Source organism: Drosophila willistoni (genome assembly GCF_018902025.1).
Source record: "Drosophila willistoni isolate 14030-0811.24 chromosome 2L unlocalized genomic scaffold, UCI_dwil_1.1 Seg168, whole genome shotgun sequence".
NCBI lineage: Eukaryota > Metazoa > Arthropoda > Insecta > Diptera > Drosophilidae > Drosophila > Drosophila willistoni.
Window position 1 is genome coordinate 7822323 of NW_025814047.1, and position 137996 is coordinate 7960318.

The following is a 137996-nucleotide window of genomic DNA, read 5'->3' on the forward strand; positions in this document are numbered from 1 at the left end:
GTTGAGTGCAAGGATTAAAGATGCCTCTCTTGTCTCACGCCTTGAGATCGTTCTGTGAGTTTGTGCATGCATGTGTGTGTGTGTGTGTGTATGCGTGTATATGTGTTTACCTTTGTTTCGTTTCACTTCGTTCCCAACTCGCGCTCATTGGAAGAGGAAGTTAAGCTGCGAGACCTGGAATTTGGAATTATTCTTGGCGTTCTTCTTCTTTCTCAGCGTCATCACCTTCAGTCGACGTCTTCCAGTTCCAGTTCGTCTTGACGGACATTTGGTTGGTTGCCTGATATTGGCCAGATCATTCAGTGTTCAGTCGAAGGCGAAGGCTTGCAGTGAACGCGTCGTGTTGTCTAGTGATTCCGATCCCGAGAATTCTTATTAACTCAATCTTCAGTTAGATCCTCGCGTGACCACTATTAACGAAAAGTTAACATTAACTTGACAAATCACCAACCAACGTAAAGAAAATGGCCAAAATCATTTTGTTTTGTTTGCTAAGCCTTTTGGCATGCGCTGCAGGTTAGTAAAAAAAAAAAAAAAACATCTCCTTAGCACTCTGAGGACCAGCACTCCTTTATTCAATGTAAATTATCCAAGAGTGTTTATGATCAGATGTCAAAGTTTAAGAAAATATTTCAATAACAAGATATAGGCATGTACTACCAATAGTAACTTTTAATGGCTTTTCAAATGGTCCCATAAAAACTTTCTGAGAGAAGGAAAAAAAGCGGATAATTTGCTTCCCATCATTTATTATATATGTATGTACCTGGGACTCTGAGTCATTAAGTTAGCTCTGTGAGTGGGTTTTTTTTTCCAAGTTGTTCTTTGTTGTATGAGGCTGATCGATTACCCCAGACCAATTCTGATTGCATTGGTCCCGTTTTCTTGAGCGCCAATTGTAGTAGAAGTTCCAACTACCAACAACTGCTCCCCAAGTCCCAGTGCCAGTCCATAATAATCATTTCAGCCGGAGGGATGTTAGGTGCCAACTTAAATAACTAGCCATACCATCATTTCCTTTTCGGGGGCCTCACTTGGCTCTCCTGACTTTGAGTGGCATCATTAGAGACGTGCTAGATTCGCGTTTGGTCTATCCAATAACTATCCATCTATCTGTGGATGGGTAAAAGAGGGGGTAATTACCCTGAAATTATAGTAGAGGATGGAGTTCGGAATGGAGTTGAAGTTAAACCTGGCCACGGGGTAAAATGCTCCTCAATTATTGGGATCACAGAGTCAGCAGATTCCAAGTCAGTGTCAAATTAAGTGCAATTCCTTCTTGTTATCTCTCGAACAGAGAGGCAAAAGAGGAAAAATGCTAACCTTCTTTCAAATTCTGATGTACGGGCTTAGATTGGCAACAGATATTTTAATCTGATATGAAAATGAAAAGAAAAAATTATAATTCTGAGGAGTTAAGTCTATTCAAAAACGTCATCTATTCATCAGGGTTTTTTTTCTTCAGTTTTTTTTTTTTTATATTTTGCTTGCCTTAAATCACAGAGAAGACCCAAGACTTTACCTTCGGCTTGGACTCTGCATGTGTCTTGCATTTAAATTGCCGGAAATAAACACACACACACAGAGAGAGGGCACACTCAGCGAGCACTTATGTGTATGTATATATACATATGTATACCGCGACACCAACAGAGACAGAAACAAATATTGGCCCTCGAACCAATACCTTTAGCTAGAGACAGACCTAGGAAGAGACCAGAGTCCATGACAAGTGCCATAAATAGAGGGGCCAGCGGTTTGCCTAGAGAATCAGAGAATCGAACAAAAAGAAGAACGTAAATTTCTTTGGCATCGGGTGTTTATTTTTCTTATATACACTTGGACCTCAGTCAGACCTTTTTTAGCTACCTGTTGCTGGTTGCTGGTTGCTAGTCGATGGTTGATGGCGGCTGCTTGTCCCCCCTCAGGGCCAAAAGTCATTGTCATCTTGCATTGTCCGAACGAGTCTGAATGAAAGCAGACACATATGTACATCTATCATCTTGTGTCCAGTGATTTTATTTTTAAGAACTTCCAAAAAAGATTTCCCCTATTCCTCTTAGCCTCTGCTCCCTCTCTCTCTCTCTGTCGTTTCTTCGTTTGGTTTTGACCATCGAGCTAATTAATGTCATCATCGGGCCTATTATATCTCATCAGCTTTCACGTAATTAGCTGGGTCTTTCCTTCTCCCCTGGAAGGTCAGAGACCTGGTCATCATCATTATCATTATTATTATTGTTAGTCTTATTACGGTAATGAATCAGACACTACCGACAAAAGTCTAAAGTTTTATTAGCTCTTCTTGGTCTTCTTCTTCCTTGTTGCTGCTTTATTTTTGGTAATCCTATTTAATGATATTACGCATTCGTAGACCGTTACGGGTTTACGCAATCGCCGATTCTCATTTCCCCTCCACCTGAAATGTTTAAGTATTCAGAGCGAGGTCTCTATGCTGAGCTCCAGATTTGGTTTTAGCAAGTTTATTGACCCCATTGGAATTAACTCAAATTTAATTCATTTCTGCAAAGAGGAAAAAGTACTTAAAATTGCAATATCATTGAGACAACTAGTCATCGAATCTGATAATGCTTTGATGTTAGGATAGGATTAAGATAGTTTGTACTCTGATTAATCTGTTAAACTTTGCGAATTTTATTATTTTTGTTCTTGTACGACAGGTCAACGCATTACTACCATACATTTGGATGGCGTGCAGTACTTCATTAGCCGAATGAATCCCTATTCACCGGAATTGAATTACTTTTTGGCCTACCAATATTGCCGATCGCTGGGCCTGCAGTTGGCTTCGTTTGAAACCAAGGAGAAGGCCGAATCCATGACCACATATCTGAAGAATGCCGGCTATGGTAACTATGATTTCTGGACATCCGGAAATCGCTTGGGCACGGGCATGTTCCTATGGATGAGCACCGGTTTACCGTTCAATGCCACCTTTGATTTCTTTGAAAACTCGGCCGATGCCATTCAGGCTGGCCTACTCGATCCCGTTGATCACAATAGCAACACTTCCCCTCAGCGCACAGCACGGGACAGGTAAGTCTTGTTTGGAGCGTGGAGGTGGGTCCTTGAGGGGGGGAATACACACACACACACACACCGTTGTACATATCTCTATTTTTTCTCTCCTAACGAATTCTCACAACTCTCTCTGTAGCAGCAGTGGCGCCGAAAAAGGATGCGTTATCCTGAAGCAGCCCACTCTGAAATGGATGCCCGAGGACTGTTCGGCCGTTAAGGACTTCATTTGTGAACAGACCCGCTGCTACTACTACAACTATGGCAGCATCCCAGTGTCTTCTGCGCAGGGGTAAGGACAACAAAAGGACTACTAAAGAGCCAGAAAAAAAAAATAAAATAAATTAAATAAAATACAAAAAAAAAAAATTTCAAACACACTAAATCAGAAAACCATATAACCATAATGAAAGAAAAAAGCAGACACATCAAAACATCATAATAAAAAATAAATCAATAAAAATGATAATAATAATATAATTAATTTCGCTATACGAACTTTGCCCCAAAGTGGCAAATTAAACAAATGTCCTTAATTAAGCAGTAAAATATAAAACATATTTATACGTGATTAAATAAAAGTTAATTTAGTTGACCACAAAGCAAACACACACATCGAAAAAAGTAAAGAACCCCAAATCCAAAAACAAATCAAAAAAAAAGAAAAGAAAAAAAAATCAGACTAAACAAACATAGGTGAGCTAAACCCCAAATCGTTACAAATCTTTTTTACCATTTCTCCACACACACACACACACACACACACATGAATTACATACAAATAATAAAGACAAAGACTAATGCGAAGCTAGCAGCTAACTTTTTACTAACTAAAACCAAAACAAAAAAAATTAAATCAAGAAACAAATAGATCAACCTTTCCCCCTTTTTTTGTAGACGCCAATGGGAAATATTTACAAATTGGAAATGCACAAGAAATTTATGCAATCGATCTAGGAATTTGTCATGAATTCAAGTTAAAGTTGGCACCTAAAAGTCCTTTATCAAAGGACTTGACCATTTGCCGCGCGATGATTGCACAAATTTCTGAATATTTTCAAACTTTCCCATATGAGCGCCAAAAAGAAAAACCAAAACACAAACACAAATAATATATTTTTCATCTGGCGAATCTGTCGCCAGAATTTTTGGTGGTTTGGGGCTTAGCTTTCCTTAGATGATATTGTTGCTGTTCTTTTTATTGTTGTTGTTGTTGTTGTTGTTGTCATGAAGATTTGTGTTCAACTAACTAAATTTAGCCTAAAGCTCGCTCTATCGCACTAACTCCGCCTTCTGATCTGCACTGCTAAAATCAATTGAGAAATTCCCTCGAGAGCTAAAAAATTAAAAAACTAAATTTTCTCGCTTCTTCTTTTTTCTCTCTCCTGATCTTGTGTTCCTTCCAGACGCCCCATTACCTCGACTACACCAAGAACCCCCGCCTCCCTGTTGGATTTGCATGCCGCTGCTCCAACCACGACACCACTTCCCCTCCTGCTATCCACCAGTGCAGCTGGCAGTTCGACAGGCTCTCTGTTCTCGGCAGCCAAAGCGGCCAAATCATCGCCAGCCATTGGCATTGCCGCCGATAGCGCTGCTGAGCCATCGTTCATGTCGTTCAAGCTGAATCACGATCATCGCTCCTATTCCGATGCGGATGCCACCGATGTTGACGTTGATGCCGACCTAGAGGCGGAGGCGGATGCCGAGGAGCACGACGAACACGAGGGGCCCGAGGGCGGTGAGAGCGAGACAGATGCCGACTCGGAGGAGGAGCACGAGCACGATGGCGGCACCTTCAATGAGCACGCTCGCGAACTGAACGGCAATGGCGATGACGTTAAGGAGCATGTTTTCCCACTAAACGACAATGAGCTGCACAACAACGAGATGCACTCCATTGAGGAGTTGCAGCTTCAGTTGCAGTCCCATTCCCATGAGTTGCAGCACCATGACGAAGCCGATGCTGAAAATGATGATGAAGAATCGCAGCGACAGGAAAAGGAAAAGCCATCGCAGACTTCGGCAGAGCCTCAGCAGTCCGAAGCGGAAGCAGAAGCTGAATTTTCGGGCCACATTGATGCTCTGCCCAGCTCGACGGAATCGCCAGCCATTGAGGTGCGTCTCAAGCAGATTGCCCAGGACTTTGAGAAGATGACCAGTTCACAGGAGCGTGCCAAGGATGAGATTACTCCACAGTCTTCCCTCTCGCTTAGCGACCTGATACGCACCCTGCGTCCCAATGAGCAACAGATCATCCCGCAAATCGACTCGGACTACTCGAATGCTATGCGGGTCCTGGGCAAAACCTTTGTGCCCAACAACTGAACTAAAAACAATCACTATCAATCCATAATAGTTGACTAAGCTTTTGGTGTTGTGTGTTTGGGGTGACCTAAGACTTTAATAACGCGGTTCCACTGAGGAATGGACATTTTGCGAACAAGGAGTAAGGACAAAATGACGCTTCTCTCTGCGGACTCCCAAAACGATCAAAGTTTAAGGCACCTTCCCTTCTCCCTGTAGTAATTACATACTTATAACGGAAATTAAATAAAGAAAAAACAAACATTTTGCACATAATTTTAAACTGGTTTCTCCTTTCAATTACATTATAAGGGATTCATTTTAGACATCTGCTTGAATGTATTCAAAGGGGATATTGAATCATTTATTCTGAAAATGAGTACTTGTCATAAATGTCTTTTCAGTGTACACTCTCTTATTATGCAGTTTACTTACTGTACAAAGAGTTTCTTATTGATGAACCATCAGTAAGGATACGAAAAATCAGGAGGTCAAGAACATGGAATGTACATATGTTCAATATTTGAATGCAAGAACATTTTATTTTTCATCTTTATGGTATAAGTTTAAGGTTTTTAGCAATCGAAAAGGATCTTTCGAAAAATGCATTACTTGACGTAATGAATAATACTTTGATTGACTATTGTAAAGTACTTTTAAGTACATTGCACTACTGTACATGGAGCTGGAAATAAATGCAGACCTGTAATTAATATCCTTTAATACTCAAATATTCTCTTAATTTGAAAGGAGAACATAGGCGCATCCAGCCGCAAACAATGCCTCATTACTTATTTTAAAATCAGATTCATAGATTAATAGATATTGGCAGAAAATTATACATTGTGTAGAAAACAACATGCTAAGTTGCAGTACAATGTTTAAGAATTAAAGGGGAGTTTGTGTTGATCAAATTGGACAGATGAATGTGCCCATTTGATTTCATCCTGTCGTGATTTATATGTTTGGGGTTAAGTCTTTGCGATGGCCACTTCTGATCAAGGTTAATACACTCTTTTTGAAATGGTATACAAATAACGACTTTATGCAGTTCTGGACATTATAAAGTTTTCTATAGCTAAAGAAATTTTAAAAGTTAGATCACAAATTGCAAATTTATCTATCAAAGTTTTAGATTCAGTATTCTTTGTTCCCATAAAATAAATACAAACTGTTTCATGTATCAAATTTTTGCGGACAAAAAGGATTCCGATAACTTTGCGAACCGAATGATTCTTTGTTTGTTTGTTCTTTTCAAATTTTGCTTCAAATAATACATTAAAAAAAAATTAGTAAATAATAATATGGTGTTTCTTAGACAAGAAATCAGACGGTTTGCTACAGGAATTAGTAAGAAAATATAATATATATGTTAGCTCTAGAAGCAGAGTTTAATTGATTAAACGAAATCGTTGCAATGTTTAGTTGCAGTTGTCGCAGGGTTCAAAGAATAATATTTATTAATGACTTACTTTATCTAAAATATTTTATTATCATCCATAATCAACTCGTAAAAATTTAGATTATGGCGTAATGAAATAGAAAATAAACGGGCGCTCCAGTAGGTGAAATTAAATTTCTTAATGTTCGTTACATGTTTATTGTTGTAATTATAGTGGTTAATAATAGTAATTAGAAATACATAGTAAAATGCTTCCAATTCCAATAGATCCATATTAAGTTTCTCAAAATCAATAAAAACACAATATTCAGCATTAACTTAAACTAAAGTACAAAAATCACAAAGAATAAAAAGTTTAACCCACTTAATTGAAAATTGCATCTTTTATTTCTTAAAATGTATTAATCAACAAGAAATGTTAAGCAATTGTTAGACACTACATAGACAGACGCCCGTAGCTAGTCTATATCTACTCCTAAATCGTGTCCGTTAGTACGATAAGATATTTACAATTCCAAGTCAAATAAGTCATGGCCTTTAATTTTAAAATCCATCCAAATATGTGTGTTTGATATATTTCAGCGGAACTTACACAAAAAATGTTTTTTTTGAAATAAACTATTTGATGATTTATGACTAAGTTGGGAGTCTAATAATCATAAATTAACTGCTACGGCACTTAAAAAATCCTAAAATTTAATAAATTTCTTTCCGTTTTTTTTTTTGTAGCTTACCCTATTAAAACGGGGATATTAATTCTCGTCTTCGATAGGTACTTTTTTCTGGCTTAGCACGACGGGACGAGTTCAAATAGACCGTTAAAGCTAGAGATAAAATTTTGCATTACGAACCGATATTTAACACTACACTCATAGGAACAATCGATAAAAAATAGAATCGTGGGTAAGTAACGGAGAGTAATTTGTTTAAAGTCTTGAAAAATCTAATATTTCTGTAACGATTGGAAATTTAGTTAGAGATAAGGAACTTTACAAATAAACTTAATATTTGTTGGTTTATTATTATATAGCGGACGTTGACGATACTATGCGCAGTACGTTCAAGTGGCCCCTACAACACCAGGACAAAGCCTGTTACGCGCGAGCCCAAGCAGATAACTGCCCACCTCCCACCCGACCGACCGAGGGGTGCAGCCGTATAACGCACGGCACGAATCGCGTGGACAAAATACACAATAGAAAAGACAGACAAACACATTATACTATAGCTATCTATTAACTAAATGGGATAGGATAGATGTTTTAAGCATATTAAAACATATTAGCACAAAACATAGCATATTATATTAAAACTTTCGTGCCAAAATTTATAAAGATCGGACTGTAATATCGTATATGTCGCTTCTAAACCATCGATCGATGGAAATTGGAGTTTTATATCAATATTTTGATTATTTTTCAACTGATTGATAGGATTTAACATTTGTAGCTTTTGGCTTTCCCACAGGAAATATTGAGTTCAAAAGTAATATCAGAAAGGTACATCATACATCGTACATACACCTGATAAACTCGAAATCGGCTTTGTTTCCATAAAATCGAGTGATTCCACCTGTTGCAAAGGAGTAGCTTGACAATGTGTAAGGGTATATAAATTTCGGCATGATCGAAGTTAGCTTTGCCCTTTGGTTTTTTATTACATTTGGACCCATAGTCCACATAGCGTTAAGCCGACCTTACATCATATGGTGATTCTTCTTGTTCTTCATAGCTCGCTCTTTGGTGCGTGACTGCATCATCACAAATCTGCAAATCATCTTTCTTAATTTAAAGAGGATTTAACGAAAGAAATGACGAGTGGAAGGAGGAGGTGGAGGATTGTGTGGAGGCAGAGGAGTCAGACGCATCGCATCAAGTTTTATGTGTGTCGAAACGATGGTAGATGGAGGAGGACGACGACGACGACGACGACCACGACGTCGACTGGCAGTGGCCAGAACACATTAACCCAAGAACTGCTACGTCCCGCCTCACTCTAGCCACTGATCTCTTCATCTCAAGCCCCATTCTTCTTAAAATGCAGACGACGACGGCGACGAGAACGGCGAAGAGATGGCAATGCCTGTCTGTCTGTCTGTCTGACTGACTAACTGACTTTGTTTGAAGCTTTGTTGACTGATGTTGCTTTTGCTTTAGCTGTTGCCGTTGGTTAATAAAGAAGAAGATGTAAAGTCAACCTTGAAATGTATAAAAGAGTCCAACGAACGTTTCTCTTTTAATAACAAAAAAAAAACTACAAACAACAACAACAACAACAACAGCAAACAAAAAGTGGGGGTACATCACGTTCAAACAAAGAGTTAAAGCAATGTTTCTTCAAATTCACTTAATTTATTTTTCACTGAAAGCAAAAGTATTAACCCTCAACCAGTTGGTAATCGATCGAGCCCATCTTTCTCCGCTTCTCTCACGGTTTACAGTTATTTATATCCAATCCGCTGATAATGCTCATGATCAGGAAGCGATTGCATGAGAACATTCTTTCTTCCTTTCGTTTAGGTATAAAAAAGCTTCCCCCCAGTTCATTTGGCATTACAGCAAATTCGGCAATTGCAGTGAAAGGCAATGAAGAACATTTTGATTTCAGTTTTCGTGATCTTTGTAGCGGCCATCACTTTGATTTTGGCAATGCCTCAACATGGCTCAATAAACGGACCCAGTGGGGTAAGCTAAAAATTAATAATCAACCAAATCAATTTGCTAATATTATGTATATTCCAATTTCGCAGCGCTTTGCCATGACTCAAAACTGGGCATCACCTCCCGTCGATTTGTCCCAGCCAATAGTATTTTTGCGTGAGGCTACACCCATACATGAGGAGAACCAGGAGACCGGCCGGAACACGAAGGCATAGACCAAAAACTAGGAGATTAAGCCATTTTAATTAGATAGTTAAACAACCCAAACAAAAAACTGGTTGCTCGATCCTAATGAATATTCACACGACTGACTGTTTATAATTATTTAAGTCAATAGCATAAACTAGTTATTATATGCATGTAGTTATGTCATATAGAAACACATTTATATAATACAATTCTTTTTGCCTTTGCCCAGTCGAAATTCAAGTTGAGGTTTTGCATTAGCTAATTAACATTGAAAACTTTTATAAACTGCAAACAAAATTTAATTACTTTTATCTATTTTCGGAACACTTTCATGAACATGGGCGTAGTTGAAACAAATAAAAAACAATCAAGTCTACTATGACGACTTCTATTTAGATTATTTAAACAGTCTCAGGACTGTCATTAGCCAAAAACAAATAAAATTTTTTTCTTAATTAGTATTTTAATGCTTATGACAATAATTGAAATACAGAAAAAAAATAAATAAATTTAAATCTGGACTGGACACCAAGTTTTATCATCAAACCTTGCTAAAACTAGTTGGGAATTCCAAGTAAATAAAGCGAAAAAAGAATGACAAAAAGAATGGCTTGCAAGTGCAACACATTCCTAAACTATAATACGATTTTAATGGTGGAGAAAGAAAGGATATCATATTGTGAGCCAGCAAATACCGATTCCAAGAGTACTGTGTCTTAAGGTCAAGATCATTTACAGGATAATTTTCAAGTAAGAGACGACCCATCTGAAAAAGTAAAAGTTTTAAAATACTTCGTACTTTTTTAATTAATATAAGTCTCAATCTTCGAAATTTAAATTTAATTGTTATAAAATGCAGCTATTTATCATATGACAAGGCGATATGTGATCTTAGAGGGATTGAAAACTACGTCAATGAATATACTATATTCAATAGATATAGATATATATACAGTGAAACCTCGATATAACGAACTTCGTTATAACGAAAAACCCAATATAACGAATTTTTTGTTAAGTCCCTTGAAAGGACTAAGGTTTTACATTTCAGTACCTATAGCGAATCAATAGATATAACGAATAATTTTGCGATCCCCCTCAGATTCGTTATATCGAGGTTTCACTGTACTCGTATAGGTATTTTATGTATGTGTATTTGGTTTGCGTCAAAAAATGCAAAAACCGGCATTTCGTTTCTATGATGTTGTCTTCTTATATCTACTAATTGAATTTATTTGATGATAAAACGCAGTCTTCGATTTGCTATAAAAGCGTGGTTTGTTCACTCGAATTGTGTTATTAGTTTCGGGGATTGTCTTCGAGAAAGGTTCGTGCTTAAAGATTCTCGTTGGAGAGACATTAAACTCTTCTATTGAACTAATTTGTTCATTGCAAAAGGAATAAACTTGTTTTGAATGGAATTGTGAATGTGCTAAACGAAAAACCCGTTTTGTTTTAATTCGAAATTGCATTTTGGATTTCCATAAATTTAATAATTTGAAAACAGCCTTCCGGATTTTAAAAATAAATGTCAAAATCTCATTTATCAGCAGTTCCGAAAACCTTGCACTAAACTTCCCTGTACTAAGTACTCACTTAAATCTCCTCTCCTTCGATCTTAAAGGACATCATGCAGTTGTCGGTATTTGTTCTTGCCGTTTGTGTCGGACTCGCCTCTGGCCAGGGATTTTTCGGAGGTGGCGCACTACGCGGCCTGGGCAACGTTGCTGGAGGAGCTGCTAATGGTCTCGCAGGAGGTGTAAACACTTTAGCTAGCGGAGCTCAGCAAGGTTTCAGCTCCATAAGCGGAGGCCTGGCCCAAGTTCCATTGCTCAACAATGTCCAAGACTTTGGCGACTTTCTGGTACATAGAGACCAACCCATTAAAATGGGCATCTCAGAATAACCTGGATTGTTTTTCTTTCTTTTGCAAAGCAACAAACTGGTAAAACTTATGCCAGTGCAGCCGAGCAAGCCCTCCGTCAGGGTGTCTTTGAGGGCAGCCAAAATTTAGTGGATTCTGCAAATGCTGCTTTCGCCGCAGGAACCTCAACCTTCACTTCGGCTGTGAATGCCTTCTCCGATTTGACCCATCTGGAGTTCTTGAAACAGTTGACTGGCTTCAAGAAGTCTGCCGAGGGCGAGTAAGTCACTAGAAGCTTTAGTCGAATTTCGTCATTTCAAAGGAGATATGTATTAATTGCAGATCGAGAGTTGCTGCAGCTCGCCAAGCAGTTGAAGTGCCAGCGGAGCCCATTCCGGATTCATTTGATTGGCGTGAAAAGGGTGGAGTTACTCCTGTTAAGCACCAGGGAACTTGCGGATCCTGTTGGACTTTCGCCGCTACTGGAGCCATTGAGGGTCACTTGTTCAGGAAAACTAACCAATTGCCAAATCTCTCCGAGCAGAATTTGGTGGATTGCGGCCCATTGAACTTCGGACTCAATGGCTGCGATGGTGGATGCCAGGAATACGCCTTTGCCTTCCTCAAGGAAGCTCAACGAGGTATTGCATCGGAAGCGAAATACACTTACGTAGATAAGCGTGATGTCTGCTCATACACGGAAAAACAGGCTGAGGCCTATGTCCATGGATTGGCTACCGTTACCCCGAACGATGAAGATCTTCTTAAGAAAGTCGTCGCCACATTGGGTCCCGTGGGTTGCTCTCTGTTCGCCGACGAAGCTTTGCTGCACTACGAGAAGGGCATCTTCAGCAATGAGACATGCAATGGACAGGAACTTAACCATGCAGTGCTCGTGGTGGGATATGGCAGCGAAAATGGTCAGGACTATTGGACTATCAAGAATTCTTGGGGCGAGAATTGGGGTGAGAGTGGTTACTTCCGTTTGATTCGTGGCCAGAACTTCTGCGGCATTTCCTTGGAGTGCAGTTATCCCATTGTATAGAAAGATTGAATGCAAATTAAATCGGAACTATAATTTTAAACAGAATATTATTACACTTGATGGGCCATAAAACAACCTCACAATGTTGCTGATATTTTTCTCAGCAAAAACTCGTTTTTTTTTTAAGATTGCTAATTAACCCAAATGAAATCCAGTTTTCTAAACAACAAATTAAAATGTTTCATTTATAATATTTTAATTTTTATTCGCAAGACCTGCAAACCGGCTCAAACCCGAATCCCTCCAATATAATGCAGTTTAAATTTGTTTTTATTTCCTAAGTTTGCTCTACGAGTTGAAATAAGAAGGCTACACTAAGGACTATATGTATATTCAGGAATAATCAGGAACATCCTCATTACCATTAAGAAGCGCCCAACTTTTTTTTGGCCACGGAGATGCTTTCTTCTGTCCTGTTACATTCATTTTAGACACTTTCACCCTATAAATGCATCGTATAAAATATGATCAGAGAAATATTGAGTATTCTTTAGCATTATCAGGGATCACTGACCTAGTTTTCACTATGTATTATTGAAATTTTTCCTGTAATTCAAATGCCAGAAACAATCAAATGCTTATTAATAAATATTGAGACTGTTAGTGAGAGGGACTGTCAGAGAGAAGTCAACTCATCACTTTTGAGATTTGCGTCCCTGGTTTTTACATGGCTAGACTAAGTCTATATAAAAGTCTCTAGTTGAGGAGTCGGACCTGGTATTCGTTTACATCAACTCGACGTGAGAGGTTAGTCAGTGACTACGTTGGAACAGGTTTCAAATAAATTTTATTACTTCTAAGAAAGTGCAAATTATACTTAATAACGTGTAAATCAATATAAAAATACCCGCAATGAAAATTAATCCACAATTATTATAATCCTGAACTTCGACCCTCAAAAGAAAATGCAGCAATTTAGAATTTTCAATGCCGATCTCACCGAATTAAATTCTTTGTGAATGCAGTAAATAACTTAAAAACCCTTTATACCGATATTAAAGTAATGTATGATGAATGAATAAATAAATAAAGTGAAACAGGAAATACTTATTATACATAATCAAAATTTTTGACGCGGTAAACTTTGCCAAGTCTACGTAAATTTTTACATCAGGACCGCTTTTAAATAAAATATATAGTTATCTACCTATTTATAGAAGCCATGTCATCAATATGTCTATGTCCGATCAATAGTCGTCTTAAATAATTAATTAAAATGAGTATATTCAAAAGTGAAATGTAAAATCTTATAATAACAGATTTTAGAAATTCAAAATTAGTGATTTAAAAGGATATCATCGTTTTCCAAAGATTCAATACGATCTATATAAAATATGAATATGAAATTTTACAAGTATCTAGTTAGAAAAGGGTTTCACAGTTAGTCAAATAAACAGATCGTCCCTCGAAAGAAGATTAATGTATAATTTAATAAATTCACTTCAAACCTATGAAGCCGCCCTCGCAAATGTAGATTGTTGTTTGTTGATTGACAAGTTCGGTGATAATAATCACATCATCGATGTCTATAATCAGATGTAATCGCTTCTGAACTCTAAGCCTGTAAGGTCTTCAAGTTCTCCCCCATCTAATCGAATTAATGTAAACAAACATTCACTGAGCAAAAAACAACTTTGGCGGTTAGAGATAAATCAATGTTAAATAATATATGCTAAACACCTATTAATATGAAGCTAATGATAGTGATTCCCCATATACATATATTAAACATTTTTGCTTCGGGTCAGAGCTTTGTGGATCTGCTGGGTTAGGATGAGTTCTAAATTTTGTTAATTAACTCATTTAAGATCCAGTTATTTATTTATATATTTCCAAGAAATACTCGTTTCAAAATATTGTGTATTCATATTGTATCTATTGGATTTTACATGTTAATTTGCAGGAGATGTATAAAATGACCGTGATAGGCCTAAACATCTAACAGTCATTTAAATCGAGTCTATCTGGAAGGTTAGACGAATTTTAGTTTTGTGCCTCAAATAGTTATAGACTAATAATAAGTGTTGCTGATCAATTCTAAATAAAAGTAGTGTTAAAACAATCATCTTACATTCGATTACGCAGAATGAATTCAAATAATTTTAAATTCACTTTACTTACCTTTCAATGAATCAAATTGGAAACTATTCATCAATTTGTAAATTAGGAAAAAAAGGATTGTGTTTTTAAACATTCAAAAATAACTAAGCTTATACCAGACTTTTAAGAAAAATTTAACAAAAATAAATAAAGTGGTTATCAAAGTTTTAAGTGTTTAAGAAAATTCATTTAATATGAGAGATTGTTAATCAAAAAGTCGTAAATTTGATCATCATATGACCTGCATCGGGTAATGAACTAAAAAGAAATAAAACTAATATTTTTTTTGTTTTTATTAAAACAGCTCGCAATGAAATTTCTGGTGGCATTTCCCTTGATACTGGCCGGATTGGCTTCAGCTCAATTTGGTGGACTGAGACCAGGTCAAAGATTGGGCGCAGCTATTGGCAACGTGGCCAATCGAGTTCAAGATAGACTAGCCGGTATAGCCAGCAGATTGCCAGCGCCTCCAGCTCTGAGAGATGTGGAAAACTTCGGCGATTTCTTAGTAAATTTGGAATACCTGCATGAATTTCTCATATACTTATCGATATGCTATTCCTTTAGACCCAATCGGGAAAGACATATTTGAATGAAGCTGATCGAGTCCTGCATGAAAATGTATTTTCCGCCCGCAAAAACTTGGTGGATGCTGGCAATGAAGCATTCAGCAAAGGGACTTCCACATATAAATTGGCTGTGAATGCATTTGCCGATTTAACCAATGCCGAATTTCTTTCCCAACTTACTGGTCGTAGGAAATCCAACCAGGGAGAGTAAGTAAAAGAATTGCATATTGCATATGATGTCCAATCATATCCTTTGATTTCTTTATAGGTCTAAGGTTGCTGCCAGTCGTCAGAGTGCCCATGTGCAGCCAGGTGGCAATGTACCTGATGCATTCGATTGGCGCCAACAAGGTGGAGTTACTTCTGTGAAATATCAGGGCACTTGCGGCTCCTGTTGGGCATTCGCTACTACGGGTGCCATAGAGGGTCATGTCTTTAGAAAAACTGGTAAACTGCCAAATCTCTCGGAGCAAAATCTGGTGGATTGCGGCTCCTTGGATTTCGGTCTCAATGGCTGCGACGGTGGATATCAGGAATATGCCATGGCTTTTATTAATGAGAAGCAGCGTGGTATTTCGAAGTCGGATCAATATCCTTATATAGACAACAAGGAGACCTGTAAATATACGAACTCTCTGTCAGGCGCTCAGATCACTGGATTTGCCTCGATTCCCCCAAAAGATGAGGCTCTAATGAAAAAAGTTATTGCTACTTTGGGTCCTCTGGCTTGCTCTTTGAATGGATTGGAGAGCTTGCTGCTCTATAAGAGCGGTATATATGCCGACGAGAAGTGCAATGATGATGAACCCAATCATTCAGTTCTTGTGGTGGGATATGGCTCCGAGAAGGGTCAAGATTATTGGATTATCAAGAACTCTTGGGATAAAAATTGGGGTGAGGATGGTTATTTCCGTTTGCCTCGCGGCAAGAACTTCTGCGGCATTGCTCTTGAGTGCAGTTATCCAATAGTTTGAAATTAAATTGTTATCATAAGTTAATAAATCACAAACAATTTCAAATCTCGAGTATCGAAAAGCATCGCCGCGCAAATCGCCAAGAAAAAACATCGACAGTGTGGCCAGTGCAACACAGGTTTCAGTGTGGCCGTTGCTTGCCATAAAATAGGGGGTAATTAATTAGAATTAAAGAAACACACAAAATAGACTAAACAGACACAATTAAACGAAAATGCATAAACCATAGAAATGGCTCGAATATTGGGAACGAAAGGCCCCCTTAACCGCTGACAACAACATGTTCCTACAGGTGGGTGCAAAGCGCCAAGAGAGTGGACGATTTGTCTGGCAACCAGGCCCCAGCCCAGCCCAACCCAAATACAATAACAACAACTGCCACTAATATTATTCCTCTCCTCTCCCCTTGTTACAGAAATGTGCATTGTGCATTGAGTTTGATCCCAAAGAGCCCCGCCCTGCCTTGTCCCCTCAGCCAAGCTCAGCTTAGTTTTGGGGTCATCGTCTCGCATTTATACCAACCAAAGGCCAAGCCCACAACAACACCACCTGCACCCAGCACCAGTTGTGTCACGTACTAACCCATCCTCTCATCCCCATCCAACATCGCATATTCCCCAAAATGGATGAGGATATAATGAATGCAGTGGAATCTCTTTTCGGCAAGGATGTAAAAATTGTCGATTGCGAAACTTCGTCTTCCTTGCAGCAGGAAGAGGTTTTGCTCATCAATGGTGTGCCAGTTAAATTGGACGGCATACCAGTTGATGATGCCAATGCCATTAAGCGAGCGCTGCTTGATGGCCAAATGCCGTCGGTGGAGCAGTTAAATCAGCTTCTCTTCCGCGCCGGCCTGGCGCAGCAGCCGATTGAGGTAGAAACTTCTCTAACCGTCAAGTCTTCCGTTACCACCACTGAGGAAGTGTTGGTTTCTCGCAATGGCCAAATCCTGGACGAGCGCACGGTGGAAACCAAAGAGAACTTCAATCACCAGTCACATCAGAAGGAAATCTGGCAGCCTGCAAAACAGCAGTCGGCATTAAATCGAGCCACACCAGAGAATGCTCTGAAGTATGGTTCCAATTCGACATTTGCCTCCTCCCAAGCGACAGACACCGACGACCGTTTGCGGCAGCTTAATCAAACCTTCTCAAATGTATCGCTAATGTCGAACACTAGTTCGGCTATTGGCTCGGCATCATCGACGACTCTGGGGGACAAAAGCTCGAATATAAGTAGCTGCGACTCTGGCCACGATGGCATATTTCACAGTGTATCTATGGGTGGTCCCCCATATGCTAATAAGGCGGACAATACCATTACTGATTCATTGTACTGTGACATTACGAGTTCAGCGGATGATGAATCCGATGCAAATTCCATTTTGGTAAGGCAATGCTAGAAAGAGAAGTGAAGGACTAATTAAGATTTTCTATTCCAGCACCAACAATTGCGAATAACAGAACAAGACCCTGACGAAGAGCTATCGTATGCCAAAGATCTGCCCAAGGCGGGAACACTCAATGAGCTGCTCCAAATGATGTTTAAACGTCGAAATGAGGACATTGAGTTTGCCTTGTTAGTCACATTGCGAATGTTTCTTACTCCCGCCGAACTTTTTGCCGAAATGACTAAGACATCTGTTAAATATCAGGACACAGTCTTTCTTCATTTACTAACTCGCTGGGTGCAAATATGTCCTGTCGACTTTAACAATGAAATCCTTATGCATGAGTTAAACAAACAGCAGGCTTTACTCCAACAATTGGGAATACCCCAGCGATTGGAGAAAATCGAGTCTAATCGGCAAATCCAATTCCGGTCTATGCTAATCAAACAGTCTTCGAGCAGTTCTCTGGGTCGACAAAGCAGTATTAAGTCATTGAAGCGCTTTTACAAACCAGACAACATTATAAACATTTGCAGCAATCCCTTCGAATTGTCCCATCAACTGTTTGCGATTGAATATGCCTATCTATCGCAAATACAAGTTGAAGAATTTGTCGACCTTCTCAGCCAAGGAAAGCTGCAATCGAATCTTGAACAGACAAAGGCTGGAACATTAAGTGCCAATGGCAGAACAGAAGTTAATATAGAAGCCTATATTCAATGGTTTCATCACCTAAGTCAGTTAGCAGCCACTGAAATCCTTAAGGTCAGATCAATCTTATTCTCATTGAAAATCTAAGACTAAACATCTTTTATCTACTATTTTAGCTTGGAAAAAAATCTCAGCGTGCTCAAATGATTGACTTTTGGATAGACACAGCCATGGAGTGTTTTAATGTAGGGAATTTCAATAGTCTAATGGCCATAGTGAAAACCCTTCAAACGACTGCCATAGTCAGACTAAAGAAGACCGTAAGTCTATAATCAGAATATGTCAACTTACTAAAAAAAAAAATTAACTAAATTTTATTTCTCAGTGGGCTAAAGTTCAAGGAATCACAAAATTAAATGGACTAGAGCACCAAATGGATTCGAGTTCGAATTACAACAATTATCGCTCGACCATGAAGACAGCCATTTGGCGTTCGGCACAATCCACGGCCAATAAAATTGATCGTGCCCTTATACCCTATTTTAAGTTGATTCTCGAGGATTTATTGGCCATATATAAAAATCATGAAAATAAGTAAGTAAAATAAATTATTAATAAATCATTCTATAGCTTTGTTCTTCGTCCCATAGACTGGCCAATGGACTAATTAACTTTGAGAAATGCTTTTTAATGGGCTCCGAATTAAAGAGATTTTATAATTGCCAACATTTGGACTGCCCCTTTGATCAGTTGCCTCAGATTGTTAATTATTTACAGAAGACAGAGGCCTTTAGCGAGGATTTGTTAATGAGAACCTCCTACGAATGTGAACCACCCGAGAATATCGAGGAGAAGGATCATTTCAAGACACTAAAAGCGGCAAAGAAGTCCTAGAAGTAACCGAAAAAACAAACAATGCAAAAATTGCCTTGCACTTCGTTTTGTTGGCATTAATTAATCACTTCTTTTTTCTTTTGCGTAAATAGTAACACGATAATCTGCAAACTATTTGTTAATTCGTACTTAAGTTTAGTGGCTTGTATGTTTACATACAATAAAATAATGGGCATTTAAATAGAAACACCAAAAATATGCATACAACCAATTACTAAAAGTTAATAATCATTTTAATGCAATCGAAAATAAAGAAAGCAATTCTAACTAAAGTTAATTGGTAGGGGGCACTTCTTTTCTTATCGTATGGTGGCAAATTTTTGAAAATCAACTGTGCTGAATTTACCAAAAAGTTCCAATGGGTAATGTTTGCCCTCGACGGGAGCATGAATTCGAATCTGTCGCATATGAGTGTCGCGACCGTTTTGATGATTGGATATGACTGCAATTTGTAGCATGAATGTCCGTATGGACTTGACGTTGCCATCCTTAATAGGTATTTGCACCCAGCCAGTGGGTTCGCTTAAATCGATGACTTGCAGTTCCTGCAGATCATTAAAGTTGGTTCCAGATCTAATTGATATTCGTGAGGGAGTATAGCTTTCGTCCAACTTGTAGTCGGTGTAAATATAGATTTGGCTGATGTTTGTACGCTTGTGGAATTGTATGTTGACCAAATGGGGCAGTTGGCCATCGGATTGCCAATAAGTGTCCATAATATTATCGCGCAATCGTTCCACTCCAAAACCTATAGGAGATAGGATGCTTTAGCAAGTGCTTGATGACATTTCAAAGACGCTTACCCGGCTTGCAAGAGGAAAGACTCCACACGGCCTGACTGCCCACTTCACGCACTCCACCCAAACGCTCTTCCGACAACGGATCCTCCTCATTGACAGTCGATGTATTTGCCGGAGCGCTCACATCCTCATCCATTGGGGCAGACATTACAAATATTTTTATTTATTGTGATGCTTTGTTTATTTTCACAAATTTGTATATTTTACAACACTAAAAACACTTTGAACAGCTGCTTATGCAAACGAACTACTCAACACTGGACACACATGTGCGTCAATTTTAATAACAATAAACATTAAACATGGTCCGAAAACTAAAGTATCATGAGCAAAAATTGCTTAAAAAGGTTGATTTTATCACCTGGAAAGTTGACAACAGCAGTAAGGAGAATAAGATACTGCGACGTTATCACATACAAAAACGGGAGGATTACACTAAGTGAGTCTTAGGAGATGGACAGATGTTCTTACGGAACCTTCAAGCGTTTCCTGTTTTTTTTTTTTAATTTTATGGTATTAATTCAGCATTTAAAACATTATTTTTTATTAGATACAACAAATTGGCCCGTGAGATTCGCGAGCTTACCGAAAAGATAGCCAAACTAGACGCAACGGATCCCTTCAAAGCCGAAGCCTCCGCCATGCTGCTTAACAAATTGCATGCGATGGGAGTAGCCAACGATGAACTTACCCTGGAGACCGCCAGCAAGACGTCAGCCAGTCATTTCTGTCGCCGCCGTTTACCAGTTATTATGGTCAAATGTGAGTAATTATACTAAATCCGACTGGATTTTTAATTTCTATATTTTCCAATTTCAGTACGAATGTCAGAACATCTAAAGCATGCCACGGATATGATTGAGCATGGCCATGTGCGTGTTGGACCTGAGATGATCAAAGATCCAGCATTCCTGGTCTCTAAAAATCTGGAAGATTTCGTTACATGGGTAGATGGTTCCAAGATTAAGGAGCATGTGCTACGCTACAATGATATGCGCGATGACTTTAAAATGTAAAACTGATTTTACTTTAATTATAAAAAAACAATAAAATACTTTGAAAAAATTGTAAATCTCAATATGGGATTGCCATTTTTAGAACAGCTTAAGACGATAGTCATCGACTGGGATTTCATGAGAATATGGGTTCCTTTTTTTTTCGATGCCAAACCATTTAATTCTGCCATTTGGAACTTATTTTAAGAACGATGTGTCGACCAATTGAAAACACACTTGCATGCAATTTGTTAAATAATCATTTTAAATAACTTTATTACATTTTATATAATAATGTTTTTTCTGTTTTGCTTTGTTTTAGATCTCATTAATATTATTTTTCATTAATATTGGTAGCATATCACGCCAAGGGCGCAACTGCGCCGACACACATATACATTATACATATTATATAAATTTGATCTGTCCCTTCCTTCCCCCAACGAGCTTTTTACTCTTTATAAATGTATGCTACATGCCAGGATTAGCACAGAGACAGACACAGAAAAGTCGTTCCATAATGGCGGTAGTTAGGTTTATATGTCCTAGTTAGTTGTTTGTCGACTTAATTCGTTAAGTTTGTTTTCTTTCACAAATTACAATTAATATTTAGATAAAAAATACATTTGTGTATAAATAGGCAATCCAAAAATTAATATCGTTAAGAAAAACGAAAGAAAATTACTTAGTAAATTATATAAAAAATAATAATACGAACATGCATTTAGGTTTTTAGGCTCCTTGTTTTTTAATTTTGTTGTCGCTTTTAATTATGTCTATTAAAAAATGATGAGAATGGGTTGCAGTTGAGTTGTGAGCGATTAATAAAGGATGCGGATGCAGCTGTTGAGCAGTTGATCGATTGATTGGTTTGAGTTTAAAAGATTATTATGCTCCTGTTGGCAGTTATTTATTTTCAAGGACCCCGAACAAAGTTAGAAATGCATTTTTAAAGTCGATTGAATGGAAAAGTTATAATTAATTTGAGATATATGTCTGTATATATCTGCTCATCGATAGAGTCCTACTGCACAACAAGGATCTGACTTGGTCGAGGAACACATGATGCATGTATGATATTCATATTTTGTATATATAAAACTGAACTTCCATTTTTGAGTCAAAAGTCTTTCATTTGTTGTTGCATATATTGATATATCTTTAGATATTAGTTGTATTATATATGTGGTAATCTTGATTTGCCTTTTTAAATATGCATAAAAAGTAATTATTAATAGGTGTTAAAATAAATAGCTAAGTGGCATTAAAATTAGTGTCGACTTGCGAAATTCAATTGATGGCCCGTCTCCCATTCTATCTCCATCTTCATTTCCATTTGCGAAACAAATTTCACTTGAATAACTTGATAACAATATAAAACAAATTAATAAAATTAAAGATATTTTCTACAAATCGTGTTGTTGCTGTTGTTCATCTTGATACTATTAAATTTGTGTAGAAGACAAAACTAAAAAAGAAATATTCAAACAATTCCATTACGTTCTGTTGCCTATGATCTTTCCATTTTTTTTTTTTACAAGGTTTTCTGCTTTTGTTTTATGATTTTGTTTTTTACATAATATTTGTCTCTGATGTTGTTTTCAGGGTGGTTTTCTTTTCATTTTTTGGAACAATAAATTATATTAGATTAAATTCAATCGCATTGTATGAATCACTACAATAGTTGCTTCAGTGTAAATTCCAAAACTGTTTGACCCTCGAACGAACACGTGCAATTTGTAATTAAGCCATAGACATTCTACATTTACAGATACCCTGTCCCAGACATAATTTTTCTAAGTTATAGAAAAATGTTTTGTATACATTTTTCGTTAGAGTTTGCTTTTCACTTTAAGATTTTCTCCATAACATCCATCCTCTTCATGGGGAAATTTGCGTAGAAAAGCTTAAGTTTCTGTCTGCTGGTGTTGCTGCGTTTTCGTTTTTATAATTTTGAATTCTGTGAAATTGCTGCGCCAAGCGCTTATTATGATTATTTAGATCACAAGCGCCATATCCTTTTTGCTCGGCAACTGGACTCGCTTGCCCTGCCACAGCGAGTTGTGTATTGTGAAGGCGTCAATGGTAACGGTCAGATGCTTTGTGTGCACTTGTGAGAAGCATTTGCCCCCTGAGTTATATCTGCAGAGTAAAAGTGAATAGAATGATTAAGTCAAAATGCTGCTATGGATTAAAGTTATGGAATACACTCACTTGAAGAACTTATCGAACATGACTTCATCAACCTGACTAGGCCCAGTGCCATACAATTTGGTCACCTGATCCGTTTCCGGCAGATAGCTGTAGAGGGCACGAAACTGGCAGCCGGCATCACGGAAAAGTACTAGGAAGTGCTTGGCCTCTGATCTTGCGATTTTTTCCAAAACCTTTTGTTTGGCGTCCCGATTAACGGCCCCGGGGAAAACGCAATATTCCACAGCATTCAATATAATGCCACGATTCGATTTGGCCGCTGGTTGTTTATACAGTTTCGGACCTGTATGGCAGTGAAGAGTGAATAAATTAGCGATTGCTGACTTTAGTTTGAGTCACTACATCTTTTCGATCGTTTTCGCAAGCTTCTACAACTTTCGAATCTTACTTAATAGACTCTTTACACGTGCAACAAATGGGAGAGTTTGAGGTACTCTAATTTAGAGCAAAATCTACAATATGCACTCCAAGGAGGTAAGGGAATAGCTTTAACAAGTTAAATATGTATATAATATTTATGTATAATGCAATTTAAAAAAAAACTAACATTTGCTGGAGTGCATTAGTTAGCCTAGTTGGATTCTCTAACTTTAAACATTCCATTATTTTGTGAAATAAAAAAACATTCCATAAATAAAACTCAAATTAAAGAAACAACAATAAAAAAAACAACATAAACTTAAGTAAAAAACATTGCTTGCAATTTTGCACATGAATTTTTTTTCTTTTTTTTTTTTTGTTAGTTAGTTTAAGTGATCAATTGGACCGATTCGGGGTTTAGTAGGTATGTATATATGTATATTGGGAAAGCTTTTGGGTTTTGTGGATAACTTTTATATTTTCTTTCTTTTGTTTGTTTTTTGTTTGTTTGACCATCGAAAGTCGTGGATTTGACGACGAAACGGAACGGAACAGGTGGAAGAACCAAGGAATACACATTTCTGTTTAGACGCGCACACAAATAATTGTCGCAGCCCTCTATACACATATAGTTATATAGATATATCGCTTGTGTCGAAAATCATATATGTAGGTATGTATGTATATAATATATGAATTATAAATTATATGATTTATAATGTCAATTTGTGATGAATGAAATCAAAATGGGGAAAATCATGAACAAAAAAAAAAAACACAAAATAATACGAGCATGGATAATGTTGTTTTCTGGATTATGAGAAATATTTCCAAAATGGGGCACAAAATGCAATACATGATGATAATATGACCAGAATATGGTGTATTTGATGGTGATTGATTACAAACTGAGGATGGTTTCAAGTTGTTTTCTGTAGTTGTTGTTGTACAAACCCGAATATTCCATGATTGAATTCGGAGTTAATGAGAAATCGCTGGATCCATCATCAAATCCGCGACGTTTCGATATCAAACCTGGGGGCAATGAGCCTGGTCCAGATGGAGATGGCATATGCCTACCTGATGCGCCCATTCCCATGCTGGCCATGCCCATTCCTGGCGATGGGGCACGCCGAGGCGGAGTGGCGCGTCCCAGTCCCGAATCTGTGTCTAACCGGTAAGCAAGAGGCGTCATCAGTCAACATGCATCATTATTATCATCATCATCATCATCAGAGATAGACACACACACACGCACACAGAGAGACAGAGAATGTTTGTTGTGACAAGAGTAGAGTAGGAGGATTAGGAGCACAATGCGGAGGCCATGCGTTTCGGGTTAATTGTCACAAAGTCACGTCGATGATAGGAGCGAGCGATGAGTTCATTTCAAATTTTGTTAATACATTTTGTTTCGGTTTAGATTATAGTTTTGGTTTGTTTGTTGTTTTTTTTGCGGTTAATTTCAAGAATTGATTTTTGTACATTTTTCAATTGAAAAAAGAAAGAGAAATAAAAGAAGAGAATGTGTGCACAAAATTTAGTTAAAGCAATTTTGTAGTAGAGATCGTTATGGTAGATATTACTTAAGTACTAAATTTGATCATGATCTGGGTTAAGAATCGAAAATGGTTAACATATATCTTATGCGTGTGTGTGTCTGTGAGAGAGTGTGTGAGCGGTGTATGTATGTATGTGTATTCTGCTTGACCTTTTTGTATTATGTGGGTGTGTGTATGTGTGTGCGTATTTGTGTGCATGTGCGTTTTTTGTTGTTTTGCTAGTTATTTCCCAAAAGCGGATCGAAGGCTAATTATTGTAAAGCCAGAACCAGTTGCGAATTTTTGAAGCAAGTTTTGCAGAAGAACATGAATCAGCTGACGGACCCAAAACAATCAGCTGACACAGGACAGATACAAAAAACAAATGTTGAAAAGACCACCACCATCAACCCGAATTTGGCATATTTTTGCATCAGAAAATTATAGAAAATATATTGATAGAGAGCAGGAGACAAGTTAAAGAAAACTCAAAATAATTGAAATATAATGAATAAGACAAATGTACAAAAAGAGAAAAACAAGAGAACTAACACCATATGAAATTAAGAATGGGGAATCATAAACAATAAGCTCTATTTTCAAGAAAAAGATATTCCAAAAACCAAATTTCAAACATTAAGATAGAATAGAATAATACATAGAGATTAAGGAGAAGAGGTTACAGTAAAGAGATAGATAAGGGAAAAGCAAGCAGCTGTGTTTTCAGATTTTATTTTATTTTATTTTTTGGTAGCTGTAAACGCTTCTTACCGCACAAATTCATTAGAGAATTGGACTTTCGGCCACGGAAATTAAGTGTGCTCCCCTTAGCGACCGATATACGCGACAGAGTGCGGCCCCGTTCTGGGAGTGCGGCTGGCTCTGTAAGGAAGGCGGCACCGGAGGCAACGGAGCAAACGGAGCCGAGTGCATAATAAAGTATGTTGAGTTGTTGATTTTTAAAATGATTTGGTATTTGGTCACAAATGATGAATTAACGTAAACACAAAATATATGAAATAAAATCTAACTTATACGTTTAACCCCAACAATGCCCGTCCCCACTCCCCCCACACACACCACTGAACCCACCATCATGTTACTGAACAAACCGAAAAACTTAAATGGTTAAAGAGACAAACTTTCAGTTTAACCCATCCGCAACCTGATCAAAACCCACACAAAAGTCCAAAACAATTAGTTGTAGCTCCCTCCCTTGGTGCATACTTATTTTTTTTGGCTTACATGTGGGTGCACTGGCAAAATAGTTAATAGTTTAGTTGCATTTGAATTAGTTGAGAGAATGTAGGCGGCTTAGAAATTAGCTTATGTGAGTTTTAGCATTTTGCAGTGTTAAAGCACGCCTCAGCGGATTTATATGTATAATACTAACTTAAATCAAAAAAAATAATTGTATATCTATTTGTGTTAATCACAAGTCCAGACCAGAACAAACAAAAATCGTAATAATAAACTTAAATTGTATTCTTTCTAGCAATTCTTAGACCAGAACTCAAAAGAGAACGGAAAATAGAAAAAGTAAAAAGAATGAGTAGAAACAATTAGTAGGCGTGTTACCCAGCACCAACCTCTGGAAGTTTTATACGATCCCCTTCGTCCAATCGGAGTTGAACTTGTACTGGGGTAATCATCGGGAGATTCTGTTTAAACGAGATTAGTAATAGTAAAGAATATATACGCCACATAGGACACTTACAACTATATTAACAAAGTAGGGAATTTCAGATTTACAACTAGGTTAAACAAAAAGATAATATAAAGAGAGACTAACGAATAAACGGAGTCAAAAGAAAAGGTTTGTTATTCTAATAGAGAAACCAAAAAAACAACGCCAAATAGGTAAAATCAAAAAATGCATGCTTAACATAACTTAATTGATAAAAAGAATAACAAAAATGATATAAACAATGAATGAACTTGTAGACAAAAAACAATAAAAAATTACCTTTGACTGTAAGGGAATCTTGCGAGCCCCTATAATAATCTCTTTTCATTGAATTTGAACTTAGCTGACCGTAGCCTGTTTGCCAAATTATAAAACATAACAGAATAAATAAAGAAATTGATGTTAAAAACCAATTAGGAATAGGACAAAACTCAAAAAAAAACAGAGCATTAAAGCGAAAATCGGTTAACCGAAATTGTCAAACAAAATAAGAATAATTGAGAAACCTTACACTTGACCGCCGAGATGGAAAATACAGATTAAACACAAGTTAGATGCTGAGAAACTAAACGAAACATTATTTATAGCATTTGCATATAGGGGGACATATATTTCCATCATCTGGGTCAAGTGTTTAGGCTTTGGAAGAGATGGTGCGCTGGCCACGCTTACCGGTTAAATTTGATCCAGATCCCTTCTTGCTTCGACTAGAGATGCTTGAAGCTTCACTAATATCCACACTGGCATCATCGACATGTATAGTCTTGGGCCTGGGCCGTGTGTTCCGCTGTTGCCTTAAACGTGGCGTCGACGAGGACGCCGTTTGTGGCTGCAGTTTCACGTGCATGTCCGGCCGATCCAAGGTTTTGCCCTATAAGGAATAGAGTTATTTAATATTTAATGTGGTTATAAAGGGCTCCTGATAAACAACCTCTCTTTCGGCTTCTTCAATGGCTTTTTTGAGTCTATGCTGCTCTAATATGGCCGCTCGGCGCGCCATTTGTTCTTCCTTTTTACGGGCGCGTTCCTCCTCTTTTTCTCGTTCCTTTTCCCTTTTCTGCGATGCCTCGATTTCTTTGCGAGCCTTAGCCTCCTCTTGCTGTTGTCGGCGTTGCAAAGAGAGCAGCATTATCTTCTCTTTGCGGCGTTCCATTTCGTCCACCGAGTCCTAAAACGATAACAACCCAAAATGAAACAAAATCAATAAAAATTCCAAAATATAATTGCACTATACATTTGCAATAGATTTGCGGCAATCGGGTAGTTTAAAATCAAAAACCAAAAAATCCGGGGTCATCGCGTTAAAGACTTTAAAATTTCAACTTAAATATGTGAGCTTAATCTCATCTGATCGAATGTACAACATCAATTTGATTGAATTTGACAGGAAACGAAAATGTATGGGAGAGACGAATTTCCTTACCGGATCCAAACTCGTTGCATCTGCTCCTATGACCAGGGCCTTGTTCTTGGCCGCCTCGGCAGTATTGCTGCTGTGCTGGAGGCGTGTGGGTGACATTGGCTGCTGTTGTTGCAGTTGCGGCGGCTGGTTGGTCAGATCCTCTAAATGGCGACGTTCCAGGCTGCTTCCCGGCTCTGAGGTGTTAACGGCCAGTTGACGCAATTGAATTGGCGGCTCATCAGTGTATTTGTTGTAGGTTGCATTACCAGAATTGGTATTTTGAGTAGATTTGACACTGTTGGAGTTGTTGTTGTTCGGGCGATTGTGCCTGGCATTATTGACTGGTTGTTTGCTGGCCTCCTCGCTGCTCATGCTGATGTTGTGCAGTTGACTAAGCGATTCACGTTTAAAGACAACTTGGTTGTCCACATTATCCCTGCCACCGCCTGGCGTCTCCTTTTTTGGCGAGCGCTTGGCCCTGAGTGGCGGCTTAGGCCGCTTCGGCTGATCATCATCGAACGATATATAGAAACCCTTTTCAGCGGTCGAATCCTCCTGCTCGGCACCGCCTCGAGGATCCTGAAAACTATTGGCTTGTATGGAAGGACGCGAAGGCGAGGGTATCCGATAGGTGAGATTGCCGCTGGTTATGTTCAGCTTATTGGAAATTAATTCGCCGCTGTCGTAATCCTCTGAGCTGCTACCACGTCCACTCTGGCCCTGATGGCCTCGGTGTTGTTGCTGCTGCTGCTGCTGCTGCTGAACCACAAAATCGGAGATACGGGTTGAATGCATTGACTCTATAATATTGCGCTCCAATTCGTCCACGTCCTCCTCGTCGCCGATAAAACAAATGCTTTGCGGAGCCATTAGGTCTTCATGCTGCATCTGCATGGGCATAGCCATCGGCTGAGGATTGGTTTTCGGCGAGCGATTGTCGCGCAAATTGGTCAAGGACTGCTGGCGTTGGACACCATTGGCTCCGCTCATTGGCCGCTGGCTATGCTGTGGCGATGCCTGCTGTTGGAAAAGATGCTGCAGATCTCCGCCGCCTCCACCACTGCCATTCTGATGGAGCACGAAACTTCCTTGTGGCGCCCCGCCCGCACTGGATAGCGGTCGATTGTGCCAGCCCTGTTTCTTCTGCTGTGTCTGCCAGGCGTTCACATCGACCAATGGCTGTTGGACCTGGTGCTGTTGCTGCTCATAGGCGGCAGCTGCTGCCGAATGAGCCCAGGTGCGACGCTGTGGCGGTGGCTGAGGCGATGTCTCGTGCAAATAGAAGTGATTCGTCGGCTGGCCATACTCATCATAGACCACACTATTCCTGTACTGTGGCGGCGGCGCACCATAGGGTGAATGATTGTGATTGTGATTGTAGGGGCCGCCGCCATTGTCGCTGTAGAGGCTTTGCGGCTGCATGTATGCATGGGCGGGCTGCGGCGGCGACATATACTGCCCATGCTCGTTCACGTACTGCATCGGCTGGGGCATGGCCATGGGCGGCGGAGCTTGCTGCTGCTGGTAGGGATCGCGACTGGGCGGACGGGAGCTGTATGTACTGACTGGGGCATTGTAGGCCTGTGGAAGATGCGGTGATGAGCCAAAATTCTGTTGCATAGCTCGCGGCTGCTGATAATGATGATCAGCGAGATGCTGTTGGGAGCCATATGTTTGTTGCTGGATGATGGATGGGTTAGCCAGAGTGCAAGCCAAAAAAATTGGAACAAAAACAATCATTCAGTTAGTAGGCGAACATAACTCAAAACATTTATCAATAGTCAATAATAAATAAACATAAAGCGGAGTGATGCAGGTGGCGGGGTTGGTTCGGGGTGATTTTACCTGATTCAGCATGTTGGCTATCTGTTGGGCCTGCATCAGCTGCTGGGCCTGAAGATGTTGGGCCTGCATTTGACTTTGCTGAGTTGCTAGCCTATGGATATCCTGCTGGATATCTTGCAGATTCATGTTCATGATGGCGATGCTTTGCTGTTTACGATCCACATCCAAGATTGGCGAATGTTAGAGTGGGAGTCAGTGTGTGTGTGTGTGTGTTATGGTGTGTATGTGAGTATTTGTTGTAATGTTTATGTTCAAGCAAACCACAGACACAGAATAGGAATAGGACAGGGGAAAAAAGAGACACAACAAATGCGTAAATTATTGATTAATTCTTGCTTAGGGTTAACTCGGGTTAGAATCATGTGAGAAATGCCGTACAAAAGACAACGGAAAGACCCACCTGATATTTATCTAAATCAACGGGATCCATATCTGGTGTTCGCTTTGACTCATTGCTCATGGTCTCCCACTTCATGACATCAGGACACGATTCCAGGTCCTCCTGGGTCAAAGAGTTAGAGACACAATTGATATCGGTAAAGGAATGAAAACATCTCGTGCATCTATACCTTCTCTTGATGCCTCATCAGGGCCATTTCAATTTTACGTTTATCCTGCTCTATGCGACGCCGTTTCTCCTCTAATTTCATTCGAATATTGGACAGCTTGGTAGCATTCTCCAATGAACGCATATCCTCATCGCCTACTTCCATTTGCCAAGCAGCCGGACTGGCTGGCATGCTACTGGTAGAGGATTTGCGTACGGGTGTACTTTCCGGATCTCCGTAAGTAGATCTAGCATCGTTGTAGAGTTGGTCAGCAATTCCGGCGCTGCTGTTGTTGCTGTAGTCTTTCTCGCTGGAATGTTGCTTGTTCCGTGCCTGCGGCAATGGACTGCCCGCATTCGATAGATTGTGGTGGGCTGTCGATACCGTAGGCACATTGTCGACACTGGCTTGTCGACGCATTGAATACTTCTCAGTCTCCCGATCCTGTTTCTCCGAGCCCGAATCCGTATCGTACCCCAACTGTAGCGTTCCCCGGGCATCGGCAATCGAAGAGCGTATTGCCACGGCAGGTTCCACTGAAATAAAATTAATTAAAGAACACCATAGATAACACAACAAAACACTACACTCACCCACACTTGTGTTGGATAACTTTCTTTCCCTGTCCCGTTCGCGCTCGTAACGCCCCAACGTATTAATTTGATCCTGTGAACCACCAAAGTTCTCAATGGTCAACTGTGAATCTTCGCTCGAGGAATTTCTACGCGAACGACGCCCTGAAAATGTTTGCAGAATATGACATTATTAAAAACCCAATTACTTCCGACCAACAGGAACCGAAACAAATTATAAAAAATCAAGTAACATTCAACTGAACTCTGGTTAATGGAGGGCATGTGGATGGATACCAAATGGAAACTATGTATGATTATGCATGGAACATTAGTATGTATGTATGTACATATGGCCGGTTATATTTTGGCTGATTTTAGCTGATTCTCATACCTGCAAAACTCGGGCGTCGGCTTTGTTCCCAGTTACTTGGTCGGCCCGCCGCGACAAAATCGCCTAATTTTATTTGAGATTAAAAATCATAATAAATGTGTTAACAAAACATTTTCAAATTTCATAAACAAATAATACAATTAAAATATTAAAAACAATTTTAGTTATCTGTGTGGTGCAATACAGATTCGTTTTGAAAAGATATAACAATTATGTTACAAAATTAAACTGAAATCATTGGATATTTGGATTTAGACATCTAATTTAGAGTCTGAAATCCGAAACTCATTTTATAAAAAGTTATCTTTTGAAAACCTCTGGCAATTTTTTTGTTTTCATTGTTTTTATGAAGTGAAGTCGTCACGAATCTTTTATGCTCCACATACAAGTCAAGTCTTATATAAATATTGAAAGTCCATTTACGATTCGAAGAGGTAATTAATAAAAAAATTGAAGTCAAAAGAAGTAGGAAACAAATAAATAATAATAGTAATAGTAATTAAAACAAAATACTAGACTAAAAGCAAACCTCTCTCATCCGCTTTCGACTCGACATTGGATTTTTCTTTAGCTTGCCGCAAGCGAGCTGGAACCAAGGGCTCCTGCTGCTGCTGCTGCTGTGTCTGCTGCTGCGGTTGCTGGTGATATTGTTGCTGCTGCTGCTGCTGATGTTGCGAGTGCATTGATGAGAGTGTGGTAATGCCACGCGACTTGTGCACGACGAATGCTACGAAGGCGAAGGCGGAGGCAGAGGCAGTGGCGAAGGCGTTGCAATGAGCAGGACAGGCACAGTTGCATTTGTTGTTGTTGTTGTTGGTGGTGGTGGTTGTGGTAATTGAGGTAAATTGTTTTTGGCAAGCGTGTGTGGATTTTGGGTGGAAAAAAGATAAAGAAAATAAATGAAACATATAATTAAAATCAAATAAATGACAGAATGTTTGTTTATATGTCGTTTCTCCTTGTTTTATTTAATATTAAATAAAACAACTAAAAGAATAAAAATAGCGAATAATAAGAAAAGTAAATACAAATTTTACCTTCTGCATGATTACCATCATAATTATTTGACTGAATCGCCGACGCCTGATATTCAGTGGGCGGAGTTGATCTACGGTTTAGGCCGCCGCCAAATGAATTCGTGTGCGGAACTAAAAAAACACAACAAGCAAAATGAAAATTCCAAATAAATATGTAAAATAAAACAACAATTGGTTGCAAGCGGTGCCAAAGAGACAAAATAAAAAACAAAATGCACATTAAGCAACAGAAAAATCAGGTAAATGAACTTTATATAATGTTATAGTATTCAATCAAAAAATGCAATCATAAATCATCATAAAGCTGGGACAGGTCGGTGCCGCGATTCTTAAATTATTCAAAGCGAAGAGTTCGATATTAGAAGTAATCAAAGAACACAGGAATCTGTAGAAATATAACCAATGTTTCCGTCTATCAAGATCTTCTTCGATCATCTCATTCAAAGGCGCAATTTTGTAATTTCAAAAGTTGAAGTTGAGATATTGTTGAAATGTGTCAATGTTATGCACAAATTATCGTTGTAATATACATGTTTTCGATCGCTTTGTAGGTACAATGTCTTCATTTTAAAATTATTTTATATTTTTGTTTTTGATTTCGAATCACTTAATACTGCATCAGTTAATAAGCGTGTTGATATTAATAATTAAAAAAAAATATCGTTGTTTCTTAATTCGATTGGTAACTTATTTTAACAATCATATTTTGATGTAAATTAAAGGATCGATCGTTGGCTGTTTATGTTTATAGATCCTGTGCAGGTGCATAAGTGAGCTGAGATGTTTTCAAATATGGTCATGTGCTTAGTTAACAATTCTGATTGAATTCATACGCTTTACAATGGATTCTTATTTTATATAATGCAAGTACAGTGACTAATATATATAGGATTAACTACAAGACCGAACATAGGTAAGTCAATCAACAATTAAAGAGATGAATAATATTTTGGCAGCCGATCAAGCAAAGTCAATGGTAACAGACACACATTCATGAGACGAAGGCAAATGCAGCAAATGGTATTTTGAATTCACCTTTCTTTGTTTTTTCTTTTTTTTTTTGTGGGGAGAAGGAGGGTTACAGGGAGGGGGTGAATTCGAATTCATACACAAATAACAACAAACAGTAACAAAACACAGGAAAAATGAATTTAAGAAAAAAACACAGAGTTCTGAAGAATGCTCAAAATATAGAGAAATAGTAAATTGTGTTTTTTTTTTTTAGATCAAAAACCTTGAAACGGTGGCCGATTCGAGGGTGAGCCTACGGGCGGCTGGTCAAGATCGCTCCGCAAATCGGGAATGGGCATAACAGGCTGCATTGTGAGGCCTCGTCGATGGCAGATTCCGTGCTCATTGGCGCCCAGAGTGCGCCTGGCGATGACATCTAAGTGAGATACACAGAATTTTGCATATGTGTGTTGCGTTGAGGGGTGCGGATAATTTTTTATTTTTTTATTGTGAAGAGAGCAAGCGGTTTGGTTTGTAATTCGTTAAACAAAAAAAAAAAAAAGAGAGAATCAAGTACAGAGAATTGATTTGTCATTAATAATTGAATTGGTACACTACTTTTTGTGAATATATACTATATAAATGGATGAGATAATGCCAAGATTGTGGTCACTTGTGGATTTATCAAATGGTTCTTAAATGAAGGGAAAGAACGAACGAAAAACCGCAGAAAAGTTAAGTAGAATTGGATCTAAATTTGCTTCTTTTGATTAATTTATCCTGCGACTAGGCAAAGGGTGTGTTTTGTCTGATTCGGGGAATCACCTAAGCTTAAATATAATCAAAACAAGACTAAAGAACTTAGGAATGGGATAACGAAAAGTAAAAAAATTAATACAAAAACATACAGCGCAAATTAAACATAAAACTAATACTTGAAAAGGAATAAAACTTCACTTTTGGGACAACACTTTTTGCATGCGTCACTGTGAAATAATACATAGGCCAATCTTTAATTTGAGCTTGAGATGAAAAGGAAAGCAGGAGATGCGATGCAATGATTTGAGACTTTCAGAATTGACCCACACTTACCTTGACCATCCATTCCTGGATAACAAACACACTTCGCTGGATGTATTTCGAACAGATTGAACAAGTCCGTTAAGAGCAAAACAAGATTCAGTTTCATCGAGCTGGATATCAGAAGGAAACAAAAAAACACACGTCAGAGAGCAAGTAGGAGGAGATAAGGGCATTTTTGTAATCTAACCCGCGCATAAAGGTCACATCCTCGGGCGTCATGTGGAATACGCCATATGGCAAATGCTTTTGGGAGAAATTGGCCACCAATAGGATATTGTGAATGGAGTCCTCGACCGCGGGCAAATAGTTAATTCTCACACATGTCCAGGGTACCACTTTGGGGCAATAGTACGAGATAAGCAGTGCTAGACAAATGCCGTCGCACAGATCTTGAAAATCTCTCACTGGTGGTATGTCTGGCGTCTGTAGCCGCGATCCCTGCAATAAATGGATTCACCGATTAGTTTCCGATAAAGTGTGACGGCAAAGACTTACATTCTCATCGGGTAGTCCAGTTTCTACCTCTTTTACAATACGCTTCTTGAGGGCTGCGCATGCATGGGATATCCAGGCCAGTAGACCTTGCTCATAGTTTTGTCCAGGTGGCGCCTGATAATTGCTGCCAGATATTCTGTAAACATAAGTTACAAATTTTAATATGAATGACCAAAGTTTTGATTATTTGTTAGGAAACTGCACCCTACCTTCGTATGGCCGCCGTAACACGATCACCCGATGATATTTCCCTTGCATATAAGACCATCAGCGATTCTATCACAGACATATGGGCATTCTGTATAAAATAAATAAAGTAAACAATTAGATACCCGACTGTCTGCAGATGGATCCAATTCGAATTACTTACAAGTCTTAACGGATTCGTTTGAATTAATACCGTCTCGGTAATGGGCATGTCCGACGATTCGGCCACTGCCACACCCTTGCGCGCTAGCGTCTGTAATATTGACCAGTGATTTAAGCTTTGGTAATTGGGATCTGAATACAGATTGGACAATGTTTGGCAATACAGAGTGGCATTGCCAAGTTCCACAATAATTTGTGGCTTTAGGCGTTCCTGATTCTCGTGATCGCGATAGAACGGCTCCTTTAAATTGTCCGGCACGCGATTGTTAAAGGCCTTTGAGAGCAGCCATTTGACGGAAGCACGTTGACGAGCCTGTAAATCAATTAGATATTAGCAATAAATAGTATTAACTTGAATGGGTACAAAAGTGTTAATCGAACAAAATCTGGAGATGGATTCAAAATATATCTATCTCTAAAACTGATCTTGGAGGTCTTCCCAGTTTTCCCAAGGTCTTAAAGAAAGTTTAAAAATGTTATCCAAAGGAATGAGATAATACCAAAATGTTTCCGACATAAAATTTAGTGCCATTAATTATTATTAATTTTCGTTTCTATCGGTTCTCATGATTTAGCTTTTCTTCACAATAATCTTGGCTCGTACGTGAATGAATAGTCATTCCCTTTTCTCTTGAATGAAAATTTTTGATTGGTAACGCTTTGAAATTGGTTCAAGCCAAGGCCAAAATCAGAAAATCAACTCCAGCTGGGTCGGGCTGACTAACTGGAGGGTGTGCGGGGGGTGTGGGGAAGCGGGCAGCTTTGCTTTGCAATTAAGTAGCGCAACTGTTAAGTGCACTTCTCCTCCTCTCTCTTTCTCTCACTCAGTCACTCTTTCCCTGTTGCTCTTTCTGTGTGTGTGAAGCCATGCGTAGAATCTTTCAATATGAGTTCGATAAACTCACTCGTGGGTTTTAGCTTGGCGTGCGCCGCCGTCCGACTCTCTCTCTCTATCTTTATCTGTTCCTCCTTAGCCTTGTATTGTGTTCTAGTGTGTGTGTGTGTATATGTTTAAAGGGGGAAGGAGCTGGGGGATGATGGTCACTCAGCATGAAAGGCAGCAACAGCCAACAGTCGCGACGACGACGCCTTTCTGCTCTGTTTTTAGATTCTCAAGTGCGAGCGAGCCGCCGGCTGCAATTTGCCCAGTTGCATTTTATAAACCATAATTTGATTTTTTTTTCAGCAATCTCAGATGAATAAGTTCTTCTTTGCCTAATTGAAAAATGTAGCAACTCTTAAAAGCCCAGCGGCAGGGAGCCAATGGAAAGAAACAAATATTTTGGTTGCTCTTATCACTTGGTAAATACTTTGCTTGATAACGAAAATGTGTAACTATGATTCTTGGGGATCTATTTTAAACAAGAGATTATTTAATTTTATACCCAAAGTAAATATTTAACATAGATAGAGAGGGAAGGAGAGAGAAAGAACGAAAAATTTTTACTAAATCAATATGAAATCATCAGAAACTGTTAGATTCATCAAGAATCAATTTTGGTCTCGAACCAAATTTGTAAATTTTTCTTTTCTAATTTTTGGTCATTAGATTTGACTCTACACGAAAATTGACGTAGGTCGAATTCAAACTATGCGAACTATTGACCAATACAACAACAGGTGCTATTGCTTCCTGTCGGCAGTGAGGGAAACCGGAAAAACTTGTATGCATTTTTCAAACGAGCTTTTTCTCATTTTTTTAGGTTTTGTTTTGTTTTAAATGCTTAATTTTACTTTTGCTTTTTTGTCGAAGTCGACAAAGTAACTCAAATTTCATTCAGTATTTAGACAAATTTATCATCTAAAAACGCCCGCCCACATGTTATTTGGAATGTGGTGAGTGTGTGTGTGTGTGTGTCTCTGTGTTAGATACGAGCAGAACTCAAATTGCAAAGTTTTATGATTTCATTATTATCGTTGGCATTTGGGCAAACCATGATAAAGTCAAGTGAACAAATCGCGAGAGCTAACACTATGCAACAGATTTTGGGTCTTGAAATTATTAAAATGACAGTAAGCATACACGGTTCGTATGACAAAAAAATCTAAAATTATTATATTCAATTGAGTGACTTTTTTAGCAATATACGACACTTCCTTCGCTGTGAACTTCAATTGAATTGAATTGTTGAAAGTCAGTCAGTTAAGTCAAAATTTTCCCCAGACTAAGTAAATGATACATCTTAAATGTGTTATCTAGTGTAATTTCGAGTTAAAAGTTTATTTTTGAATGGTTTTCGGTTTTTGTTTTTTCATATGATCCATAATCCGCTGCTAATTGCTTAAGCAAGAATCACACACACACACAGACATACAGGCACACATTTGGGAGGCCTTAAACTTTCTAGGGAGTTGTCCAGAATGATGAGAGGTTGGCGGCGGGGGGTGGCAGCCCCTTCTCTACTCTTTCCACCTTTTGATGGCGGTTTCTCTCTTTCGCATGCGTGTGTGCTGCTGTTTATAGCGATTAGGTCATGCAACAGCAGCTACAAAAAAAAGCAAAAATAATCGAACAAAATTAAACTTTAAGAGTCGAGGGTGCCCCCTCATCATTTTCCGGCTGTTGTGGGCGAGGGGGAAGCTTACGCTTAGCCCTTTTTATGAATGGAAGTTTTGTTATTGTTGCAGTTTTTTTTTCTTTTAGAGTTGACTGAACAGTTCAGTTAACCACTCTCCCGGCGCCGCCTTCTCTCCTCTGTCGGTTGAGACAAGCTCATGGCTAGAAATGTTAAAAACAACAAAAACAAAACGAAAAAAAAAAACCAGTCAAATGTTAAGTAGGTGTCGGTCGCATATTAAAACCTAAGCGGACACAAGTGGGAGCGGCATGGCAAAGTAAGCAGCGCAACCATTTTGGCAAAGAGAGTAGGTGGCTTGGCCAACGTCAACTGAGGCAGTGGCAGTAGCAGAGGCAGCGACTGAGACTGAAACAGCGTTTGATGAGCGCATTGGGGAGTTAGTTAGTTTGAGGCTGCTGCCGCTGCCGATGCGCTGCTTACGCTGGAATGTTAATGAGTGCGCTCTATTTGTGCCTGCCAAATAACAGAGCAAAGATTGATGAGGGAGAAACAGGCAGAGAGAAGGGGGTGACAAAAAGACTTCAACTAAAAATATTTATTTATTTCTTAACCTGTCGTATTTCCTGTGTTTCGGCATCCATGCTGAAAATATGGGAAGCGGGGGAGCTGAAGCGGGAGAAAACTCTGTGGTGACAGCCTGGCTATCCGACGCCCAGTCTTTCCCAGTCTCCGCTGCGGCTGCTGTTGCACTTGGCACTTCACTTCACTTTCTATCTTCTTCTTCACACACTTTCCTTTTAGCTTCTGGTTTTTCCTTATTGGAATTTTCACTTCAGGCCAAATACAAGCCTAAATGGCAGAAGAAAAACATTTCTTTTTTGGTTTTTATTTTTATTTTCTTTTGTTGAAATTTTCTTGTGCAAAAATTAATTGCGCACACGCACAATAACAACAAAAATAACAACAACGATTCAACACATCACAACAACAAAATGAGCAGTCGAAGGGAAGGGGAGTTAAGTAAAAACTAGCAAAAGAAAAATGTGAATCATTCAAGGGGGGGCCAAAGCGGGCCAACTTTGCAGTGGGCGAGCAGAGCGCGGGGTGTTGCAGCCACAACGACAGAGTGTTTACAGTTTACTGTTAATAATAGTGAATATTTCTTTTAGCTGCTGTTGCCATCAGCTGTTGCGAATTACTGCTCTAAACGACATACAAACGCATATTTCTTTTGACCGTGAACACTTTTCATATATTTGATGTACAATTAACACAACCGTTGCCAATTTTCCCTACTTAACACATCTAAATGAAAACATTTTTCTTTTGCTCTTTCGTTGTGGAGACAACATTACAGCTCACTGTGAGACAGCAGCGCTGCTCTCATTGGAGGGCTGTCGCAGAGGAGTCGACTGCGACGCCAGCGTTGACGTCAGGTTGTGATGACCGAAAAAAAAAAAACGGATTTTGCTGTTGTGTATGTGTGTGAAACAGGCACGATTGCATTTATTTTTGCACTTATTTTGATGTTAATTTATCATACAAAGGCATTTCTCACGCTTTGCGCTCTTTTTCACAGCATTATTCACTTAATTTTACACTTTAATCTCAATTTCTTGTCAACGAAAAAACAGCAATTTCTACCACCAGTGTGCCCAAACTATCTGTTTGGTAAATTGATAGAGATGAGATTTGCAAATCGATAACAAAGACACTGTTAAGTCTGTGTGCAGTTATGGTAACGTCATTTCGGACAGAAGCATTTGAGTCGTACGTTACACGCAAAAGGTAGTTTATTTTAATAAACATTACACAGCTTAAAATATTTTTAAATTTATTGTATTATTATTAGAAACCACAACTTTTTCTGATTAAAAGAAATCCTTTGTTTACTTTTACCAAGAACTCATACAGAGTCATTTATTTCAACCTTGTTGTTATGATTTTGTGAGTAGCACTTTACTTTACTGAAAATTTAATAACTATTAGTTGTTCTCTATTTGTATTTGTATTATTATGCAATTAAAGTAAATGTTAACACAACAGCAGCCAACATTTTTTGTTTTATTACTAAAGTATTGTTGCGATACATAATTGCAAGATAGATTAAAGGAAGTATTTTTTGTCTTGAAGTTATAAATTATCTTTGGACTAACAAGTATGCTTAAGTTTATAAAGTCTGAGGTCTAACTCATCTAATTTTCAATTTAAAATGAAAGATAAAATTCGTGCCATGAAACGTGAATTTTTAGGCGCCAATAAATTAAATTATATTTTGCCAACACTGTTATTTAAAATCATTACCCAAGCCTAAAATGTCAAAAAACGTTTGCCACATAAAACAAAATCACATAATCTGCACATAACTTTCTATATATCTCAATAATACATAACAAATTTCGACTTTAATGCTTAAATTCGGCTTCCTCGAGGAAAGTTTTGCTTATATTATTCGAAACTTGCAGTTATCGCTGTCTTTCTGAAAGAAGTTTTACCACACTGTTTTGTGCGTGACTTATATCGTGATATTTTTTTGTTTTGCTTTTGGTGTTGTTTGTGTGCTAACTTCTTAAATTTTGATTAAATTGTGATTAAAGCGGATAGCCATGCATGTGGAAAAGAAATCCGAATTGAGAAGTCTCCTCAAATCTGGCGACAAAAGATGTAAACTGGTTGAGCCAAGAAACACGAAAAGTTGCGTTTGGAGATTTTTTAATTTAGTTTCTTGCGATGACCGGATTGAACCCTATGCTTGCTGCAAAACCTGTGGCGATTTGTTGTCCTATAGTGGAAAAACAGGCACAGGTAGCCTGCTCCGCCACAGGTGCCTTCACACACCGCATAACGGTAAGATACTTTTGTATTTTTGAGATTAATTCACGCACGTCACCTTCATTGCCACGCGTGCTCCGGATAATATTGAAGATAAAGATGGGTGGGTGGACACGGCACGGACACGGGGAAATGTCTGTCATCGCAAGGGAGGTGAATGGGCATCAAGCAAACAATACATCAATTTGCAAGATGCAAATTTAATCTGTTAGCATTATATAGCTTTGCAAGGGCATTTATTCTTCTATTTATAGAATTTTATTACCGATTTTTGCTCATTTTATTTTGTTTGCACACATATGTATGTATATGTACATATGTATGTATGACTTGAAAAAAAATCGTTTTCCAACACTGTACACACTTAAGTGTTTATCCACACTGGGTCACAATTTTTCTTTTTGCTTGTGGAAAATTGGTTTATTGTTTAATTCTCATTTGAAAATCTCATTGCCAATATGCCTAAAGTTCGCATCAGCTCTGTGTGGCAACATTACGATGTGAATGAAGAGTGTGAGAATTTCGCAATATGCCGTTATTGTGGCAATAATATATCGCGTGGTGGTATGTCCAGCAATTTAAAGGGAAACAACACAACAAATTTGTGGACTCACTTGCGTCACAAACACAGCGACGAGGTCGTAGTTAGTCCAATCCAATCACAGAAGCCGCGTACTCCGGTCACCATCAAGAAAGGTAAAGCCATCTAACAAGATTCTTTGAATACGCAATTCCATTCATCCCAAATGTTTCGTATTCATTTGGCGCGCAAGTGGAGGGCAACAACGTGAATAAACTATCGTCCATCGCTGAAGTTATTTCCATTCAATACATCGTTTTCGTTTTTTCTCTCTTTCAGAGAAAACTGTGCGTATAACCAAAGCCAAGCAGAGTTTGCCGTCGTTGCGTGTGGCCAAGCCGAAAGTCTCGCTGGAAGCCAACACTTCTTCCGCCTCGGATGTGGGAACGTTGCCGCAAAAATGGGAGGACTACGATCAAGGCGATGAAATCGGCGATATTAAGGACATTATCTACAATGAGGATCCGCTGTGCTACAGTCCCATTCAAGTCGTGGAGGAGGAAATGATAGACACTAGTGAAAAGGTGACAACTGTACTTAATCCCACTAGTAGTATAAGCAGATCCCAGAGCGCCAGTGCTAGCGTTACCCCAATGGTGACCACTATGGTGTCTACTTCATCCTCAAACTCGGCAAAATCGCTGAAGAACAACCTGGAACAGTCAATCGACCGATTGACTTCAGTCAGTGAACAATTGACCTATATTATTCAACAGAACAATGATGAGCACTCCAAGGATGATGACTACTATTTCGCCCTCAGCCTGGTACCCATTATGCGGCAATTGTCGCTTAATCGAAAACTATATGTGCGATCCAAAATCCAAGAAATTTTGTTCAAGGAGAGCGAGGCTAATCCCTCCACGAAGCAGGAATAGAATTAAATACATATTAATCATTATAGATCGCAGCCTGTTCTTAAACGGGTTGACGTTATACTTAATATATTTCTGTTTAAACCATTTCTCTCGGTTAAAAAAATTTGTTTTTTTAATCATTTATTTATGTGCAAGCTTACAAAAATGTACATACGTATGAATGTGTACTGTAATATTTTAAGCTAACTGATATTTATGTAACTATTTCAAATTCATAAAAAGTGATAGTTCTTTAAGTAAATTAGGTTTCTAATTTTGATTATTTGATTATATTCTGTTTATTCTGCACAATAACTCCCGTAATAAATATGTAGATTAAATATAAGCGTATATATATAAATATATATTCCTAGATATCATAAAAATTATAATAAACAGTTTATATAATAATTTCTCAGTAAGTTAAATACTCTAGTTGGTATTTGTTTGAGAATGTCGAAGCCTAACGATAAAGATTTAAGAAAAGAACGAACTTGTGAGTGATTTAATTTATATTAATATGAGAAAGATTGCTTGCCAAGTTAAACATCAAATTTCTATATTCTATCCAGATGGAACAAACGATAAGTAAAGAAATATTTAATCGGCAATATATGGTAAGTTTTTGTATCCATATCTTGTGGTAATCTGCAAACTAGAACAAAATATGTAACGACACATTGCAATAGTAACAGGTTCCCTTTACTTGATACATACACTATTGTTTAGATCTAATCTTTTCACGACAACATTTTTTAACAATTGGATAGCCTTTAGCCCTGCTCCTTTTCTTTCTTAAAAATCGACCAATGTTAACAATCAGAATCACACTCATCTGCTGCTAAATTATGCGTTAAACTAGTATTGTATAATAGTCATGGTTTTTTCATTTTATCAAAGTAAACACAAATTGCAAGTTCATGGCAATGCATAGCCTAACTTAATTTTATACTCCAAAATTGATTGAATAACAAAAATTAAAGTAAATCGTTGGAAATTTTTCAATCCAATGAATCGACATTCTCATGGTTGTGACGCATATGTCTTTTGAGACTATCCTTTTGCTTATAGCTATTTGAACAAAGTTGACAATGATAGGGCCAATAAAAATCAAATTTCACCACTTAAAAGCCTTAAGATACATTGACATTGTTTATTTTTAATTTCATTTCATTTGTGACCATAATTGGCCGACGACGACCCCTTTCACTTGCAGCTCCTCGCCTCCCTCAATTCCACGTCTTCGTTGTGTGTGACAAAAAAAATATCACGACTAATTCGTAAATAAATTCAACCCCAAGGGCAAGCTGGAAAGAAAGAGTTTCGTCATTTGGTTAACTTGGATTTCACTCTTTGTGAGCCCATTTACCTACCACAGTAAGTGTGTAGAGAGTTTGCTTATTATCCGTCAGATCTGGATCAAAGTTTGCCCCCTTAGCCACAGGTATAATTCCAGATTCTGAGTTGATAATAAACTTATCGCTGGCTCCCATTTGTATGCAATAGACCACAGCATTATTTGGCGATGAGCCATCGCGATCAATGGCCAGAACCTGTAGAATTGAGCTATCGCCAGGTAAATCCTCAAGCAATGTCTTGGCATAGAAATTTGTCTGAAAAATTGGAAGATTATCTTTGCCCGAACTCGGGCACGTATAAGCAGATCAATTGCCCACATTAGCCTCGCACAGATGTCAACGATTAGTACTCTCCACAAGAACCTCGTAGTCGAAATGATGCAAAGGCTGCACTAAGTCACTCCTTGGATTAATTGTGAAATTCAACCTATGCAATCCCTCGACAATTTCATAAGTTATTTTACTATTCTCGGTGCCATTTGGATCCAAATCTCGTGCCACCACTTGCAATGGTGTCTCAAATTCGTTTTTATTTTCCAAAAGTTTCGCCTCATAAAAATGTTGGGGCATTATCATTGACATCTTGAATATCGACAATAATCTGGGCAGTATTACTATTACCCTGACCTATATTATCAATGCCCTTAACTGTCAGATGAGCCGAGCTAAAATAACGAATAACTCCAATAAGCATTAGAATTAGATTATAAAGGATCTACTAACTTACCTATAACGACTGTGCTCTTCGATTTCCCGTGCGAATATCGTACAATTCATCTCGACAAATTGTTCAAAATCCAGAGATTTGGAATTCTTGACCCGTAACATGAAATTTGCCTCATTCACCGCCAATTCTGGTACTCTTTCAAACAGATCATTGGGTGGATCGAGAAACAAGCGAAATGCACATGCGAAATGCACGTCATCAATGAATACCAATGGTGTGTCTGTTTGGACATTCTCATGTATCTCACAACGATAGATAGTTCCATGAAAAGTTGGTATCCCATCGTTGACATAGCTCACAATGACCGTGAACTCGGTTATAACCGTAGAAGGCCAGCTCTGCGGCTGTGCTTCTGAAATATAAGCTCAATTCAGCTTGTTCTTTGCGATCCAACTCGGTCAGACTATACCTGTATGCCGATAGATATCGAAGAGATCATTGGCCTCAAGGATATAACTTCAACAAATTTTGGTGATTGATCTTCAATGTCCTCTACTTGTACTAAAATGGCTGTAGTTCCTGTATTCACTGGTCCTTAGTTGGCACGATCCACGGCCAATACACGCAGTTGATACAAGCTCTTGGTCTCATAGTCAAGTTCCTTTTGAAGTCGTAGAACTCTCTTGCCCTGATTAGTGGATATGCTGAATACATCATTGTCATCATCCAGCGAATGATTTCGCTGCCAGGTGAATTACGCTTTCCAAATGTGAGCGGATCATTATCTGGATCATAGCCTTTCAGCGTATAAATCAGGCTACCTAAATGAGAGTTAGATACAGATATAAAATCATGGGATATTATACAAAGATATTCTTCTTCAACTTACCCTCTTTCGTTTCAGGACTCTTTTTCAGTCGCAAAACAATCTCAGACTGACCACCAATAGTAAAACGAGGCGGGCGATTTGAAGAGACAGGGAAGCCGTCTACATGTCAGGCCGCAAAAGTGGTGAGCCTCACATAGCCTCATTCTGATCTCCCATCATCTCGTGGCCAATAGTCCCAAGCAATCCATATTTATGGTCCAACAACACCCTATTATGGCAAAATATCCAAAAAACGATGCGACAACAGCGGCAACATAAATGGTTGCTCTTAATTGGATTCCTTGCAACGATTTCCGCGACTACCAAGTGACACATGAACAATTTGATTGTCCTTGAAGCCGGCATCGCCCAGATTGCGCTCATCGTATTCAGAACTCAGTTCTTCTTCCGTGTAATAATGCGAAGTGGTCCATTACTTTACAGAAGACCCATAAGCGGCGCAGTCATGCTTCTTTGCAGGATTTCCAACCATTTCGAAATCTCTGCTTTGACATCGGCTATCAAATCACAGGCATGCATCTGCAATCCCTTGCCCTCTATGGCCCATCGACGCAGATGGAAAGCATATCGCTGCCGCAATGCGTCCAAGTTCAAAAGAAAAAATCCACGTTGCATTCGCATGAATGCATTTTCATCCTCAATGCTATTCGTCTGCTGGGAGCCACATACGACGCATCGCAACGTTCTTGCGCCACTCAACTTTAGAAAATACTGAGATATATCAACCTCAGTTAGGACCTCTTCTCGGAGGACTTGTTGGATTTTGACTCGAGCTTCCTCCAACAAGTTCTCCAAAAAGAGGTCCTGACTGGGGTTGATTCTCTCAGCACCCCATTTTTTTCTTGTTTCCGTTGCCTTATCTTGGTGTGTGCGTCACAAAAGCAACTGGTCGTGTTGTTGCTAGTGTTGCCGCTGTTCCTGCCCATGTTTCTGCTGCAATTGCTGCTGCCGGTGTCGGAGCTGGTAAAGCCGATGTTGTTGCTGCCGGTGCTGCTGATGTTGTTGCTGCTGATGTTGTTGCTGCTGATGCTGCCGCAATTGAGCGGTTTGGCATATCAAATGTCTTCATTTGATAAGCGCACTGCTGCTCCATCGCTTGCAGGTGCAGCTCAAACAGTTTCATCTGAGCATCTGTCTGATGCATCATGAGGTCAATCTAAATATGTTAGATAAATGAAAACAAAAGTAAAAAAATTTTTGAATGAAACTGGTACTTCCAATATAAAACAAAAAAAAGTCAAGAAAAGTAAAGCAAAGTAAAATAAAAATATAGTTACATTTATTAAATTAAACTACAAACTTAAGGTTAAAAAAAAAACAAACAAACTCAAAAACAAGATGAAAATATCAAAGAAGCTAACATCGGCTATGCCGAATTCTATATACCCTTGCAGTCCTTGGTAATAATAATTTTACATGTTCAAAATTTGTTTTCTGCAACTCAATTCATCAATATACAAACAAAACAATTTTACTCTCTATTTTACACTTTGTTCTTCTTCTTCCTTTATTCCCAAAGCAGAGCAACGTACGCATACACATACAGTTCATGTAGCGTTGCGTCTGTTGTGTATGCATGTGCTCTGTTGATTTGATGATGACGTAGTAAGCAGAAAGCAGCGCTGCCGGCAGCGGACCCAACACGCACACACACACGCACAAAAATGGCACGTGTTCGCCGAACTAACTTTTTTATTTGCAAATATTAATAATAATAGAAATAATGAAAAAAAAATTAAATTAATCAAGTTTATAAATTACTTCTTTTATTACTTTATTATTATTCATCTTAATAAAATTAAAGTAATAAAAGAAATAACTTATTAACACTATGAATTGAAATTGAAATTAATTTTTTTCATTATTTCTATTGTTATTAATATTTATATATGTATGTACATATAATAAATATAAAATTAATAATTATTCATATTACTTACCATCTTATTAAATGTATTTTGTTCCATTTTAAAAGCGTGTACAATTCGTGTGCGAACTCGTCGGCAGTACGATTGGAAAGAGCGTGAAAAACGAATCAGGATGATAAAGTGAAAATGAAAAACTTTTGTTTACGGACAAAAGGAAAAGAAAGGGAGAAAAATGGGTTGGCTTTTCACTATTTGAAAACAGGGTGACTTTTAAATATAATAAAAGCCAACTCTGTTCCTTTTGTTTAATAGTTTGTGCTTTGGGCCTTATTACATTTAAATATTATTCGCCCGCGAATCAGACAAACTGACCAATCAATGAAAATTTGTGGTATGGAGTTTTTCTTATTTTTACTAGACCTAAAAATTTTTATTGGCGTCCAAATCAATTTCATAAATTTGAAAAATGTGTCTCCTTTTTTTGCCAGGTCAAAATTTTAATTATTTTTTATTAACTTTAAAAAACTAAAAAAAAAATAAATAATAACTATTTTCTATTTACTTGCATATGGGAAGAAAAATTCATCAATGCACACCACAAAGAGAATGCTTTTGAAAATTTTCAAATTTCTGAACAAAATTATCGCATTGGCCCGCTTGGTGGTGTCTGCAATCTCGTCTACGTATTTTACCGCTTCCTATGTCACCAATGGGGATCCTCCGCAAATTGGCGATCTCATTGCAGTTGATATCGTGCATCAATTGAACCGACATTTTTATAATTTATATTTAGCACCGATTGCTTCTCACAATGAACTTTCTGTATTTCACCAAAATAGACAATTTCGCAAATATGTGGAAAAAACGGAATTAAATTTGCGCCAAAAGAAAAGGTTCAAAGGAATCAACAAGTGTTTGCCCAAAAGAAAAACAAAAATGGAAACCAGATTTCGATCGTCGAAGCTTGAGTACCCTTGAATTTTCTTTCTGCTCAAAATTGAAGAATGGTTACCAAACCATCCATTGTAGTGTTGGGTTGCTCATGAGTGAGTGAACAAAAAAGAGTTGTTCACTAAACTGAGCAACTGAACATGTTCCTCTCGAATTGTTCTTTATTACTCACTTGTTCTTTTTTGCTCACTTGTTCTTTATTGCTCACTTGTTCTTTTTTGCTCACTTGCTCACTATTGTTAACTTGCTCTTTTTGCTCACATGCTCTTTTGCTCAGCTGTTTTTCAACACTCACTAGCTTTGAGCTGTTCATGAACAGTGAGCAACTGAGCAATGTGAATGAGCAACTGAGCAAAGTGAGCGAGTCGACTCACTTCGAAAAAAAGAACAAGTGAACATGTTCACCAAATTGAGCAATGTTTACCCAACACTAATCCATTGGTATAAAAATAGAGCTCATCGTATTTTTATATAACAGCCGATTAATATAATTATATAATTTTTATTTAATCCCAGTTGCAAATGAGTAACAAATAAAAATCTCAAAATAAGAAAGTAAAGAATATCAAACGAATGATATGGTCGAATATTCTTTTCCATTTTTACAGGGTATAAGAATAAGAAAGCCTAAGAATAAGTAAACAATTTGTGAGAAACAGAAAGCGTGACATAGCATAGAAAGAACATAAACAAATTGCAAAAAAACGAATAAATGTCGCAAAATTAAAAAAAAAAAAAAAAACATTAATAAAATTGTTTTGCTTCATTATTTCAGAAGATTTTGTAATTTATTTAGGTAAAGAATGAATTGCTTAATACAGAAAATATATTACACACATAATAACTTATTAATAATAAGTTATTTCGCCAATGAAAGGGTCCATTATTTCCGGCTCTTTTTCATATAAATTTTCAGATAGTATCAGGTATCCCAACTGATAACACCAAGTGGAATGCAATTTAAGCGGATCTATGTATCTTGAGACAGGCACAACATTAACTGCCGCAGATGAAAGCCTCAATATCAAGGCTCATATGGAAAGCGATTTATGCACCTTCGAAGGAGTCAAAAGCACAAGGCTGTGCAGCCCTTGAACAAATTTGGAGGAGGTACCGTAATGTTTTGGGGATGTGTCTGCTACTACGGGTTTGGAGACCTTACACCAATCGAAGGGACCTTAAACCAAACGGTATATATCGACATATTAAATGACCATGCTTTTCCTTCTGGCAGCCGACTTTTTCCAACCACCGACTGGATGCTACAACAAGACAACGCGCCATGTCACAAAGGATGGAATCCAACCGAATTCTTAAGGGGCGCAGGTCAGGCTGTGCTGGAATGGCCACCACAGAGCCCAGACATTAATATTATTGAAAATGTGTGGGCTTTTATAAAGCATCATCGGACAATTGATCCAAATCGGAATCGCGAGGGTACAATAAAGGAGATTCAAAACATTTGGTCAACATTGACCCTGGAATTTGCGCGGAATCTCGTAAACTCTATTCCTGCTCGACTGCAGGAAGTTATCGATGTTAAAGGCGATGTGACACGTTTCTAGTTTTTTCTTAAATATTTTGTTTAATAGTTATAAACTTTATTGAATAGTTATAAAATAAATTTGTTTGAAAATTGTTAATAAAAAAATTGTAACTAAAAAAAATCAAATTAATTTTTGCTCAAATAATTATGACACTCATAAAATGTGTTCAAATAATTTTGAAGAGTGCGGTAATCTTTGGTTTGCTTTAGTTTTGTCATATGTACCGTTATCTTTTTCCTTTCTTCTTTCATTTGCTTCTAGACAGACTAAACTTTCTAACGGTGTGCATCTTTTGCATATCAGACTTACAACAACAACAACAAAATCCGTTAAAGTGCAAATTGCAAAAAATATTACGTTGCTCAAATACTTTTGAACATGTCTGTACATTTCGTGTGTTCAAGTCAAAACCGCTTGCATAGTCTCAAAAATTATTGGAATCTCTTCTGGCCACATGATTATAACACGATAATAGAAATCTGATATGCTGTACAAGGCCACAAGTGATATTTTCGAATCGAACAGATAGAACACATTTATTATTTCATTTATCTCCGATATATAGCGTCTGCATTTAGAGAATCTGGAAAAGCAAAGGAATTATACAATTACTAATACTATGTTAATACTAATACTATTCCTTTTCTAATACTAGTAAGAAAATTTTTTATTATAATCGCAATGTATTACAGGATGACAGTTAATTCCTAAAATAAATAACTTCAGATACAAACCAATTGAGATGGGGGAAAATTTGAAATTGAAACAAATAGACACAGCTAAACTAATAGAAACCGCTTCGAAGCTCATCCGAATCCCTTAGCCAATGATTTGGCCGTCAACACCTCCAGGCGTAGGCTAAAGCGTTTGTATCCTTTGCGTCAAAATATATATAGATATAGAATTAATGTGCAAATTAGTTGTAAAAGCTGTCTGAAGTTGAAACAACACAAAATAGTGAATATAAAAAAAATAAACAAAAAATTGATTTATAGATCATACATATATTTTTTTTTATACCCTTGCAGAGGGTATTATAAAATTGGTCAGATGTTTGTAACGCACAGAAGGAGACGTTTTCGACCCCATAAAGTACATATATATATTCTTGATCAGCATGAGAAGCTGAGTTGATATAGCCATGTCCATCCATCTGTGCGTATGCGTTTTACTCAGCCATCTTAAGAGGTATCGGGAAGAAATTTTTTTTCGGGGCGTTTTATTACCCGGAAAAAATAAAGTATGAAAACCATCAGGATCGGACCAGTATGTATATCATATAGCTCTAGAAGAAACATTTTCATAAAAATTGGAGTATCGCTCTGAAATTTACATATGTGATAATATTGGATATAAAACCCCAGATCCCAAATGAATTGAATGTGATCGAATAAATATAACACAAGTTACAGTCAATATAATAATCGGCTCTGCTCCCAGCTCTGCCGGCAGCGCTGCCTGCTGTCTACTACGTCATCAACAGAGCACACGCACACACACACATAGACGCAACGCTACATGAACTGTATGTGTATGCGTGCCGTGCTTTGCTTAGGGAATGATGGAAGAAGAACAATTTATAGTAAAAAGAGTAATAATTTGAATGTTTTGTTTGTGTATTGATAAATTGAGTTGCAGCCTGAAACTCTGCCACTGGCAGGGAAAGAAATTTCAAGAAGTAAAAATATTATTGCGAAGGACTGCAAGGGTATTCGCCTATGCCGAAGTTAGCTTCTTTGATATTTAATATTAAGTTAATATTATTAATATTAATATTATTAACAATGGAATTTTATTGATATTTAAGTCCAAAACTCCCAAACAGATAGAAACAGATACTGAATGCCTTAAACCAAGGTTTAAAGTCTAAACTTTAGACAAAGCAAAATGAAAAAAGAAATTTCCGTTATTCGAAGCTTGTTTTTTCCACTTGTAATTGTAAAAATATATGTCTTTCAATGAATTTCGCTAGTTGGATTCCAAATAGTCTCCGAGATTTAGGTGTTTCTACGGACATGGCTAAACCGGACTGCTGATGCCAATCAAGAATATTCTTACATATTTACAAACATACAGTTACAAACCAAATTATTGGCACAGCAAGTTTTTTGAACTACCTTTCAAGACTTTATAGAAGTAAAATTAATAAAATAAAAAATTAACCAAATAGAACAGAGTATTTATTAAATGAATTCAACATTTTTTTTCCACTATCTTAAACGTAGGTTTAACTAAAATTAAATAACTAAAACAACTCGTTAATTTCATTGAACAAAATGATTGGCATATCCAAGACAAAAACTTAAAAAAAAAATAAATAAAAGATGATAAAAATTAATAAAAATTATAATTAATATTTAGTATGTAGACCTTTAGCTATAACAACTGCTGAGAGGCGGTTTGGCATTGAATTAACTAATTTTTTAGTGATATCTCCCCCAATTTTATTCCATTCTTCCATAAATGCTTGCTTTGCGTCGTCCTTTTTTGTTATTGCGCGTTCTGTTATGCGTCTATCTCTAACTCTTCCCACAAGTGCTCAATTGGATTGAGATCTGGAGATTGTGGTGTGTGCGATAGCACATGGGCGGTATTGTATGCAAGCCACATTTTAACGGTATGGGCAAAATGTTTCGGGTCGTTGTCATGCTGAAATGTGAAAGAGTTCGGCAATTTCAGCTTTTCGGCACTTTTTTTCAAATATTCAAATACTGGGCTTGTGCAGTACTCTGCGCACCGTTATCGGGTGCACATCCTTCCCCATTTCTTGCTTAACTTCAGCAGTAATCTGTGTTGATGAGATTTTGGGATTAACTTTCACCTTTCGAACGATTTTTCTGCAATCATGATTGTTCAACAACTTTGGGCAGCCTGTGTCCTTCGAGCTTTCCAGGTTTCGGGCTCCCTTGAAGCGCTTCACGATGCTTCGAATAATGAAACGGCTTCTATCCATTATTTCTCCAATCTCTGCATAGGATTTGCCTTGATCGTGCAAGTGCACGATAATTTTCCTTTGAGCTACCGATGTTTCTTTATCTTTTCCAAAATTTCGCTCAATTCTCACAAAAATGTTCTGCATAAGAATGCAAAACTTCTAACAATAAGTGAAATTGCCAAAACGGAGTTGCCCGACCGATGAAATGAAACGACATAGTACAGTGCCAATAATTTTGTTCAGTGAACTTAACGAGTTGTTTTAGTTATTTAAGTTTAGTTAAACCTACGTTTAAGATAATGGAAAAAAAATGTTGAATTCATTTAATAAATACTCTGTTATATTTGCTGAACTTTTTATTTTATTAATTTTACTTCTAAAAAGTCTTGAAAGGTTGCCATATAGTTAAAAAAAAACTTGCTGTGCCAATAATTTAGTTCGTCCCATATATGTATGTAGTTTATGGGGTCAGAAAAGATTCCATCTGCCTGTTACATATATTTTGGCGACTTTGGGAAAATTATAGCACGGAAAACATTAACTTTGTGAGTGTGCCAATACTTTTTTGACTCACTGTATGTACATCTAAATTAAACAAATACAAATTTTAAGGTTTTTTTATAAGCTTAATCTTAAAAAGTAAAAAAAGGCACAAATTTACATCAAATAAGTATTGGCACATTTCTTATTTTTGCTTATGGTTTTGGCGTCGCAACGGTGAACTCCTGTTGTTTTTCCTCTTGGGTTTTATTTCTTCGTACTTCCGATAATTATATAAGATGCCATTCACTTTTGATCTCGATTTGAACGGACTTAGACCTAGAAAATGGGCCGGGTACCGAAATTTCCATAGAACTACGTAAATTAATAATAAAACTGTATTTTGAAAAAAAATCCTATAGCGAAATCGCAGCTGTTGAATAAAGTCATTGGGTCGAATAAGCTGTGACATAAAATTGTTCTTTTTTTTTAGTTTTTGTTAACCATATCTTAAAATTGATATGATATATGTATAATAAGTGAAGATTGTGTTCTTAAGTTAAAGGATTAACAAACATAAATTCATTTAATATTTATTATTATCACTAGGGGAAAAATAAGTTATTTTGCTCTAAAGTTTGAAATGTGGGGTGGGTCAAATAAGCTGTGAGCCACTGTACATACAGTGAGTCAAAGAAGTATTGGTACACTTGAAAAATCCAACTTCTAAGAGCTGTAACTTTTTTGTTAACACAGCTATAAGTAAATGAAAAATTACATTTATTAAACTTATACATATGTATATTATGTTTAATCCTGAACAAAAAAATATTAAATTTCAGCTTTGGTTCATTTGCAATATACAAAAATTTAAATATAGGCACAAATTTCCATCAAAAAAGTTTTGGCACACGCTTTATTCTAGAACGCTCTTTCGTTTCCACAACGGAAATTTCCCGTTATTTTATCTTTTACTTTTGCATTCGTTTTGGGTGTTGCACGTGTTTGCAATCAGAAAATTAAGAGGACAAGGGCAAAAGTCTTTTAGTGAAATCTCCAGCAGCTAAAACCATTTTTTCTGTATTTTGGCGTTGCCAATTTGTTGCTCTGGCAGACGAATTTTGTATACTAAACTGTATTTTGACTCAGGAAGCAAAGAAATTGTGCACACGGCTGTTTCGAAAAGCACGTGTTCCTCTTCGTATTGTGGCATCTGGCAGCGCATATTTGTGTCATTTTCAACACTAACTCAAAACTTTTCCGGCTTTTTTAGCCGGAAACAGCTACTTTTAGCTATGGCCCCACTGAAAATATAAACATTCATTTGTTTATTCCCAAAAACCTAGGCTATAAATCTCACAGGCGCACCCGAGATCGTGTCCATGGAATTTTTCGTTTTCGTTTGAAATCAAATTTATGTACCTTAAGGCTGTTTTAAGCCCGATTAGCTTAAGTAAGTCTTTTCAAAATATCTCTTTTTTGGGCAGTGCTGCTAAACGCTATTGCTATTGGCGCTGCCAGAAAGTTAAATTAAAGACTCTTAAACTCTTACAACTAAAAGTCAATCTAGTTAGCCAACACTTGGACGCCAGCAAACCGACTGTTTGTTTCAAGTTTTCGAAAATAAACAAAGCGTAGTTGCTTTAGTTGATTTCCAAAAATAACACAATTTCGTTTTTATTTTGAACTTTTCTGTCTGCGAAACCTTTGTAATAACGTTTGTTCTATTCAAATTTGCAGGATTTATATAAGCAAGTGAGACTATCAACGGTCGTGAATCAACGTGAACAATAATTTTGCAGCTTAAGCGACGTCCCGCACTCCGTACGTAACAAAATTTAAATCAAAATTACTATTTGTGCTTCTTTGAAATTCAATCTTTTAATTTTAGCGTAAATTGCAGCCGCTGAAAAGCCAAGTAGGCACCAATATGAGCGATTTTGGAATGTCTGTAAGAATGTCGGCTCTTAGCAATGGAGTTGGTAGCGACAGTTCTTGTGAAACGGATCTAGACTCCGCTGGCAGTGAAGTTGTCCGCTGTTTCATTTGTGACGATCCCTGTGAGTCTTCAACGCCTCTGACCGAAATGTACACCATGCGAACATCTATGGGATTTCCAAATAAATTGGCCCAGCTAGTGGGCAACGGTTTCAAGATCATCATTTGCAATGAGGATTATGTTTGCTTACGTTGCACGAATTTAGTCAACTGGTTAGATCGCTTGGATGACGATGTAGAACAAGTGAAATCGAGCTTGATTCATTTGTTAAATAAGAAATATGCTTTTAATACAGATGAGGACCAGACATTCCCCACCGTCCCACCGAAGAGCCAAAAACAGTCAACAGGATCAGGAAATTCTTCGATGAAAGGAAACACTGGCCGGTATTTCTTACGCCCACGCAAAGTTGTAGGAACTAATTCAGATCATTCGACGACTTCACACCAGAGTGTCGCCAAGGTCCAAAAAATGTGCACCTCACAGCGGAGTTTCCAATGCAAGCAGTGTTCCGCGACCTTCACTCAATTCGTGGCCATGAATCAACACATGCTTCGGAATCACAAACCAGTCATGGATAACACTAGCTCCGACAGTCATGTCAGTGCAGTCAATACTAGCTCCAATAATTCAGAAAACGCCTTGCTCAACGGCACAAAAAACACAACATCCCATGCAACTGAAACTGTCACTGAATCGGCCAATGGTCAACGTAAACCAAAGGATACCAAGCCGTTGCTTAAGAAACGGCCTGCTAAACCGAAGCCCTACGAATGCCAGACTTGCTTCCAACGTTTTGAAACCCGTGCTGCCATCACAGTTCACGCCAGGAAACATCAAACAAAATTCGTTTGTCGTGTTTGCGATATGCCGTTTCTGAAGTGGAATTTGCTGGTTAAACACATAAGGATCCATCAAAAACCCGATAGACCAGCAGATTCAGCAGAAGTAGCTGATAATGCAAGTGATATGGCCTCGGCCAAGTTATGGAATACAGAAGTCTTCTCCCAAAGCTCTCCTGAGTTGGATACCCGTCAGGAGCCTATGCGAACAATTAGCGATGACAATAAGATGGTAGAATCGGCACCAGGTGGAAATAAACCACTCAATGATGCTGCCGCTGAAGACTGGATATCAGAAGAAGTCGGAGACAATGACAGCTGCTCTACATCGTCATATACTGGAACCAATGGCAAATCAACCGTAGTTCCTACTAAAGATTCCACTACCTTACCCATATCATTACCAAATTTAAATGAAAGCAAAACTATCGAGCAATCTACAAGTGCTGCTCACGATCAACAAGAAATCCCGATCCCAGAGACTGACGACGAGATCAAGTTTATTGCAAATGAAAGTGGATACTTCTTGGAGTACGATAATCACATTCTCACCAATGCTGGAGGAGATCAGATTATTGTAAAAGACCCGGATCAAATCAAGGAGCTGCTGCACCGTATCGGACTTATTCAGACCGGCAAAGTTCAAAATGGTAATACTCCGGAATCCACGGCCGATATGACCGGAGAAATGGCGCTTCCTCAGGGTGAGAACAATAACACTGGAACAGATGATGTGCCCCATTTTACTCGCGAAGAGACATTCTGTACTGAGGATTATCAGCCCATTGGCGAAGAAAAGGAAGATTCTGTAACAACAAATGGACAAGACAAGACTTCTGAGGCTTCGGGTGGTACTAACAGTACTTAATCGATGACGACGGACCTTCATTAGCTACCTCACTTGTATGACATCCTTTATTTCATTCTAGTATTTTTGTACTATGAGTTCCTTTTATGTGGGGCGACTAATCTAACAAGATGAAAAGACATCCTTTATATCATTTTTTTTTATCTGCAAGTTATGTAAAACATTACGAGGAGTGAAGAAACAAAATTTGAATGATTTTAAATAAATTTTTATTTTAATAACTTGTTAAGATTTACAAAAACAGAGAGCGGTTTACTAAGATTGTAATTTAATTTTACTCCGATTCGATTCGGTTTATTATTCTGTACGATTTGCTTTTTAATTTTTTTGTTTTTTATAATGCATGTAGATCTAGAATTATAAGCATCGTAATATGTGATCGTACATATTTATATATATATATCGCCATATCGTTATCCCAATATATATAAACCAAACCTACAGATCGAGTAATAAACAATAAACTTACCCAATATGTTTACCTTAAGCTTAATATTCTAGTCAACAAATGTTGGGGGGGATTATAGCAAAAGTTATATATTCGTATCATTCGTTGGTGTTTTCTTTTTTTTTTTTTTTTTTAATTTGTTTTGGGTTTTGCTATGATGAGATTTTTATAAATACAATCTGGGTGAAATGTGAAATACCTAAGTGCACGATATGTTTGCCAAAAAGTTTTGGAATATTACGAGTAGGTAGTACTTATTTATTCGTATGAAAATGTAATACCGATTTTGAATTTAAGCATACAAAGGTATATCATTTTGATTTCGGTTTTTTATGTGTCTACTGTGTCAGTTCCATTAAGTGTTTTTTCAATGATATGCTGGCATTTAACTATATATGTATGTATGTAATTTGGTTTAGTAGTTCTCCAAAAAATGTTGGCGTGTATAGTGTGGGATGTGTATATATCGTATACAAGCATTTTATTTCGTTTTTTTTTTGTTTTTTGTGTATAGCCAAAATTGATTTTCATATCGTTTTTGCATTTGGTATAATATGTATTTATCGTATCATCATGGGGTATAATTTGTTCTATTCACAGTTTAATTTAAAATTTACATACACTCGTTGGATGAGCATAGGTATATATGTATGTATGTATGTTTGTATATATGTATATGTTTGTATGTATGATTAATCAAGCAGTTAGACCTATTCTGATATGCCTATGCATTTGTCTTTCAATATGTATGTAGATTTTGTTCTCTGATCTATTTTGATATGCGGTTAGGAATAAAAATAAATAGTCAAAAAATAAACAACTTACTCTAGGACACATTTATACAATAATTATACTATTTAATTATATAATAACTATATTAATTAATTTTGGAAACATTTGCATGGCTTATTGCACTTTCGAGCTTCTCTTCTTTTTTATATCATTTGTTTTCGGTTGTTGTTTTCTTTTTCAAAATTTATACATATTTGATGTATATGTATTTTCTGCTGAGGGAGCCCTCCAATTTATTTCTTTTTTTTTCGTTTAATAATAGTATTATTTGGTTGAGGTCACCAACTGGCTGGTGCTATAGCCCTGGGTATTACAGGTGGGCAGGGCGAAGGGATTGAAGCTTAAACTGCTAACTCCTGGAACGAAAGACAACAGAATTTCGATTAAGTGTGAGGAATAATACAAAATTTCTAAAGTACATTTTCATAATTAAACCCAACAAAAATGATAAAATCCCAAGTTTAAAATAGGAAATCATAAATACCGTTAATCGTGTGTAGTTTTCATGTTGTGGTAGTGGTGTTGGATGTGGAAGTAGTGTACATAGGTGTAAGCTCAATTACATCCACTCGACGGCTCGACGCTCGATGTTGTCCGGTTTCACCCATTCCCAGGACGTTTTCCGAGAACTTTCTGTCCGATATGTGTGTAACTGAATGGGTTCGTGTCTGTTCTTTGGGTAGATAAGCGGGCGGTCGGGCAATTGGTCGTTTGGAGTATTTAATTTCAACAAAAATGTCATTGGCTCTGATGGTGTTCCTGTTCCTGTTGCTGGTGCTAGTGCTGATGCTGCTGCTGCTCTCCTGTTCGTCCTCATCCTCACTCTCATCCTCTGACTGAGTGCTTAAACGGCCGTCGCAGTAGCTGATGCCGTGGCTGGATTGTGCCATGGCTGGTGCGGATGCGGATAGTGATGCGGATGGGTGGCAGCAACGGCAGCTGCCTGATGATGTTGCACAAACGCCTGATGCCAGGTCGACGACACGGACACTGTTGGAATTAATGGGCGAAAATGCAACATTTTGGCTGAGCATATTTTTTTCTCTTTTTGTCTTTTTCACTTTGTTTGTTCGGGGGTGTGAGTATATACTTGGGTGCAACGGGGTATCAAGGGTGGGGTTAATATTTAGGCTTACATATAACTGTGTGTTAGTGTTTAATTTTGTCATAATAAAAAACAAACTAAATTTTAAAATCATCATAAAAGTTATAAAAAATTTCATCATATAGGTTCTGATATCTTTCGAAGGTTCCAAAATAGTTTGAAAGAGGTTACTAGGTATTACATGAAAGCCAGACAATTGTGAAAATCGATTTACTCTCTGAATTAATTTCTCGATAAACAAGAATCTGTTCCGATATGTAAATTATCTTATTTTGCTCTAAAACTTTTGTGATAAAAAAAAAGTCACTAGGAGCTTGAGTCTGGATGGGGAATGAATTTTTAGAATACTGCAGATCGCTTTTCTATGGAATTTCCAATTTCAATATTTTTTGGTTGCCCTTCAGTGAAAGCTTTCCTGTTGACCCAAGTAACCTTTCAAAAGATTTCAGTTCCTGAATGGTTAGATAAAGCTCTAAGGATCTTTTTGATCATTAAACCAAAAAGATGTGTCAATCGATTGGACTTACTTGACGTGGAGTTGAATACACTGCCCGGAGAGGAGGACAGTGTGCCCATGTTGGGTGCGGGAGCATAACCATTAGCTGAGGCCGACACCGCGGAAGTGGCTGCCGAGGCGCCATACGAGCCACCCGAACTGTGCGGCGTAGAGGCGCTGCTGCAGTAGCCACCTCGAGGACTCACACTGCTCGACTGGGCGCGCTGATAGTCATCCTCGGTCCATTGGCCGGATCCGTCTTGGACACTAACTGCCAGCTGACCAGCATATGAATTAAAGCCGGTGGAGCCTCCTGGTGATCGGGGCATTGAATAGAGAGCTTCGACCAGATCGGCGGCGCGCTTAAGGATAATCTCCTTTTGCAGTTTCTCCGGATCGCCGGGATGGCGCGGTATTAGCTTCTGCAGGCGCTGGAAACCGTAGTCAATGGTGGGTTCATTGAGAGCTGCTTGAGACGGCATTGTAAAGAAAGATTTACGGTTAGACATGTGGGTATTTATAATTCCAGTCGATTACTTACAGACATAGACAAAGCGTCCGGGCGATCCCTTGCAGAACTGCTTGCTCTTATAGGAGAGCGTCACCTCCACAACACCGGGTATATGCCTTGGCGGGGTCTGGACTCGGATGGCATGCGAGGTGATCAGCTCACTCCACACCAGCATGGTGCCAAAAACCACTTGAAGGCCATCAAAGAAATTGTCCCCGACTATTATGACAGTGGCTCCGCCCGTTGTCCAACCCTCGCTGGGTGAGATCGCCTTAATACAGGGCGTGGCCACGGGCAACGGTGGATAGAGACCTGCAAAAGGCAAGTGGAAAATAAGTATAAACATGCGGATTTTTGTGGTCTTTAATGGTTCAAGGATAAGTCCAAATAAAAATTCTCAGAGTTTTTGCCAATTGCTACACAAATCAAATCATAGAAATAATAAACTATCTGATCGAGGGATACGAACAAAATGAAAAATGTTGCAATAATTGGAATTTTGTTTACAGACCATCGTAGGTACTGTCGGGCGCTAGGGGGTGACCGGATATGGACAGGGATGTGTTGCCTGTACCTTCCGTTGTATCCAGTCGCTTGGCACGTCTTCCATGCTTCGAATTGTTGTGAACGAACATGTTATCCGAGATCGCCAGCAATGGCCCATCCACAGCCACTTGAGTGGAAATGACAACCTGTAATTCAAAGGGAAACGGAGATGGAAAAAAGAGAAGCGATTAAATTAAATTGATTAACTTAAATGGATTAACTTAAATGGGACTTTATAGAGGGCAGCTGCTATCTGCGGATATTGGCTCCTAAAAATGTCGTTTCAATTCAAGAAATTAAGTCAATTTTGGTGCGGAATTTCGAATAATTTAGGTTGTAAGCTTAGGATCGAAAAGTAATCCATTTCATCTACCAAAAAGCTTGCTCATGTAGTCATTTAAATTAATTTATACAAAAACTGGGTTTTAGCGGGGCTTCAGGTCAATAAATCTTACTAATTTATTTGCACAAATTAGGGTATGCACACAAAAAAGGTGGAATCTGCAGTTACAAGCTTTGCCGTTCTTTTTTCGCTTTATGTAGTTTGAATTCCCAATTACTTTTAGCGTTGAAGATATGGTATGGCCATTACAACTGTGGTTTCTTTAGCGAAGTCTGCTGATGATAGAACTTGGTGGTTCTTGAAATAGTTATACACATAACCTGCTCACCTTTTGTGCTGCCTATGATTTAAAATCTTACAAATAAATTAGTAAGATTTATTGACCTGAAGCCCCGCTAAAACACAGTTTTTGATTAACTTCAGTAAGGTCGAAATCTAGACAAACATTAATTTATACAAATAAAATTGTTTAAAAATCAACACTTTGAAAATATACACAGACCACATGGAATCTACTTATATAACCCCTATAAAATAAAGATGGTAGAATTGTTCCTTACAGAGGACATTGATACTGATTGATACTGAATTTAGTTATATGCAACATAATTGCGAAATATCGCTTATTCTCTCTCTTATCTCTCTCTTATTTCTCAGATCTAAAACTCTAATCTCAAACTTTTTCGAGTTCTTTCTTTACTGACATGCAGAAGGATTGTTATGCACTTAAAGTGGGTTTTAGTTTCGGTTAAGTCACTTGACGAACAATAAATAATAACTATTTTAAGCTTCCTTTAAACTTACCTGAAATCTTCGCATGTCCCGTGGATTGCCGGCATTTTTCAGGCAATTTTGATTGCACTTCAAAAAGAATTTAAGGAAAAAACTGCAATGAAAAAGAAAGGGAAAATTGTAGATTGAAGTAATTGTCTAGTTAAACTATATATAAAAAATATATATGTACATTCATATATATTTGTGTATATCTTGGGCGATAAGTGAAAAAAAAAACTTCCACTTTATGAGCTGCTAATTATTGGTTGTGTCTTTTAGCAGTTGGAATCAGTTGGTCGGTCGGCCTGGTCGTTTTTTTCCTTTTTGGGCAGATGTTCGCCCTAGAGCGAATTGCACTTGCCCCTGTCCTTTTGCCTTCTGCTGCTCTCTGTCATTTTGGTGGCCAATCATGACCGGAGGCATGGAAGTCTAGGCCGCACAGCATGCGATAAGCGTTGAACTCGGGGAATTCGGGGTGACAGTATGTTATTTTTGTTGGTATTGGTGTTGGTGTTGGTGCTGGTGTGGATATCCTGCAGGCAGGATATACGATATTGACACCCGTGTGTCGCGCATTTAAATGGTAAAATACTTTATACATATACCAATGCCAGGGGCACCAGGAGCAGCAGCACCAGCGACATGATATTGTCACTCCACAGCTCCTGCTCCCGGCAGCAATTGCTTCCAGGTCCTGCTCGTGCTCCTGCTTCTGGTGCTTCCCTTTGCCTCACTGATTTTATTTGCTGAAATAATATTTTGCTCCTGCTGGTTGGGCGCATGTTGCGCTAATTCGTTGAGCAGCAGGAGGTGGAATTTTCCAATGTTTTTTCTGGTGTTTTTCACTCGACAAATTGGACAAATTAGTGGGCCAATCCACGCCCACTATTAAAGAGGTTCGACATGGAGAGATGGGGTGAAAGTGGAAGAGGAAACAGAAGCGCATCTGTATATGGTGAGTCATAAATTTGTACTGGGTGCTGATAGCTCTGTGAGTCTCTAAAAATAGTTTACGATCCTAAGGAAAAATCTACACTAGAGAGAAATTACTTTTAAGTACGCTTGTTCTAATTCTAAAATTACTCTTAATTTGACATTTGAGGAAATCGGCAAAAAACATTACAATAGATTCAAAAATTATGAATTTAAATCCGCAATTTAAAGTTCAAAGATGATTTCGAAACTCTCTCAGATAAGGGTTTGAAACTATATATTGTTAAATTCGAGAGATAGTATAAATGTATTGTGGGATCTTTCACATGTAGGCCTTTAAATATTTTCAAAACGAAGGATTTAATCATACCCTAAATCCTAATGCAATCAATGAGAACTATTTTAGAAAGAAATCAAATCATTTTTGGAAGAATTAGACGTTTTAAAATCATGTTAGTGTTAAGAACATTGACATTGATTCGACGAATTAGCAAACTATCAAAAAAGAGACTTAACAAACATATCAATATTAAATTTTAACTCTACTTAATAGTGCAGCCTAAATGTTTCTGTTGTAATTCCCAATTGGTTAAAGTTTGGATATGATGATATAAAATAGATAGACTTTTTTTTTGTAGTTTTTCTTTTACACTTTTGTTCTGAAATATTTTGTTTTAAATTCAATACCCAATTTTTTGCACTTGGATATTATTTGAGATAGGAATATGATTTCATTATTTTTATTGAATTGTTGTTTCTTAATTATTCTTTCAAAAATACTTGGAAAATTTACAATTTATTTTGTTCTAATTGAAATTTATATTTTTAAAAGTGTCAACGATTTCTAAAACTCGATACAAAGTAGATTGAAATGGGTTGATATGGAGCAAATTTATGCAAATAAACGATAAGAACTTTTAAGTTATCAGCAACGAAGAAAAATAATATTAATATTGAATTTGATTATTATTATTATTATTGTTTGTTGTTTGTTCTGCCTATTGAACTTGTCGATGGAATAAAAACAGATGTGTGTATGTTTTTTTTTACAGCATCATTAACACACGGTCGTAGGCCATTCCAATCCCCAGTCTCATTCCATCCCAAACTCATCCCTCCAGAGACATGGGAGTTGAATGGAGAGGGGGAAGGAGGAAGGCCGTGTATCTGTCAGATCCAATATCGAGTTACATGAACCAACAAAACAAAGAACCAAACGAAAAAAAAACCCTCACAGATGCAACATTTGAAATTTGAATACATATCGAGTGGATATTGAGAGTTGTAGGAGAAGGTTAACTCATTTACATCTCTGAAGAGACATCATCGCCCGGGCATGATGCATGTTTATGGGCAGCTAATTGACTTCTCGGAAGCATTGATGGCGTCTCGGGGCTCTCCGCTTGAATTACAATGTTTTCAAAATATCCTGACAGGATGCATAAATTCCCAGGCTGGGCCTCACATCATTGTGCTCTAAGGATTTTCTTTCAGTCAAAAAGGAGTCGTGAAGAATCTTTGCCGATTCAATTTAAGCTTGGACATGGATTTCGCCTGTGGGCAATTAAAAATTCCGCTCGCGTCCTGCCAATAAATCAAAGTGTCTCCCATCTTGGCAACAAAGTTTGGCACTTTTGTTTTTCGGCTGGCTTCTCTTTTTTATTTTCTCGTATTTGTGTGCTCTTTCCCCTGCAAGGCGAACGCGAAATTTTCATTTAATGAAAAGCTACGCATCATCAAATGTTCGCACATGACATTGGGCACAGCACAGGACACAGCGAAAGAGAAAGAGAGAGAGAGGGAGAGCGGAAAATGGAGACTGGAGGCAGTAGTAGGTCGTCCATGGGGTCTATTGGCAGCTCAGGCACGTAGAACCAACGAAGTGCATAATTGGTCATTCATATTTGTGGGAGATGGAGCTGGTTTCTTTCTTTCGATGATGTTCAATTGCTGAACGGGGCAGTCTTTAAATTCTGCCCTTAAGTGGAGGTGACTCGGGTGCAATTGAGGAAAAAAATACATTCAAAACTAAAGAAGAGGAATAAAAAAACTGTATAAAGTACGTAGGAAAGGATAATGAGCTTAAGGAAACTAGTGAAAATTACGAAAAGAAGTCATTTCTATGAATATTATCCCTTTTTATTCATTTCACAATGATTAAGAAAAGTATCTCAAAAATTTATATATATTATTAATTGGAAAATTAGGAAAAAGTAATACAATCCATGCTTATCTCGCATAATTTTGTCTTTTTATCGGGTTTTTCATTCCGGCAATTGAAATAAAGTTGAACCTTCTCATATTTGTCTCGATTAACTGAAAATTTGTGAATCAACAACCAAACAATAAAGCCAAGTTTTATCTTTGCATCTCGCACACAAATTTAATGATGAATTTTCAGCAAACATAAATCGCTTTGGCGTCCGCTCCCCACAATTTTCCCCCCGCCCCAACAAACACCATTTCCATGTCGATATTATCTTTTGAACGGCGTGAACAGGCTCGTGAGATGCCGCAAGCGTTTTTGGCGCACGACAGCGCAAAATAATGGAGCGGGAGTAGAGTGGAGGCTCTGCCAAGGATGTGACGCTGCGCTACACTATATAGAAGGCCAACTGTGAACAGGTGAACTTGGCGCTAATTTTTCACTAACGATAATATTCAAAATTTTCAACTTTATTGTCGCATAAACTCAATGGCAATGACACGCACAAAACAGAGACAGACACAACGACGGACCGAGACGATGAAGGTGAAGATGAAATTGGGAAGATGAAGACGAAGACGAAGATGAAGTGGACAAGCGGAAGGGAAAAAGGCCTACAAAAGTAATGCGAAAACTTACTTTCGCGCCATTTCCATGCCTTTTGGCATTTTCCACAACACAAAACATGGCGTCGACATGAATGGGATGCGTATGCCGGGGAGGATTCACCATTTTCTATTGTTGTTGGGCTTTATTTATTTATGCTCTTTCTCGGCTTAACGCTCCACGCTTGGCAGAGCAGCAGCAGCAGCAGCAAGCAAGGAGAACATCTTCACTTCACCCTCATCTCCAAGGATAACAGAGAGTTCATAGCTTTTCTTTCATTCTTTGCTTTCCTTTGTATTATAATAGACTTTGAGAGGGTGTTTTTTCTTATTTTGGGACGGAGGAAAAACACAATTTGAACTTGTTGAAAACACTTTCGCCTAAGCTAAATGAGAGCCACGGAGAGCGAGACAAAGATACACAGAGAGCGAGAGATGATATGAAGAGAGAGAAAGCAAAAGTGAGTTGGAAATTGAGTGAGCTTTCTTTGAGTGAATTACAATGAATTTTTGGAGAATTGAATGCGTATCCTTGGGATGTGTGGGTTTTGTTTGGTTTTCTAAAGGTTTTCTCTCTGTATTTTCTTTTCTTGTTTGTGGAGGGGTTGCTCTGGGATTCAATGTCATGCCGTTGGGACCAGGGAAATACCCTTCAAGTGTTGCTGTTGTTGTTGTTTGTTGTTGTTAACTTAAAGGGAATACATGGCGGGCAAAGGATTTTTGTTGGTGTTTTCTTTTTTTTTTCTCGATTTTCCTTTACGATTTCTTCATCTTTAAACTGATTATAGGCACACAAACACACACACACATCCACATATGGAGGTTAAGTATCAGACATCGATAAAGAGAACATTTCTTCTTGGTCTCTGTGCTTTTTCTCAGCCTTTTACTCGAAAACTTACTGAACCATCAAATTATCGACCTCATTGAAATGAGCCAAATTATGCTAACTATTTGTGTGTTCGAGCCTATGTGTGTGCGGTGTGTGTGTGAGGATGTGTCTTTATATGGGCTGTCAGTTAACGCTTTTAATATTATTAATTATGCATTCGGGCCGTAAGGGACCGAAGAAATGGCTAAAGCAATGATGAGACAACTCACTATCATAGACATCAATGAAGTGAAGGCAACTACGTGGGTTCAAGTTTGGGTTCATCCTTTTGGTTTATAGATCTCTGCATTTTAAATACATATCGCGGTAATTTCAATTATGCACACTAGACACACATTACCCTTATATGTATGTATATACCAACATCTATATTTATAATTCATATAGTGGGTAATTGTAGTTTAAAGTGAAAGTGCCTTGAAGATGTTTGTTAACCCGAAAGAAGCTTATTAGATTTAGTCAATATCTTTTCGGTTACTCTGAAATTCGATCAGATGATTTTCTTTCAACTAAATATATATTGAAGTATAATATTAAGATGGCTCGAATCTACTTCAGTACATAAATTATATCAATTTACTTTTTCACCTTTTAAATTTGCGAATGCTTCTATAAATTGCGGAAAATAGATATTTATGATTTAATAAACTGCATTTCCCCAGAGACAAATGGTACGTACATGTATTTTTTGCATTTCTGAATTTTCACGCCACTTAAAAGCAGAGTGTGAGAGATAGAGAACTAGATAGATAGAGCGAGAGAGTGAGAGTGAGAGGCATACAAAAATTTGCATTAATAATTCAATTTCAATAGACAGAACAAAATATGCAAATTTCTGTGCGATTCGTTGTTCCTTTGAAATGCAAAAATTTTAAATCGAAATTCCGGCATTCCCATTGATTTATGAGGTGCAAATCAAAGTGCACCTAGCTAAAAAAATTTGCTTCCTTCCATTCACTTGCGACGATGGGGGAGAAATAGTCGTCCTTTCGACTGGATGAGTTCCTCATAAAAAGCGTCAAAATATATGTCTAGTATCGCCTATCTTTATCGATAATTAACTGTTATTGGTCTCGCTGTCTGTCTGTCCAATATTTCATACGACTCTTCTGTCGATGGCTGACCACAAGTGCCGTCAAATTTGTGTCTGGCGTTAGGTTTTTTGTATTTTTATTTTTATTTTTGGCGTCGTCGTCGCTTTGAATATTTGAGTGGCCGCCTGCTCAGCTACATTCACATTCGCATTTTGTGTTCGTGTGTGTGTGTGTGTGTGTGTGTCGTGCAGCCAGGACACTCATCCACATAGTAGTCATCCCTCTGCCTCATCCTGCAGTCACCCTCTTCAATCTCACCTGGCCAGGGGCTAACCTGAGCTCGAGCTCGCCTGAATGCATTTAGAAAATTAAAAACTGTAGCCACCACAAATACAACAACAACAACAACAACTACAACAACAGCGACAGCGACAAGAGAGGCAACTAGTAACAGGAGTTTTGTCATCATTTTTAGAGCACAATTGCGATTATCAAGGCATGCAATGAATGGCCCTTCCTTCGTCTCCTCCTCCCCCTACTCTGTCAATAATACAGACGCATCAAAAATTATTGGTCATGGTCGGTACACTAAACACCACACATAACGTAGGATCCCAAATACAGTGAAACCTCGATATAACGAATCTGAGGGGGATCGCAAAATTATTCGTTATATCTATTGATTCGCTATAGGTACTGAAATGTAAAACCTTAGTCCTTTCAAGGGACTTAACAAAAAATTCGTTATATTGGGTTTTTCGTTATAACGAAGTTCGTTATATCGAGGTTTCACTGTATTTGGCTTTGTTTATAAATTTAGAAAAGACTGAATTAATACTATTATTTCTTATATACCATGCTTAAACTGGTAAATCCAACACGTTTTAAAACTGATTTGATTAAATCCGAACGTCTATCTATGTTTTAGACACCTTTAGTTATCAAAAAAACATTAATATTGTAAATCTGAATTAGTTTCATCTTTGTAATACTGAATTGTCTTTTATAAACTATTTGTTAAGACTTTTTCCGATCCTTGGCTGCCTTCTCCAAGTTTTTATAAGAAAGTGGTCTAATTATTTGGACTGCGACTGTGTTTGTCCAAGTTTTTGCATATTGGACAACGGGAAATGTCAATTCTATTTGGCGGACGCCCACATTTTGTCCATGAGTTTGCACTTAGTTTATTTCACCATTTTTTGTCTCAATATAGAAAATTGAAATAAAGCGCAAGAAAATGCCGAAATACGACGTGGATAAATGCAAAAACAGCAAATTTTCGATTGTTTGATTGACTTTTTGTTGTTGTGTTTCGCTTCACTTTTTGGTTTTTAGCCTCCCGCTCCAGCTCTGGCCAGCAGCCAGATGGGTAGGGTTATCATGTTGTTGTTGGTGTTGCTTTTTGATAAAGTGCAGAGCACACAATTTACTCAAATTAAAAAGTCAATGTCGTACTGTGCCGCGAACCCGGAGCGGGGGGGCGTTTGTCACGCGATAACGGTTAATAGCTCTTGATAACAATTGAGAATTGCATGCCTGACCATAATTTCCATCATTCCTAATGATGGCGTAGGAGGGGAAAAAGGAGAGAGCATGAGGCACAGCCAAAGCCAGATGGGCATACAAAATGAAATGAAATGAAATTAAGGCAAAACAAGCGGAATGGCGAATCGGAATCGAACAAGAGAGACGTACACACATACATAGGTCGATTGACAAAAATGTGTGAAAAAACCGTGGAACATGTCGGCAGAACAACAACACGAATACCACAACAACATATACAAGCGATTGACCACCGACAGAGTTGGGCTTTAAATTCACTTAATTATATTATATGGAACACACACGAAGTGCATACCAAAAATGCGTATCACACACACAGTCACACACACACACGCACACACAATGATCGCAGTGTCCTCGCAAATCATAAATAAGTAAAAGGCGAAGGAACGACGATCAGAGAGACAAAAGCCTAAAACTTTAGCCCTCACCTGCACTTGGTAATTGCAAATCCCAGCCGATCTATCGAACTGTGGCCAACGACCTATCGAAACGGATGGAATTTGAACTATGGAATGGAATTTAACTCGAATCCTTAGTTCGATCTTTGTTCTGATTATAAGATCAATGTGTAGAGATATATTTTGGAATATACAGTTTCAGAAGTTTAGTTTCTTTAGTGTTTGCCCCACTGTGCCTGTGGAGGCGCATTGTGTTGACAATTTCGGCTTCTCCAAAGTCTGCTCGTCTTGTGAGCAACTGCAGATCGTTGCATGAATAACAGAAATTCATCAATAAAACATGTGCAGATCGAACGAAGGCAGCTTGTCGCCGTGGCTGCCTCTTGCGGCACACGTTGCAGTTACCTTGTGGCTGGTGGTGTTGTCTCTGCCTGGTTTGTTGTCATATGTATCAAGAGTTTTGCCTTTTGGCTTAGGCTTTATAACCAGCCACTTTGAAATGCAAGTCCAAGTCGGAATTTTCAATCAGTTCCAATTGTTGCGCGTTGCGGTGACAAGTTTCCAGTTGCGGATCGAATCGTATCGAATCAAATCGAATGATGCCTTTCGATACCGAGGGATCCACAGTTTGGAGTGGCAAAATGTGCTGGACCTCCAGCAAAGTTAGCGCTTTAAGCCGTGTAGAGGGCGATACCACATTGGGGGGGGAGGGAGGTCGAACAAAATTTAGTTGCGAACACATAGATTATCCCACCAGACTTTTGTCTCGTTGGCTTTAAGGCGGCATGATCTACTGGCATATCAATGAGAATCTGTGGAGCTGCAGCCTCAGTAGGAGAATTATGTGAAGCGGGGTAGAGAAGCAGTTACAGAACTTGTCTGATCCATGCCGCCTTTGTCCTGGTGATTGATATGCGCTTGCTGCTGGAACTCAAAGCCAATTGACAAAATGCAGCAGCAACTGGACGGGATAGGACAGACGTACGGGCAGACGGACGGAAAATTCTTCATATGTGCTCCCTCTCTCTCTCGGCTCACTGAGATCTACTGGATTAATCCGAAATGGCCTGGTTAACAAGGCGAATAAATAGGCGAAAAAATGAATGAATTAATAATCGTAAATATCAAGCTGAAAGTGTCTTGCCACCTGGGCACGAGTCGTTCCTTTTCTTTCTCTTAATAGTAACTGTTCTTCCAAACGGGTCTAACTCCGACTCTGACTCTGACTCTAACTCTAGTGATGACATTGGCATTTTGTCCAATGTGAACGATGCGAAGCAATTTTAACAAGATCATAAATGCAATTTGTGTCTGGACTCTGATCTTGCCGATGTTGTTTGGCTTTTGCTTTTGCCTCAACTATTTCCTAATTTGCAAATGGACAACGAACAAGTACAAAAAGCAAGCCAATCAATTAAATTTAATTATGACACCAATTATGGTCTGATTGTGTCAACGCAGTCATAGTCATAGCCATAGCCATAGCTTTAGCCACTCCTCCGTCTTCCGTTTCCATCTACTTCTCGGCCATCATCTTTACAACTCCCTAGCATTTGTGGTAATAATAGAATCATTAAAGTCCGGACTGCTCGTGCCCAGCTCAAGGTTTTTCCTTAGAATAGGCAAATACTTTAGGACACCGTCTAAGATGGCAAGCACACAGATGGGAGATTGTAGATGGAAGACAGACGGGACCACCAGTGATGAATGTTTTACATGGAATCACACTGATTACACATGCGGACAACAAGTTCCATCCACCTCCAATTGAAGCTAAGAGCAGATCATTATCATCTGCATAAGGTGTGGTTCAATTGAATGGGGGCCTGGGGACTGGAAAATTGTTTAACAACTCAATGAATATAAGGCGAAATATCCTTAATGAAGTCGTGTTAGTTCTAGATATAAACGATTTAAGTTGAGATCCTTCACCTTCTGATGTATTATATCCGTGTTCTTCCCCGTCTATTCCCACGTTTAATTCGAAAACAAATTTGTACGGAAATATTATGTTCCTTGTTTTTGTTAATAATAATTTCCGAAGCCAATTAGGAGCGACGCACTCCGCAAAGTCTGTCCATAAGGATGTGGGTTGTTGGGTTGATGGGCATGGTGCATACAATTAACATAATTTGCCTGACACGTGACAGGCAGTTACTCCGAAGGGAAGGGGGGAAAGGACGATTGAGGAGAAGACTCGGGGTGGGGCATACCACAGTGTCGGATTGCCGCGAACTTTCTGTGGGTGTTGTGCACTTCGTCTCAATTTACAATTTATGAAAATAGAATTTGCTTTTGCCATTTTTGATGAACTTGGTTTCGTTTTGTTCTATATATATATATATATATATGTATATTGGTATATATTTTTAAATTTCTGAACCTACACAATCGCCTTCCTGCTTTTTCCATCTCCCAGAGCTCAAGCTCTCCCTTTCTCTCTCTCTCTCTCCCTCTCTCTCTCGTTTTGTGGGCTGTCTCGTCTGTTATGCTCTGCTCTGCGCCGCATCATGTTTTATATTGCAGTTGATAATAATGCCAATAAATCAACGATACGCATAACACAGGCAAAGCAGGCAAAAACAAAATAAAAACCCAGCCACCGATGATGAAAAGCAGCTTAAAATGTCATCTTTTGTATGGAACAGAGATGAAGAGAACTGGGAGCCAGGAGCTGGGGCGAACATGATGGTCATGGTGCAGAACACAGTCATGGTAGAATAGGAGGGGGAGGTGCTAGGTTGGGTGGATTGAAAATGTCGTCGAACTGTGTGTGACTACTTACCGATCAATAATGACGGGGTCCGATGGTGTCTCGTTGCGGTTACCACAGCTCTTCTTATCACAGCAGCGGCTGCAAATAAAAAAGGTACAAGATAAAAGAATTTAATTTATATATATTGTTTTTGGATGTTTACCAACACTTAAATATTTTAAAAGGTATAGCAAAAGTGGTTGGTGGGGCATAACAAGAAAAACTCTTTAATAGGTTTTTCTTTATAAACCAATTTGAACAATCAACAAATGTTTAGAACAAGTCCCCAGAAGATCACTAAAAAAAGTTATAACAAATATTTTTATGTATTTTCATCAACAAATGCTTTGATCCATATCGTTTTCCAACTTATGTCAAGCAGAAATCGGAAACAGTAAAATGGGTCATTCCTGAGAATGTGACAATTTTTACGGGAAACTGGATACAGATTCAATAATTAAAGAAAGCAATAGCAAGACTACTGAACAACGAGGATCCGGGTTCGAATCCCAGGCTAGTGTATGGATGTAGTTTTTCGTCTAAGGCGAAGGCCTTAGTTGCCAGTGCATGTGAAATATAGTAAGGTTGATAGTTTACAACTATATCCTATACTTTAATAGCAAGACTAGTAAAATAAACTACGACACTAAAAAAAAGTTTGTATTTAGGCATTAAAAATTATTTATTCACCATTGAAATTGAATAAACTTAGTTTTATCTCCTATCATTTATCTAGATAAAATAGTATAAATGGCTATAAAAATTAGTCTTACTAAATTCTAGCCATGTCTGATTTAGCTATTGCTCAAGTTAAGAGTTTGTAAGAGCAAATAAATTAAGAAAAAGCATTTGTAGGACAATGAAGTCTTAAAATCCTTTATCAACGTTTATACATATTGTTGTTTGATTTGTTTTAATTAAATTTAAATTTTATATTTACTTTAACCCATTATGGACCACTGTTCGACTTTTCGAACAGCAAGTTATGTATGTTTTCAAAGATTCTGTATTTTATTTGACTATATTTCAATCAAAGGAAAGTATATACAGTAGTATATAGTTAGTACAACAAAAATTACATTCAATAAACCTTTAAATCCATTTTTTGAACCAGTTTCATTCGCAACTAAAACAGGCAGAATGTTTTATTTTTAAAAAAAGTCATTTTGCAACTTTAAATCATTTCGGTCCAAAATGGGTTAAGTATTATTCTTAGTTGAAGTATCTAAATCTATAAATTTACATTGAGATCTTTAGAATCAAAGATCTTTACCTATTTTTAGTTTCTGTTTGTATCATTTTCGTTTCTCTTTCTTTTCTCTGTTTTTGGGTTTTTTTTGTTTTTTTGGAGCGAGTTCAATGGCTGCGTAATATTTTGACCGCACAGCCGCTGGCCAGTTTCTGGATGAGGGTCATCCTTTTTGGGGGGTTGGTTGGGCACACACACACACACACACACATACACATAACATAAACATGGATGACTAAAAATGGGCGAAAAGCCAAAACGATAAAGAAGACGCCATTGCCGATGCGAGAGCTTTTGTTGGTGTTGTTTGCTTTGTGTAACAGTTGCACGCAGGGACGAAGCCGGAGCCGGAGCCGGAGATGGAGTTTTCTTGGACGGGGAGTCGAAAGTCAACCCCTCGTCAGAGTGTGTGTGTGTGTGTGTTCTGGTTGTTGTCCCCTTGTTTTGATAATGCTACGCAAACATAAAAACTGGGTGCCAATCCGAAATAATAAAAGATGGCCGGCCGGCAACGACAACGGGAATACTACGGCCAAGCAAGGGGATGTGTGTGTGTGTGTGTGTGCGGGGGGATGCGAAGCTGTGTAATTCTTTTTTCTGTTTTCGTTTTTTTCCCCCGTTTTGTTTTTTTTTGGTGCTTTTGCTGCGCCGTTTTTATTTCTACGCAACCTTCAACTGCCACGGGGGTGCTAGAAGGGTGAATTTTTCACAGATATGAGATGGCAAGCGGGTGTCCAATCCCCCCACCCAGCACTTTTCCGGAGAAGGACTTCGAGAGCCTGCCATTTATACGTTTCAACTCGCGTGCGTTTGAGCGTAAAAATAAAACGAAGGACACAGCGAAGCTTAAAAATCAACAAAATTAAAGGCAGCCGCAAAAGCCCAAACAAAACCCAGAGACTCGAGAGGAGACAAATGCATGAAGCACTGAGAAAATCACGCGAAAACGCTTAAAAACAAATGAGAAACTCTCTAACAACTGGCAATTGGAGTGTCTCGGCCAACAGGACAAACAGACAAGACAACAAAAAAGAAAGGAAAAAGCTCCGCACAAACAAAATACAAATGCTTAACCAAAGCTCTGGGGACTTGCCAAAGGAATACCCAAGGAATCAAAGGTGTGGATTACAATGAGAATGATGGAGACCAGTCAACCAGGGGGTGGATGGGCAAGGATGGGCTGGAATGTTCCACCCCCTCTGGCAAAATTATTTGCAGATTATTTGAGGGAATTTGTTTTTTTCTTTTTGTTGTTCTTTGAATTTGGTTTATAGTTAGTTGGGAACTCACCTGCACATCACTTCGTGTGTCAGAAGTACCCGACACATTTCCGGATTCTTATCCTGACCCTCATAGATAATGGCCTGGAAAAAACAGAAATTAGACAGAAAAGAAAAGTATTATAATATTAGTTTTTAGATTGTCACATTGCTAAGACTTGGATTTATATGTGGATAATAAAACATGAAACCAGAAACCAGAAACCTCTGCTCCAATTCCAAATCGTGTCTCTTCAAAAGTATTATCTATATATAAACTATAAAAAACCCATGGATGACATCAAATTAACTAAATGCCTACCTGCCTAGACGTTAAACAAATAGGGTCCACCTTAAGTATTTAACCATCGAAATTTCATTGTTGATTTACTTGTCTCTCCCCCCACACACACTTTGCATTCACCTACACCTCAACTTGACCCTGTTATTATTCTGCTGCTATTGACACCGACTACCCCCCTAAAGCGAACCCAGGACTCCCTCAAGCATATCAACTATCATAAGACAAATACAAACACACATAAATGCTAATTACAGGAGTAAAAAGTACTTGGCCGACATCAGTCTCTGGACTCGGAACTGCTGAGTATTAAATCGACATATGGGACTGATGAGCAAATATTGACGCACTCCTCTGGCTGAACATGGTACTGCTTCGAAGGACTGAACTGGGTCCCCCAGCCCTAGCGGGTGGTCAACATTTTTGCCTAATCATAACCGACAGAAGGAGGTGGTACAAACACGTCGGAAAACATGTGAATATGTGCGTATTTGCTTAACAAAAAGTATATGTATGTATATTCTGTTTGTTTGTTTGTTTGTTGTGTTTGGAGCCGGGCGGAGGAAGAGGGTAGGAAAACATTTTAGTGTCAGAGGAAAATCATGCCATGTGCCGCAGACAGTTGCCAACCGCCACTCGATGTTGAAAGTGAGAGCAACAGCTACAGTAACCGCAAGTGCAACAAGAGTCGCTTTGAGTAGACAATCTGCTGCAATTTCCCAACCACTCGAGTCTCCCACCTCGGAAATAAAAACAAATAGATAAACAAACGACCCAACCACTGCAAAATGGATTGGCCCGTGTCACTCTGGGCACGGCGAGGGCGAGTAAACAAAAAGGCTCATAGTTCTCTCTAATTTAAAAATGATTAAAGCGGGTTGCTGCTGCTCGTCGTAATCCAACACTCTCATCCCGGCAAAATATGGCATATGCGCTGCACAGGAGATGATGCTGATGAGGGGATCGGGCGGGATCATTCATCACTATCAGTCCGGTTACATGCAAAAGTAATAAGGCTCTCTGCCTGGTACAACCTGGTTCATCCACCAAAAGAGATAAATAGAAATTATAATGCTGCCACTTGCTTGTTATGTCAAGGACGACTGAATTTTGTTTCTGCCGCTCGTGACGTCATCTCATCTCATATGTAACCGAGGATTTCGGAAGCTGAGCCAACCAGCCAAACAGATAATCAGAAATTAATTTCAGGCGGCAGTAGAACTCATCCCCTCCCTTCCTCTCACCCCCCGCGGGCAATAGGCATTAGATGGCACATGTAAAATTATGATCATCCCTTATTATCCCGTTTGTCAGGTTAATAATAATTTCCCCTTCATTTCCAAATAAAAAAAAAAAATAATAATAAAACAACAAGGCACAAAAAAACATTAACGACTCGGACAGAAGCTCTTCTGGTTAAGTCGGGGATAACAATGGCCAAAAAACTATGTATGTCCTTACACTGATATATATCTATGGGATAAAGGATGATGCTCTCGGCTGACAGTCAATACCCTAGCTCAATTTTAGTGTCCTCGGATCTTGTGTGTTTGTGTGGGACAAGTGCAGCTAATTATAGATGAGAAGCCGAAATCCGTGCGTGTCCCTTTTCAGGGCCTTTTGGTTGTCTCCTGGTTCCGTCCATCTCTAATGGATTTTCAATGTTTTTTCAATAGTAGACAAACTTTACAAACTTAAACGGACAGCTGGGCCGGGTTACAACTAGAAATAGTAACATGTTGCACATGCTCATATGAAACATCATCTTATGACGTTTGATTCGTCCTAAACCTATGGTAAGCTGCCCCCAAAAGCCCATCAATCATCAAAACAATTAGTCTCTTGCCCCCTACCAAGCCGGGGCAAGGTCTAGAGGAAATCTGACTGGCAAAACGCTGCTAAATGGCTCATCTAATAGAAAAAACGAAACGGACAAACTAAACGAAAAGCCACTAAAACTGGAGTAAAAGCGTTTAAACTACGATTTATCATCCAGCATACAGGAGCAGGAAGCCCCAGCAGCAGGATAACAGGAAAACAAACGAGAGAATGATACAAAAAAATGGACAAAATGGACAAAAAACCGAGTGATGAAGTGATGACAAGCTGTTCGGATATCGATGGTTGGGGCCATTCCGGAGGATGGCTTTTAAAAAATTTAAACGTTTTTCCATCAAAATGCTTTGTTTGCCTCTCGTTGTTGGCAAATTGTTATTATGGTTTTTTTTGTTGAACAAAACGAAATTGTTCGTACCTCGCATCATTCACATGCAATAAATATTTAACTTTAACGCTAAAAAAAATATAAAAATCTCACCAAACAAGATAAATTATCATATACAAAAGAGACAACTGATAAAAAAGAAAAACCATATAAACTGATATGGCTCGTCGACTTGGGAATACCCTTTGCTAAGAAAGGAATCAAGTCTTGGTACTTTTAGTTGATTAAAGTTGGATTTAAAGATTTTAATGTTCCCAAAAGTATGCTATGAAATATTTACTAACTGAACTGTTGTTTTATTCATTTTCCAATAACTATATTTATATTCATTTTCATTTCGATTAAGGTGTTTAAAATGTTTTCTGTATATATGTGTAATTCGACTGCTAATGACTCGATCGGACTCGACTTTATCATGTCTCAAATGATTCGTCCTGCCTGTAACATAAATTGGGTCCCCTTTATGGGTACAGGGTATACCTGAAAAATCCGAAACGAGGGTGGTTCTTAATTTATTAAAGCTTCATTTATCAGTGCAGGCAGCCATGGATACACTCACACAAGTACATACACGAAAAGGCATAAATTCGAGGCACAAGGAAAAAAAAATGAAACAAAGGTGACCATTGCAAGGGACTCTATCCGAGTATATGCAGTTGCTATCGGCCTGAGAGAACCCTTTTCATGTATTTTGTTTTGTTTTTTGTTGTTTGTGTGACTGAAAGTCCAAAATTTGCATAATTTAAAGGTGCAGGACTAAAAGCATAATGTTGCAAAATGTAATAAAAAATATGAATTTTCACTTTTTTTTTGACAAACAGAGAGAGAGAGAGAGAGAGAGAATATTTTGAATGAATTTAAAGATTCTCGCAGAGAGGTTGCGAATATTTAAATTGACATAAATATAAACAATTTCATTATGCATTATGCTTGATATTGAAATGTATTAATCATTCCCAAATTAACATTTGTATATTTTAGTTTTATATGTATTTACCCTATATATGCAATGGGTATATTGTTCAGAATCGAAAAGAATACAAAAAAAAAAAGAGTTCCGTTGATAATGGAGCTTTGTATGGACATCTGTTTTGTGTATTGAACAAAATATTTGACAAGTCCAATATCGATTTAATGTGAAACACATTTTGTCCATTAAGATGTAAGCAATGCGAGTAGTGAGTCGATAGAGATGACCTTTTGATAAAGGCAGTGGTAAATGGAAACCAAAATAGGCGATAATCATTTCTTACAAAAGATTTTTGTGGGGTGACAAATTATGAGAAATAAATTGGACTGCTTTATTTTTCATTTTGCGTTTCGTATGGAGTGTGGCGTCACTCCGCCCCTCCCACACCTGCAAGAGGGTATCACCGAGTACGAGTCACCACTTAATGCATGACATTTTTTGTTTCTTTCTCATCCGTCCCGTTTCGTCGCATCAAACCGCAGCAAATGCACTTGCCGTGAAAGCATTTTTAATCGCATTGCAGAGTGCAAGAAAGAGATGGACAGAGTCAGCGGCAAATGGGCTCCACACACACACACACACACACGCACACACATACGAGCGAACGCAAAGAGATGCAAATGTGGAGATTTCGCGCAATCTGTTGAATTTATTGAGCAACCAACAAAAAACAAGCGAAACAACAACAACAAAAACAGACAGTAACAACAATTGGCAATAAAATGAAATGTAAAATGCGTTATTCAGCGCACATTTTGCGCTCTGAACTTTATATTTTAAGTGTTGACATACAAATTAATATTATCGCTTAATTAACATGTAGACAAAGGCCTAAAGGCAATCCATAACGAGTGCGAAAGAGATACATACATACGTGGAGATTGAAGTGGTTAAGAGCGGGATAGCATGGAAGCGCATGATGAATGATTGGCGAAATCAAAAATTGTTGTTGGTTTTTGTCGCTTTTCGCCATTGTTTAATCGCAGCAAGGAAAATGCACTTAACGGTTTTCTACGCTAATCGAACTGGTTTCGGGTAGCCCTGAGTTTTGGTTGTTTGGTCCTTCTCATTAGATGGACCAACATCATTTTAGGCCTGGCTTATCGCACTGCATTAATCGGACATTCTCTGTCTCTGTCTGCCTTTCACCTCAAACCCCTTTTACATATGGGTTTAGAATTTCGATGCGCTTTTTGCTGTTGTTGTTGTAGCTGCTGGTCGGACGCATCATAATGCGTGTAAATCGCGATAAGCGTTAAATTTGGCATTGAAATGCCTCCCGGAAAAAAAAGGATTTTTATCCAGTTTGTCGCACAGTTTTTGCCATTGTTTTATGCTGGACCCGGTCGGTCCACGCGATGAAATATGATCGCAAATGAAGCGAATTGGCCCGCCGATTGAATCGTTGTCGTTAGCTCAAATTGCAATTGGCCGCCCGCCCGCCCTCTGGCCCGCTCCCTCTCTAGCATTTGGTATTTTTGGTTTGGTTATCTGATCGAATGTAATTATGATTATGACAATGATTTGCTACATTTTCCCGAAACAGGCAGGACCCGTGCCTGCCTACTCTATGCGATAAAATCAGAGGAGCTGACGACGTTGCTCGTTCGGTGGTGGTGGAGTCGGCAAGGGTTCATCGGCACGTGACAATTGTCCTGCCCTCAAAAACTTCGCTTTAATCGGATTCAGCCCTATAGTTTCAAGTTTCTAACCCAGCCACCCGCTGGATGCGTTCATACCTGTTACGCCACGAGTTTACATTTCAGATAACCAAAAAACTCTAAAAATTCTCAGCAAACGCTGTGACACGCGTATGCAAAAAGTATCAGACAAAAAGGTTCGGTAAGGCTCAACTAATCCGATCAAATGATTGTTCTTTTGTCAGTTCAAAAACGAGCCACGAATTGTCCTCTTAATTTTTAAGGGTAGGTGGGATATGTACTTTTGAAATTCAATGGAAAACCTGCCCCAATAGTTGATTAAGAGTTAAAATTTTATGTGCCAAATTTTGTGACGGAATCGTTTCATTCTTAACACGGAATGTTTACACATGGAGTACAAAGACAGATTTCCTAATATCAATCAATGTTTTAATTTTTTTAAGCATTTCTTGTCTCTATCCTCTTCCATATGTTAAATTAAATTCATTGAGAACATTCTGTTGATGCTTCTTTCCCCCCAATTTCACAGTCACATTAACTGGGATTAATTTCAATACTCTTAAAGTTACACCTTCTGTCCGTCCGACTTTGACAATTTTTTCGGTTTGGTTTGTTCGTTTCTCTCTTTTTTAGCTCACGCAATCGAAAACTAATTCCTTCCACTTGGCTAAGCCGTGTGCACTTCGTTTTTGCTGATTCGAGCATAAGTTGCATTCGAAATTGATTGTCATGGCTAATTAAGTGTGTCCCTGTGCCTTTTCCTGTCCCTTCTGGTATGTGTGTGTGTGCCTAGAAGTCGTAGTGCCAATAAATTGAGTCGTCAAACGAGCAATTCATTCACACAAACTCCCATTCACAGCCAGGAGCCCAAGTTAGAGTCAGAGTCCGAGTTGTCGCGCCCTACGAAAGGGGTGTAACACGGGCTAGAGTTAGGTTAGCAAACCAATTGAACATGGTTAATGCGCTTTGTTGTGGGTGCTAGGACAGGGCCCCAGGCAGAAGGCTCACAATCCTGCTGCAGTGCACCATATGTCAGCTTTTGTGCTGCTTCTGTTGTTGCTGTTGTTGGCGTAATGCGTGTATGTGTCAGTCTGTGTGTGTGTGTGTGTGTGTGTGTGTCTTGGTCCTGTGCCTTTTTCAAGGGCAATTAATTTCTCGAGTGACAAATTTTTATAGACATTTCTGTTCAGTTTGCCTTTTATTTCATCGTCTCTCGTTTGTTTTTTTTTCTCCTCTCTTTCCGTCTCTCTATCCAATGTCTTTCGTGGGCGGAGTACGCAATAAATTCGTCCACAAATTATCGATACGAGAGAAAAAAAAAAAAACAACACATGAAACTGAAATTGTCAGAAATCCATTATGTTGGCACAATTTATGTTGTTTTCATGTTTGATATCATTGGAAATTTCCGAGTTTTCTATATTAATAATTAACGAGTACATAACATGGAAAATCCAAAAGTAATTAAATCTTATCGGCCTGAAGAATTGTGGCAAATTGTTCTATAATTAGTTTTTGTTGTTGGTTAATCATAATGGAATTTAAAGAATTAATGAAACAATCAATGCAAAAAATCGCATGAGTTGGAGTGCCCGCCCCATCGTTATAATTCCCAATTTGTTCAAGCAACTTACTTGTTTTGTCACCGAATCGATGAGACGAACAAATATATCCTGTTCCTGTCGGGCACCTGCAAAAGTAATAAGACAATTTGATATTGTAATACCTGATATCTATCTAAAGCAAATCGTACTTACCATTCGCATAGAGTAACTGCAGTCGATACTGAATGCCATTGTTTGTCTTTGTGGCATCCGATTCCGAGTCCTTTTCAATGAATCCAATGAATGCTGTGCGTTCAATCTCAATGGGCTGTCCGGCACGATCATAGAGAGCAATCACAAAGTGAAAGAAATTCGATTTACGTAGATTACTTGGCGGCTGCTTCTCGAAATGTGCTCGACCTATGCCCAAGCTGTGAAAACACAAAATAGATATGATTAAGTCAGTGAAAAATGTCAGTCAAATGGGTCGCCTAATTAAGCCATTACTGAAAGTAAACATAGACCTAGTCTAATTGCCAGCAACAAGAGCTGGCTACTACTATAGTCCGGATGAGTCTTTAGACTAATATCTGTCTCATTTTCTTTAGTTTTTGGGACACAACACAATTACCCAGGACAGTCAGTGGTCAGTCCGTCAGTCAGCCGGTGGTGAGTGGACAGTGACAACTATCATTAAAAGCGCATAAGCAACATCAACGTGACACAATAATCCTGATGAATAAAGGAATTAACACACAACACACAAAGACCGCAAACACACACAGAACTAGAGAAAGACTCCGCCAGAAGGGGACCAAAAATTCATGTTATATGGGCCAAGTAAACAGACTGTACAGATAATTATAAGGACCAGGGCCAGGCCAAAAAGGCTTGTCCTTTCCCTTCCATATGCTAAATGTCAGCTGAAGCTACAGCTAACCTCGTCGTGACTTCAGTTGTGTCCTTTTGCTGTCATCGGACAATTACCGGACAATGCTAACTACCGAACGTGGTCGACCCCTTGCAGTTCCTGCAGTTTCTTCAGTTACTTGTAGTTTAGTTGACTCCTACTCCTCTTGCGTTTCGTATGCATAACGAACAATTTAATTTAGAAAATGCTGATTTTATCAGATTTCCGTATTATTTATTCAGGTAATGTCAAAAAGGAAAAATATATCCGCCACATGTCTGTACCTTAACCTACACTCGAGGGTCCTGCAATTATATACACATTTGCCAAAGGCTAATACACCATCAAGTAGATGGAGTGAGGCAGGGATGGTAAGTAAGTAAGTAAGTATATACAGCAGAATGGGGTAGGAGGTTAAACAAAAGCCATCAACTAATGATAGTTCCAGTATGATAAATCGCTACAAAATTATGCCGAAAACTTACTGAAATTGCAATTACATTTAGAGCTCAGGCAAGAGATTCAATACGAGTGACTTTATCTATCAAAACCGCACAAAGCATTGAATTAAAATAAATTAAACAAAGTCAGAGATATAGAATAGGAGTTTCTTACTGTATTTACATTACAATTTATATAATTGTTGTAGAAGTATTTTCCCATCGGAGATAAGGATTTCTTAAAAGTAGGAGAGTGCTCTACGAAGTGTTCATCGGACCAAATCCCTACAGATCTATTCCAATTTTCAGTTGATGCAACTCGCTTAGTCCTTATTCTAATACTATACTTTTGAATCCATGCAGATATATTCAGAGACAAAATCAGATATATTCATCAGGATAAATCATTAATTTGAAAGCGATTTTATCATACGATTACATGATGGTTACCAATCTTTGGATCAGATCGAATTTTCAAGTACTGGAATTAGTAATCCTACTAACAATTCCATTTCGAAAGGCTTTTTGACATTTTCCTTTTTTGAATTCCTGTTAACTGATGTATTATGACTTTTTTATGCATCATTTGAATATTAAAATATGTTTTTAAAACAAATAAAATACACTGCGTGAAAATATTGAGTCGTTTCGAAAGAAGATATATTGAATTAGAAAAAGTTTCATGGGCCAAGGGGAAGTCAATGCGATTTAACAAATGCCAAGTGAGAAAGAAGCTCCATACAATCAGGAGCAGGAGAAGAACTAAGGCCAGGTGAGGGAAGCAGAGTGGATGGAGGGATTGGAATTGAGTGTGTTGAGGGGAAATGCGAGTACGACACATAAATGCCAGACATGTTACATTTTGGTGAAAGGTTATTGTTATGTTGGCGTTTAAAAAGTATCCAAAGCGAGCAAATAAAAAACTGCGACTGCGATGGCTGCTCCTACACGGATCCACACCCACAGCGAATCCAATCCCCTTGCGCCGCAGTAGTCTAAGCCAACTAAGCTTGCCGCCTCCTTGCCTGGTTTGTTGACTTTTCAAGTTGGCTGGATGGTTGGTTGGTTGGTTGGTTGACTTTGTGTTTGCTTTTGCCGCCAATTTGCGAAAAACGTTTTGTGGCCGTTTTGCTGTTGATTTTATTATGCCAACATTTAATTGTCGGAAATCGATGCCCAGGTGACCGCCAGCAGTTGGGCAATTCCTGGTCACGTTTTGTCTATTGTTAGAGTCAGGATATGTGGAAAGTTGTCCGTGTAGCTGTCCCCCTGCATGTCCTTTTAAAATGTACACTTTATTTGCAACATTCACACACATTCAAGTATTTACTTTCACATTGAATGAACACATTTTATGGCCCATGGTGTTGCATTGTCTTTTTGGTCATTTTACTTTGCCAGCTAACGGGTTACATATATGTATGTATGTATGTATGTGTGTTCAATGTGCATACATATATCCCAGGACAATCTTTGTTGATATAAATTTCCAAATATTTCCTTGATTTATGACCCACAAAAATTATTGTTTCGCTTGCAATTTTATATGCATTTTGTTGTTTATAGCAACAATATGTTCCAATTCTTTTCTTTTTGTGTTTTGTGTGTGTGTGTGTGTGTTTTTTAAAGAAGAAGATAAAAACTGGAATATATTGGCTCTGATAATTATGAAATTTATTTTGACAAACTTTGTAAAAGGCAGTAAAACTTCAATTGGTATTGCCATTGTTGAATTTTTATCAACTTTCAATATAAAAGTTAAATCGCTTTTCATATTTAAACATTTGTTTTTGAGGGTTCATGAAATACTGGAAAGGAAGAGAACCTTAAAGCAGGAGGCTTAAGGGAGACGGGTATTAGAAATATTTTTTCAGTATATACAATTCTATTTAATAACCATATTTTAGAGTTAAGTGCAGATAATAGAATACAAGAATATTTTAACAAGAGAGGGAAGGAGAGTTGAGTATCAGACATACACTCATGATGAAAATAATAGGTACACCCCTTAAAATTTAACTTTTTGGACTTTAGATTAACACAACTTTTTTTCTATTAGATTAACACAACTTTTTTTCTATTGTTCTATTTCTATCAACAAAATTTGAATGGACCTTTCTTTATTGAACATTTGTTTATAAAAATACATCAATTTGGTAAAGAAATATAAATTTATTTTAAAGTTACAACAAAAAACATGAAATTGCTGAATTTCGTGCTGGATGAAATTAATAGGTACACTTCAATTGACTAAGTTATATTTAATTTTTTTTTTTTCAAATCATTAAAAATTAATTTTTGTTTCTTTATTTGATTAATATCCAATGTATCCACCCTTATTTTACCATTACTTTTTCCATCCGGTTAGGAATACTCTTAATCAAAGCTTGGCAGGACTCTATCGAAATCTTCTTTGACGCACTTCCTCAATTGTCGATTGTTGGAATTGTTTTTCTTTTCCCGACTGATTCTATAGGCTACCCCACAAGTTATCAATGAGATTCGGATCAGGAGACGACTTTTTTTCAAGTTTTGTAGAGTTTCTTTTTTAAAACAAAGAACTTCTGATAATTAGGAAATTCCCTTTGTTATCGGGTGAACTCTAATAGGTGAAATATTAACAATCAATAAACAATTTTTAGTTTCAGCATATTGAAAATTAATCAACTACAAAACTTCCTTTTTAAGGAATACACCTGAATTATTTATTGATATGCCATTTACTAAATATATCGGTGTAGGCAATATTAGTCCGAAATTGAGTCGAAAATATCGAAGTTTGTTGTGAATATGAAATTTAGAATTTTTAGTTATCTATAGGAAAACTATAAGATAGATTTCATTATGTTTTTCTGTCATTGCTGGTTGAGAAAGAAATATATTTTCAATGAAAAAAATGGATTGCTGAATTTCTCAACTTTTGTATTATAAGAATGCCGATTTTCTTTGAAATCTGACTGGGACCATTTCATATTATTCTTTTATGTTTTTACCTCGTCTCACAGCGCATAATTTTATTGTTTGAATTGCTTTCAGTTTGTATGTCTTCTTGATGTTGTCGTTGGTGTTCTTGTTGTTGTTGCTGATGTTGCTGTTGCAAGTGTTGCTGATGACTGCCAACAATGTGCTGACTGTGCTGATTATGATGATGATGATTTGCCGTCGCTGAATGAACAAAACCCGCTGTCATTTTGGCAAATGTCGTCGAGGACGCACTTTCGATTTCGGCCACACGCGCACTTCTTCTCGGCGTGAACATCTCACGCTAGAAACATCTCAGACACAACTAAACAAACAAAAACTCCCAAAAAAGAAAAAGCTTTCTCTAGCTAACAACAGTCCATTTCCATCGCTCTCCCCCCCACAAAGAAAAGACATTTGCCGGGGAGTCAACGGCGGTGGTTGTAAGGAGAAGGAAGGGTATGGGGGGGACCTGCAACCAGCTTGTAATTCAATTGAAGGCAAAAGCGAAAGTAAAAGTGAAACATCCCTTTGAGCAGGCAAAAGCCAGCAAGCCAAAAAGCCCACACAAAGTTTAAGACCAAAAAGGACCTGCTTCAGCTCCAGCTCACGCACATTCTCATCCCGGCACTTTCTGGCATCAGAAGTCAACCCTCAGGACAAAGATGCCTGCGTCTACCGCAAAATTTTGAGTGAGTTCTTTGAGTGAATTCGAATCTAGTTAAAAAGGGAGAAATATTTTGTATTTCGTGAGAGGGGGGTATACGGGGAGTGTGATGTTGTGTGTGTGTGTGTGTGTGTGTGTGTTTGTGCGTCCTGTTGGCCACAAAAAGCCCCTTTGCGAATAGCTCCCCCAGGCATTTGTATTGGACATGGACATGGGACTTGGATGCCGGCTTTCGAAAAAGTAAACAAACAGTTGTTGTTGTTGTTGTTGATTTTTTTTTTTCGATTTTGGAGAGTTATTTCCTTTTTTTCTTGTTTTGTTTGTGGCAAACTTTTGTTGCCGCAACATTTTGGCAATGTTGCTGTGAAATTTTGGCAATGTTGCAGCAACTTGTATTACATTTTGGAGATTTTGATTAGATGAGAGAAACGATTAATGAAGTTGTTTTAAGCTGCCAAAAAAGAAATTGGAATTTGTATCAAGTATGGGCAAAAGGCAGGAGTTCAAGGAGAGCTGATCGTGGTATATCAATCCATACTACAATAGAATAAATTAAGTAAATAAAATCTAATTAAAGAATTAATGTCGAAAACAGTCTATTTTTAAATCTCAAAATCAATAGAATTCGTGAGATACGTCGGACAAAAAGGATATCATTATATTGCTTACCAACTTTTAAAGATGCTAATGCCACATCTATAACTTTTAGCATAAACTGACATAAATTTCGATTAGAGAAAAAACAAGAAGTGGTTTGGACTAACTATATTCTATAATTCCCTAAATAGGCTATATTATCTAAACCAGTTAATTTAATTTTCCTTAATTCGGTTATACTATTTTTTAAGATTTTGACTGGTCTGTGGTACATACTTTGTGGAATTATGATATTCTAATTCTGATTCATTGAAATCTAAATACTAACAAAATCATTCTAGAGAAGTTATCGTAAAACCTTTTGTCAATTGTTTAAATAATAGTCACGGTTGGATGGATAACACTTCCGGCGATAATTTTTGTTTTAAATTGGTAACACTTTTTGGGTTGTATCATAGAATTCTAAGATTAAGTTCCACATTTGGTTAAATTTGACTTACTTGGTCTGATCGACGACTGGCTGCATGGCCCATCGGCCACCTAGAGGTTCCTCTTTAAGGGATGTCATGGGGCCACGCGGCTGGTTCATATCTGCCGCTGTGGGTGGGAGACCAAACATCAGACCGCCCGCCGATCTGGGGCCGGCGGACGGATACAATTTGCGTCCCCATTCCATGCCCAGCTCCAGCGTGGGCCATGGAGAGGCCGAGCTAAAGCCCGGCACTGGCTCCTCAGAACGCAGCTTGAAGCTTTCCGCGCTGGTCAGGGGCGCTGTGCTAGCGAAGTGATGCGTATGATGCTGGTGAAGATCAGCGTACGGGTAATCGCTGACTTTCGAGTAGTTGCTGGAGGCGGGCGTGGATGCTATGGTGGCAGCCGTGGTGATAGCTGTTGTGGCTAACGCGGCGTTCGAGGAAATCGTGGGTTAGCGATGACACACTGGAGGGCACTGTCAATTGTCTGGGTCACTTGGCTCTGGCTTTGGGGTTTGGGTTTGGGTCTCTGGGGGGCGTATCGAGCGCGAATGGGCAATCAATCGATGATGCCTGAGCCTGATCTGATTGGAGCCTTTGATGGCTTTGTCACTAAACAATTTTCGCAAATTGCACACAGACACAACAAACCGACGCGATGATGAGGATTCACTTGCTGGGCACCTGGAGTGGTGTGTGTGGGTTGTCGTTATGGCCAATGCACCGCAGAGAATTTGGGATTTTCGGAAAATTGGTCTCGCAACAAGTTTAAGCGACGCGCGCTACCGTCCCGAGTGGCTGTTAAACCCCAACTGAATCCGAATCCGCTGCCGATGCCGATGCTGTTGCTGCGACTGCTGCTGCTGCTGCCTTAGCTTCAGCTTCAGTTTCAGTTTCAGTGTCTGCCTTTAACCGAACGAAAGACAACTGCGCAGAGCTCTGTGACTCGACGTCGACAGAGGACCTGGGCGAACGACCAACGAGAGTTGGAAACGAAACGAGCCTGCGCCACAGGAGTGCACACACAGACACAGCGGGACACAGAGACACACGGGCCGTTCGGCGAGGGTGAGGACCCGGACGATAACAATAAGAAAGGCATCTGAATTCGTCTGAGGACGAATGGAAATCTAACCTATCACTGGGAGTGGTGGTTTTTCCCGTATAGAAACTTGTCCATAGAGAGCCGAACTGTCAGCAACAAACCATCCACCAGCGACAGCGACGAAGCCAAGCGAGAGCGAGTGAGTGAGAGATACAGAAAGAAAGAAAGAACGAGAGAGAGAGAGAGAGAGAGTAAGGAAAAGAGTACAACTCACAAGAGCGAGGGTGCGCAAGAGGGAATGAGAGCGGCGGGAGCTTAATCTGATGGTGGGTCTAGGACCTGTTGTGGGACTTTGGAACACTGTGAATTGGCACAAACTCGCACAGACGTTCGGATATTTCCCGTTGGGGGGCGTGCGACAGACATGCAGATTGTTTGCAGGGGAGCTCCAAGATCTAAGTCCCTCTCGTGCTTTGCTGGCTTATCAATGGCAAGCTGACAAACTGCCAGAGCTAGTGAACAGGGCATCAAGACGTGGGCGAGGGCAAGAGGTAGAGCGAGGACGGTACCACCTGGTGCCGACCCTAAAGAAAAGTGTCAACGCCTTCCCACTGCGGCCAACTAACCAAAGTCGTTTGGGAATTACAACAAAATGTCATGTGCTTGCCTGCTTGCCCTCCTCTGATTGGTCAGACTTCACTTAAGCGAGGGAGGCAAACCAACAGAGAGAGAGCAATAGTGAAAGAGAGAGAGAGAGATTGCCACAAATGATTCTCTTAGGCTAGCTGTCGGCAAAGCAGTGCCGCTGCGTTGCTACTGCTCTTGTATAAAGTGAAACGATGGGAACGATGAAACCGTCAGTTTGATATTTAAATTCCTGGCAATAGCCAAGAAACTGCCCAACAGGAGATAGCTCTTCAGACATTGGCACTGAGATTAAACTCTTAGTTTTAAAACTCCTCCCCTGGAGTTTAAATAAAATGGAATCTCAATAGGTTCTTATCGTTAAATCTAAATACATTTAGCTAAATCACAAGACTAAAGTGTTAGACTGTTTCAACTATACGAATTTTAGCCTCGATTTTTCTCTTTGGATTAGATAATGTAAAGTTATTGACTCAAGTACTAAAAACACTTGGAATACAAATCTTAAATATTAAAATGAATCTAATGATTTTTGAGTGATAAATTCAGTTGAATAAAAGAAAAAAAACTAAGTAGACATTCCTCTTTCGATGTTGTAATCTCATTTCTTATTTTTCCACTTTGTATAGTTGTGATTCCCAACTAGTTTTAGGATTAAAGGTATTTACAATTTCCCGTAAAATCTATTTCAATGGAAATAGTCTTCAACTATTCTACGTTTATGTCAGTTCACATTTCTATTTATTTAAATAGCAGATTAATTAGGGTAAAATCAATTGTATATTATCGTTTTAAAAAACCAAAAATATTGAAGTGCTTTCCTATATATTTACATAGATGTTGCGTTAAATTTTAAGATAATCATAGTGCTTAGGTAGAAATCTCCTTAGTGTCGAAGGACATTCATTGTGACCCTTAACACACACATTATCTACTTAAAGAAACACTTCAATCGTTTTCCTGTGCCTGGAGTAAGTTGTCAAACAATTTCGCTTCTTGTCGGATTACAGGAGTCAGGAGTCAGGAGTCATGCTATGTGAAAATTACAAACATAAGCGAAACCGCCCACAAAATTGTCACGCCTCGTCAGTGGGACAGAGAATGTGACAAATGTCACAGGGGTTTGGTTTTCGGGTTCGAGTTTCGTTTGAAAACAATTTGCATTTTCCGCATTTGCGGTTTTCAGGCCATTTTTCGGTCGCTCCGCTGGCCTTTTCTTGTGAATTAATTTTTAAGGGGCGTGAATAATCTCATTAACTTGGAAAATCTCAACGGCAAGTGTGTTTACCTGAACCTGGACATGGACACTTCCCTTTCACATCGCTTCTTATCGGGTTTATTTTGGTCTCTGAAATGTTTCCCAAAAGATTTACATTCGGAGTCAATTGGGGCGAGGAATTTAACCGAAGCCCAAGCCCAAACAAAAAGAAAAAAAAAAGAAGCGGACATGTCCCCAGACATCGCTAATTATCCAAAATACATACCAGCAAAGATTAAACGAACGAAAGTCTTTTGGCGGCCAAGAAAATTTCGTTGAATTTTTCCACATTGGGCCGCTTGAGTTGCCCCTTTGCCCTTGCCTTTGCCGTTGGTCCAAGGGCCGTTCGATTAACCCCTTTTATCACGCCCAATTCTCTATGGAGGAGTCGGGGGAAGGGGGTTGCAATAGCAGCCTGTGACAGCTGTCATGCTAGTGTAACCCCTCATCCTCACCCTCACTCCCTCTCTACCAATCTGTCAGTCACTCTCTGTTTCTATCTGGACTGTTTGCTTATTTGTTTGTTTGTTGGTTTTGTCACCACTCGAAAAGCAAATTTTGAATTGTTTTGCTATTGCTAAATAATTTGTTGGCGACTTAATCCCGTCATAACCGTAACTCTCCCCTGCCAGTTCCGACAATTAAAATGTGGCCTGTAGACTTTGGGGGATTAGCCCAAAGTCATCTCATCATTACAATTGTTTAGCCAATTAATGTGTAAATTGACTTTTAACCAAGATTAGGAGAGCAAATCATTCAAATTGGATCGAAAGAGAGAGAAAAAGGAGAGAGGGATGGGAAACATTTGATTACTTTCTCAAACTGTATAATCTTCTCAATTTAAAATTGAAAAAATCATCAAATTTTTTTTAGATATTCGTGATTTTTTTCCATATTTTTAATACTCCAAATAAGTTATGGCTTTAAAAAAGTGTACAAACAAATTTTTCACACTTTTTTAAATGGGAAAATTTGCATTTTAAATACTAAGAACATTTATTGAATTTAGTTTATCTTTTTGATACAAAAGCCAAACTCATTTAACTTTCTAACGCTTTAGAGTGTTTTAAACGGATAAACTACATACATACATATATCCTTTTTATCATTTGAATACATTTTTCAGTTAATAGGAATCTCGAACTTACTTGAAAACAAATTTGAAGTTTTTAAAAAGTTTCTAACGATATAAAAAGTTTTACTTATGTACTTTTGTTGTGTAAGAACTGGTTTTCTGTGGTACGGAATCCGTACAATGTTTTGTTGTATAAAAAAATAATAAAAGAATAATGGGTTGGTTTTTAAAACCCCAAACAAATACTTTGTATTTCACTAAAACTTAATTTTAACCAATATTAACGATTTACGTAAAAAATAAACGGAATAAAACTCGTTGAAGATAACGAAGTTGTATGATGATGAAAGGTATTTCAAAAGGATGTCAGTGTGGTCTTTGCTCTTCAAATATTTATCAGGTTAAATTTTAAATAAATCTATAGGAATATATATATATATTTTAATTGAAATGATAGAGTAAATTGAAAATATGACTTTTTGGAATTATGTTCTTACATGTTTCATCAATGCTCATATCAGATAACTATTAAAACATACATAGATCCCCGACTTAAAATAAACTCAAACTAACTCTGGGAGGAACTCCTAAATATCCCCATCTCCAAAAAAAACACATCTGGTTTTCTCTTTCTTCTTTGCAAAATACGATCTTGCTTTTGCAAAAATGCGATTAACAATAAATTTAAAAAAATATATCTGCATAGTACTACTGTTAATAGTTTTTAAAGTTAGATTATACCATTCGGTGGCTCAGTGGAGACCTACTAAATCTACAATTCTGTTGTTCTCGAGTTCGAACCCCGATGTAGGTGGAGTTTTCCCCTGATGAAACAATACTAAAAGGTAGTTCCGTCGGGGATATTGGAAACGACTGTGGATAACGAATAATTTTTACCTACATACATCCACTTTAGGGTTTCAATCAGTTCCTTGTTTTTTCATTTACAAACGTTTCTTTAGACATCTTTAAATATAAAATATCATGTCAAGTCGATGGCAGATTGGAAGAAATTTAGTATATAATTTGTTTAAACTTTCTAATATATAATAATAGTAATATTGTTATAGTAGTAGTCACATGATATTGGGAACAACTTAACGGATATACTACCAAGCGAATACCAATCTGAAAGTAAAAACCTTTTCTGAGTGAAACTAAAATTCAAAGTAATTATTTTTGGCAACTTGTTGTATAGCGAAAAGATTTCAAGTCAAAATAAAACTTGAATAAACATTTTCTTTTGGCTAACTTGAAATCTGTTGTTTAATATTTCATTCGCCATTTTTGGTATGGCAATCTAATGAACTGCATTTCCATTTAGAGCCAATTGACCAAATACTAACATTTGTTTATAAATTTCCCAAAAAATAATTGTCATTCATGTGTCTGTGTGAAGGTGTGTGTGTGTGTGTGAGTGTTTGATTCTCCAGTCGATGATTTCATGTTTAAGGCAAGTCGTTTTCCCATCTTCAAAGTTGGCTACTTGCCACACACCTCAGAAGCTAAAATCGTAAAAGCCTATCACAGGCAAAGATCGGCCATAAATATTTATGAAATTGTTTTGTGAGGGAACAGATCCTCAGGCATCGGCATCTCCCTCTCTCTCCCACTGATTGATAAGCGGCCAAAGACTGTGGGAAATGATAAATCGAAGGATGGAGGGTTAGACTATACTTTATTTACTTTTCGTTATGTAAACGAAACCTTTTTTTTTTACCCTCCCGAGAACGTTTAGCAAATGCTTTTGTAAATATTTAAACTGGTTTCAATTGTTTTGCAAAATCGTTGCAGTTGGTCAAACACGTGTTGGAGATAATTTAATTAAATTTACTTGGCTTTTGTGTTGGTTCTTCATATTTTTTTGCTAGACTTGCCACGTGCCGCACTCGGGAAGAGTGAGGCTTTCCCTGTATCGACCCCTCGACCTTTAACAAGTTGCACTTACAACAAAAACTCCAAACTCAAGTGGCAAACACTTCAGCACTTGGTAGTTTAAGTCCTCTAAAGGGCCAAAAGGGGTTGGGTTAATTTTTTCTGATTGCGGCAAGTGCAATTTGTTTTGGGTTGATTTGGTTAAATTTCTGGTCTGAGCAGCAGAAGGGGAAGTGGTTGGGGGGGGTTGAGCTTTCCCTAGGAAATAGTTGAATAGCTGAATTTCCTACGAAATGCATCATTGAATCTTTGGTGGTCTTTCTTTGGTATGGTTTGTTTGAATGATAGACAAAGCAACTGTCATATGTTGTCAGTTGTTTGGCATCGGCATCGGCATCTGGTTTGGGTCCTTGGAGAGAATCTTTCTATAACAATAGATTTCCTGAATAGGCAATGACTTGAAGAAATCGTCATATAAGCAATGAAAAGAGAAACTGAAACTAAATATGATTTATTTTCATGGTCTGTTAGTATCACATATTCTCCACTCCCCACCCCAACCGCTGCCTTTTCCCTCACATTAGTCACTTCAGCTAATTTGCATATTGGTCCTTTGGCAGCACGAGAAAGTGTCCTTTAGTACTTGAGTCTCTGCTGCATAAAAGGAAACTAATTAAAATGTTCGCGCCTCAAATTTCCTTCTTCAGTTTTATTTATGACTCTGTGAATGTCTTGCATATGGTAAAGTTGGAAACAATAATTTGTCGATTTTGTTTTCCTTTTCTCTCTCTCTCTCTCACTTTCTCTCTCTTTCTCTGGTGTATACGCTAGTGACAAATGGGACAATTACAGGCGATTGTCTGAATAAGTATAATGCACTTACTTTTATGAAAATTATTCAGGATCTGCATGTTTGAAGAGACGTAATTAAGCTTAAACGAATGAAATATAATAAGAAGTATTTACATTTCTCACACAGAGATGCCTTGTACTGAAATTTGAAGCGAAAGATGTCTATTAAAATATTTATTACACCTATTAAATTGGTATGCAAAATAAAAAAGTTATAAAATCCTTTAAAAATTTGAGATATTTGATCAGATTTCATTTTTTAGATTTGTCTCGTGTCTTGGAACAAAAAAAAATGAGCTAAATGCCCTCAAAGATTATATATTTTACATATGTACTTTGTACATATTTGTCAGCAATTAACGAGTTACTTTTTAAATAATTTCCCGTTGGAAAGAATTAATAATACTTCTTTGGTTGTAGAAGATTTCGGGATCTTAATAGACCACAAAATTAGTTTTAATCAGCATATATCGACTACTGTTAGAAGGGCTAAGAGTGTTCTTGGCTTTATAAAGCGCTGGTCGAAAGACTTCAAGGATCCATATACTACCAAAATACTTTTTACTTCTTTAGTCCGCCCCATATTGGAGTATGGATCTTGTGTTTGGTCTCCTCAATATGAGTTTTATCAAAACAAAGTTTTTACTCTTTGCCTTTCATGATTTCCGCTGGGATCCAACTGTACAACTTTCATCTTATTCTAGTCGACTTCAGTTAATTAACCTTCCTTCTTTAACGAATCGTAGAACAATGCTTGGTGTAACTTTTCTTTACAAACTTTTGAATGGTGAGATTGACTCTTCCGAGCTGTTGAGCTAAATTAACATTTCTGTTCCATCTAGAAGGACCCGCAATTTCACACCGCTTATACTTTCCACTTGCACAACTAACTTTTCTCTGCATGAACCTTTTCGTATACTATGTAGTGACCACAACAGACTTTGGCACGTTATCGGTTCCGAAACATCGCTTCCGGGTATAAAAACTGCGATCTTGTCCTTTCTCGCCCGTAATTAGTTGTAATCATCTTTATTTTAACCCATCCTATCCGATGTAACCTATTATCTTATTACATTCAATATTTTCTATTTCTTTATATATGTAATACGCCTATGTCCTTAGGTCGGAGTGGGTAGAGGTTGTAACATTAACTTTACTTAGGGTCATTCGGGCCACTATTATAGTTTTTCTTTGACCAATTTAATAAGGTAATGAGACGTTTCGAAAACATTTCACAGCTCTTAAGCTTAAAGTTTGAATCTAATTGAAAATCGATTGTATCTTAACTTTTAGTAAGTTTATAGTAAAGAATTTCTAAAATTATGTACAAATTATTAAGATTAATAGCAGCTGTTTTAAAGAATTTAAAGAATTTCTACCTCTTCTATGGAGTTTGAAATTAAAAATTTTCATTGGACATGATTGATAAATAATTTATTTAGAGCATATTTAAGTAAAGTTTACGATCCGTTTCGAGCGAAACATTCCATGCATCTCATTCGGTTTTGTTCTGGGGATTTTAGTGCAGGTCCCAAAGGAGAGAGCAGGAAAGGGAAGGAATTGTGTGGGAGGGGCATGGTTACGAGTGGCAGTGTGGAGGAGCATCGACATGCGTGTGCCTTTAGCCAGGTGGGATCCTCTGGAGAACCACAAAAAGCATCAGGCGATGTTGAGTGGGTACACCATTTGGGGCTCAATGTGGAGGTGGGTGGTTGGTTGGGTAGATGGGTGGATGGGGCTATGGATGACTGCAACCTGGAGTGTGGAGTCGGGGGCGACACATTTACTAGATTAATTAGCTCATTTACAGTTAACAATGTTCGTGTTAATTTCAACGAATTAAATGATAACATCGCCGGAACGAACATGGACACGTTGAGAAGGTGACATGACCAAGGCTCCGGACAATGTCAATAGAATGAATGGATTGGGATATGCTTGTTGACGCTAATGTCAGCATTAACGCCCCGATGCCCAGTTGGAGTTCGACATGGCTACACCACCTATACCCATATGCCTACAAACACACTCTCATAAAGGGATATATGTATATGTACCTACAAACATACATATATTTGTCTGAATGCGATTTGCATAATTTGAAGCACCATTCGTCCTACCGAAGAGGACGCACCCTTCGCTTAAGGATAACGCCCAGCTCGTTGTGGCCCATCGAGACGTCGAACCGCTCTGAAAATATAATTTGACTTCATTATGCGAACAGTTGTGCCTTTAGTTTTGGTAATTTATTTCAATTTTTCCCTGTTTTTTTCTCTCCCCCCTTTCGCCTGGCCTCACATGGCCTTACCTTTGGCTGGTTAAGGGGTTACTCGCTGATGGTCCTTTTTTTGTGTTGCAAATGTTAATTTATATGCCTATGGATGAAAGCAATAAACATCCTTCACGTAATTCAGCCTGACGACTTTAAGATACCCTTTACAATACTTACTCAACTTAAAGAAAAGTCTACAAATTCGTTTGAAATCTATACTAAGTGCCTAAAAACGGACGTAGTCAAGAGGATATGTATAAGAAGTTTGTCCAAATGTCTGTGTCACACTTTCAGCTGTTGATCTATTTGAATAAAACTGGATATTTCAGGTACATAGAACCAGTCGGATCACACTCCTATATAGAAGACTCACTCGACGAGAAGTTGTCAGTCAGAAAATTTATTGATCAATAATAAATTATCCAGCTGGATACTGAACCAAAAGAGGACGAAATATCACTGATAAAATGATTGGACGCAGTCTAGATCGACTCAAAATCAGGAATGTATATATGTATATATAAGGTGGGTGTCATAGGTTTTTTGTTCCCTGTTTCCAACCAGGACAGGCATCAAATATACCCACCCTGACCTTTGGTGTAAAGGGTATAAAAATTGGTCATATGTGTACTTTGTTTTGTAATTGTAATTTGTTTTTATTGTCTCTATACCCAGATCTTTTTCTGAAACCTTTTCTCTCCCTTTCTCTCTATCTCTGTCTCTGATTCTATCTTTAAGGACTTTTGTAATTCAATTGCTAGAAAAAAAAACTGCAAAAACGAAATGCTTGTCAAAATAGCATAAACAACTTTTGCCTATCTCTTAAAATTCATAATTAATTTTTGTGAAAATTTCCAAGACTCATCATTATGGGGAGGCTACTGGACTTGGACTCCCAGGAGAGTGACCTTTTGGCCATTTAGTCTGCAACAAACAACAAATACAACAGAAAACAACACATAACGGTTTACTGGAGTGGGCGTGGCTTCCCAGAAGCCCTTTACAGTTGGCCGCCTGTATTCCTTGTTTCGGACTCCCTGGACCGTCTCAAGTCGGTCAACTGCCTTCGCCAGGACTCTCTCCATTCTGCACATAGTATATTGACACTTTTCACACGAACTCGAGTTTGTTTTTGGTCAGTCTCAGTTTTAGACTCAGACTCAGTCTCAGTCCTGCAGAATTCCTCAAACGCATAACCATGCATATAAATTTGATTATTATTAAGTCAAGCACATTAGTGTGAATTTCTAATAAAGACCAAAAGGGTCAACTGAGCCGCACACTTCCCTTACAAAACTCCACACACACACACATGTGGGTGGCGTGTGTGTGGTTTGTCTGGAAAAGTTAATTTCTAAATACTCAGGTTTATGGTTTTCAAGTATTTAAATATTTAGCACACTTCTTTAGGTCGGGTGTGTGTGTGTGTGTGTGTGTGTGTGTGTAAGGATTTTATTCATAATTTATGCGATTCACCGGGCGACACTCCATTGTTGTTGAGCCTCATGCGTGTGAAATATTCTCCCGGTTCACTTTAATCAAATTAACTTAAAGCAGGTGCCCGAAATTTGTAGATTAATTAAAGCCAACTCTGCTTGAAAATAATTTCAATTGACAGTCAGTGAACACTGAGAGTAATAAACCAGATGTTTCTTTTTAAAGCAGTTGAAGGATTTTCTGGCATAAAGCCTTTTCTTTGCGGTAAACCTGCTGCTCAGGTGTTCAGGTATCACTTCTTTCGAAATGAGATCCCATTGGCATATTGTTTGTTATTCCTTTATATTACTTTTCTCTAATGTTAACAATTAATATCAAATAAATTGAAGCACTATTCCGAAAAATTTGTGTTAATTTAACCCTTATATTATTTGATTTGCATTTGCAATAAGCAAGTTCTAGAAAATAAACATTCACAGTGATGAATTGCATTTGAATCAGTGGGTCTGAAAAAAGATATTCATCGATTTTCAAGGTTTTCAAGTCATAGGCTTAATGGATACACCTAGACCTCGCTTTGCGTCGTTTCGTTTTGCGTACTAATTTTCACTGTGCGTCGTTATATTCTCGTTGTTGCGTTTATTTGAATTCGAGCGTTTAACTTTTTTTTCTAAATCAGCCATTGTAACGCAAATATCAACTTTTACCAACATTGGCTTTGAATTTTTGGCATTTTTACGTTTTTCAACATTGACATCTACCTTACCTACTTCTGTGTATAATTGCGTCTTGCTATCAAAACTCAGGGACGGCTTAGTAGAAATGTTAGAAGAACAGTGTTTAACTTCTAAACAAATTTCAAAAGCGATGGGCTTGATTGACAAAGCAATGGAGAACGATCCTGACAATGACAAAAGTTTTAAGGTATCTCAGGCGGTAGCTGCAAACATCAACTCTGGACAAATTTTTGGTGAACGATGCCACTAAAAATTTATAAATATAAAATAATTAAGTAGGTTATTTTGATTTAATGGAAATAGTTTTTTTTCCAATGAATGAATGCAATAAAATTAGTATTTTCACAGCCCGGGAACCTATCTTTGATCTTTCTATGGTTGCCTATAGAAAATCTTAATTCACTTTGCGTCGTTTCAGTTTGCGTCGTGTTTTTTTGGAACGTATCCCCAACGCAAAGCGAGGTCTAGGTGTATTTGATTTGTGTCCAAATGTAAAACAGATTTCTCAACAAATTTGGGAGCCTAAACGATTTTACTTGATATTTTGCTTTAGAATGTTTGAATAGTCTCTCCATTTGAGTTAAAAGATATGCCCAACGGTTTGATTCCATTATCCGAATCGGTTTGTGGATCGTTTTAGTTTTGAAATAGCTTTTGCATAGAAGATTCTCCAATTGATACTACGTATTTAAAGATAATTTCATCTGAATTTGTTAAATTGTGAAATTAAAATAACATTTTCGCTGTCTAATTCTCTAATCCTCTTAAACCTTAAACTCTATTTAATCTTTACATCCACTTGGTTGTAAGTAAAGTTCAAGTTTTAATAGGCTTTTTAGTCTATATATTTTTCAACAGGAAAATTTCCTAGTTTTGTGGTTTTGCATTGACGGAATTCTTCAAATACTGATGGTCTTTATGGCGTAGTAAACACACTTTACCTAGTAAAGCTTGTGGAAGTGTATAGCCGAATATGTTTTTGGCCACAAGTCTGCACATTTAAGCCCTGTGGGTGCATGGTAAAAAACGTAAGGCGAGACTTGAAAAAAAGAAAAACTTCATACCTCCGTAAAAAAGATTCACTTTGCCGAAGCCTTAAAAAAACCTTTCGATTTTGAGATTTCGATTTAAAGATTCTAGCCATAACATTTGGGATTATAGTGAATTATTGACAGGAAAAAGAATCATATTTCTTTAATCTAATTCTTCTATAATTCTAATTAACAAACGAAAAATTAAGAATGGCAATCATTATAAAAGCCCATCATCTTGGGCTTGCCAAAATATTCGCATTTCACTATGAGAATTGATAAATGAAGCCATTGAACGGATAGACCTTTGTTCCAGCTTAACGATTTCAATTATCAGAGTTGTAAGCGAATCGAAATGGGTAGAGCAACAGGAACAGGGGGTTGATTGGTTGGTAAGTTGGTTGTTGCAACATTTTGGGACATACAACCGCCGATAAGCACGTGCCGCAGCCGTTCCCTCTGGCCACGTGACCTAAACGATGTGCTCCGGGTGGGCGAAGGGGGCGAGGAAGACTGGAATCGGAATCGGAAAATAAACATAATTATACCATGGAACTATAACAGGAGCAACGAAGAACGACAAAAAGGCCAAGCCAATCTGATAACAATCGCAAATCGCCAAACACGCAACTAGATTTGTCATCATCAAACAAAGTGGGCGTGAAAATTGCGGATGATACCCGCCTCTGTGTAGGTATAATAGGAAGACCCACAGGAAGGAAGGAAGGAAGGAAGGAGGCTGCATGTATACAGCTTCCTGGGCGGATGCAATCATCGGGTATCGGGCAACGTTACGGCGTGTGCCAGTTGCTTTGGCAAGTAAATGTTTGCTCTTTGTTTGCTTTTCCCAGGGACAAAAGAAATATGAAGTTGTTGTCCTAGTTGAGATAAGGAATGCTCCAAAAGTAACTTATGGCATAGGGCTTCTCTGCAATTCAAATCCGACATACATACAGACAGACATACATATGTAACATGCCGGACAGGACTACTTAGTTACCTCACTACATTCCACTTTGTCTTTTGACCATCACGTAGGCATCAACTCCGACTGCAAATCAAATTCCAAGCCTTGTCTTTGGTACTTGGGCCTTTTGTTCATTAAACTTTCATTCCGTGTGCCCACTTGGCATGCGAATCTTGATTTCCACTACTTTTTCTATTCATAAACTAATCATGTCCTTGCCGGGCTGCCAGGCTCTTTCACTGATTGCGCCAAAATCACTGGAGAAATCATCGAGTGGAAGGCACAAAGTATAAACGAAACCCTACTCTCCATTGAGAGGGCTAATTTACCACGCTGACATCTCGTATAAAATTTGTCAGACTTCTCTTATTTTGTTAACGCAAAACATTGAAAATCAATTTGAGGGTAGAATAAAAACTCGATGTTGAATATAAATAAATATGGCTTATGAAAAGAAAATGTCAATCAATAAAATGGAAAATAAAACTGGAAAAAAGGACAACTTCCACTTGCCATTTAGAGAACTCACATAATCGGTCAAATTTATGTGAATTGTATTCCTTCTCCTAAAAAAGAAAAAGTCTACCTTGAGTGATTGGTTATTCTCATAGTTGGTAAACTGATTTAAACAAATTCCAAATTTACAAATGACCCAAAGAGAAACATTTGTAAAGTATGCAAAACACTTTTTAGTCCATAGTCGATAACAAATAAATTGAGATTGAAAGTGTTTATATCTCTCAACATAATTCGGAGATTTAGCTTAAAATTTAGCAAATTTTTGTGTGTAATTATGATGTCTTTTAAAATATTAGTGTTTCCCTTATTAACAATTGATTGTGGTCCAAAAGAATCTAATTTTTTCTCATTTGCTTGAATCCTTTTTAGACGTCTAGTGAATTGACTGATGTCCAGGATACATGGAATAGATATTAAGTGTTTAATGATTATCGTGGTTTTCGAATCTCGAGCAGTAACTATTCTGAACTTAACTCTAAAAATCTTACCCATACAAATATGTTCTATATCTAAAACATGTAGCGGAAGGATTTTGATCGATGTTTGAGAAATGTATTTACTTGTTGTGTATTATTCGTTTTATATAAAATTTAGTCAGTAATTTTTAAACATTTGGAGTGGGACAAAATTGCACACTAGGAGGCAGGGTAATACCATCTCTATTTGAATAAAACTTTGTATATAAACATTTTATTGACAACAATAAAAAATAAACCTTATAGCATCCGTTACAAACATTTAAAATTGAAGGTCATAAAAAATTTGCACAACAGTCTTTTTACTGTCTTTGTTGTTGCCGCAAAAAGCAATATTTGTAGAAAATATATTTAAATTTTAAACAAACCTTAGCTTAGTTTATTTAGAAAATTGGTTTAACTTAAATAAAAACACTAACTTAAACGCCGACGTTTTAAATTGCCCATTCTTTTTCCTTGGTTTTGTTGGTTTGTTTGGAAAAATAGTTACACAATAAATTGATGATTTGGAAATAACCGAATGAATTCAGAACAAAGTTGTTGCTTAAATAAACTTGTAAAGTCTAAACTTGGACTGCTAGGTAACTAATTAGTAAAGACTAACTAGAATTACTAAAGTTCTGAATGTTGTTGGATAGTGTAATATTTTGTAATAGGTACATTTGTATTATTTTTATTGCTTCAAAAACATTATTCATTATTATCATCATACATCGAAAAGATATTCAACTTATTTCGATAGCATACTTTTTGGCTTCCTCTTTGGGTTAGTCTTGGGCTTTTGTTTTTATCACACTATTAATCGAAATGGAAATGTTTTTTGTAAATGTTTTTTGTTTTCACTTGCAGCTGTTTCAATTATTCATATTTTTAATATTTCGAAAACTGATTTCTCAAGAGGTTTGCTTTATGTGTCACACAAAGAACGAAAAGAAAATGGCAGAGCAAACCACATGACTTGGAATTCTTGTTGATTCTCTTAATTCGGCAATTATAAATGGCGGACAGACGAAGTGACAGTAGGCGGGAGACAGACAGTTGCTAAAAATTTGAAATACAGAAATATCATGACCATAAATCACCACAAAAGACTAAGGCCAATTTTTGGACACATTGCACTTAGTACCCATGTCCCGTGTCCCGTGTCCAGGTCGCCTTCTCTCTGTCCCAGGCCGGCTGTCAAACATAATCACCTAGCCACTCCTCCTCTCAGTCCCTGGTTCTCTGTTGGCCATAAAAAAAAAAGACAGAGAAGTGAAACAACAGCAGCAGCCCTCGCTCATCAGCATTTGAACTTTTTCGTCTGTCTCGAAGCAAACGGATCTATTCTCAAAGGAAATTTATGTCCGTGTGTGTGAATGAAATATTTTATTTCTCCTTGTGTTTTCTGTTCATTTTTTAACACATTCTCCAAAATTTTGTGGCTTCTGTAATTTCAACACGTTACAACTGCAGCAAAAAAGTCCAACAAAAATTGTTTCACCAATGTCCACAACTCGGACACAACAAATGATTAATGTGGAGGGCCGGTTGCAAAGTCGAAGTTGCAAATAATAAATCGTTCTTTTTTCTACTTTTTGTATTTGCGGAAACAAATGTCAGGGGAATATTTTCTGAGCAGCCGGAAAAAATTGCCCAGTCACTCTACTTATCTGTGGAAAGGTTTTGTTTTATTTAATTTGTTTTTTTTTTTTTTTGCGTTAAACGTGTGGAAAATTCAAAAATAGATTTGATAAAATAAACTGTCAAAACTGTGAAATGCTCAAGGAATGAGGGAAAGAAAAAGCTGCCACAAGAATAGCCGAAAATGCTATACCCTATTCCAATAGAGAAACAACATTTTTATACTCTTCTTTACGTGTCAACGTTATTTAAATAGTTAATATACCCCATTTAGCAAGAGATAGTATAAGGAATCGACAAACCTTCAAGGAAAAAGTCATCTTTTGTTCATATAACAGAGTTTGTTTAACACTTTGACGTCGAACGGCGTTTAAAAATTAATGTATTTAACAAAATTTGATGATGTTTTTTGTGCTTTTTCGTCTTTGGGTACATTTGAACCGGTGGCAAAATTGTATAAGCAGCTGATATCAACCAGAAATTCCCAAAAATACTAAATTAAACATATTATAATATTAAAGCGAAATTTGGTTAATTCGATTCATCAAACATGTAAATGAATAGACAAAAAATATCAACGCGTGTAGTCCATAAAAGACGTCAAAAGCAAAAAATGAAAATATATATATTATGAGAATATAGTGAATTAAAAAACTATTGAACATATAGTTTAATCAGGTTATTGCCCTGAGCAAAATATACATTAATGTATGAGAGTACCATCTCAAACACATCGTATGAAAGGCGAAAAGAACACCAAACGAATAAGGTCAGAATGACAAAACTACGTCAAGATCACTTGGCCACAGAAGACTGGCCCTGCTCCATGGAGACGAAGACCCTGTGGACATTATTGAACAACAACAACCAAAATAGCCAGTGGCAAGTAAATAAAGTAAATTAAAACAAACAAAACAGGAAAAACAGACTTCAACAAAATCCCCCCCCCAAAAAAAAAACAAAACTAATTTGACTATTTTTCTGATCTGGTTTTGGCATGTTTCTTTTATTAGCATCTAGAAGTTTTTCTATAACAGAGAGTGCCAAAAAACAGAGAGTTGAGAGAATAATTGTTTAACTAACTAATAAAATTCTCTCTTTTAGAACCCTTTTAAGTTTAAACGCAATGATTCATACGAGTCAAGTTTAGGTTTATGACTTTTGTGTAAAGATTTCTTTGTTATTCTTTAGCATTATTTCGTTTTGGTGTCTTCTCTTCTCTCGAGTTGTTTGACAGCTTCTTCCTCGACTTCGTCTTGGCACTACGTCAGCTCTATAATTTCCATATAAAAGCCCCAAGCAACGGGCATCGAAAGTTTAGTCGTTTTGGAACTTTACGTGTGCTCAACCCACTGAGATTCCGTCTAATTGTGTTGCCGGTTTCTTTCTTTCTTGCTTGCTCGTTCGTTGCCTGAGTCTTTCGTTCAGCTGTGCTGTGTGTGAGTGTGTGCCCACCTTGAGTGTTCCTAGACGGCATCATTATCATATTATCATTGCTGATATCATCGGCTCTCTGTGTGTTATTGTGCTCATCTGTGTTTACTGTACAATTACAGATTTGTCGTGGCATTTGTTTGGATAAATTAAACAACATAATGAAATACACATTGATTGCTCTTGCCCTCTTCGCAGCGGCTGCTTCTGCCTCTTCCGGTAAGTTGTATTACTTGTGATTATATTGTGTTTAAGGTGCCAAGTCTTTGGGATTACATCATCGCACCGGGTTCAGACTCGGTTGTTTTGTTCTGTCTTGGCTCAATCATTGTTATTATCAACTTAATGAATAATTTTATTAGCCGAAACAGAAAATATACATACATATAGACTTATAAAAAACTGGCTAGATCTGGAGTTTAATTTACTGGACAAACTGGTTGTGAAGGTTTTTTTGGATTTTGCTTTTTGATTTTTGCAAGAAATCAAAACGTAACGTTATAATCTTTATAAATCCCCACAAAACTTTCCATAACACACACAGAAAAAGTAGCAAAAAAATTCACAATTAGTTCAGTCTGCGGTCTGAAATGGCAACGCGAAACTTTCTTTCGATTCGATTGTGATACTCAAACTCCACTTTCTCCTTACAGCTGGCCAATTCGTGCCGCGTGCCTTCTTCACATTGGACTCTGAGGGTCACCAGTCGAACGTGCATCCCGTCAACGAGCATATTCTGAGACGTTTGCGTCGTCAAGTCTTCGCATCGTCGTCATCTTCCTCCTCGTCGTCCTCGTCGTCGGGCAATGGCCAGAACTTTGCGTCAACCTCTCAGGTTGTCCAGCATCCTGATGGCTCTGTAACCTCGGGACAATCCTACACCCAGCAGGTGGTTCCAGCTGTAGGAGGGTAAGCCAAGTGCACATTGTAATGGGCAGAACTTGGCTCATTAAACCGTTTGTCTTTGTGTCTTTGCAGAATCATTCAGAACCGTTTCAGCGATGATTCACCCACAAGCGGAAGTGCCTATGGCACCAATAACTACAATGCTTATGGAACCAACAATGCTGCCAGCTATGGAGCCAACTACAATCCCTCGTACTCCACAGGCGGTTCCATCTCCAGCAACACTGCCAGCTTTGGCTCCGCTGGTGTCCCCATCACCCAGATTCATCAAACTGTCACACAAACAGATGCCTCTGGCAACTCGGTGACCACCACCCTAACTGGCCACACCGACCAGAGCGGAAACCTGCACACACAGACCCAAAAGACACAGTACTAAGTGAAAAGAAGTTTGGCCTATTTTATTTTTTCGAAAATTTAATTGTATTTGGAGCAGTAAAGATGTAGTTTTAAAATATTTCAAACAGTTCGATTATTTGCTTCCGAGTGGCTGCATTGCCTTGCATTGCCAACCTGACAGAAGTAAATTCATTGCGGTTTCAACTGGCAGACACTTTAGATGATTGCATCCTCCTCCTCCTACTCCTACTCCTGCGCCTTTTCATCTGCTCTGTCGTTGTGTTTAATCTCGCAAAAAGTGCAGCGCCTGCTCCGGTGAGCACAAACAATTGGTTGAGTGGGCGTGGATGGCGGGCGGGGTGGCAGTGTTGGTAAATGCTTTTAGCGTATTAGCTCAGCCAAGCGGAATGGATGACGATGATGAAGTGGTGCTGCGGCATAGGCTGTTAGCGTTGATTAAAAAACTACTCGCAGTCGTTGACACAGCGCCAAACTATGTGCTGCCTAATGAAAAGCCTTAGCAAAGGACAAGATATGAATATGTTATTTGCTTAGGGAATTAGCCAAATCTCAACAGGTGCACGCACTTTCGTGGCTCACACTCGCACATGCCCACACACACACACACACACAGACACACACACACACACCCTCAATCCTTTAGCCACGAAAATTTTTGGGGAAAACTTTTCACCAAAGTTCACAGCGTACAAGGCTTTTTGGAAAAGTTTTTAATTATTATAATTAATTACTTTGATCTCTCCAAACGAGTTTTGTGCGTCCGGGCCGTAACTCTGGCAAAACTCTGTCTTGGCTATTAATTTACTTGATTATGTTGAGGTTTACGGGTAAATTCGTTTAGAATCCTTGGCTCTCCACTTTTCTTCAGGCCTCTGACTCTGTCTCTGACTCTGACTCTATGGACTTTTATTTAAATTTATTCCACGTAATTGTGCAAATGTAATGAATTTATTCGCGACGACATTGAATCAAACTTGAGCAACTTCTCATTCTGACAGTGACATATTTTCATTAAAATGTATCACATGTGAGAATCGTGGAAAATGGGTTGAAAAATGTAAGAGTAAAGCACACATTGACTGAAACATCCACATTAAAAAATATTAAGCCCATGTTTAATTGAGTTTCACCTCTTTAGCTAAAACTAAAATCTATATTAGAATATAAAATATATTCAGAAGTGTTTCTTTGATAATTATTATTTTACAAAATATCAGTCGTTTTCCTTTATTACAACTTTAAAGAGGGAAAGCTCACTTCTTTGAACTTCGAACTGGCTAATTTTACTTATGACCAAAAATATGCTGATTCTGTATATAAGAGACAAAACAAATATGTAGTTTTAAATGAAGTAATTAAAGACTCTGACGAATAGTAAAAGGAATGACATAATTATTAAGTTTATTTTGTGATGCCAAGTTTTGATTTAAAGTTTGTTTTGTCATATTCTAGACATCGCTCGGTAATCGCAAACTTTAGAGGTCGTCAAACGTCAGTGGCAAGATGATCAAGGTCTCATACGAATGTTATCGACTTTGATCAAAATGGAGTACAGTGGAAAACGCATTGATTCAACATTTATAGAATCTAATTTCAACTGGAACGATTTATTATATTAAATTGGAAAGCAAAGCATAGGATCGATACTATGACAATAAAATTATTCAAATTTGACATTTTGAAAAGAAAGTTTTGAGATTTGCGTCTAAAATTTCTTCGTGATTTCTTAGGTATTGAGGATCGATTATCATATCCTCAATACGAGTTTCCTTTTCAATCATTTCATTGATACGATTAAATGTTTGAGTGTGCAAGGAAAGTTAATATCCCATATATGGGACACACACTGTATTCACGGAGTCAAATTATTATACTACGGATTAGCATTACTTAGGAGCAATCTTTTTATATCTTAGAGGATATATTAGAGGATACATTATGATGTCCATGACCTATTTATAATAAATCTCGGAAAGGTGTTGCTTTTTGAAGAACTTTAACCTTTCTTGGTTGGGCTAAACATTTTAAATCACAAGCGTTTTATGAAGGAAATGCTCCAAACAAACTGCCTAATCATTGACTCGTACTATACGCAAAAAGTTAAAAGAAAAACGACTTTCAAATGGAATCGACTGAAATGAGATACAAACATAGCTAGTTGCCGTGTTCTGAATTTTTGATGCAACACAAAAAGATTGGCGTTGGTTGTACAACAAAAACCAGAAGCAACAAAGAAAAAGCAGGCCACTCATCCACTCCACTCCACTTCACTCCACTCCATTCCACTCTACTTGCAACTGACTCCACTGATTGATAGGGAGTCAGAGTACGAGTAAGAGTCTCAAGCGGAGACAACTTGGAGCGCAACAAATTAAGCATCTTGTGTGGTCCATTGAATGCGGTAGATCGACGCCACCTGGCCAGAGGACGGCGAGTCCAACATGGATAGTGAGTGACCACCGCCGGCGAATGCCAAATTCAGTTGGACACGAGCGCCGATGTCGCCGATCCAAGTGACATTTTATTGTCGTCGGGGCAAGATGATTGTTTTTTTTTGTTTTTGTTTGTTTTTTTCATCTTCTTTTTCTTCTGCTCCTCTGCTATTTAGAGGCATGAAAGCGGCGGCAAGTCCTCACATGGATAATTGACAACAGTTAATTCCATTGAGCGAGCATTGGATATGTCGCAAATTTAATTATTGAAGTTGACTGTGGGTGGGCATAGGGGGAATAGCTTTCATCCCCGCCTCCATTTCAGCATACCTGATTCGTCCTCTCTGTCATAGAGTTGGAATTTTTGTCCTTAAAGGACATAAACAAACAATATGGTTAAAGGAAGCGAGATGAAGCGAGTTGCAACAAGGAAAGAAATAAAAAAGAAATCAAACTGAAAATTGCCTGACAAATTTTTTGCCATTTCAGCTGAAGCTAAGGGACAGACTACAGAAATAAGAAAAAATTCAAAATTTTTGCAATGCTCTTGCCCAAGAGGTATATCGATTCTGACAACGCTTAGCGAATATTAAATGAGAGATACAGAGTAATCTTTATAAAAAAAAGTTTGGAAATGTAGCTAAACTGCTCTTTATCCACTTTTCCATATTGGGATTCCCAACTGGTTTGTTCCCATATAATCTCAAGCCTATTTTTTTCGAAAGTTAAGTTCTTTTTGTAAAATCAGCCTGAGAAATTTGTTATAGATGGATTACCTGAGCTAAATTACAACAGTTTAGTTAGTATCACAGATTTTTCAAGGGTATTCAACATTCGACTATAGGTAAAGACTTTAGCTCGATGGTTTTCTTCTTGATTTTTTTTCTGTGCAGTCATCGGAAGCGGAAGCAGCTCATGCTGATGATGACGGGAACCAGGACCAGGCTAAGTGACGTTCACTTGGACAGTTGGGCTGCACAGGGAAGGATTTTAAGGTTGGCTTTGGAGTGGCCATGGAGTGCATTTCGTTTGCTGTTGACTTAAATCGTTTAGGTAAAGTTAAACAACTTGTTCGGTTAATTGTTAAACAATGTCCAGTTAGCTGAGCAAAATCCTTCAAGTAACTCCTGCAGAATAATTGATGACAAAAGCAAAAAACGAGAATGCACTGCTTTAAGAACACAAGCCTTCTTGTTTGTCTGCTTATAACCATTTTGCTTTAGCCAAAAATTTAATTACTGCGGCTAATGAACCTTTCTTTTGGGTTCACACACACAAATACAATATGTGCACTACCCTGACAATTTTTTTTTTGCTTTGTTCATTTGTTACTTTTCTTCCTGGAAGCCTCAACCAAAAAAGGGTGAAATTCGACCCCAAAAAATATACAACATTAGCATCTACATATGTACATAGATTTCCGTTGCATATCCCCAGGGAGAATGAATGACTACTACTACTCAGTCTGCCCACATTCAACCACCCAGTGTCGACCTGAAATGGATGACAATACGCAAGGAAATCAAAATCAAACAGAATTCAAGTTCACGGTCCTTCGAAGTTTCAATAGATTGGAGACTTTTTTGGCATCATGTTGCTAGAGAATTGGCAATAAAATTTTTGTATCCGTAAAGAATCGAGATTTTGTACCCAATCCGCTTTAATATCAACATTGATCCTAATATGCAGTGCTGTCCGGACTCAAGGCAATGGCTTACTGGAGACCTTTTTTAACTAATGTACTGTGTATTATTCTCTCTCGATGTAGGATAGTAGGCCATCCTAGCGGAATAAATTACTCTAGTTTTACTTTACATTATTATTATTATAAATTCAAAGAGTTTTATTTAGACGTCACCATAAGGTCACCTTAGGGGCGGAGACGCACTTGAAAATCTCACGTGATTTTTAATTACCTTATTAACTAATCGCATAAAGGTACGAATAGTATTTCTTTTATCTGCTTTTTACTTAAAAATAAATTTTAATGAATTTATTAAAGCAAACCTGAGTTTGATTAGTTTCCTGATATTTAAAATGAAATATGGTCATTAAATACTTGGGGTCTAAAACCAAGATATACAAATATCGTAAATATAAGGCCGGATGGAAAGAAGATCGTGCGGATGGACATTGCTATATAAACTCGTATATATACATATGTATATATGTGTTAAATTTGATTCCGCCGTGGTTAAAGTCTCCATTTGCTTTGGACTATCAAACTAATAAAGGTATTAGTCCCAATTGTTAAAAAAACGAAACTCCCTTAGAACCTGATGTAAACCATTGACAAATCTCTGTATTTTACTCAAAAAATTTAAAAGGTTATTAATATTTTTTAGATACCCTTTGTTATACTATACACCCATAGGGTGAAATGGTATGTTAAAGTCGCCAAAATGTATGTAACAAGCAGAAGGAAACTTTTCAGACACGATAAAGTACATATATTCTTGATCAGCATCAACAGCCGAGTTGATCTAGCCTTGTCCGTCCGTATGAACGCGTAGATCTCGGAGAATATAAGAGTTAGAGCCACCAAATTTGGTAAGTACGCTCGTGTAGAGTGCAAGTGATCAAGTTTAAATTTATATTTGCTTAGTAAATGCGCACATTTCGTATGTATAAAGATTTTGCCATGCCCCTTTCCGCCCCCGTTTCAAAATCGGACTAAAAATAGCCAAGTTATGCATATAAACGTATACCTAAGTCGGCGAGACGACTTACTTACTTCATTGCAGTTTCAAAACACCTACAAATAGTTTTTCTCACTTTAGAGTCAGGACTTCCATGTGTACAAAAAATAAAAAATAAATTAGTGTGTAAGCAATAAACAGATAATATAATTCGAACAACATTGGCCTAAATAATAGTATACCATATAGATTTTAATTAAATGGTAATAAATAATAAAGTAATAAAGGATAAAGTAAGAATTCCAAAGCAGATACATTACCTTTACTGCAGAACTCTCTAGAGAGCTTCTAAAGTTGGTTTACAATAACACTATAAACATTATGATTCTGTTAAATATCGAACCAATCACAATATTGAAGAGTGTTATAAAGGTATGATATTCTCGTTCCATTTTTGTTCTATTCTAGCTTCAGCCTAGTCATCTCAACAGTTGAGACATTTGAATTGAGGGGGAAAAAGCGCGCGTCGATAAAGCAGTTCATATTCGAACGCAAGCTGTTCTCTTTGCCTTTACAGTGGCTTTTTCCTCTCGCTCTCTCTTAATCGATTCTGAATTCTCTTAACTGGAAACGGTTAAAACACTTTGTTTTTATTGGCTCTGACAACTGTTCGCAGTGTCATGGATTTATGGCACAAAAGCCATAGCTTCAATTCCTAACAAAATCATGTAAATTTCTCATTTCGAAAATTATGAATTCATGGCTAGAGATTTGTTTTGTTGTATTGAGAAGTTTCGAGGACAAAAAGGATCCGCCTCATTCTAATTTGTCTGCACCGAGTTTTATTTATTACGGTAAAGTAATTCATATGCATTAACCTTGCTTTTTTTTATTTTCAACATTTATTGAGGGTATCGTGGGCTATGCATTTTAAATTTTTACTTCATTTAATAGAAATGTTCTGGCAATTAAATGAAAGAAAAAAAAACATTCTCAAAAAAAAAATTTGTTTTTCCACTTTTTTTAACAAAAACAAAAAACTCACGAAATTTCATTGTTTGCATATTTAATAAAGCTAATCAAACACGTCCAAGACCCAAAGGCAAACTCTCCGACCGCTCGCCCTCACGCCCATCCCCTTTTGTTGGTGTTTTTCAAGGGGAGTGAGGGGTTGTGCAATGACAGCATCCTCTATATAATTTATTGGCAAATACTCAAGGACATAAAGTCGGGGAAAAAACGAAAACAAAACTGTGAAAAACTCAGCGGGAAACCGCGTGGCAGTCAAACTAATTTGTTGTCATTTTTATGCGACAAAAGTTGAGAAAAACAACAATAAAAACACCGAAGAAGAGAGAGAGATTTGAGATTGCAGCTGCCATGAAAATGATGAATACCTTCTAAATATTTTAGTTTTAGATAGACACTTCCAATTTAACAAATAACATTATCTTCAATAAGATTATTACACTTAAAAAGCAAATTGGTTATAACTCTATTCCTATTAAAGTATTGAATATGGATTTTTATAAACACACAGGCCCGGACTGGACCACCGGCCAAATGCCCGAGGGCCCTTATTTGGAAAACAAAAAGTTTTGTTTGTAGGAAGTCGTTTTTATTTTATTCACATAAACGATCATACTTGATGTAAAACCTGAAAATGTGTACCTTTCATTATTCTCGGAAATAATTTTTCAAGCATATAGTATAGGGGGCCCCTCAATTTGTATGCTCGGTGGGCCCTTAGGGTCCCAGTCCGGGCCTGTATACACATCATCATTTGAAGGCAAATTCAATATACTTTAGTTCGTAGATCAAGAAAAAAAAGTATTTTAGTATAAATTAGTATCGTAAAAGGACCTTAAGAATTATATACAAAAACCAAAAATATCAATTTTCCCCAAAACTAATGCTGGGGCTAAATGGAAAATTTTTTTTTTAATAGTGATAAACTATTAACCGCCACTGTAAGTATGTATGGATATAAATACATATATACATATATACATACATGTATGTCGGGGCGCCAAGATTTTCGTTTGTTTTACTCATGTTTTCTTTTATAGTTTTCACTTTAGACTTCTCACTTTCACTTTTTATTTGCACCTGTTTTGGCTAGTTCCCAGGGGGTTTGTGAACTGAGCTCTCTAGCCCGAGGCCCCCTTTTATATAGGACCTGACCTGAACAACATTCCAGGTGTCAACCTGTAAACTAGTAGGCTTTGACTTATAAGTCACCTAATCAACACTATCCTACATGTATATATAGGCTGGCTCTCTAATAACTTATTCCAAGGTCTATTACAAAGAGGATACTGACAAAAACAAAACGTCCAAATATTCTCTTGAATGAAGTAATGAATCGCTGTTTTTCCGTGTCTAGTTATTGTTGTAGATCGATCGAGTAATTCCTTTGCTAACCTTATTTAAAAGTCGTAAGATAACTATTAGAGACTATTATCAATCAGTGAGATTACAATTCGAATGGCAAAGCGTAATTTTAAACGTTGTAAACTTCTGGTCACAATTGAGGTATTCACTTTGCTCAGAGGGTGGAGGAACTGCAACCGCAAAAACCAACAAAAGTCAACAACAAATGCTCGTAATTAACAACTCGGAACAAATTTTTTGAAGTGTCACCCGCACTCGAGATTATACGAAAAAATCCAAACGGGCCGCAATGTTATCGTTATGAAAGGATTTTCTCGCATATGGACTGAAATTGATGATTGGTGAGTGGCAAGTGGTTCAACGTAATCAATTTATCCCACCAGCAGCAGGAACAGCAGAAGCAGAAGCAGAGTCATCATCACCAGCCTCATTTCAAATGCGAATTTAAGTTGCCATTGTTGCAGTTGAGCTCGTTCGTCCACCCCCTGCAGCATGAATCCGAGTTAGGGGTGATTTACCCTGCGGCCGTCCTCTTTGTCTGCCCACCAACATCATTACTGGACTCTCTTGTTCGTGTTCCTGTTCCGAGTGTAATGGAATATCAGTAACATATGCGAAACAAAAGGCCAAGATGTTCCGAAACCAATTGCAAACGAAGCGAAAGGACATACGATATGTCTGATCTCAAGTTGAGACCAAGTGTCCTTCAAATAATAATGAAAAACTAAACAGTTTAATAAAATTCATTTCAAGAACATTTTGCAACTGGGCTTACTACTGGATGCTGGATATCCCTAGGTTCCAAAGCATTTCAACTTCTACCTCAGTAGAAACATAAGATACCACATGTCGACAGAAATCTGAATCTAAGATGCAAAAGTCTAGTTTAGTCTAGGAAATACCTTACCCCAAGACTATATAGTTATATATAGCGTGTTTAGCATAATCCTGAGTATGTAGCATCAAGTTTTTTGTGTCAGATGACACTATAAACTTAGGTCTTTCAAATCCCCTTGAGATAGCATATAAATTTTCCACCGATTGATATACGGTGTACAATATAAATAGCTGTGGCAATGTTTATGGTTTTATAAATGAAGTAATTACATTTTCAAAGTTTATTCATCAAAATCAATATACATTGTCAAATCTTCATCATTTTTTCTTTCACTATGGCAAATCTGAATTATATTGGAGGTAGCCAAGTTACGGTGACTCCTGATTGATTCTTCGGTGAAGAAGTCCCCATAAATATGGATGGGGAATTCACGGTTGTTCTTCTTGTACATAACTAGACGGGCCACACTGTGGATAACGGAAAGGACTAGTTTTTCCGATACGTTGAAGCAAAGCTGCAGATCCAACACTCGCAGTTTTGGGCAGCCAAGCACCAAGCGCATCATGGCAGCGTTAGTTACGTGTTGGCAATGGCATAGAGTAAAGTGCTCCAGTTTTTTTAGCGTAGTAAACTTAGTTAATATATTATACTTAAGGGCTTCTGCATTGAAGATAAAAAATTTCTGCAATTCGCTGAGCTTTACGATTTTCATGAGCATTTGGTTATTCATACCATCGCCATTGCAAATGTGTAAATGTTCCAGCTGCTGTGATTTATATTTGACGAGCTGATCAAGCAGTTTTTCCAAAATAGTCGTGTTTACACCTGCAATCTCAATATGCTTGAGATTGGGCAGCTTGGCAATCGTTTTATATGGGACATTCTCATATAAGCTAAAGGTCAGGGATTCTATTGAAGTTAGATGATTATAAATATCGGGATATACGTTTCGAATACACTTGATGTTGAGGACCTTCAAATTTGATAAAGCCTTCCAGGCCTCCGTGTTCGAATTATTTGAGAGTATTTCATAACAGCTTTGGAGGTTCAGGGATTGAATGGAGGCTGGAAGCTTCATTAGAGATGATCCACTGAGTTTCTCATTTACAGCAAGACTGAGACTTTTTAGATTCTTTTTACTTTTTAAATCCACCAAGGTGTCATCAGACAGATTGCAATGGCGTAAGTCCAGATTTTCCAACTTACTAGTATTGGTAATCATTTCGGACATGTTACTTTGAATTATTTCACTGTGCCATATCACCAAGGACTTTAAATTTACGCAGTTCGCTTTAAAGTATTCATAGAACAATTCACAATTTACTGGCGACTTCGTTTTTTTGCTTTCAAAACTCTGAACACGCCGTCCAAATGTGAGAAAAAAAAAACGCATATCCGATTCTGTTAAGGAATGAATCATTTCGAAATCGATAGACTTGTAAGAAGTTCCCACTTGCCATTGGTATACATCTCTAAAAAGAGAGCAAAACTTTAAAAAGTTCAATTTATCTTTGAACGGAAAAAACTCTAGAATTTTGAGTAAACAATCGTCGGGAATCTTCAATATAGGGGTCTGTTCTTGATGACCATTTGAGGGCTCTAAAGATCCGCCACTTTTTAAAACTTCTAGAGGTACAACCTCGTCATAACTCTCGTAATATTTAAGCAACACATCCCTCTTTACCTGCAGAACAATAAAAGAATCATATAAGAAAGTAATTTACGAATGAAACTAGCATTTTTTTTTGGGATTTACCTTTTTTTGCATGTCGTACAAATTGAAACCTTGGTCTAGAGTTTCATCCTCAGTGAGGTGCTGGTCATTTTTGAGAGCTGTATAGGGATAAACAGATTAACAGTAATCCTTCTAACAGTTTTCTTTTATCTGAATTATAGAAAAAAAGAAAAACTTACATGAATTCATTGTATACAATTTGCGACTAATTAACCTGTCCAAAATGTTAAAAATGCGTTTCTGAAAAAGGATTAAGTTGTTTATAAGCTTTCTTCAATTAATTATACTACTCAAGAATTGACATTTAAATTAACACGTGTTCGGGCTCCCTACTTCCCCTCAAATAAATCCGCTATTTTCGACTGTGATGTATCGCGGGCCCGGGGGAAACCCACCCATCATGTATGTATGTATGTATATACTTACTGTGTACAAGGCACGTAAAAATCAAATTCTGGAAATTGTTCTTTTTCGTTTTCTTTCTTAATAAACTAAATTGTATATAATTTGATTAGCAAATCGAATGTCGTAGTCGCACAAAAAATTTGATTTCAAGTCTGACAGGATTGCAAAAGTCAAAAGTCGATAGTCAATTTTATCGATATATTTGAATAAACTTAGACCCGATTCCCACTCGATCCATCTCTGGGGAATCTTTTAACGGTGAATGTGAAACAGCGATTCCTACTGACACCATCCACCATCCTAAGCTTGAACTCTCTCTCAGTACAAAGCAATTTAAAAAACAAACGTCTTGAATTCACTTAAGTAAGCATGGGGTCATAATAGGATCTAGATCTCATTGAAATTTTTTCCTTATGTTTTATGCATTTTTTAAATTAGAAACATCAGGCTGCGTGCAGTACAAGGCCCTCCTATGCCTCTTTCAGTAACTTCCCTATTATCGTTCATGTATCGATATTTTAGCATCTCTAACAAGGGGAATTTAATCTTTATTGGTGTATCAGAAAAGCATCGTTCGGTATTAAACATTTTGGCAAAATTCACTAAATATTGAGCCTTCAAACGATGGGGTTTTCAAAGCTGTTTTTTAATTTATGTATGCATACATATTTGTAAATGTGATCTTTAATATTTGGTCTATCTAAATTGAATGGGGGCCATTATGAGATCGATAAAATCTCTAAAATGCTGTTCATATCTCAAAAATAAAATAATTTAGCCACGCCCTTGCGCCTCTTTAATCGAAAAGCGGACTGGTGTAGCTTTATTTTCAACTCTATTTCTAAGATATCATTTCAAGCCCCAAATTGGGGCACGGAATTTTTGCTTTAACCAACCTTTCCACTTAAATTTATCAATCAGTTATGGTGCTTTTAGGCCAAACATTTGCAATTTCCTCATATCTTATAGGTATTTTAAAATTTTAAGCTTAAGAGACATTCATTTTACTTATGTATATCTATATATGTACATTTCCCATGCAAGTGTATCCGCCCCTCTAGCCAGAGTCCTTTTATGTTCCTAATGTCGCATAAACAGTGCTTAATAATGCACTAACCTTGGCCGTATCTTCACTAAACCATGTAAAACTGTGGGATAACAACCCAACTGAACCCCATCCAATCGGAGGTAAGCGCAAGCCAGGCCAAAAAACAGAACGTCGACAATGATTAATATTTAATTCGTGTGCGTTGAATATATTTTTCCATTTTGTATTTTGGGAAAATTTAATGGTTGAGGAGTTTGTTTGCCTTACGAATGTGTGTATAATGTGTGTGTGTGTGTGTGTGTGCCTCTGCTATCCTTTGTTTTGCACACAAATTCGGTGACGACCTCTGGGATCTGCTCTTTCACGTTTACCTGTGTTTGCACTCATTTCCAGCTATTGAAATATTCCTTTTGACCTGTAAAGCAAATATGTGAAAAAGACCGAATAACTCCCACTTTCTTACCCACAACCAAAAAACTGAAGTCTACTCTTGGCTATAAATTTGAAGCCAGTTTGGCTCATGTGTACACAACAAGAAGGACGGGAGGGGGCAGCTGCTGCTCCATCCTCCGCAAAGCGTTCGTCTTAATCACAGTTTTCATTATAACTGGCAACGACTTGTGCTGATTCGCACAATCGGAAGCGATTACAAGGCTTGGATGTATGTGGCACAGTGTGTGTATTGTAGGTGGAAGAAGAATAGCAACTCCCCCAGAGTGCAATTAGCTGGTGAACTATAAAATTTCAGTGTTTGTCTTGCCAGATACTCTCGCCCAAATACCTATGTACATATGTATGTATGAACATATGAGGCTGTGGTCTGTGATATGTGGTGAGAAAACAAAAAGATGATGATGATTTTGCCCCCTCACCCACACCCCCCCCCCCACACACACACACACACACACACACACACACACAGACACATATACAACAATTGCCCTAGACGCATAATTGGCGTTCTGTGACCTCTGAGCCGAAAGATATTCCAAGACTTTAATGAGTTGTCAGTACATTAAAGGATGCGCCAAGAGGTTGACTTTAAGCATCTGTCCGACCCGACTCAAGACCATGGAAACTGGGCTGATAGAATTCCTCTATAGCAGCAGCAGTCATGCGGTACAATTTATCATTCATCTCATCCCATTCCTTATCCTCGGGTAGACCGCATATCTCGGCATAATACTTCATCTTGGATTCAGTTCCACTGCATCGCAATGAGATGATAAATCCATTGGTAAAGGTGAATGTTATATTTTGAATGTTGGGATTAACAGGTAGACGAGCTTTGCGGTCAGCATATGAAGTGTCCACACCCGTTGTCAGATCCCTTACATGCATCACGTCGAATTCGCCATCCAGAATGCATCGTGGATAAGTTCCTGGCTGATCATCGTCAAAGCTGCGCAATCGTTCAAAGATTTGCAATGATAGATCCGCATCGGGACAAATGATATGTGAACTGATGGACGCATGGTAGCCATAACGATCGTAGACCTCCCTCAATTTCTCAATCAGTGTCATGTTGCGAGTGCTGCGCAAATAGCATGCCATGGTGGCTAATTGAGTGGCTGCAATTATGCCATCTGTGTCGGCATGGTTCATGCCAAACATGTAACCGAATGACTCCTCGAATGCCAAGAGCACCGTTTTGCCAAGGCCCTGCAGCTCCAGAGCCTTGTTGGCCATCCACTTGAAGCCTGGCAATGTCTCCACATGAATGAAACCCTCTGCTCGAGCGATAGCCGATAGAATTCGTGAACTGATCGTGCTGGAAATGGTAACACAATTGGATATGTCCGGCTTGGGTGTTCTTGTGCGATAGCTCTCAACTGCCCACCAGCCAAGTAGGGCTCCAATTTCATTTCCATTAAAGATTTTCCAGCGGCCCTTGGGATCCAGTTCGGCCACCGCCAGGCGATCGGCATCCGGATCGTTGGCCAAAACAATTGTACAATGCTCGTCCTCGGCTTTCTTAATGGCCAAGGCCAAAGTGTCCTTGCCCTCTATGGAGAAAGCAGGAAACAGCTTTGAATGCATCTGTAGATTGAGTAGCAATTGCTTACCTTCTAGATTAGGATTGGCAACCGTTGGAAATTCGGGGTCTGGATCTTTCTGCTCAGCCACTGCAATCAGGGGCTTCAACCTGGCCTGATAAAATGCCTCTCTCATAAACGAATAACAAACACCATGCAATGGTGTATAGACAAAACGCAACTGACTGCACTCGTTGGTCTCCAAAAAGACAGGTGGCAGAAGTTTCTTCAAGGCCTCGTAGTACTTTGGATAGACTAAGCGATAGGGATCATCCAGAAGAGGGCTCTCGTCCAAAATCGAAAGGTCCCAAGAAGAGGGTTTTGGCTCGAGATTCTTAAGTATGGCATCATGGATATTCTTGTCAATGGGCGTTGTGACCTGAGCCCCATTCGCCCAGTAGATCTTACATCCGTTGTCCTCTTTGGGATTCTGCGATGCAGTGATTACAATGCCAGCCAGGCAGTTCAAATTTATAACGGAGAACGAAATAAATGGAGTTGGAATCATGCGATTGAAGAAATAGACGCGAAAGTTACTATTGAGAAGGACTGAGGCCGCCAGTTGGGCGAACCGCTTGCTATTGTAGCGTCCGTCGTAGCCTATAACCACTCCTTGGGTCTCTCTCCGTTGGACACTTGGATGGGTTTCTATCAGGTAATGAGCTAAACCCTGCATTGTTTGTATGATAACCAGGTCGTTGATGGAATCAAAGCCAGCTCGCATCCCGCCTCTCAGACCGGCCGGGCCGAATGGAATGCGAGTGCCGAGGCGCACTCGCAGAGCCTCCCAATCCTTGTCATTGACTGCATCGACCACCTGCTGCAATGTGGCCTCGTTGCGATCCCAAAGTATCCAGTTCTTGATCTCAGCATCGAGATCTGCTTCCCCGGACAACTCTAAAGACTTTATCAGATCCACGGGGGAGTCATTGCGTTTGGAGCCACTGGCCGACAATGCTGCAGGCATTTTTATTGCAAAAATCAAAACAAACAATAAATGTGTTACTTAATTTCGAAATTTTTTGTGAATGATGCAAAACACAAGGGAAACTCTTCTTCACTAAACTGCCCGACTAAGTTCAGCAATCAATTGCCCCTTTCTTCTGCTCTCAATCCTACCCCTGGTCACAGTCTTTCTTGGTTTTGCATGCCGACTGACCAATTGAAAATTTATGTGAAACTCATTTCGATTTACGGCCACCAAATACGACCCCGGGGAGACCTTTGGCCGACACTGGCTAAGCTCTCTATGGTAACCACAAATTGATCCATTGCCAATGGCTTGATGAATTTATGGCCAAGAGATTTGTCAGAAAGGGATAGACAGAGAGAGAGGGATAGAGAGAGGGAGAATCTCCTAAATGTATCTGAAGATTGTCTCTTCGGTTTCCACTGATATATGACTTTATGAATTCTTCATTCCACCTTCATAAACATTAACATGATTTCAATTTGTCATCAATTATGCAAAGCGAGTGAAACTAGGAGTGATTCGCCAACCCAAACTCCAATTCTATTCCCCCCTTCTGACTGTCAGGGTTTTTGCCGACCTACAACCATGCCAAGCAGTTGCACATCCATGACGATGACGACGTGAAGTCGGTGTGAGTAATTTTCAACGATAATTGGGTTACACACAGAGGCGCATGCAACATTTATCAGGGATGGTGGGCGGTGGAACACAATGAAAGAGGGGGCCCTGTTGTCTCTTTGGGGGAAGCTGCACACACTCACACACCGCTGTGACACATCAATTGCATTCTAAACATTCAACGCAGTGGTTTCTGCTCAACGGGCTACACTGGCTGCAATCAGGAATTCCGGGAATCACAAATTGCCAAAGCGCACATTGGCAGTCCTGTGACAGAACAGTGCATTAGTTAGGAGTTGGGTACAGGGAACTTGAAGAGACGCACACCAATACCAGCCAAATGCATTTCGCGTCAAATTGTCAGAGTGTTAATTAAAAATGGACACTTGAATAGGACAAAAGATAGACAATGCACACACATACGCATACAGGATGTGGCCACATGCACTTACAGTTAGTTTCCAAACACTGGTTATGGTAATTGTCCTGTCTCGTACCCCTTCGATCTGACGACAGAATTGAAGGAATTTCTGTGCCAATTGAGCCAACGGAGGAGCCATTGCGTTCTTTAAAGCTCTTTAAACAAGATGACTCCAAGTCTTTTCATTTTTCACTGCTCGATTATTACAACAACCTTAAAATGAGTAAATATATTGTTAGTCAAGGCAGTAAAATAAATCTTTTTTGGTTTAAAGACTCACTTCCTCTTGACTTTAATAGAAGCTTCGCCAATTTGACCTTTTCGGACTATGCAGACAGAATTATCTGCTTTTTGTCTTCTCTGAAAATCTTTTTTCTCACAACAATCATAATTTTCGAAATCAAAATGGTTTATTACTTTTCATTAATTAGAATTATTTGATATGGAATAGTCAAAGCTTAAGACAAATTATTAATTTTTAAATATTACTTAAAGGTTCATCCTTAAATGATGTTACGTCGATTTTGAAGACGCAATTTTTTTGTGTTTTAATATATATTGTTTAATCCTTATGAACCGACAAAGAGCCCATATACTACTTTAATTTTTTAATTAATAACTTTGAAACTTATTGTTTAAATTATTTTTTGTGTTAAGTCACAATGTTAAAGAACAATTGTAAGCACTATTCTATAAGGACGTCATACTTAAATTTTTGTCTTATCATTATTTGACTTTTGGTAGTGTCGCGCAGAACATTTTGACAAAAACCGGAAAATGAACATCCCGTATAATTTGAATTTTTAATTTCACATGTACCCTTTACTTGTCCCAAGAGAGCGAGAACTCATCCCAGTGAGCATAATGAAACTTTCCATTTGCGTAAACCCCGTGAATGTACAATTCATGTCGCTGCGTTTTCAAAAGTTCAAACACAATCCTTGGTTCAACAAATACAGTTTTGGACGGTTCGTTCAACACTTTGCAATAGACAACTAACCAACCAGGACCAGCTAAATTATTTTCTATCTTTAGATTAATGCTGTATTTAAAAGAGTCAATGATAATGGTAGCTAACTGTGTTTGTACTTTTTCTTTCTCGTGTTTTTTAACTGCATTGTCATTAGTTTTTACTTTGTCTTCCAATTCCATTATTTTTTTCTTGTAGTCCATTATCAAAATGTCCTTCGCACTCATTTGTTCTTTTTCGGATAGTTGTTTTTGCTGCATTTCTGCCAACTGATTTTCCACTTCCTGCTTTTGCATTTCAAGGCTTTTTACTTTTTCATTGGACTCCTCTAAAAGAGCATTAAGTTGCTCGTCTATAGATTTAGCTTGCTGTGTCGATTGAACTTCTAGTTCTTCTTTTTCATGTTGAATACTCATTTCGTTTTCATTCTCCTTGTTAACCTTTTTTTGATGATCTTGGTATTTTGATACAAAGTCCAAGATGTTTTTTTCAGCATCAACTTTAGTTGGTTTCAGACTGGGCTGTTCATGAAAGTTTTTAAAATCCGGATATTTATTTAAAGCCAAAAGTATAAGATTATCTATTTGTCGATCTTTCATTCTTATTGCATTAGCTGCTTGTGTTAATATGGATTTCACTTTCTGCCAGCATTTCCCTTCGCACGGAGTATTCAAAAAATCAAATCCTTCAATGACCTAAAATTAAGGTGTACATTATCAAAGATAATGATTTTTGCATAATGTATAATGTATGTAAATACTTACCGAATTCGTTTCAGAAGCAGACTCTTCCGAAGAACCATCCAGACTCGAAAACATCAGATTAAGTATTGCATGATCCATTTCATCTGTAAAATTTAAAAAAAAAAATTGCCTAAAACACGTGTTCTGAGTTGTGACCTGCAAATTTGCTGTAATCATGCATTTGTTCCATACTGTACTTATGTATGTACATACATATGTATGTATGTAAATTCATAGATGCATGCACGCATGTACTTAAATGTGTATGTACATACATATGTATATGCATAAATATATCTACACACATATGGATAAACTAATTTTATTAATTTTAGTATTCATACCTCCTGGTTTGGTGTTCATTTTATCAGAAGACATTTGCAGTTTTGTTACTTTCGTTTAATTAGAAAAGCGTGAATATTATGAATATAATGGAATCCCCAAAAACGTTTTACACTAGCGACACGAAAAAATATTGATACTTTTTGGAATCGAGTATGTTCGCTATTGATACCGATATTTTATACTCGATTCTTTTGTTTCGATATTTTTATGTGTACGATGCTTTTCTTTTGATACGACTCATGAGTACATGATCGATACTTCACATTCGATAACGTGTTCCTATGTACAACGGTCTGGGAAATGTCGATAATTAGAAATGGGATCGAAGTGATCGGCTGGGCTTTTTACCCGATTCCCACTGGCGTCCATCCACCATAATGTTGGAGGATGGTAGTAATTTGCCGAAATATTATTAATAAACTTAAGTCGATTTTCACTGAAAGTGATATTGAAAAAATGTTTAGATATGTCGTTACTATGGCGCTTAAGAAAATAAAAAAGAATTTGTTTAAAACTTTGATCACATTTGAAATTATAATTTGGTCGTTTTGAAACAATATATTTATACATATACATATGTACATATGTATGTATGTACATATTATGCGAGATATGGCACTGATATTCAGCAAATATAATGCAAATAATTTTATGGAATCTTTTGGATAAATAATCCAAGTACATTGTACATACACTGCGCGTTATCAGCATAGCTGACCTTGATCAGTACAATATGAGTGCTTCTAATTTTGTTGTTGTTAACATTCATTTTTTTTCATTTTCATTTTTTGTTTATTCTTTTTGTCTTCTTTTTTTTTTGTTTATTCTCATCGTCAATGGAGTTTTCAACATAATAATGCTCCTCTCAAGCACAGCCTGGATGATTAAATCGTGGATTGATCAAAAAATGTTGATTCATTGCAGTGGCCGCCTTACTCGCCGGACCTAAATATCACCCGTAAAGTTTACGAATCGGGAAGACAGTATTCCACCATAAAGGATTAGATTCAAGGAATAGAAAGTGCTTGGTCAACCGTTTCTTTGAAAAATATTGAAAGGTTATACGATTCGCTGCCCAATCGGATCTAGGACGGCATTTACAATAATGGAGGGTCAAGTGTAGTTTTTCTTATGCTCTAACTTTCATGATAAAGGGTGCTTTTAATTCAAATACGTGGATTTAGTATTTGAGATTTATTTGTAGTCCTACGTCTGCAAGTCTATTAAAAGTCTATACAACAAAAACTTGATTTACCGCAGTGCAGAATTTCAATTTGTATTGCCAGGCACGATTTGTGAAGATTTCGCTGATGTCCAAAGCCAGTGAACATTAATCCGTAATTTGCTGCAGCTACTAATAATTTTTAATGGCAAGCCCTGGCCATAAATGGTCAATAGTTGCCACTGTTTTTTAGGCTGATTGTCACGAGTGAGTTCAAACTGATCTTTGCCGTCCTGATCTGCGAGAGTAAGAGAGACTGACTGACTGTCAATTGAATTTGGATTTTGATGGAATTGGAATTTCAATTCGCGGCACGTGCAAGTGTCAAAGAACTTTACACGTTTTCGCTTCGAATACCTTCTACACGTTGGATTCAACTATAACAACAATTAACAGTTAGTCAACACTTTTAATTGATTTTCCACCAAATACAGAGAAATACACAGAGAGAGAGATAGAGAGACAGTAAAAGAGAGGGGCATAGTTCGTAGGGGAAGGGCAGGCGGAAGTGTAGGCCCTTTTCATTTGCTTCAACTTCTTTTAATTTATGAACTACCCAACCATATTCGGTTAAACATTTAATCAATGTTCGAGTATCTCAAATCTCGACACACACACAAACGATGCTATATACTCTTAAGTTTATAAATATTTATAAACCCAATAGCATAGCCCGAATGTAGCGAACCTAATGACAAAGTGATAAGGACAATTAAGGAGAAAGCAGCTTGGACTTGGACCACAAATACTTGCAAAATGTGTCAGACTCGAACTGCTGTAAAATATTGCTTGCTGCATTTTTGATCACTTGTCATCGCCGCATGATGAACGATACACACAGCCAGGAAGACAGAGAAGAAGACCAGTACCAATACCAAGATGTAGTAGCAGACGAAGACACAAACGATGATGATGATGACGAGGATATGGATGTGGATGAGGTCCAAGAGAACATTCCGCAGAACCTGTTGACAACACTTGTGAGACAAGCGAAACGATCTTGCTTTTTGCCAACCAACTTGGTCTACAAGCAAGTGGAAGTGGTGGCCAAGGTGTCGATATCGCACAATGATTTTAATGATGGGATCGAAACTCCAGTTCCAGCTCTGTGCCAGCTTCCTCCCAACTTCTCTAAAGCGAAAAAAAGGCACAACAACAATATAAACAGAAAAAAGTGAAAAAGTCGCTTGTAGCAGCAAATCGCTGAGATGCCAAAGCTGATAATCAATAATTTTTATATTTTTACCACATCTTTTCTTTGAGTGCGAGTCGGCAAAGTCAAAGGGAGAAGGAGAAGCAACAGCGGAAACCCGAATACATTCATAAAAAGAAAGAGAGAGACGGCCAATGGACATGACAATAATCCTTAATTGCAAAAGTGCAAAGACTACCCCCAAAATTTAATGCTGAATGTTTGAAAATGTAATGATATCTTTTAGCATCGATAATTTCAGAGAGCTCACAATATTGATAAGTTAGCATTATACTCATTTCATATATGTACATATTTGTCAAATTTGATGGTCCCTTACTTTTAAGTTTTTTCTAAAATTTAAAACGCACTTATTAGTTTAAAAAATTTCTTGGAGGTTATTTGATTTGGAGATCTAACATGAATATTTCGAAAATCTTCGAAGAATATCTTCATTTAATCTAGAATGTTTGTTGTGCAGTGTAATTTTATATGACTTCGTTTTAAAATTTTTTGCGATTTATAGAATAGTGTTTCAACCATTGTTTACAGCTTAAATTAACTTCAATTCTGTTATTAAGTCAATTGAAAAACAAAATCGGCATTTATTCGGCATCTATTCAGTTCAGATCGAAAAATGTGTATACATAGCTGAAACTAAAATTTTATGAGACAATTAAAGGGCATTTCGGTATTGCCTTTTTTCAGGTAAGTATCGCGATTGATAAATTGTATTAGGTAGAATATTTGAGTGTGCCTGTTCGTCCAAGAACTTAAGGACCTTGTCTCTCCCTTTGATATTCCGATTGCAAAGAAAATTGACAGGCTGCCAAAAAGCCATTTACCTAAACTGTTGGTGCAATCACCACCTGGCCATGAATGTATGTTTGGTGCGTACTACGGTCTCATGTGACTCAACTTAACCCTAATGTAACCCTCTCCCCGCCCCACACACAAGCGACATTTGAAGTGCAAACTCGTGCATACACGACACAATTCCCTTACAAAAAAAAAGAGGGAAACAGCCAATCCCCCTTTTTCTCTGATTTATTCTTGTATTAATGCGCAAAAATCCAAGCAATTTTTGTGTACAAAATTGCCCAAAATTCTATCAAAGTTCGAACCCTTTGATGGTGACAGACATTTCGGGTTGATTTTCATGTCACGTCAATGCCAAAAAGGTAACAAGAAAATCGCATTGCCAAAAGGTGTTTGCAAATGTGAAATCGAAAAGGCAATGAATGGGCTTAGGAGGGGAGAGGAAGCCGATTGTGTGCCCCACCACACGCACAGAAGGCGGCTAATGATGATTGCGAAACCGCTGGAAAAGCAATCAAAGGGCAAAACAAAACTGGGGGCCAATTAAAATCTTAGACGGAGAGACGGCCACTCACTCGACTTGATTGCAAAAGACAATTTCATTGAGCAATAAAAATGTCGACTCTGTGAATGCGGAAAGGGAACTTCAATTCGTAGTTCCTTTTCTCAAAATTGGATTTCTGACCCTTTGGTCAGCCATGTGTGAAGGTCCTTTCGGCTATTGCCATTTGCATCTAATACATAAATATAATGCGTTAATTTCACAAACCGAAAAAAGAAACAAAAATCCAACACAAAATAAAAAGGCAGCAAAAATGCAAAATAAACTCCCCCAGAAAAAGGAAATGTGCAAAAAAATTTCACATTTCTATTTTTGTTTGGGTGGTAATCAAATTTGTGAGGTTTTTCCTTTTCCTTCGCTTGGTTGCGAAAAAAAAAAATTATGAATTGCTGAGCAGCGGACTTGTTCCCCAAGAGACAAAATACAGACCAAAGGCCAGAAGCACTTCCATTTCTGCCGAAGATTATATACTCTAGAAAGGAAAGACTTTCTCATCACCTACAAATATAGTTAACGAAGAGATAGAAAAAACGCGTAAAACAACGCCCAATAGTTTTTCATTAAGACACTAGAAAGGTCAATACTTACGTGAGTTTCTTAAAGATAAGGCGGTCCTGTAAGGATACAACTTATAACCCTTCCATTCCAAGGAGATTAAACAACAAAGAACTCAACAATGGTTAAAGAAAGTTATCTCCAATGAAATCTAGAATATATATTTACAGTTTAAGTTGAGGATTATTTCTCTTATCCGCTGACTTGTTCAAAAAAAAGTAAAGTCCTTTTTTAGGAAAGAGTATTAAAAGACTGCAGGACATGAGGGCACACAAATAAACAAAGGATGTAAATTTCATTTTCAATGAAAAGAAGAAAGAAAAAAACCGAAATATGAAAAGCTGCTTAAACAAATTACATAAATATTTTTACCAGAAGACAAATTCCAACAACTATCTATAAAAATAATAAAGGAAGAAGGACAACAGCTGCTTTGGGGGGGGCGGAAAAGATTGTGGAAAACTTTTCCTTGAGAATCGAATTAGATTTATCAAAGTTCGGAGATTTGCATTTATTTCACATTTGTCATGCTGGTTCCATCCAAAGATGTCTAGACATTAAAAACCACTTTTCCATTCCAAGTTTCGAAATGAAAAACTGATTGACATTAAGCCAACTCTAAGGCTGGCAAGGAGAAGAAGGCCAAAGGAGGCGGTAAATGTCAAATATTTTCACGCACAAAATGTGTCAATATCAATTTGAGTTTGAGTACCTTTAAGTTCGAAATGAATGATTTGGTTTTAATTTAATGGAAGCTGACAGATTTTTGTCAAGGACTTAAAGTCGCCCTCAATTTATTTTGCATATGCGAGTAAACTAGAACCATAAAATGACATAAATTAGCATATTAATCGCTTTCGATAACTGTAGTTATTCGAGTTGAAAATCAGGAGTTCACATCCATATACATACGTACATAGGACAGCCTGCCTCTTGCCACAGAGGACACTCAGGAGGGCCATAAAAGATTCACACAACAGCAATTTGCCAGTTCCAGTTCTGCCAGCTCATCTTAAAACCAAGAAAAAGAAGCCCACCAGCTAGTAAGCCAACCTATGGCCGATCCGAGCGATTAAAATTATGCAAACGCATTATACGGCATGACTCCGGGGAATGCGGAAAGGCAGGCAGGCGGGGGTGGCGTCGTATGGTAGGCCGTAAACACTCAATATTTGTTGCCGCAAGAAAAGATTTGAAACAAAAAATGAAATAAAAGTAAATTGACTATGCAAATTTTGTTTTTTTCTCTTCCTTTTTTTTTAGAAATTACATGCTATACTTAAAAATATCATATAGATAAGCTCATCATAAAAACTGGGTAGAGCCAACGACTTGGAAATGATAAAGAAATTTAAATCAACAGAGAGAAACTTAAAAAGATTCAAACAAACAACTTTTTGAATTGTTTATAGATATTTTTTAATTCTCGATTGAATAAGTTGAATTACATATTGCATATGAACAATTCTTTAGAAAAAGTCAAACAAGGCAAGGCAACCAATTATATTTATTTTAAACATATTTTCATTTATATACAACCTATAAAATATACATATGTATGTCCTATAAATATATTTAATTGTCATTTTATCATTCTACACGTACTGTTAATAGAATTACCTGCACATAAAGTTCTAAAACCTAATTTTCGCAGAATATGTATATAACGTTAAATTTCCCAAAAAAGAAAAACATTTGATACATTTGTATATACAGTGTTGGAAGAAATAATAGAAACGGCAAACTACTTTGATTTTAAAATCATTTTTTTTTAACGTTGGACAAATTTTTCGACCTGAAAATCAGTGTTCAAGAATGTGGGATAGTAGTTCTATTATTTTTATTCATTTCGACACCTATTTTCGCGAAACTTTTTCTTCTATACGCCTTTTAGTAGAACTACCACGTTTTTCGGTTGGAAAAAATAATAGAAACGCTCAGCATTTTTCACGTCAAAAACATTTTAGATCTCATAAAAGATAATTTTTGGTTTTATTTTAATATTCTACATCAAGGTATTTAATATCCATTAAAATTTGTTGTGATTTCTGTTTTAATTTACTAACATTATATGCAGTATGGGTCGTTGCACGCACTTCTTAGAGAAAGAAAAGGAAATCATGAAAAAACTAAAGAACTCTGGTCGTCAGAGCAGAAATCGCAGAATTAATGAATTGCTAAAAAAAAAAGTGTTTTCAGCTATTCATTATAAATATAAACAAGAAAATCGAGGTCGAAAATTGCTTTAAAAAAAACCATTCAGCCTAAAAAAAAGTTGCGTTTTGCCAAAGATAGACTCAAAAAAAAAAAGGAAATTGTATGCCGTTTCTATTATTTCTTCCAACACTGTATGTACATAAAATCCAAGCAAATCAAATCTTCCAAGACGTCAAATCACCTTATCGGTTGGATAATATATTCCTTAGCTCAATTTTTACCATTTAGCCTGTAGCGAAGGGATAAACGTCACCTTCTTTCTTGAGTCCTTTGATACTCAATGCGAAATATTTTTGGAAATTTTTTCATGGTGCCTACTAAATTACAGTCATTATTTAATCCATCTTGTCCAGCTGTTTTGCTATTAGGTTATTTGGATGGGTGGTTCCACCCATCTTTAAAAAAAGAGATACAAAATATTTATTTCTTCTGTTTCTATTTTGTCATTGTAAACTGTACCCGTTTATTTCAGAATTCCAATTAGAGAAATATCACGAAGAACATCAACTGTTGGTTTGCTATCCCTTCTCTTCATTTGCTATTCCAAAAATAACACCTGCTGCAAAATTAGTATTAAGTAATTTATGCCGCCTTCTGCCTACTAAGGAGACTCATAATCCGTTTTTTGTCTGCTCATTAAAATTAATAGATCCTGCAGAAGTACTTTGTCGGCCGCGTGCATATTAATGGGCCAACTGGAATGTCCGCGGGGATAATAAACCGCTAATAAGAAATTAAAAGACACTTCTACTCCTTTTACACAGCTTTGAGAACAGCTTTCCTTCCTTCCCTCAGCTTCTGACAAGTTCTACAACTGTTTTTGTGTTGTTGTTTAATTTTAAAAGATTTTTCAATGTCTTTAGGCCAAGAGGAAAAAATATTAACTAATTGGGAAATGATTGGGTGGTAGAATGGCCAAAAAGGTGCCAAAACGAGAACGGGTTGACGCTTGAGAATGAATTTTAAAATAGCTCTGGCGAAATGAACGTCTTGGGAGTTGAGAAGAAATGGGTCGTCAAGGGTACTCAGCTGAAGGGGGCAGAGAAAACGTGAATTTCACTTAAATGGCTGGCTGCCCAAAAGTAGGCAATAAAATGACATGAGGTAACACCTGCCAAACCAAACCAAAATCGAAGCTCAGCCGGCGGTGATAATTAAATAAAATGCGAATTCATTGGTGCATTTTTTTTTTTTGTTGGTTGTATTTTATATTGGCGGAATTCCCCGAGTGCATTTATGGATGCAGTCCGTCGGTTTGACCAGTGCGTGGCACATTTGTTTATTGTTTTCGCAATTACAATTACAACTTTGTGTTGTTCTCGATGTTTTTGTTGTTGTCGTTGTTGTTGCTGTTGTCGGTTGGGTTGTGTTGGTGCAAAAATTATCGCCAAGCCCATTTGCGGTAATTATTTAATGTGCACTCCCAGGTGAGCACACGAAAAGAAGAGTATGAGTTCCCGGTACCATAGACCAGTCAGCCATACGGCACAGAAGCAATGGAATTAACGTTATGCGTGCGACTGCATTGCCACCAAATCCCTGACCATTTCCATTCCCATTCCCGTTCCCATTCCCTTGTTCTTGCCCTTGCCCCGTTACTGTGTCAGTTGTGGCAAGTCCTTTGGCTTTTGGTCAGTTTTCCATTTGCTGCTGTTGGGTCAATTAAATTTTTGCCAGGTTGACAATTGACCAAGTTGCCAAAGGGGTGAATAGGAGTATCTGTGTGCGTGTCCATATGCGTCTGTGTCCCATTGTTGGCCAAGAGCCGGGGAAGGAGTCAGAGTCACAGTGAGAGTCAGAGTCATAGTCATAGTCACAGTCAACCTGGCGACTGGCTCTTCCTCCTGACTGTGTCATAATTAATGCCGTTTAAGTCCCGTGTTCCACTCGCTGGTCCGAGCCCCCCATGGCGTTGCCATTTCCGCATGGATTGTTCCCCGGTTTTAATTCAATTTTGTTGCCGTAGTGCAGTAAAAATTTTCAACTCTCCAACTTCTCGGCCCAGAGTACACATAAAGTGTCATCTATTGCTGGGCCGTTTACAATTAGGCCCACAAAAAGAAAACAAACGCGTTTTTTCTAGCATGTTTACTTTTGCTTTTTCGTTTTCAAAAAAGTAAGAAAATAATATTTATAATTTCCCGGGAGAGCCATTTCCTAAGCAGCAGCAATAGCAACTTGTCCCCAAGTCGCTAAACTTTTATACCAAAAAAAAAAAATACGTATATCTTGGTCGTTGACAACAAATGCTTGACCTACATTTGGTCTTCGGTAATCCAGTTGTTAGATCAGATCTTGGTTTGTTTTTAAGAGAACACTTAGTGAACTATATAGCCGCTGACTAACTAGTCAACATAATCCAATTAAAAGTATTCGCAGGAAAAAAGAAAACATTCAAAATGGTTTCCACAAAATTCTGTTCATTATTGGAGAAAATGAATTTCAGGAAGAAGAAAATAAAACACAATCTTTATTTATTAAATTCAAAACAGAAACTTGATTTATTGAAACTTTTGAGTTTATCTAGGAAATGTAAATGACCCACGTTTTCGGGGGTTGAAAATTATTTTTAGTTGTAATTCGCCTTGGCAATTTGGCATTCACCCGTTTTACTATTCTAGGCTAGTTTTTATTTAATAAATATTGTCCCTAAAGTGTGGATCTGATTTAAAGAAGCTGCCTCAGACGAATACGGTACGATTGGTATATACATGATGAAAATAATAGGTACACCCCTTAAAATTGAACTTTTTGGACTTTAGATTAACACAACTTTTTTTCTACTGCATTGATCACCAAAATTTAAATGCACCTTTCTTTATTGAACATTTGTTTATGAGAAATACATAAATTTGGTAAAGAAAAATAAATTTATTTAAAAGTTACAACAAAAAACATGAAATTGCTGAATTTCGTGCTTGATGAAAATAATAGGTACACTTCAACTGACTAAGTTATATTTAATTTTTTTTTTTTTCAAATCATTAAAAATTAATTTTTGTTTCTTTATTTGATTAATATCCAATGTATCCACCCTTATTTTACCATTACTTTTTCCATCCGGTTAGGGATACTCTTAATTAAAGCTTGGCAGGACTCTATCAAGTTATCAAAATGTAAACCTGAGAGGAGTTTTTAACTAATTCGGGTACGCTGATTCTGACTGCATACTCAGTTTTTGTTCATCACGTCCAGATTTTGTGAAATCAGCGGATCTAGGGTTGGAAAATAGGCACCCAAAAGTATACTTTATAAAGTTAAAAATTGTTTTTCTACATTTTTAACGAATTGTAGAATTTCTTGTTTAAGAAAAATAGCTGTTTTGAGTTTAATAACTTGTTTATACTAGAAAATATTGAAAATGATGCCATTTTGAATAACTCTAACGCATTTTTTCGAAATCCTGACGTGATGGGCAAAAACTAAGTACAGGGCCGTGATCAGCATCCCCAAATTACTATAAAAGACCTATTGAACTTAGAACACTTTTTTATGACCTCGAAAATGTCGGCCTGTGTTATATTTAACTTAAAGCTAAATTACAGACTTTAGACTTATTTTATGTCTTTTCAGCTGAGATATTAAACAATATTGGGAATTATATTGTACAAATATTAGATGTTGCATTCTACCTAATTTTCTAATTTTTCAGCAGTTCTTTTCCTGAGTGTACGAAGAACTTAAGGACTCCCAAATACTAACTTATGGCTTCCCGAATACTAAATATAATGGAAGGAAATTTAAACTTTTAATATTTTGTTGACAAGCAGTTGAATTTTATGAACAATCCATGTAGGCAAAGGAATTTTGAAAATTCAGCTAAGTGTTAGATAAAGGAAACTATCAATGGCTTCTTCTTATACTTGATATTAAAATGGGAGCAATGTCATTAATTGCAGACAAACAATATTTGTGCATTAGTTGGAATTTAGATGTTTCTATTACCCTTTTCTGTTATCCTTCCCCATTGAGTAGTTAAGGTGGGCAGTAGAACACCTATGTATGTGTGTGTGTGTAGATGTTATATCCTTTTTATCACTCGGAGTTATTTGGGATAGTTTTGCATAATAAACAGGGTTAATTAAACACAGAGCTAACAATGCGTGAACACAACGTGAGAAAAATTTAATTAATTTATGTCGCACATTCTTTATGCCCATTCGGGGACCAAGTAAATAGTTTGGCCCGACCGCGTTAATGGACACTTCGTTCCGACTCCTCGGATCCCTTGTGCTGGGCCAGTGTATGATTAAAACTAGGCATGTTTGTCCATTTAAGCTCGTAATTTGTGTCGTAAATCACTCCGAAAGTCAGCGCTCACGCTTCGCACCTCGCTCCTCAGCTCGGCCAGGTTGATGCCAGGGGTTTGGGTTTTCAGTTCCCGGTCCCATTGTAATGGATGTACGTCTAATGAGTCTAATTGGGGTTGAAAATGTGGCAAATGGTTGAAAATGGAGCACGCACGTAATCGGCCTGAACTTAAGAACCCTTTTTACTGTTGGCGGCCAAGTTTACAAGTCTTTAGTTGGTCATATGTGATGTGATATGATACGACAGGATGCCATGCGGTGTCATTCTCTGGCTGAGGCTGAGGCTGAACTTAGTGCCATCATTAACGCGGGCGCCAGTTGAAGGGGGAGGAGGAGGATGAAACGAGGAACTGTGTAAAACCGGTTCATTTGCATATCAAAGGCCATAATCAACACCTTGGCAGGGTCCGAAAGCCACAGGCACACACAAACACACACACAAACACATGAAAAACCTGAAGTATGGCCACCACATTGCAGCATTGACAAGTTCCATTTGCATGCCAAAATCCCAACCTACCAGCCTGCTCTGCTTTGCTCTGCCCTCAACGACTCCATCATCATTATGATTTCCATCTGAAATGTTTTTACGGGCCGTAAGGTGCGAAATTATGGGAGACCTTCTGCATTAGCATTAATTGCCTCTGCGTGCTCTGGATGCAAATTGCATCGGACGAACAGGATTGCGCAGTTGGAAATGCATTAGGAAAACTCTGAATTAAATTCATTTCTACCCACTGAAAAGAAAATACAGTTTTTATCCAAATCGAAGCAGAATCGAATGTTGTCCCCTATACCCACAGCCACTTGTCTATCCATCTCCTACGTGGCTACATACATATGTTATGTTGCGGTCCTCGAAACGTTTTGGAATTGAAACAGTCTTCAATTCATCGCTCCAGTCTCCCTTGGCCCCCTCCCATCCCATCCACTTCCCCCACAACTTTTCCCACTCCTCAACCGCCCCACGACTTCTACGCCAACTGGACGAGGCGAGAATTCTTGCAGTTGCGCAGTTCGAGGCGTTGTCTAACTTTCAAGTGGAACCCCACACAATTCAGGGCGGAGTCTCCATTGGCATTGGTGGGGCTATATCCGACCCAGAGTCGTGTATTTTAGAGTGTGTCCGGGATTAGGTGCCCACAACTTATGTCTCTGCCCAGTGGATGCCCCCTCCAGCCGCAGTCCCAGTCCCAGCCCCATCCTCTTCTACTGTATCCACTTCTCTGAACATATTATGGCCAGTGGGTAGGCACTCCCACAGACTCTTTAAATATTTTAATGGCTAACAAAAGCATCATTTCTCGCAAACGAATTTATTATGTTTGAAGCTCCAATATTTATTTTTTCGGTACAGCGAATTCTTTTATTAAATATTTGCCAAAATCCAAATCCATGTAGCTAGCGAATCTCTTTTATTTACTTTACTCAATCGGTTATCTAGTTGTAAATTGCAGATTTATTAAATGATTTTAAACAATTGTGAGTTGGAATACCTTTTAAATAAATTCAAATCAACTCAAAAATTAAGAAATCTGAAAACAAACAAGAGAGATAACAAAGAAATTAATGATAATAGTCTTGTATATTTTTTCTTTTTTGGTAATTATAATAAAATAAATTCTTATAAATTCTAGATTCATAAGGACGCAAAAGAGTGAGTTTCATTTTGATCCAAAAATCATTAATAGTTATTTTAGATATTTTGGTTTTTAGAGTGAGTTTCATTTTGATCCAAAAATCATTAATAGTTATTTTAGATATTTTTGTTTTTAGAAATAATAATCTGCTATGCATGATTTTTAAAAAATTACTCAAAATGTATTATTATTATCAAAGGAAATCGCATAATATTACCACTTATTTGTTTTAAATTACTATGTAAGGAGTGAATTAAAAGTTTTGATTTAAATTTTTTACTTCATTCTTTCGATCCAATCCAATTAGCTAAGATCGACGCTATGAACTATGCAAAAGAAAAAAGTTTTGGTGTTTTAAAGGAAATTCGATTTTTGTCATCGATTACGCTTCACACGAAAGTCTCTTAACATTTCACTATTAAAGTTTGACTCACTTGGGAGATACATCAATATTTTACAGATGTCAAATGGATAATTCTATAACACAACGCTTAAATCCAAAAACTAACTACATATAAAGTAATAAATAAAAACAGCACACTTAAGTTTTTATGTTTTATTTCTTTTTCATATTTGTATATGTAACCATCTACAAATGATGAGGCTTTAAACATTTACTTTTTTAGTTTGCTCTACTAAAAAGTGCTCGTCTTTATATTAATTATCTACTCTCAAAATTAAAATACAAAACCATGTGCAGCTCCACGTCACTGTGTGCGGACGTTTAAAAATAATTGCCCTGAAGACGACCACCGATGAGTGGTCGAAATATATCGGAGAAGAAAATAAGAACAAACTGTTTTTTTATTTGTTTTTATTCACCCAACAATTTGACCTCGAGCCGCCAAAATATACAACCAAAACCATTATGAAAAATTGGATTTCATTTTTCAAAAGTGGAATTTTCTGGTCGAAAGTTTTTCGACAGTTTGTCTTAAATATTTTTTACACAAAAAGGAAGTCGACAAGAATAATGCATTGTTCATTATTTAAACCTTAATGAGTTTGTCACTTAACTTCTTAGTGTGTTGAGGTAAGTGCATCAGGTTGAGTATCTTTTTAGCCATACATTAATATATGTACATACATATGTAGGTATAAGGTTTTTGGCAACTCCGCGAAGTCCACAAGTGAAAGAACTCTTAAAAATTAATTGAGTTTATTTCTAATGAGATTAATCTAAATAAATCTATTTCGATATAAAATTTTCTTTTCAAAATTAAAAAGTTGTCTTTTATTATTATTGAATGCATTGAAAAACATGTTTTCCCATAAAAAAAAACTTTTATTGATTTTTTTAACCTTTGCCGTTTGGTAAACAATTTAAATTTTGAGATCAACAAAAAAAAACACCTTATATTAAAAAAAGAAACTTTTTTTGCAAATAATTGTTAGATTAGTATTCACTTCTATTTGTAGAGCATTTTGTTTTTATTGTGTAAAATCTCATGTTTGAAAATGCATGACAACTGAAATCCCTGTATTATTTATTCTTTAGATTTAAAGCTTAAGTTTAAGGTTGTGTTAAGTTTTATGTTCATGTAAATACGTTTGGAAGTAGTTTTCCCTTGACTGATAAGCAAATCTATTTTTGGAATTATATCTAGAAAAGAGTTCCTACTGCTCTCCTGTGTTTGTGTGGCCTAACGATTATTTGCGGCCCAAAGTGTTGTTTCATTCTTTTTTACGATTTCATTTTGTTCTCACATGCCTCTGCGATTGTGGGTAATTGTCATGTAATAAAAGTGAGTTTGAGCATCGCAGAAATGTGAAGAAGACCACATACTTGAGGTGAACTTTCAACCCCTCACACTTACACACACACACACACCCATGCATACACACATACATGTGGATAAATGTACTACAATGAAACGGGCTCTTGACAACTAACTGAGTCAGCAAAAGTTTCAAACAATTTTACTTAGATGTCGGAGAGGTTAAGCTCGGGTTTGATACCCTCTCCAAATGGTAATTGGGAATGGGAATAGGAACGGGAATGGGTGGCAGAACCGACACTCTTTTTTATCTCCTTTCTGGATGGCTGTAATTACCTTGAATTTAACCCACTCGTAAATTATAGAGATCCTTACAGCTAATATGTAATTTATTGGCCTGACCACAACAAAATACATATAAAA

The 137996-nt window shown here is 37.7% G+C and overlaps 15 protein-coding genes and 1 long non-coding RNA gene across 46 annotated transcripts; 9 read left to right on the plus strand and 7 right to left on the minus strand.

The window, feature by feature from the left end:
• The first annotated feature begins 280 nt into the window (after positions 1–280).
• LOC6652147 lies at positions 281–5619 on the plus strand. 2 transcript variants are annotated; one of them, XM_002074859.4, is made up of 4 exons: positions 281–516; positions 2679–3054; positions 3176–3328; positions 4443–5619. In XM_002074859.4, the coding sequence occupies exons 1-4, from the start codon at positions 465–467 to the stop codon at positions 5362–5364; spliced, it is 1503 nt and encodes a 500-aa protein (XP_002074895.2). In that variant the 5' UTR covers positions 281–464; the 3' UTR covers positions 5365–5619. The 2 variants fall into 2 exon arrangements, with proteins under 2 accessions (XP_002074895.2, XP_015032057.2); XM_015176571.3 differs by having other exon boundaries at positions 3179–3328.
• Positions 5620–9285: 3666 nt separating this feature from the next.
• On the plus strand, positions 9286–9703 carry LOC6652104. The gene is made up of 2 exons (XM_002074857.2): positions 9286–9429; positions 9495–9703. The coding sequence occupies exons 1-2, from the start codon at positions 9331–9333 to the stop codon at positions 9618–9620; spliced, it is 225 nt and encodes a 74-aa protein (XP_002074893.1). The 5' UTR covers positions 9286–9330; the 3' UTR covers positions 9621–9703.
• Positions 9704–10908: 1205 nt separating this feature from the next.
• On the plus strand, positions 10909–12543 carry LOC6652103 (procathepsin L). The gene is made up of 4 exons (XM_002074856.4): positions 10909–10921; positions 11219–11458; positions 11530–11738; positions 11801–12543. The coding sequence occupies exons 2-4, from the start codon at positions 11225–11227 to the stop codon at positions 12501–12503; spliced, it is 1146 nt and encodes a 381-aa protein (XP_002074892.1). The 5' UTR covers positions 10909–10921; positions 11219–11224; the 3' UTR covers positions 12504–12543.
• Positions 12544–13306: 763 nt separating this feature from the next.
• LOC6652102 (procathepsin L) lies at positions 13307–16191 on the plus strand. Its single transcript, XM_023180999.1, has 4 exons — positions 13307–13503; positions 14908–15111; positions 15171–15379; positions 15441–16191. Exons 2-4 carry the CDS (start codon positions 14914–14916, stop codon positions 16144–16146), a joined length of 1113 nt encoding a protein of 370 aa, XP_023036767.1. The 5' UTR covers positions 13307–13503; positions 14908–14913; the 3' UTR covers positions 16147–16191.
• Positions 16192–16246: 55 nt separating this feature from the next.
• Positions 16247–19195, plus strand: LOC6652101 (ras-GEF domain-containing family member 1B). Its single transcript, XM_002074854.3, has 6 exons — positions 16247–16438; positions 16562–17533; positions 17588–18301; positions 18364–18507; positions 18573–18781; positions 18838–19195. Exons 2-6 carry the CDS (start codon positions 16769–16771, stop codon positions 19079–19081), a joined length of 2076 nt encoding a protein of 691 aa, XP_002074890.1. The 5' UTR covers positions 16247–16438; positions 16562–16768; the 3' UTR covers positions 19082–19195.
• Positions 19196–19277: 82 nt separating this feature from the next.
• LOC6652100 (anaphase-promoting complex subunit 10) lies at positions 19278–20087 on the minus strand. The gene is made up of 2 exons (XM_002074853.4): positions 19885–20087; positions 19278–19829 (listed from the first exon to the last, which is right to left on the minus strand). The coding sequence occupies exons 1-2, from the start codon at positions 20027–20029 to the stop codon at positions 19381–19383; spliced, it is 594 nt and encodes a 197-aa protein (XP_002074889.1). The 5' UTR covers positions 20030–20087; the 3' UTR covers positions 19278–19380.
• Positions 20088–20126: 39 nt separating this feature from the next.
• LOC6652099 (U3 small nucleolar ribonucleoprotein protein IMP3) lies at positions 20127–20953 on the plus strand. The gene is made up of 3 exons (XM_002074852.4): positions 20127–20320; positions 20432–20643; positions 20701–20953. Exons 1-3 carry the CDS (start codon positions 20184–20186, stop codon positions 20895–20897), a joined length of 546 nt encoding a protein of 181 aa, XP_002074888.1. The 5' UTR covers positions 20127–20183; the 3' UTR covers positions 20898–20953.
• An 878-nt stretch (positions 20954–21831) lies between these two features.
• LOC6652098 (patronin) lies at positions 21832–39556 on the minus strand. Of its 23 annotated transcripts, none has more exons than XM_047009826.1 (24): positions 39452–39556; positions 38505–38742; positions 35376–35687; positions 35215–35303; positions 35006–35141; positions 34698–34948; positions 34520–34620; positions 33711–33863; positions 32477–32587; positions 31969–32166; positions 31440–31502; positions 31067–31210; positions 30495–31009; positions 30326–30427; positions 29926–30072; positions 28102–29760; positions 27610–27846; positions 27351–27549; positions 26958–27032; positions 26581–26652; positions 25763–25873; positions 24531–24620; positions 23091–23373; positions 21832–23018 (listed from the first exon to the last, which is right to left on the minus strand). In XM_047009826.1, exons 2-24 carry the CDS (start codon positions 38532–38534, stop codon positions 22874–22876), a joined length of 5223 nt encoding a protein of 1740 aa, XP_046865782.1. In that variant the 5' UTR covers positions 38535–38742; positions 39452–39556; the 3' UTR covers positions 21832–22873. The 23 variants fall into 23 exon arrangements, with proteins under 23 accessions (XP_046865782.1, XP_023036929.1, XP_023036928.1 ...); XM_023181161.2 differs by having other exon boundaries at positions 24531–24614; positions 39437–39556; XM_023181160.2 differs by having other exon boundaries at positions 39437–39556.
• Positions 39557–40223: 667 nt separating this feature from the next.
• LOC6652283 lies at positions 40224–42651 on the plus strand. 2 transcript variants are annotated; one of them, XM_015176570.3, is made up of 2 exons: positions 40224–40740; positions 41585–42651. In XM_015176570.3, exons 1-2 carry the CDS (start codon positions 40500–40502, stop codon positions 42181–42183), a joined length of 840 nt encoding a protein of 279 aa, XP_015032056.1. In that variant the 5' UTR covers positions 40224–40499; the 3' UTR covers positions 42184–42651. The 2 variants fall into 2 exon arrangements, with proteins under 2 accessions (XP_015032056.1, XP_002074886.1); XM_002074850.4 differs by lacking the exon at positions 40224–40740 and adding an exon at positions 41107–41421.
• Positions 42652–43286: 635 nt separating this feature from the next.
• LOC124459949 lies at positions 43287–46255 on the minus strand. 2 transcript variants are annotated; one of them, XR_006953903.1, is made up of 5 exons: positions 45077–46255; positions 44657–45008; positions 44248–44599; positions 43536–44185; positions 43287–43469 (listed from the first exon to the last, which is right to left on the minus strand). It is a non-coding gene; the product is annotated as an uncharacterized LOC124459949 (long non-coding RNA). The 2 variants fall into 2 exon arrangements; XR_006953902.1 differs by having other exon boundaries at positions 44248–45008.
• An 8559-nt stretch (positions 46256–54814) lies between these two features.
• LOC6652281 (zinc finger protein 473 homolog) lies at positions 54815–56566 on the plus strand. Its single transcript, XM_002074848.3, has one exon. It carries the CDS (start codon positions 54815–54817, stop codon positions 56564–56566), a length of 1752 nt encoding a protein of 583 aa, XP_002074884.2.
• Positions 56567–57681: 1115 nt separating this feature from the next.
• Positions 57682–87661, minus strand: LOC6652280 (transcription factor collier). Of its 6 annotated transcripts, none has more exons than XM_047009842.1 (11): positions 87257–87661; positions 81395–81612; positions 81272–81327; positions 74513–74586; positions 72004–72072; positions 61612–61693; positions 60430–60610; positions 59949–60230; positions 59439–59876; positions 58291–58796; positions 58097–58162 (listed from the first exon to the last, which is right to left on the minus strand). In XM_047009842.1, the coding sequence occupies exons 1-10, from the start codon at positions 87430–87432 to the stop codon at positions 58651–58653; spliced, it is 1722 nt and encodes a 573-aa protein (XP_046865798.1). In that variant the 5' UTR covers positions 87433–87661; the 3' UTR covers positions 58097–58162; positions 58291–58650. The 6 variants fall into 6 exon arrangements, with proteins under 6 accessions (XP_046865799.1, XP_023036887.1, XP_015032054.1 ...); XM_047009841.1 differs by having other exon boundaries at positions 60493–60610; positions 87257–87503; XM_023181120.2 differs by having other exon boundaries at positions 59439–59873; positions 87257–87503.
• Positions 87662–104365: 16704 nt separating this feature from the next.
• On the plus strand, positions 104366–105838 carry LOC6652278 (stress protein DDR48). The gene is made up of 4 exons (XM_002074845.3): positions 104366–104480; positions 104598–104694; positions 105129–105384; positions 105454–105838. The coding sequence occupies exons 2-4, from the start codon at positions 104637–104639 to the stop codon at positions 105758–105760; spliced, it is 621 nt and encodes a 206-aa protein (XP_002074881.1). The 5' UTR covers positions 104366–104480; positions 104598–104636; the 3' UTR covers positions 105761–105838.
• An 8471-nt stretch (positions 105839–114309) lies between these two features.
• LOC6652277 lies at positions 114310–116339 on the minus strand. Its single transcript, XM_023181145.2, has 4 exons — positions 116206–116339; positions 115959–116019; positions 115801–115877; positions 114310–115728 (listed from the first exon to the last, which is right to left on the minus strand). The coding sequence occupies exons 2-4, from the start codon at positions 115966–115968 to the stop codon at positions 114325–114327; spliced, it is 1491 nt and encodes a 496-aa protein (XP_023036913.1). The 5' UTR covers positions 115969–116019; positions 116206–116339; the 3' UTR covers positions 114310–114324.
• A 1847-nt stretch (positions 116340–118186) lies between these two features.
• LOC6652276 (phosphoglucomutase-2) lies at positions 118187–120294 on the minus strand. Its single transcript, XM_002074843.4, has 2 exons — positions 119299–120294; positions 118187–119238 (listed from the first exon to the last, which is right to left on the minus strand). Exons 1-2 carry the CDS (start codon positions 120233–120235, stop codon positions 118274–118276), a joined length of 1902 nt encoding a protein of 633 aa, XP_002074879.1. The 5' UTR covers positions 120236–120294; the 3' UTR covers positions 118187–118273.
• Positions 120295–121909: 1615 nt separating this feature from the next.
• LOC111519596 (myosin-2 heavy chain-like) lies at positions 121910–123489 on the minus strand. The gene is made up of 3 exons (XM_023181178.2): positions 123338–123489; positions 123015–123097; positions 121910–122945 (listed from the first exon to the last, which is right to left on the minus strand). Exons 1-3 carry the CDS (start codon positions 123369–123371, stop codon positions 122103–122105), a joined length of 960 nt encoding a protein of 319 aa, XP_023036946.1. The 5' UTR covers positions 123372–123489; the 3' UTR covers positions 121910–122102.
• Positions 123490–137996: the final 14507 nt, after the last annotated feature.

Bases quoted from the DNA above. Each gene is read 5' to 3' on its own strand.
- LOC6652280 (XM_047009842.1), bottom strand. From the start codon at position 87,432: ATGGAATGGGGACGCAAATTGTATCCGTCCGCCGGCCCCAGATCGGCG. The intron at 59,877-59,948 runs GTAAGTAATCGA...TGCCGTCTCAAG, and splicing joins CGGACGCTTTGTCTATGTCT to CAGCTCTCAATGAACCCACC. The intron at 58,797-59,438 runs GTAAGTCCAATC...TAATTCCAACAG, and splicing joins TGTATTCAACTCCACGTCAA to TGTCCGTGTCGTCGACCTGG.
- LOC6652147 (XM_002074859.4), top strand. From the start codon at position 465: ATGGCCAAAATCATTTTGTTTTGTTTGCTAAGCCTTTTGGCATGCGCT. The intron at 3,055-3,175 runs GTAAGTCTTGTT...CTCTCTCTGTAG, and splicing joins CAGCGCACAGCACGGGACAG to CAGCAGTGGCGCCGAAAAAG. The intron at 3,329-4,442 runs GTAAGGACAACA...TGTTCCTTCCAG, and splicing joins CCAGTGTCTTCTGCGCAGGG to ACGCCCCATTACCTCGACTA.
- LOC6652278 (XM_002074845.3), top strand. From the start codon at position 104,637: ATGAAATACACATTGATTGCTCTTGCCCTCTTCGCAGCGGCTGCTTCT. The intron at 104,695-105,128 runs GTAAGTTGTATT...TTCTCCTTACAG, and splicing joins GGCTGCTTCTGCCTCTTCCG to CTGGCCAATTCGTGCCGCGT. The intron at 105,385-105,453 runs GTAAGCCAAGTG...GTGTCTTTGCAG, and splicing joins GTGGTTCCAGCTGTAGGAGG to AATCATTCAGAACCGTTTCA.
- LOC6652099 (XM_002074852.4), top strand. From the start codon at position 20,184: ATGGTCCGAAAACTAAAGTATCATGAGCAAAAATTGCTTAAAAAGGTT. The intron at 20,321-20,431 runs GTGAGTCTTAGG...ATTTTTTATTAG, and splicing joins AAACGGGAGGATTACACTAA to ATACAACAAATTGGCCCGTG. The intron at 20,644-20,700 runs GTGAGTAATTAT...TTCCAATTTCAG, and splicing joins ACCAGTTATTATGGTCAAAT to TACGAATGTCAGAACATCTA.
- LOC6652100 (XM_002074853.4), bottom strand. From the start codon at position 20,029: ATGTCTGCCCCAATGGATGAGGATGTGAGCGCTCCGGCAAATACATCG. The intron at 19,830-19,884 runs GTAAGCGTCTTT...TATCTCCTATAG, and splicing joins TCTTTCCTCTTGCAAGCCGG to GTTTTGGAGTGGAACGATTG.
- LOC111519596 (XM_023181178.2), bottom strand. From the start codon at position 123,371: ATGTCTTCTGATAAAATGAACACCAAACCAGGAG. The intron at 123,098-123,337 runs GTATGAATACTA...TAAATTTTACAG, and splicing joins AATGAACACCAAACCAGGAG to ATGAAATGGATCATGCAATA. The intron at 122,946-123,014 runs GTAAGTATTTAC...CCTTAATTTTAG, and splicing joins CTGCTTCTGAAACGAATTCG to GTCATTGAAGGATTTGATTT.
- LOC6652277 (XM_023181145.2), bottom strand. The intron at 115,729-115,800 runs GTAAATCCCAAA...ATTGTTCTGCAG, and splicing joins TGTACGACATGCAAAAAAAG to GTAAAGAGGGATGTGTTGCT.
- LOC6652102 (XM_023180999.1), top strand. From the start codon at position 14,914: ATGAAATTTCTGGTGGCATTTCCCTTGATACTGGCCGGATTGGCTTCA. The intron at 15,112-15,170 runs GTAAATTTGGAA...CTATTCCTTTAG, and splicing joins AAAACTTCGGCGATTTCTTA to ACCCAATCGGGAAAGACATA. The intron at 15,380-15,440 runs GTAAGTAAAAGA...ATTTCTTTATAG, and splicing joins AGGAAATCCAACCAGGGAGA to GTCTAAGGTTGCTGCCAGTC.
- LOC6652281 (XM_002074848.3), top strand. From the start codon at position 54,815: ATGTCGGCTCTTAGCAATGGAGTTGGTAGCGACAGTTCTTGTGAAACG.
- LOC6652104 (XM_002074857.2), top strand. From the start codon at position 9,331: ATGAAGAACATTTTGATTTCAGTTTTCGTGATCTTTGTAGCGGCCATC. The intron at 9,430-9,494 runs GTAAGCTAAAAA...CCAATTTCGCAG, and splicing joins CAATAAACGGACCCAGTGGG to CGCTTTGCCATGACTCAAAA.
- LOC6652276 (XM_002074843.4), bottom strand. From the start codon at position 120,235: ATGCCTGCAGCATTGTCGGCCAGTGGCTCCAAACGCAATGACTCCCCC. The intron at 119,239-119,298 runs GTAAGCAATTGC...CTTTCTCCATAG, and splicing joins TGCCAATCCTAATCTAGAAG to AGGGCAAGGACACTTTGGCC.
- LOC6652283 (XM_015176570.3), top strand. From the start codon at position 40,500: ATGCATGTGGAAAAGAAATCCGAATTGAGAAGTCTCCTCAAATCTGGC. The intron at 40,741-41,584 runs GTAAGATACTTT...TCTCTCTTTCAG, and splicing joins CCTTCACACACCGCATAACG to AGAAAACTGTGCGTATAACC.
- LOC6652103 (XM_002074856.4), top strand. From the start codon at position 11,225: ATGCAGTTGTCGGTATTTGTTCTTGCCGTTTGTGTCGGACTCGCCTCT. The intron at 11,459-11,529 runs GTACATAGAGAC...TCTTTTGCAAAG, and splicing joins AAGACTTTGGCGACTTTCTG to CAACAAACTGGTAAAACTTA. The intron at 11,739-11,800 runs GTAAGTCACTAG...TATTAATTGCAG, and splicing joins AAGAAGTCTGCCGAGGGCGA to ATCGAGAGTTGCTGCAGCTC.
- LOC6652098 (XM_047009826.1), bottom strand. From the start codon at position 38,534: ATGGATGCCGAAACACAGGAAATACGACAG. The intron at 30,428-30,494 runs GTATAGATGCAC...TCTTTGACCCAG, and splicing joins TGATGAGGCATCAAGAGAAG to GAGGACCTGGAATCGTGTCC. The intron at 26,653-26,957 runs GTAATTTTTTAT...TCGTTTAAACAG, and splicing joins AGATTCCCTTACAGTCAAAG to AATCTCCCGATGATTACCCC.
- LOC6652101 (XM_002074854.3), top strand. From the start codon at position 16,769: ATGGATGAGGATATAATGAATGCAGTGGAATCTCTTTTCGGCAAGGAT. The intron at 17,534-17,587 runs GTAAGGCAATGC...TTTCTATTCCAG, and splicing joins CCGATGCAAATTCCATTTTG to CACCAACAATTGCGAATAAC. The intron at 18,782-18,837 runs GTAAGTAAAATA...TTCGTCCCATAG, and splicing joins TATAAAAATCATGAAAATAA to ACTGGCCAATGGACTAATTA.